Source organism: Dermacentor silvarum, chromosome 2 (genome assembly GCF_013339745.2).
Source record: "Dermacentor silvarum isolate Dsil-2018 chromosome 2, BIME_Dsil_1.4, whole genome shotgun sequence".
NCBI classification, from domain to species: domain Eukaryota; kingdom Metazoa; phylum Arthropoda; class Arachnida; order Ixodida; family Ixodidae; genus Dermacentor; species Dermacentor silvarum.
The window spans coordinates 211,821,571-211,941,988 of record NC_051155.1 but is presented as its reverse complement, the minus strand read 5'-3'; the positions used below and the strand labels follow the sequence as shown (position 1 = coordinate 211,941,988).

The window sequence follows — 120,418 nt, the reverse complement described above, 5'->3', positions numbered from 1 at the left end:
GGCGAAATACATACAGTATATATAGAACAAGTTATTGTTTACCGCATGATCGACACCGGCCATTTCTATAATTACGAGTAACCAATCTATAATGAAAAAAAGTCAGTAGAATCAACGAACGGATGAAAAAAAAAGAAAGAATCTAAAAACGCGCACTCTCGGCCAAAACAAAAATTTCTCACTGAAGATATGTTTCAGAAGTCAACAAGAAATTCTTAGTTACTATTATGTCAGACAGCTTATTCCACTCACCTAAAGTTCTAGAAAAATATAAGCGTATAAAAACAGTCAACACGAGCATCAAATTTATTTATAGTTAATCAGTGTCTACGTCTAGTAGCGCAGTCTGTTGAATAGGTTTATCGTTATTGTAGTGGCCGTTTATTGTATGATAAAATAATTTTAAACGACATATGCGGTTTCTCTTGCTTGCAGAAGGTAAGCCACGTTGAGAAATGAAGTTAGAGATAGATGTACGCCCATATATACTGTAAATAAACCTAACTGCTTTTTTTGTAGATGTTCTAGTTACCCGATATCGGTTTTAGATTAATGCGTCCCATAATTTAGAACATAGACAGCTTATTCCAAAACTAGGCGTATCAGTGTTTTATACGAGGATGATGTGCATCTACAAATGAGGTAGCATAATTGAGCCACAAGCACATGCAATGCATAAATGAAAAGTCCCAGAAAAGGTTGCCAACCTGAACCGAAAACCGTTATACTTTCCTTTCGGTCCCGCTCCAGTGCAAAAAAGAAAGAAAAAAAAAAAAAAAAAAACCCGTAAGGTTCCGCTACAGTTCCAGTTCGAGCAGCAATAATGGTCTTTTTTTTTTCGGGTTTTGGTTCAGTTCTGGTTGGATACCCTGAACGGCGCATCATTGCGCATGCGCAGCGAAGTATCTTTAGCAGTGTCGGCAACAGTAAGCGGGAAGACCAGCGCAACAAGCGCGTGCGAGCTAGGCGTGAGCCGCGCGAAAGGAAAGTCTAGTTGCCTGTGCGTATGAGCAGTTGTTTTTGAGTTCACCTTATTTCGAAGTTTATTGATTAAGTATCTATTCGTCGTGACAAGGCAGTTTACTTTTGGTGTTTGCGGTTGTTTAAGTACTTCTCCGGGAGCTCGCACAGAGGCGAGGACGCTACATCTGCATTACAGTAAGATAGTAAGCATTTGTTCAAGCATGACTCATTCACTTTGTGCCTCACTCCAGTTTAACTCTATGTATCATTAGCTTGCTTTCAGCACCGTATAACATATTCACCAAGATAATTTCCAATATAATAAGGGCAGCACTTGACTTCAATCATCCAAGAGAACAGGCTGGCTTCTTCTTTCTGGGGTTTTACGTGCCAAAACCAGTTCTGATTACGAGGCACGCCGTAGTGGAGGGCTCCGGATTAATTTCGACCACCTGGGGTTCTTTAACGTGCACTACAACGCAAGCACACGGGCGTTTTTGCATTTCGCCTCCATCGAAATGCGGCCGCCGCGGCCGGGATTCGATCCCGCGATCTCGTGCTCAGCAGCGCAACGCCTTAGCTGACTGAGCCACCCCGGCGGGTTAGGCTGGCTTCAGAAATGGATATTGTGCGATGGATCACGTCCACGTCATATGTAAGGTAATTGGGAAATCTTTGGAGTACAATCAACCTCTTCTAATGGCTTTCATAGATTAGGAAAAAACATTTGATTCAGTAGAGATACCAGCAGTCATGGAGGCATTCCGTATAGTGATGGGGCGCAGGAGGCATACGTGAATATCTTGGAAAAAGCATCTCCGCCGATTACGATACTCCATAATAGGAAATTTGAGCGCAGCTGCATGCGTGTTTTCATTTCGCGATATATTGAGACAAGGAATTTGAGACCGAAATCACCGCACTGAGTGGAAGTGGGCCAAGTGCCGTCCGCGCCTTCTCTGAGGGAGGGGCACTATGGGAACGCTATAGCATGATGAGCGGCATCGAAGCCAACTGTGGAAGAAGAAGACGACGAATGCGCGTGGAGTGGCATGAGCCCGTTCGCTCATGCCACTCAATATTAATTGAGCCTCAATATTAATTTGGAATAATCCACCCATTTCTTGGCCAATCCCCCTCCGTGGGTAGGAGCCACAGGCGTGATAGGCTACAACAACAACAACAGCAGCCCGTTCGCGCGGTTAGGGCGAGGGACGACATGTAACCGCGCCGATGAACGAGGTTACACCGGGGAACGGGCGTTGCGCTCTCATATCTACAAAGGTTCCACACCTTGGCTCTCCACAAGGAAAGTAGAAAACTATACCTATCAAGAAAGGGGTCAGGTAAGGAGACACGATCTCTCCAATGCTATTCACTGCATGCTTAGAAGAAGTATTCAAGCTCTTAGACTGGGAAGGCTTAGGAGTGAGGATCGACGGTGAATATCTCAGCAACCTTCGGTTTGCAAGTGACATTGTCTTGTTCAGCAACAATGGGGACGAATTACAACAAATGATTGAGGACCTTAACCGAGAAAGTGTGAGAGTGGGGCTGAATGTTATTATGCAGAAGACAAAGGTAATGTTCAATAGCCTGGCAAGGACACAAGAATTAATGATCGCCAGTCAGCCTCTAGAGTCTGTGAAGTACGTTTATCTAGGTCAATTACCATGAGAAAGAAATCTCCAAAAGAATAAAAATTGGCTGGAGTGCATACAGAAGGCATTACCCAATCCTGACTGGGAACTTGTCACTGTTGCATTCTATCGCATTCTAGCTTACCACATTGTATTAACCTCCAAGTTTCTGCATATGGGGCAGAAACTTGGAGAGAGAGAGCAAGCGAGAGAGGAAAGGCAGGGAGGTTAACCAGAAGTCAGTTTCCGGTTTGCTACCCTACACTAGGGTTGGAGATAAAGGGGTTGGAGAGAGTGCAAAGAGAGAGAGAGAGAGAGCAAAAAGAAAACAGAAAAAAAAAACACAGGCATTGGTAACAAAGGAGGCGTTCCAATCACAGATGTTCACACAGGCCAGTGGACTTCAGGAACCGCAGGAGCGCTTGCACGGCCTTCTGATGCGATGTTGAGTCGCGTCGATGTTGCAGAATTGTTTCTTCCGATAACGGCTGGTCATCCAACTGGTTCAGCACGACGGAGAGCGATTGTCTCTGCACACTGTATTGTGGGCACTGACAAAGAACATGACGAATCGTTTCCGCGTCTCCACAATGCTGAATGTTGAAGACAATGCAGAAGACAAAGGCAATGTTCAATAGCCAGAAACTTGGAGGTTAACAAAGAACCTAGAGCACAAATTAAGGACCGCGCAAAGAGCGATGAAACGAAAAATGGTAGGCGTAACGTTAAGAGAAGGGAAGAGAGCGGTGTGGATCAGAGAGAAAACGGAGACAACCGATATTCTAGTTGACATTAAGCGAAAAAAAAATTGAGCTGGGCAGACCGTGTAACGCGTAGGGTAGATAACCGGTGGACGATTAGAGTTATAGAATGGGTGCCAAGGTTAGACAGCGCTGTCGAGGACGGCAGAAAATTAAGTGGCGAGATTAAAAAAAAAAAAAAAAACTAAGTTATGGGGTTTTACGTTCCAAAACCACGATCTAATTATGAGACACGCCGTAGTAGGGGGGGGGGGGGAGTGGGGGGAGGGGGGGCTCCGGAATAATTTGGGCCACCTGGGGTTCGTTAACGTGCACCTAAATTTAAGTACACGGCCGTTTTCGCAATTCGCCCCCATCGAAGTGCGGCCGCCATGGCCGGGATTCGATCCCACGACCTCGTGCTTAGCAGCCCAACCCCATAGCCGCTAAAGCTATGGGGTTGAAAACAGTGGGGAGATGAAATTAGGAAATTTGCTGGAGCAAGTTGGAATCAGCTAGCGCTAGACTGGGGTAATTGGAGATCGCTGGGAGAGGCTTTCGTCCAGCAGTGGACATAAATATAGGCTGATTATTATTATTATTATTATTATTATTATTATTATTATTATTATTATTATTATTATATTATTATTATTATTATTATTATTATTATTATTATTATTATTATTATTAGCAGTAGTAGTAGCAGTAGTAGTAGCAGTAGTAGCAACTCTATGTATTATGCTAACCTGTGTATTAACTCCCCCTACTATTTTTTATACAATTGCTCCTGACAATATCACTCCTACCACCGAGTATAGCATGCTTGAGTGACCTAGTTCCGGCCACCCTCGTTCCAATTTTTCTGTACAATTCTCTTCCGCTTTTTTACTAACAAGCTTCGGTTTGATCTTTGTTTTCACGAATGCTGGCAATGTTTTCTTTATTTTCTTTCTTTTTCTTTTTTTCGTTTTCGAGAAAGCGCTGAATCACTATGTAATTCCTGTCATTTCAGTGAAATAGCGTGGGTAAATTTTTCGAACAAGACTGCAGCGTAATGAGGGTAAGGGCCACGACTTAGCAGCGTGTTTGCTCTAATAGAGTTATTTAAAAAGTCGAGAGTGTGTGTTGAACTTTGAAATTGTGCCGGTTGCGCGAGGTATCTGGGGACGTAATGAAGAATTCACAGAAAGCAACAATATTTCAAAGACAAAAGCAAAAATATTCGTTCAGAAATATTTACATAGTTTCTTTGGCCACTGATTTTTTTTTCAAAACCGTTGAATAAACACACCTTCCGCCTCAATTATCCACTGTGTTCAGCTTCTATAACGGCTGCATGCTCCGATCAAACAGAGCGTGTTGATGCTGGGCAGTGCTGGGCAGTGCTGCCGCAATAGTAGCCTTTAGCGGGTTGTGTGGCTGTTTTCGAGTCTGCCTCCCAGCGACACCCCCTATGCATAACAGCGTAGCAGGTTCGTATTGGGAAGTATGACGCCACAGTGAGGGTGACGTGGCCGCGGAAGTTCACAGCCAGTCACTCTTGGATCGCACCGGCCCTGTGGGAGCAAATGAATCAATTACTTAGGAGTGGCGCCCAATGATATCGCGCACACAAATCTTGTCGGTTGACTCTGCCACTTGAAGATGCTCCGCAATGGCCATAATTGCTTTTTTAGGCTTCTCACTCTTCGTGGCCTCCTCATGCCTAAGAAACTCAACCACCTGAACGGCGTATGAATGCTGGAAACAATTATTTCTCTTTGTCACACATGACAATTAGTTATAGGCTGTGTTTTCCCAAGAAAAGAATGGTTTTGCCGACACTGACGAAGGTAGCAGTGTCCAAGTCCCTGTGATCGGCGTGTAAGACGACTAGGAGAGCGCACGGCTTCGTCTCCTGTATCAGACTGGAAGCCAATACCTATGGAATAATTGTCTTAGCAGGTAACAGAGGGGTCGGTGATGAGGAAGTTCGGCATATAGACAGATACAACGAAAATGTTAATGTTTATGGAAATTCTAAGCCGCGTTCTCAAATACTTCGTGCACCAGATAGATTAGAAGTTTATAGCAGACACTAGAACAGTTCCAATTTTTTTAGGACTACGGAAACTCTCGGCGGAAATAGCTAAGCATGATCCCGAGAATTGGCATCATAAAATGCGTTTTCTTTTTTTTTATTTTGCATTTTACTTCGAACTACACATGTGCAGCTAATAGGGCACGTGTGCCAGTTTTTTCCGTTCTACCATTGACCTCACCTCAGTCGAAACCCGGGGCGATAAACATTTAGCAACATTGCACTTCAACTTCTCACATTCTTGTCTTTTTCTTTCTTTTTTTTTCCCCCGTTCTCTCATCGCTTGCGGCGCAGCCTGGCTGCATGATCGGGTGAGGTAAAGATCGCACAGCTACAGAGACAAATCGGTCAACAAACAGGCCTTAAATAAACGTGCCTACACCCGGACACAGAAATGACGAAGCGAATCGAAAGGGGTGCCGTCCGGTGCCATTATTGTCTAATTTCTTCTGTGCAACAAAGTCACGTCCTTTCTGTAAAGTTCAGTCAAAATGCGAAACTTCCTCCGTCCGAACGTTGACGAGGAAATCAGAAAAAAAAAAAACATAAGAAAAAGAAAATAGAAAGCGGGCGTACGAAGATTCTTTTTCCGGCGTCCCTAACCCTTTCCCCCATTTGAGCCTGGTGGGGTTACTGCACTCGCACACGCTTCCGGTGAGCGCAATCTCTCTTTAATCACGAGGAGCGCATCTCACCGAGCGACGTCAGAGGAAGGCTCGCGTCAAGGAGCGACCGCTGTCAGCAACAAGGCCTGCAATTCCGGGGAGATTCCTCAGTGTGACTCGGCTTCTGCAGTTCTTGTTTACTCGTTATATTTCTTTCTTCCCTTGTTTCTTTTCCTTTTCCTTTTTTCTTCTCTTTTTCTTTCTTTTTTTAATTTCTTATTTTTTTTGCTGGTTGTCCTTTTTTATGTATAAACATGTTCATTACTTACAAATTATTAACGCGTCCATTATCAAGCACTATCGTGTGGACCCGCCGTGATGGACCCGCCACCACGGCGGGTCCATCAGCCCGGATGTGGGACTGATGGATCCGCCGATGTACGCAAAACTACACAAAACGCTCCCAACATTTACGTCAAGAGCTAACAGCCGACCGCCTGTATTTCGCATGCCAAAGTAAAGGCTGAAATAATCACAGTTGTTATTGATCTCTCAGAAAAACAAGTAACATAATAGATAAAATGAGGCGTGAGATAACACTGCTTGGAATTGAAACAAAAAGTCTGTTGGCTTCTAATCCAACTGAGAACCAAAACTCACTCCCCCCCCCCCCCCCCCCCATCCCCTTTCGTGCTGAATAATTGCTTCAGTACTGGCCAGCTTCAATTAGGAAGTCGTGACCTGTGTCTTTAAGAGAACAATCAGCAACGGTATCAGTCAAACGCTGTTAATTAGCTAGTAGAGCACGGTTGTTTGTCGTGCGATATATATTGTCCGCTTCTCCAAGTAATACACCTGATCAGGCGGAATAGCACTATGTGCCACGTATAAAAAAAATCTGACTAGAACGTTAGGGTTGCTGTATATCACATCAAATGACGTGTTTAATAAGCTGATTTGAACGCATAAGGAGAGTGAAGACTTCAATGTGGACGAAAGTAGTAACCCACGTGCGAGTGAGTGATAAATGCCTTCATTTCTACGCGGGACATCATCATCATCATCATCATCATCATCATCATCATCATCATCATCATCATCATCATCATCCTATCATCATCAACGCTGGACACAAGGAGAGTAAATAATTAACGGTGGTCCCGATCGCAACTATTAATTAATTAACACGAAAGTGTGTCTTCGTACCGCTAATACCCCGTCGCCAGTGATGTTGCAGATCTTAGACTGTAAGTAAAAATCATGGCGGCATCGCGCGAAATCTTGATAGCGGTAACGAAATAACGCGTTCTAGTTAACCGTAATTCGCGTATGATTTCTACATGATGTTTACACATGAATACCGGTGAGAAGTCAAGCAACGTGCGACTCGGAACGGCCCCACCCAGAAAACTATGGCATGGGTCTCGTCGCTATTCATTAAAAGCAGGTGTGTCCGTTTTTGTTCAGAATGTTTTCGTTCGTTCCACATGTTTTGAGCTGAGGTATTGCCTGCGCGTCGCGGTGTTCTCGTCTGCGTGCGAGCCACAAATCAATAGATAAACAGATAGAAAAATGGATTAAAAGGTAATAAAGATGCGAATGCTTTCGCTTGACACCTAAGGTCAGTCAGGTGATCTTGCACTGTCTTGCCGCCTGTGTTGTTTTCTTTTTCTCTTTTTCTTTTTCCCCCCTTTTTTTGGGGTGGTGGGCTTGCGAATTATTATTATTACTGTCATTCGCTGTGGTTCTTTACCGTTTGTCTACAAGCGTTGACGGTTCTTAACTATAAACAAATCTAAACTTCCCCGTAATTAGTACCAACAAAACTTCGCATGCTTTTTGTTTGAAGCGAGCAACCGCTTATCCATCCTACATATATAGCGCTGAGAGACAAACACTGCTAGCTTAGTACTTTCCGCGCCGTAGGAGTGTCGCATGGCAATGTCTGTAATCCAACACGATTTTCCTGTTTATTTATTTATTTATTTATTTATTTATTTATTTATTTATTTATTTATTTATTTATTTATTTATTTATTTATTTGGAAGTTGGACGTCGGTTTGCTTAATTTGTTCTGTAAGCTTTCTTTGTTCTGTTTTGTGCTGTAAGCTTTTGTTCGGTAGGCTGTGTGTGTGTGTGTGTGTGTGTGTGTGTGTGTGTGTGTGTGTGTGTGTGTGTGCGTGTGCGTGTGCGTGTGTGTGTGTGTGTGTGTGTGTGTGTGTGTGTGTGTGTGTGCGTGTGTGTGTGTGTGTGCGTGTGTGTGTGTGTGTGTGTGTGTGTGTGTGTGTGTGTGTGACGGGGACTTTTCTTCACTGTGGTTGTTGTTTCCTGGTTCTTGAAATTTCTTGAATGGTGTCGCCAATCCTATAGCGCGAGAGCTACGCAAATTTACTAAGCTACATTATGTAGCTGCACGCTACATGAAGGTTTCTTCCGAGCCTGAAAGAAGTCCGCAAAAGCAGGCGCAAAGTGGCGAGCGGCACTATTTTGTGGTTTGCGGGTTTTCCTTAACGCTTGCAAAAAAATACTTCATGTAGCACGTATTGAGCAACAGAAAGATGGATCGGGAATTTTTCATGATGGCGTACAATTTCCTGTTTTACAATTTTGCTCTGATTATAATATTTGAGAAGTTAATTAATTATAAATAACTAATCGCATAATTTGACTAAATACTAAATATAGTCTGATACGCTCCAAACGACGGTAGACTTTTGTGTTTCAATGCATAAAGCGACGTTTTGTTAAGCAAGTAACTGGAACGCCAATGCATTTCTCCACAAAGTTCGGGAATTACTATCTCGAAACTGGTGTCATCCAGAGAATTCGTTCCAAGTGGATCCGACTTGCGACCTCCACGGCTACAATTTCTAAATTGCAATATGGGCCATCATGTAATTAGTTAACAACTTAATTAGTGATTTTTGTTAATTAGTCTATTATGCATTTTAATTTCTTGTGCAAGTAATGTCCGCCTCTGCGAGTAGACCAGCTCATGAACTAGAATTGTGCTTTCTGCCACAGGCAACCTTTAAGAATTTTTGAAAGTGTTCGCTGAAACACCCGGTATATAGATAGTGCTCATGTGAAGTCACGCAGCCATATCTCACCGTGCTGGTACCCAAAGATGGCGACTACGATGACGTCAGTGCAACGTATTATCACGCGCAAACTGTTCTGCTTTTTCACGGCGATTGTTTTTCACCAGTTTATCATTGTTATCGCTCTGACGTTCGACGCAAGACGCGCTTTTTGTTGCTGTCATGCTGTCATGTTCCTTGTTTACGCCGCTTCTCGACCTGCTGGTACCCAAAGATGGCGTCCGCGATGACGTCCGTGCAACCTATGTATTGAGACGCACGCATACTTGCGTATCTTTCACCGGTGACCGCTTTTCACCGGCTAACAAATGTTAACCGTCATCGCTAGGCACAGAACGCGCCTGCATGTATCGGAAGTTTCTCGAACGTTATCGATGCTTCTATCCGTTGTCTGTTGTCACCGACTCTCATGTAATCTGATTGTATGAGCGACGCAAATTGTCTAGAACTTTCTGGAAGACACGCGGGTACCAGGGATTAATCTGGAACCTTCGATGACTCATGTGTAAAAGTTGACGCGTTTCGCCGCTGATCAGATTTTCGACGATCGCCGACTGTGTTCGCCGCTATCATTTACCTTCGAGTGCAACTTGCTTTTGTGGGCACAGGTTCACCCAATAAAGTCAGTTACGTCATTCACAGTTTTGCAACTGTTTTCTTCGCCGTCACTACTACGTGACAGTATATATACACGATAGAGAGAGAGAGAGAGAGAATGCACTAGTGCAAACTATATTTACAGAGTGTCAATCTAAAGTCGTGGTTGTGGCGCGCGTTGCTTGTATTAGAGGCAACGAGGGCACTACTGTGGTACTTCACTTCGACATATTTCGGCGACCCTTTATAGACTTGCTGCGCCTTATCACGTGTGCGTGCCGCTAGTGCTCTCTCTCTCTCTCTCTCTCGCCTTCTCCCTCCCTCTTTTCGTCCCTATATCCCCTCTCCCCCACTGCAGGTTAGCAAATCGGACGTGTGCCTGGCTAACCTCCTTGATTTCTTCTCTTCTTTTGAGTCTTTGTGCAGTCCTGGGGCACAAACTCGACCAATTCTCTCGCTCCCTCTACCGCTCTCTTCCTCTTTTCAAGCGAAGCTTTATATGGCTAGGCGAAATCGCCTGTGTACAGAAAACGATCATCATCAGCATTGGCTCGATCGAGCGTCGTCGTCTTCTTCCGCAGTTGGCTCGTTGGCGCCCCTCGGGTTGCGCTCGTGCTCGGCACGCGCTCGTGCCACTGCTCCCGCGTTCGTCGTCATCGTCGTCCTCTTCCACAGCTGGCTGCGTTGCCGCTCATCATTCCAGCGTAGAATTTCCCCTCTGTTGTCGTAATGGGGAGGCCGCTTTTACGGGGGCATGAGCCATTGCTTAAGGAGGTATGAGCCATTCATTCTCTTACGTAACGGACAGATTTAATTTTGAAGCAACTTAATTTCGAAGAATCGCAAGCGGCAATGGCGTGCGAATGCTGCGAACCACTCCGCCGAGCAAACTCGCGACATCGAACGGAAGCGACAACGGCGGACTGCGGGACGTCGTTCTCTCTGTCGCCGCCGAACGTATGTGTAACCTCATAATTGAGAAATACTTTAATGGACCCTCGGCATAACCCAGTGATAAACACCGGGGCCGCACGTTTCAGCTTCGCTGGTTAACAATGTTCACGGAGGGGCAGGGCCGAAGAATTTTTTTTTATGCCCTTACTCCTTCCCCCCATGCTCGGTAGCCAACCGGATCTACCTCTCGTTAACCTCCTTGCCTTTCTTTGCATACTATATCTCTCTCTCACTCTCGCCCAACATAGGGTTGGCTTCTTTAGTTATTCTTTCTGGTGGTGTTCCTGATCCTTCACCATCGCTACGCCGTGAGATTATAAGGAGTGACTACAACACCGTTGGACTCGCATGCTGCCCAAACAAGAAAATGTTTATATAAACGCAGTTAACATAACGCTATGATGCTTTCTATACTTCTTTCTTAGGTGTTTTGTTTGTTCTGCTGGTTCAAGCTTTCCAACTCATATCTGTACAGTTTGCTGCAATTGTTTGTGAAGCCGAGATGTGTTATTTATATCGGGGGCGCTGTACTCAACACCGTCAAATTCCGCCATGTTGGCGTTTTGGGCCAATTAGAGATGCCGTATATAGCACCCCTGCGAGCTAATCAGGGCCGACAATATGGCGAAATCTGACAGTCAAGAATAGCGTCCCTCGTATACTTGTCTGTTCCCCAAGCAACGAAATGCCAGACCATGGGGCATGTTTAATCCTTATTTTATATCTGGCACTGTAGCTAGCATCAATCAATCAATCAATCCATCAATCAATCAGCCAATCAATCAATTTTGTATTATCAGAGAAACAGGGAAACTAAAGACCCTGAGCAAAACAAAGTGAAATAACAGTATACATAGGTCAGGCATTCTTACTCCAAAACAATTTTTAAGCGGCTAACAGTAACATATGCCATGTCCTCCACGTTCAATAAGTTAGCCACAGCTTGCTGCGCCGGAAATCTATAGTCGATGAACTCTATAAAACTCGACCTGTACCCTACCATTGCGTTTATTTGATCGTAAACTGAGGAAGTACAGGCACCGGGCCACGTTCCGTGTTCATGCAGCGAAATCGAGCATCGCTATTACACTCAAACTATTTCCGCTGCTATAGCAGCGGACATAGTTCAAAATAAGTTTATTGCTAGCTATGGAGGCGAGTTTCGTTTACAAGTGCAAGGAGTAAAACGTTTTCATAAAACGCTGCTGAGAAGGCATGGCTTAGGTACGAACTTCGTGCAGAAAGTCAACTACAACGATGGGTAGTTTCATAATTGTACGCATTGTATGAGTTTTCGAGGCTTGTAAGTTAGCCATGAATCCTTCAGGAACCCATACGATGCGGAGGCTTGCGTCCTCCGCTGTGTGTGAATAAACGAATAAGTGGACTTTTAACCCTTTTAACAGCGGAGCTGTTTAAGCCGGGCGTAATGTGTCTGCTGAATCCAAAAATGTGGGCCGATCCTGGCGGTAGTGCAGAAAGGGTCCAAGCGCAATGGCACATACCCCTGTTTACTAGCGAAGCTGAGCCTGGCTAAGTCCTAGCTAAGCATGGTTGGGACTACTTAAGATTAGTCAGTCATCGATAACCAATAAAAAGCCAATTAATAGCTAATCTGGAAAATGCCGGGGATAACTTGGTAGTGCTTAGCCTAGCCCAAATACGTGACCAATACCTTGTGATAGCCAATCGATAGCCAATCAATAGCTAATCGATAGTCGACAAATAATACATTCCAAGAAATGCTGGGTATGACTTCGTAGTGCTTAGCCTAGCCCAAATACACGGCCAATACCTTGCGATAGCCAATTGATAGCCAATCAATAGCTAATCGATAATCGTTCAATAATCAACAAATTCTGGGAAATGCTGGGGTTGACTTGGTAGTGCTTAGCCTAGCCCAAAAGCCAGGACTAGCAAGGTGCCCATCAGCTCCGCTGTCTCTTTAGCATTGCGTCTCCAGTGCAAGCTACGCTAATTTTTAAGCCCTTCTTTATGCCTTGAAGCGAATGTATTGTGGCCAAAGGGAACTGGTTACCTGTGACACAAGGATAAATATTCCGCCAGTAACTTCATGGCGTGCATCTCGGACATCTGCGATGGCAAACATTTCGATCGATGCAACACGCTTGCTGCATTTATTACAACAATCTTTCATATAAGAGAGTACCGCTTGGCTAATGCAAATATACAGCCGAAAGCTATGCCTATATAGCTCTGAGAAATACCGCAGTTAATCAAGGAGATGTGGGGGTCAGAGGAGTAGGGTAGAGTGAGTCCGCATAATATTTGACCATCCCACGTTCTTTGTAGTGTATTGCAATCTTAATATACGACTTGATCTGGCGTTTTAAGCTATCGAAATGCGGCAGCCATTGTCGTCAGTCGAAGCACGCTACCGGCTCAGCAGCAACGTATCGCCCCGGTCCCCAGAATTTTAGCCGAGTACAACGAATACTCGCATTCTCTCACTCACAAACCTGGCCTGCTGCGGCGGGACGCCGACTAGCTCTCCCATATATCCCGACAAGACTGGCAAGTTTGGTAGCTACGTCACTACTACGTCACTGAGAGCGTTGCCTGCGTGCTCTCTCTCGCGCTAAACGGCAACAAACTAAGCTGCAGCAATTTCTCCGAGCAACTTGCACATTGGCTCACCTGTGCTTGACCGAAGCCTCGCTGCTTGCGTATGTGTCCTCGCACTTCCTCCTGCAAATCAAACGTCACGTCACGCACGACCTTGTGACCTATCTCTCTCAACGCCTGCACCCCACTGTCATCCGTGAACTTCGTGATTGATTGGCCGTCCGGAAATAAACAATGCCGCGCGATTGACTGTAATAGAATCGCTTCTGGCAAGGCAATCACGAATTCCACCGATAAAAAAAACTAAATATCTACGAAGAGGGTTTGTTGCTGTGGCCCAGGCGACGCAGTGGCGGCGAAGCGCACGTCGTCCGTGGAGCGAGAGCTCATCGCAATTGTCCCTCGTTTTGGAGCAACGTTTCAATTTCATTCCAGATGGTGGGTGTCCTTGTGCCACTCAGTTATACTAAATCAGCGACGCTGACAAGCGGATTTGCCTTGAATACAGACAATAACGACCCGCCAGGGCGGCGGGCGCACAGAGAACAAACGTGAACATAACGGCATGCAAATGGAACTGAAGCTTCTTTTCGTTATGTCCAAAGACCAATTTCCGTAAGTTGTCGAAAAAAAAAGAAAACGATATAATTACGCGTGTAGAGTGAGGTGCATTTATTAGTAGTAGTAACATTACTTCTTTTTTCATGAAAAAGCATAAATACCACATGAAGCAGAAAAAGGAAGCAGGCTAGCGATCGTGTCCTAGAAGGGGCGCCACGTCCATCCGCTTGAAGAAAAGGAGAAAGCAAGAGAGAAAGGTAAGGCACGGTTGAACACGTAACATGACACACTGACAGAGAAGGATAATTATGTACGAATATCAAGTCTCAGAGTTTACAAAAGAAGTTCTAGTACTTACTGTATTGTGTTAGGCGTAACGTTCAGAGACGGAAAGACCGCAGTGTGAACTAGAGAGCGAATGGAAGTAGCCGATATTCTATATGTTGACATTAAAAAAAAAAAAAAAAATTAGCGTAGCTTGAACTGGAGGCATGCAATGCTAAAGAGACAGCGGAGCTGATGGGCACCTAGCCAGTCCTGGCTTTTGGGCTAGGTTAAGCACTACCAAGTCATCTCGGCATTTCCGGGAATTTATTGATTATTGATCAATTATCGATTAGCTATTGATTGGCTATCGCAAGGTATTGGCCACGTATTTGGTCTAGGCTAAGCACTACGAAGTGGTCCCCAACATTTCCCGGAATTTATTGATTATTTGTCAATTATCGCTTTGCTATTGGTTGACTATCGATTGGCTATCGCAAGGTATTGGTCATGTATTTGGGCTAGGCTAAGCACTACCAAGTCAACCCCAGCATTTTCCGGAATTGATTGATTATTTATTGATCATTGATTAGCTATTGATTGGCTATCAATTGACTATCGTTGACTGAATAAGCTTACGTACTCCCAACCATGCTTATCTAGACCTAGCAAGGCTCAGCTTCGCTAGTTCACAGGGGTCTGTGCCATTGGACCTTTTCTGCACTACCGCCAGGATCGGCCCACATTTTTTCCGACGCGCCACGTACTAACCGCTGGCTTAAACAGCTCCGCTGTTAAAAATTGGGCTGGACAGGCTATGTGCGGATAACCAGCGGTCTATAGAGTTTACAGATTGGGTGCCAAGAGAAAGGAAGTGCAGTCGAGGACGGCAGAGAATTAGGTGGAATGAGGAAATTGGGAACGTTGCGGGCAAACGATGGGATCAGCAGACGCAAGACAGAGGTATTTGGAGACCGCTGGGAGAGGCCTTTGCCCTACAGTAGACATAAATAGATGATGATGACGATACTGCGGGCCTGGTATTGACGTGAATGGACGTGAAGTTCGACGTTTTAGAAATACCAAGTCAGCGAGTGAAGTTTGTGAAAGCCTAAGCTTTTGAATCTTGCTCAACTAAAGCACGTTCTTAAATGTTCCGCTACAATATCCACAAAACTGCACGAAGGGCTTGTTCATCTGTCAGATGAAGGTGTATATAATTGTAAAAAAGAGAAGAAAAAAAAAGAAATCATCAATGCCCCCGAAAATAGCAATCGTGTTCCGGAGTTATGGCGCGTAAAATGTCAAGAGAAAGAAGGCAGATGAACGTGTGCTGCAGAGGACTTTTGATTGTGTAAACGCGTGCGTGCAGTGGAGACAGGCGTAAGTTATATATGCGTTTTTTTTTCTTTTAGAATTGTAAGAAACCCTGTTTTCAACCACTCCATTACATTTTTTTCTTGTAAGATTACCTATCACAAATTCCAGTGGCTTTCTTAACTAATTCCTCAGAAGAGTGCGTGTGCTTCCGGACTTGAGTGAGCAAGAGTGAACAATTTGGCTGTTGTGTGGTACCAAGAGAGCGCACACGCATCTCGCAGATTCTATTCTTCCTTGCCACCGTTTAGCAGCTTCCCCGTTTCACACTCTACTGCAGCAACCAGGCGCTATTAGGTTTAGCCTCCCTACATCCCATTTCTTTCCTTTCGTTATCTTCTTCTAGTATTCGAGAATACTATCAGGTGTAAATGTGCCCGACAGAAGTGGTAAAGAGACCCACAACTGTTTTCTCGCACTCTTAATGCCGAAAACGTTTCACCCATAGGTTCTCCCACGAATACTAATGTAATGTCACACCAACGAAATATTGTCGTTCAGTAGCTCAAAAAGTCACCTGGTAGCGATGTGTCCAAGTAGCGCTCTGTCCTCTCATTCTCATTCTTTCCCTCTCTTATTGCGCTACTTTCCATCATGGCCAACTAATAACTTCAATCACCAAGACTGCATAAGCTGCGACTCGAATTGCCCGGAGAGAAAGGGATGATGATGATTGTTGGAGTTTTTTGGCGCAAGGGCCAGATGTGGCCAAAGAGCGCCAAGGCGATGATAATGACTTGTCAGTGGTACATGAATGGTGAATTATAAGAGAGAGGGACAAAAGGAAAAGGAAAGGCAGGGTACTCAATACTCTCGATATTCGATAAGCAGTTCTCGCGTTGAAAGATGAGCCTCGCGATACTTCTGATACTCTACATAAAAAAAAAAAAAGACTCATCCCGAAAAAAAAAGAGAGACTCTTTTCTACACTTTCACTCGTTCACGGAAACTATGTATGTCGCTTAGTGTCCTTTGACTTTATTTTCTGTGGGTAGAACTTTGGAAATATTCATACTATTTGACTGTCGACAGTGCATGCATATCACTTTCTTGCGCTTTTGTTTTGCTTGCCTCGCGAAAAAGAGCCGTGCCGGCGCCAATAACGGTGCCAACCTCGCCTTTCATTTCATGATAATATATAAACAATGGCTTTTAACCTCAGACTTCGCGTATCCGTTAATTACACTGCAAATATATAACGCTGCAGAGGTAAAACAAGGTCACCGCCATTATGCGATAACACAAAAGCTGCGATTGAGTGCAGAGGAAACGACTGTTTTTTCCGGCAAGCATCTGCGTCATTAATCTTTCAGTTGGGTTTAGGAGGAACATTGCCCTAGGCACGTTAGCAATAACAAAAAATAAAATATGTGCAATAGAGACCATTCGATTGAAATTCCGTTTCCACCCCAACTATACAACTTCTTGGCGACTACGTTGACGACAACAGCAGCAACGACAGTATACACCGTGAGGTGGCGAACAAAACAACTACGTTTTGTTCGCCATCTCCCAGCGAAATAGGGAATATAGGATGCTACACTTCTGCACATGGTGAACAGACTTTATTAAAAGCTCCGAAGCCAAGCCTGGCTGAGCCTGTTATGCGGCAGTGTGTTGTCCGGGGACCTGTACACAACTTTTGTTTCTCTATAACCCAAAAGACCTGGTTATAAATCTTGACAAGAGTCCGTAGATCGAGTTTCTGCGTTAGTGCGTTTGCTTGTGTACTTGAATTTTTTACTTACGTATTATTTTTGTTTCTCTCAATTTCTCTTTTTAATCTAGCATCATAAACACCTGTAGCATGACAAGCCTGTAATCCGTGCTGACATTTTACAAGATAGTTTTCGTTTCTCTCTGCGGCTGGGGAATGCGTAAATAGTATTGTGTTTATGTTGTGGGGAGCACGCGATACGACATTTCGTGGAATGCGCATGTCGTGCCGTGCTCATATTGCCTGCCATGTGCATATTGCGCGCAATTCGTGTTAACTAGCTTCTGCACAGGAATATGTGTTCTTTTTTTTTATCACGCCTGTACTTCGTGTCTACGCTACCTCATCGCATATATATTTCCCAGCTATGTACTCTCTTCACTGCCTCAGTCTCTTCCGTCAGCTTTCTCCTACTTCATCTACCTCTTGCACCAAAGTTTAAAAAAAAATTTCAACTTGTGGCCTTTCGACGTCACTTTAAATTACGAACGAAGTTTCTTCAAACTTATAAATAGTTCTTCATTGTGGCCATCAGACATAACCAGAAAAAAAAAAAGAATGCTGTAGAGGTACAGCGCCCCTATCCGCACGTACATTTTGCACATGTATGTATTCCTGCAACCTACATTTGGGCATCAGAAACACTGTCGCAAGCAGATGCAAAAGGCAGGGCCAGAATAATATAGCGATTCTATTCCGATGTTATATTCTTTTTAGCGCCGGTGGTCCGCGCTGTGCTCCGCCCACAACCTCTTGCTTTTATCTTTGATGTTCATTTGCTGCTGCCAGATGGTTCGGCTCCTAAAGAGCACCGCAGCTATCGTAATATCAGAGCCAAATAATCAGAGCAATGAACAGGAAGAAAAGAATATTTCAAAGGAATGAAATGAACAAAGTGCTTCACACTGCCTAAAGAGAGAGAGAGGAGAGGAAATGCAGGGTAGTAAGCCAGATGCACGCCCGATTTACTACCCTACACAGAGAGAAGAGGTTAAAGGAACGAAAAGATAAAGAATGTGAGAAAAAGAGTAGCGTACACACGTGAAGATGCGCAAGGTCGAAGAGACCTATCGACGTGAGGTACTCCAGCAAAGCTTTGGGCCAGTATTCACAATTGACCTCTTGCGCTAGAACAGTTGGCGAGAGAAAGTTTTAGCCAATACTGATTCTGGAGACATTATCAGCGAAGTCACGGCAGGCTAATGGCAAGAAACACTATCGAACAGCTGTGGTAATTTGGCCTCAGAGACGGCATTTATGTAGTGTTCCATTTCATTTTTGATTCTTTTCTTATCTCGCGGTGCGTGGTGCGCGTGTCCTATCCCAGCGATAACGGTGGCGCAGCGGCGTGTGGGTCATATGTATGAGACGATGAAAGAAGGGCGAAAAGAATAGAAAATTAAAGGTAACCTTAAACGATACCCCCCTTGCTTTTACGCGCCCGATGAGGCGCGTAACATGTAGTGCCTTAAGTGAAGCGCAATGACTATCTGCCGTGGTGCCTCGTGACTATGACATTTTGCTGCTGATCGTGAGGTCGCGGATTCGATCCCCGGCTGCAACATTTTCATCACGTTTTGATCAAGACGGAAACGCTTGCGTCTTTAGATTTTGCTGCGCGTTGAAGCGGTTGCCAAAATCTGGGCGTATGTCATAGCTCCAGTGCTGTTTTGAGGTGTTAAACTCGTCAAATAATACATCAACAAACAAAGGAAACAAGAACAAAAACCAAGACGTTAACAAACACAACACGCGCGCACAAACGACGTCGGATCTGTTAAAGTTTATAGGCTAGATCTGGTGTAGCCACACCGAACATGGGCCATCTTACGCCCTAAATTCAAGCATGCCGCGCGACTATAATTTATATGTACTTGTGTTTGTTTTGCCTTTATAATGAAGTATTATAACTTCTAACATCATACAAATGCGGTAACTATAAATAAACGAAAGCGTACTCTCACGCTTACTTCCTCCAGTTCGCGATTTTGCTTACAACGACAGTCTACTTAATAGAGTGATGAAGCGGTCCGTACGTTTCTGACTTCCTCATTGTAACTTAGCTTCAGCGTGCCTTACTACGTTTTCCATCCTCCGTTTCTGAACGAAGAAACGAAAGAAAGAAAAAGAAAAGGATCAAAGCACGACTTTCGTTTCCACGAGAATTTTTTTTTTTCCCCGTTTCTCCACTCGTGTTTGGCAGACGATCGCCCACAAACTACCTCAATTTCCCTGTCACTTGGAGAGCAGCACAAGAGCCCTAAACGCGAAAAAAATTTCCGGCTCTTTATGAGCCGGAAATTTTGCCGTAATTACAGCGCAGCTTGACACACCCATATAGAAAGAAAAGGTAACCGACGTCTAGTGACCGTCTATAGCGTTTCCTCGACAACAAATGTCGAGAAGCACGCCCACGAAGAAAAACGGGAGAAACACGCACACCCCGAACGTAGGACGCACGCGATAGCCGCATAAGAGAGAAGACGCGTTTCCTCCTCTGTTCGCGAAACGTGGGGCTTTTTTTGTTTTGTACACCGAACAGGACGGACACGCTGCCTTCCCGTGTAACATTCCCGTGCATATAAATAATTCGGATCTGCGTTAACGGGTAAGCCAGATAGAGGAACAGCTGTACCACATTTATCGAGCCGTGAATACGACGCCGAACATTATGCAAGCGCATACGGCATACACGTGCGCGTCCAGTAACATAGTGATATACGTATAAAGTACACTGTATACGTTAACTTGACCGCGCAAGTGCGGTTAAGTTAACCGTGCTTGCGAGTTTCCTGCGTCGTTTGTATGCTGTCGTTCGGAGCTTATATCTGTGCGGGGGGGAAAAAAAGAAAAAAAAAGACGTCTCTCTATAGGCCCTCTCCGGAGACGTTATGAGACAACCAAAATGAAATATGCAGTTATTCACAGAAAATACTTCACGTAGACGAGCCGTATTGTGTTGAGCCCAGAGCACGTGCCATGCGCTGATGTTTTTGTGGTTTCTTGGACAGAACACGCTCGTCTTCTTTATTATAAACTGGAAGCGGCACAATTTACGAGTTTATAGCTACCGTCCTAATTGAAACTTAGGTTCTAGAAGTGAAAAAAAAAATCAGAGAGAGGTGGGCCGAAACCACTGCAGCCCAGACTGAAAACTGCGGAGGTGGCAACATGAATCTGATGGCGATCGACATTAAGGAAGTCATCATAGGTACTCCTGTTCTCAGTGAGACACGGTTTGCAGTGCCTGATAATGCGTAGTATACCTTATTTCCCCGTACCACGTTCAACGCGGAATCTAACACCACAAGGCAATTCATATACGCAACATTACCCGCCGTGGTAGCTTAGCGGCTATGGTGTTGAGCTGGTAAGCACGAGGTCGCGGGACCAAATCCTGGCCGCGGCGGCCGCATTTCGACGGGGGCGAAATGCAGAAACGCCCGTGCGTTGGGGCACATTAAGGAATCCCAGGTGGCCAACAGTTTCGGTCGGACTGTTGGGTAAATAATAAACCTAAGATAACCGCGAAGTTGTGCTTCTGATTTTCCTATATATATATATATATATATATATATATATATATATATATATATATATATATATATCTGTTGCAACGGCTAATCAATATAAGTATCTAGGAGTGATATTCACATCGAATCTCTCTTGGTCAGAACACATCACGTTCATTTCAGCTAACGCCTCCCGATCGTTGGGATACCTGCGACGCAACTTAAGAAATGTCGCTTCCAATGTTCGCAAGCTAGCTTATGTAACTCTCGTTCGGTCTCAGCTGGAGTACGCGTCTCCCCTTTGGTCCCCTCACCAAAAATACTTAATTGAACTGCTAGGACGGATTCAAAATAGGGCAAGGCGTTTCATCTTAAACGATTACAGCTACCAGTCCAGTGTAACTTAAATAAAACTTAAACTTTCATTAAAATCCCTGAACACTCGCCGAGACATTGCCCTGTTAATACTGTTTCACAAATTCATTCATTCCACGCGAGCACCGGCATGCTTGAAACGACCCTACTCCACGTCACACAGGCTTCATAATCATTTCAGCTATGCCCGCATTCACGGTACTACTCAGGCATTCCAATACTCTGCCCTTCCTCGTGCCGTCAGGTTTTGGAATTCTCTCCCGGATACAATCGCATGCCTGTCCAACCATGATTCATTCCGTGACGCCTTGATAGACTATATGTCTAATAAAATGTGAAATTTTATGATTGTCGCACCACGCATTCTTGTATTTACACTACGTTCTTGCACCTTATTGTAGCCATGGTACAATTATGTCGCCGTGTTTACTGCTATATCACTATGTCGCGTTAGTACTCCGGTTGAGGATCCAGTTGTGTTGTGTCAATTGCTTCTGTTTTATGTATGTCAAATATTCTATGTATTTTCTGTGTGCTTTCTATGTACTGCCCCCCTTACTCAATGCCTCAATTGAGGCCTGTAAGGTATTTTTAAATAAAATATATATATATATATATATATATATATATATATATATATATATATATATATATGGCCTATGAGATGCACTTTTATCAATTATGCCATTTGTGCATTTGGATCTGTGGTAACGGTTAAGCGAGATAGAGGAACAGCTGTACCACGCTTGTCGAGTCCTCTCTCTATAGATATATGTATGCACAAAACGTTCAGACATATATATGCAGCTTGTATGTATAACTACGCAAGAAAATTATGTCCCTGACATCACTATGGTTTGCTTATTTTGAAAGTTCGTTCCTCGACATATTTACGCGCGTTAACGTTCCAGGGCAATACATTCAAATTTCGGCCACCGTGGAAATTTAGGGGTAGCGAAATAAGAGGCGTGAGCCTAATACCGAGATCGACGAGCAAGATAATCAGAGTGTGACCTGGTTGCCTACTTATGTGAATGTGTTTTTTTTAAGTGGAAATAACCGTGCGTTGCCTATTTCAGCGTACGTAAAACGTAACAAGGTCTTTAGGCAAATAAAATGGGGTTGGCTGGCGGAGGTGATGGGAACAACATCTGAGCTGGTTTGTTATATTTAACTATAGCTACGGCGTCCTAAAAACGCATGCGGACAATTTCTCGGCAGCGGGAATGCAATTTTACGCTTGTGAACGCCAGCAGCGCATTAGAGTTTTGTTCTTTTTTTTTTTTTTCAGCGCGTTATCAAGGAATAAAGGAAGGTGATTAAACGTGCTCCTAAGATTTCGTGGTTTTTTAATACATATCAATAAATAAGGAGATTTTGGCAACGAAATATGGTGCCGGCTACCCCTTTTCACATGGTGACACGTATCGCATATTATCACATAATGTCCCACATATAAAAGAGTGTTACAGATCATAAAAGTATAAAACTGACACGCTATGAACTGAATCATGTTAAATGTGAGAAACATCCCAGATACAGTATAAATACACAAATGGCATAAGAGATAGAAGTGCATCTCATAGGCCATTACTGGTCTTCGTTTAATTGCGCATTTACTTTGCTAAGTTGTGATACCAAGACTTTCCACAGGTTTTCGCACCAACAGCTGTTAGAGATTTTACTATATTTCACATTCAGCTATAGGCATACATGCCAGCAAATTTGTTTGAACCTTCCATTCGGGTTAGTAAATGGATAACTCCTTCACGGAAGGTGACTGCCAAGTGTACAGTCAACTACAAAAGATTACGGACCAGAAAGTTTACAGGATCTCAGAAAACGGTCAATTCTCGAGCAGCCTGTAGCAGTAGCCAGTAAAACTGTATACGACAATGCTATTAGCATATTCTAGTCGACGCCCGAAACGCAAATACCAAGCTGCATTGTGAGGCTCTGGAGATACTCAGCTTTTTCGCAGATTTCATGGTCAACAATATTTTGTGCTTCACTGTACATTTCGCATTAATGCGGCGCCGTGGCTAGCAATTAGATGCTGACTAAGTTAACGCTTCGTCGCGGTAGCCTTGCCTTCAGTGCCGTTACCTTTGTCATCACTTTTATATTTTTCAGCAACTCACGCTTGCGTTCTCTCGACCCTAAATTGCGACTTCGCCTGCCACCTGGACTCCCCCGTAGCGAAGCAACTTTACTGTGCCGCGTGTGGTTGGGCGTCGCATCTACAAATTCCTATTCATTCCTAATAGGAATGGCTAACAGTGCGGCATGCAATTCGTGCGGTTGCGATGAGATGCTAGAGCACCTTCTGTGTCATTGCCCAGCTTTTGACGCTCAGCGACGGATTCTGCAAGCTCAACTCAGCATGTTAGATAGCAGAGTAGTCTCAGAGGAAAAGATTCTGGGACCATGGCCTACGCATTCTTGCATGCGAAAGGCCACAAAAGCTCTTCTTCAGTTCTTGAAGGAGACTAGACTATATGAACGCTTGTGACAGTGGACCTTCCTCTGCGACTGACTGTGTGAATGACTGACTCCTTACTATTTTTTCTATTCTCGCTCCTTATCTATTCTTCCCTCTCCCCAAGCGTAGGGTAGCCAACCGGGCACGTCCTTGGTTAACCTCCCTACCTTTCCCTTCTCGTTTCTCTCTCTCTCTCTCTCACTTTATATTTTTCAATATTTATTCATTTCATTTGTTTAACTGCTTACTTCTGACGCAAAACAGAGACGGAAAGTATCGGAAGGTATTTCCCACATGCAGTGCCCCGCAGCATCCCATTATAACAGCACAGAACGTTGTACACATATGTTCTCAGATGAAACTGATCGAATCAACACCTTCCGCGAGGGCCGGCATCATGTGCGACGAGTAGCGTATCGTAAACCCGCGATGCGGCGTAGTAACTACGAAAGCATCCATCCCGACGAAATGACGAAATGAAGTCACCCGACTTCGTCAATCACGACGCACGGATCGCTATAGCTACACACTCGTGATTCACGCCGTCCCTTTCGGAAAGCTTGTCGCCACACCGTCTCGGCGAATAACCGCGATATCGGTCGGACGTCTCTCATTGACGTCTCGCATAAGCCGCTTATAGTTCTTTATTCCGTCCATTACGGGTCTTCAATCTTGATGAGGGGGGCGTACGCACGCTACACAAGCGGCCGCGTACAATCCTCCCGAGCGCAGCGCGCGCGCCCACGATGCCCCACGTCAGCTGACGACATCCAACCGGCGGATCTCGGTTAATAATTCCCCGGTTTTTATTGTTTCCTCTCCCTCGACAAACAAGGCGGACCGTGCTCGGCTGCACAGTGCCGCCCGCGCCTCATCGTCGCAGCTGATGCCGTCGCGCGGTCCCGGTGTGTGACATTTGCACTCCTCCCCGGTGAGCGTTCGGGCCTTCTCCCGCATCCTTCTCTCCATCGCCCAACACGCCCGTCACTTTCACCCTTCTCTCTCTTCTCCTCGCGGGCTGGTTGACTGTAGCAGCAGCGGGCGGTCGCGTACAGCGCGCAGCGAAAAAAAAGAAAGAAACACCTTTTTTTTTTTCTGTTTTCGTTTCCCTTCGACGTTCAGTGAGCGCTATCTGCGGCCAGCCGCGCCAGTGGCCAACGCGCACGCACGCACACACCTTCCTCCCTCGCCCTCGGTGCGCCACAAGGGCCCGTTCTTTATCACGGCGCGAAATCCAACACCGGCTTGATTCAGGTCCGGCCAGCGCCGAAGCAGTCTCGGTGCGCTGCGCAGCCGTACACAGCAGAAGTAGCCCTCACTGGGGGACCCGGGGGTCTCTTCGTCGTCGAAGCAAGAGTAACCGCGTCTGCGGCCGATCGGGGCCCCGACCCAACCGTGCAACGGAAGCGTGAGACAAAAACAAATAACCATGAGCATCCACGGCGCCCAGGACCAGCAGCGGCAGGAGGGCGCCGAGCCCTCGGTGCACGACAACCACGACCACCATCGGTACCACGTGTCGTCGATGGCCCAGTACCAGCGCATGTACCGCGAGTCGGTCGAGGACCCGGCGGCGTTCTGGGGCAAGCTGGCGCAGAGGCTGGACTGGAAAGTGCCGCCCAGCGCCGACCGCTTCCTGGCGTACAACTTCGACCCCCGCGCTGGACCCGTGCGCCTGATGTGGATGCAGGGCGCCGTCATCAACGCCTGCTACAACGCGCTCGACCGTCACGTGCTGTCAGGACGTGGGGACAAGGTGGCCTACTACTGGTGAGCGAGCCGAGACAACCCCGGCTTCTTTCTTAGTCACCAGCCTCGACCTCCGGTCTTCGACGAAAATTGGTATAATCGAGAAGTTCACAGTAACCGAAAGGCTGAAATCGCAGTTGCTCACCATGTACCTCAGAAAGGAGATCGCGCTTCGCAGTTCAGGCAGGTTTCGTCATTGCTTGTTTTCAAACGCCACAAAGCTGCCGCTGAGTTATGACGAGTGCTGTGTATATAGTGGAGGAATTCGGTTTAGACCGTGGGTAGGATGATTCAAACCCGGAACGTGGGCGCACAGGCATATGTGCGATTCCGCCTGACAAGAATACGGCCGTCTCGGATGGGTTTTCGAACCTACGAACTTGCGCTAGTGGTACGGGCTTGCTCGCACGAGGCAGACAACAGCCTGTCGTCAAATATGCAAGAAGCAATTACGCAATGTCTGCTTATAGGTAGATGACACGTTATATTTGATACAAGTTAATGGTATACCGCGGCTCAGCGGAGCTTCGATTCCCTACGGCGTTTCCCGTTGGCCCTCTTGCGCCGCACAGCCGCAACTGCCGCCAGGGGTGTCCTCTCTTGTCAACAAACGAAGCGCACACTGCCGACTCAGAGACACCGCAGATACCTTTTAGTCGCATCAGTTGGCATCAAAATGCAACTATGCTGCATGACGTAGTTCTTGGCGGGGCACTCGCAGACGTATGTGTTCCGTTCGACCTCTCCCGAACGAGGAAACATTTGTAAAGCAAACGCCCAAACTTGCTCGCGCCTGCAAGGGTATTCCCGACAAGGCATTTAAGTGTCAAATTTTTATACCAGCAATCACGGAAGATCTCGAAGAATTGATCAAACAATTGTAAAAGGTATGCGTGACCATTAAGTTTGGTTGTTTATTTATTTTCCTCTAAGAACCAGGTGGTTTTATCGAGAGGAGTGAGTCAACATTATGACGAATGATACAATAAGTGAAAATAACAACCAAATTAAATTCTGGGGTTTTACGTGCCAGAACCAAGATATGATTATGAGGCACGCCGTATATAGTGGGGGACTCGCGAATAATCTTGACCACATGGGTTCTTTAACGTGCACCCAATGCAAGGAACACGGGCCTTCTTGTATTTGTCCCCCATCGATGTGCGGCCGGCGCGGCCGGTATTCGATCCTGCGACCTCGGGTTTTGCAGTCCAACACCAAATCCACTATGCCACTACGGCGAGTAAGTGAAAATAAGAAAGCTCGGTAACAGGAAATATTATAAACACCATCACCAATACGCACACTGTATCTAATGAAAACAGTCTTTGCGGGAAAGTCGTCCCACTCGTGTGTGAAAGTGCGGGAGTACGAGAAGACCTGTTTCGGTGTTGCTTGAAAGCAGCCGCACTTTTCTAAGACGGTCGACCCTTTCAGACACCCATAAAGTGTCGCAGATGGATAAAGGTGTCAGGTAATGGTGGGGTGGCATGGGACTGAAGTCCTTGACAAGGAACATGCTGTAATTTGAGTTCAAGGTTAATGAAGAACACCATTCTCACGGACAGCGTCGACCGAGCAACAACAACAACAGAAAAAAAAGAACACGACGAAACTGGAATGATTCGTTATAAAGTTTTTACCAACTGACGAGAAACCGAATCCTCCCACACGCATAGCGCACGTGATAGACAGATGTCGAAAACAAAGCTAATTAAGCCACGGAATGCGGACGCAGAATGCGTCAGTCAATCAGTCAGTCAATCAATCAATCAATCAATCAATCAATCAATCAATCAATCAATCAATCAATCAAAGAAGAATGTTTAGCAACTATGACCTCGAAGCATTTCGACATTAGTGAACGCATAGAATGAAGGACAAACTAATAGTCCATATTTGAATGACGAAATTAGGTGAAAAAAAAAAGCTAAACAAATGAATCAGCAAACCAGTGGCATTCCTTTATACTTACATATTTCGAGCACGATGAATGTGACGAGCATATTCATGCGGACAACTTAGAAAACACGCTGTAACTGAACGGGAAACTTATATAAATTATTTATATTCTAAGGTATACTTTTTGCCTGCCAAAACCATGATCAGATTGCCAAGTGCACTCTTAAAAAGTCGTAGTAGTTATTACCTAGTGTCACACCATTTGCTACCTTAGTATAGCTGCAGTTGGTAACGATAGAGTTAGTATTATAACTGACTAAACAAGGTAGTCACTGGTGCTAATGGGTCTTAGCTATACCTATTGAGAACGCAGATAGCACCAGCAGATTCAAAGTTTCTATTCTGTGACACATATTGTCGGAGTGGAATACGCTACATGTGGTCCGACATATGCAGCAGAGGTGATAATCTTTGCATCAGGTGGTGCCAACTGCGTTTGGAATTGGTAGCTGAGACCCATTAGTAACAGTGACTACCTTGTTTAGTCAGTTACCTTACTAACTGTATCTTTACCAACTGCCGTTATATACTAAGGTAGCAAATGGTGTGACACAAGGCAGCCACCACTATGACCTTTTGTTTATATATATTTTTTCTTTTTAAGGGTGTACGCCGTAGTGGGAGACTTGGGATTAATTTTGACCACCAATGGTTCTGAAACGTGCACCCAAATGCCCGGTGCACGAGCATTCGTACATTCACCCCCATCTGAATGCAGCCACCGCGGCCGGGATCAAAGACACGATGAAATGTATAAATTCATTGCGAAAAACACGTTAGTATTGCCTTTTTTATTTTTTCAGCATCATGTGCTGCCGATTGGTTGATCATTTGCACATCCCTCGGTGTCCTGAGGAGCCAACTGTTGACTACGCGCCAGCGCATGCATTTTTCTGCATGCTATATCTCGTGATAGAGAGTTCAGGCGTGCCTTGCAGGGCCTGGAAGTGACACATTTCAACAGATGCCTGTGTAGTGGGGCTAAATAATCATCAGTTTTGCTAGCCTCTCCCAACAAAAAAGAAAATCGAATTTATTAAACCCGACGTTGTCGGAGCCAACTCGCCTCCTTCCCCAGGTGTTAAACGGCGGATGGCTGCGGACATGCAGTTTTATACATAAAATATCTCATATAACACCTTGAATATCTTACACTGTTATCAATGTGTTCTATAGAATATTGTGCAAAATATAGATAATGTAGGAAGTTATTCCAGTTATCTTATAGGACATTTTATAAAGCAGCACTGCGCCGCCACCCAATCGTGTCACTTCCAGGCCCTGCAAGGCACGCCTTAGCACTCTATCACGAGATATGACATCTGGCGAAGGAGCCGAGTTGGCCCCTAGACGCCAGATTTAATTAATTTCACGTTCTTGTTCGAGACGCTATCAACTCTGTAAGATATCGGGCCATATAGAAAAAGGCGACAAATCATGGTGCGAGCGCTTACGACGTGTTCACTTCGCACTCTAGTGTTCGTCTATTTTCTTTTCTGCATTCGTTTCTAAAGTGCATACAGACGCACTTTCTGTAATTCAGACTCTCGGTCAATCCCCTTGAGAGGTGAATGTGTCACTCCTAGCGAGAACGATAACATAAAATGAAAAAAAAAAAAAAAACAGCGCGTCGCTACACGGTCTTCCTGCATGGTGTCTTCTAACAAGACCGAGATATCGTGAGGCGCGGTACAGCACTTTCTCGCCAGATACACTCCTATTGCGGAATACAGTGCGGTCGCAAGCGCAAATTCTCCGGGCACGCTCATTACCGCTACTTTCGCCTTAGAAACGCGTGCTTTCGTCTGTAGTCTTTGCCTTGCATGTTTCTCTTCGATCACACTTGTAGAGCAGCGATCACTGATGACTTAACTGTTCGCGGGTGAAGCTCTATAGAAGGAAAGAAATCATGCTGCTAGAATCTCGCCGTGGAGGCATCGCAGAATTTTATTTCGATCTCGTTTCTGACAAGACCTGCAGATTAGTTCATCAAGCCTCTATCGCTTTTACGCTTCAGAAGTCACTATTCAAGTTAGTGAGTGCCAGCCGATTTATTCATACTTCAACATGAAATACCATCAGAACTCAAGGAAAAACGGCAATAGCATCCGCAGCACTCGCAAAATTACGAACAGTCGACGACGCTTGTTAAAAAGTCATATTATAAACAGGCAAGTTTACGAATATGGGCAAATTGTTGGTCTGTTCTTGGAGTAGGCGAGAAGGGTGCAAGTATATAGTGTGCTTTTTGCGCGCAGCCATGAAGACTATTAATGTCTGCTGTAGAGGTTCAGATGCAGCGAATTGTTTAGTTTTGTCATTTGCCCGCAGAACTGGATTATGATTATCCTTTTAGAGCATGATGGAAATATATTAATGAAGCAGCGTATGTGATGAAGAACACCGATAGCCATCGTCGCAGTCATCATTCTTGAACAGGACGCGAAATACGCGCAGAAGCAAGAGCTATATAGCAAAAAACGTCGCCAAATAAAACGCGCACTTGAGAAAGCATACTTCCAAGCTCAAGGTAAAAATATTGTGGAATAAATACTTTTAAGTGTTGCAAAGGTACTTTTATGAGGTGATATAGGGCAAGAAATAGTGCTAAATTTAGTAGAAAAAATTAATGTAAAAACATCATGCAGCGCATGCTTTTTGCTTGTAGCGATTCGTCTGGCCAGGTATAACGATATTAGCAGTTATAAGTCTTGTTACAAAGCATCAATATTTATGGTCAGTGACAAGTTATATGATTGCTATAATACGCTTTTGCATCGAACTTTCTGGCCACAAGCCCAATAATTTCGCTTCCACCCCCCCCCCCCCTCCCTCATATTTACACCATCAGGTCACTTAGTGCGCAATCTCACCTTTTCTTTACATGATCTACCCCTGACACTGACGAACACAATATGCGGCTGTGTTTCACGCTTCGTACGGGAAAGAGAGATTGAAAAGGAAGAAATGAAAGGGTCGAAAGAGTAACAAGACACACTTACATTCTGCTACGAGAAAGAAAGAAAGAAAGAAAAAAAGAAAGAAAGAAAGAAAGACAGACAGACAGAAAGAAAGAAAGAAAGAAAGAAAGAAAGAAAGAAAGAAAGAAAGGAAGAAAGAAAGAAAGAAAGAAAGAAAGAAAGAAAGAAAGAAAGAAAGAAAGACCACTGACCGTTCGTCCATCCGAATGTGTGCAGAGAGACTAGAGGTGGTCACTGAAGTCTGTCGACCTCGGCAACTGCAGGAATGCACGCGTCGCTTTCTGTGTATACGACGCATGTGGCCGGGGTCCCAGGACCTTTATCACCGAGAGTAATAATGAGTCCAAGTGATATAAAGTGGCAAGGAGATGCAGGCGCTTGTCGTCGGGGCGGGGCCAAACGCAGTTGAGATGTTCTCTATTCTCCTCACATCTGCAACTGTCGCACGGAAGTGCCCCAGGCATCCTACTGAGGAATATATAGGCCTTTATGAATGCTACTTTAAAGTGGATGTCAATTGTCCTTTTCATGAAACTACCTCCACGTTGAAGGTATCCACTGAATTCATTAATTTATCAAGTTTATATACGGTCGAAGATACCTGTACTTGACGAACTAAAGCGATGCTCGATTCGTTTTTTGTGCCAACGACACATGTGGCTGTGGTTCAAAGAAATTTGCCTCTTAAAGTGGTCTTGAGTCGAGGCGGTTTAATGATGTCCGAGGACTCGCTTACGTCGATACAATAAGTCGATTTTCACTCATGCTCACTCACCGATACTAAAGCGAACCATTCTTCGCCTAATCTCCCGGGTTTGTCGTGGCTACTGGTTGCTCTCTGCTGCTGGGTCGGTCCGCGTCTCGGTAGATATATCTGTAGTACATGTCTTGCACAATTGTCCGGTTTCGGGCATAGTGCAAAATGGCACCGGATATAGTGCGAATCGAGGCGGCTCGGGGCGACATCTGATGTGTACGTAAGCGCGGACGCGAGCTCCAACACAGACACGCCGTGGTCGTCATGTCACCATCGCCATTTCATCACCTTCACCTTTTTTTTGTGTGTGTGATAATTCCTTTGTTATTATATTGTCGTCACTGCGTTCTCATTTCATCGCTACCAGGCCGCGGCGTCACGCCATCATCATCATTCTGTCGTCATCATTACATCTTCATTACGCTACCATAATCCTGCTGACGTCATTCCATTGTGATCACGTTCTTCGCAAACGAAGCTTTCATTGGTGTTTGCGGGCGACATCTGCAAAATGTTTCCCTTGCTTGGAGCGGCTGTAAACCCACTCACACTCTCGTCTACCCACACTCATCGGCACTCGCTCACGCTCCTTCTCTCGCCAGCACTCACTCGCGTCCATACTCGCTTTCATTCACAGTTACCAGCACCCATTAATGCTTATACTCGCGTCCGCTCACACTCGCCGACACTCACGAGCTTATATACAACGCACTGTCACTGACTCTCGTTGATACTCACATTACCCCCATGCACTCATTCTCCCAGTCAGTTCTCCGACACGGATGTCGTGACAGCTGACATATGAAACCGTGATACTTCACCATCACGTCAAAAAAAAAAAAAAATAGCCACGAGGTTGTCTTTCAATGGGTACCTGGTCATTGTGGAATCCGTGGCAATGCTTCCGCAGATAACGCTGCTCGCGCATCACACCAAGAAGAGCACAGCGTTCCAATTCCGCTTTCGAGGACAGACGCCGCAAGGCAGCTTCGACGCCTGGCACGCAGTCTCTCACTGACCGAGTGGAACTCGCCAAACTTAAGACTTACACGAGTGCATCGATTCGACCCCTCACTGCAACTCCGACCTCCATTCGGACTTCCTCGACGTGAAGCTTCGCTTCTCTGTCGCCTTTGGTTAGGAGTTGCCTTCACAAAGGCATACTCTACATTAATTGGAGCGACCGACAGTGCAGCATGCGAGGTCTGCGGCACCGACGAAACTATCGACCACCTGCTGTGCCACTGTCCACGATATGCCCACGAAAGACAAGAGCTTGCTAACGCGCTAAAAAAACTGGACACTCGGACGCTTTCCGTGCAGGTGCTGCTGGAACACCGCCCTCATCGCTCGTCGGCCCATAAAGCGGTGAAGGCACTTTTGTGCTTCTTGAGGACGACGGGCTTGTGTCAACGTCTGTGACTATTAGTGCACTAACACACGCGTCAGCGAACTCACTGCTAATTTCCCTTCTTTCCTTCCCTCCTCTTTCTCCCTGTCATCTTTGTGCTTCCCTTTCCCATTCCCCCGGTGTAGGGTAGCCAACCGGACGTTATTCTGGTTAACCTCTCTGCCTTCTGCCTTTTTCTTTCCTCCCTCACTATTCTTCAGACGCCCACGCAAACTCACCGGCACTCATTTCCACTACTACCTACGTCCATGCACAACTTTCGTCACTCTCTCACACTCCGCCCCACGCCTGTGAAGTAAGTGTGGAGAGAATGTGAGTGAGTGAGTGAGTGAGTGAGTGAGTGAGTGAGTGAGTGAGTGAGTGAGTGAGTGAGTGAGTGAGTGAGTGAGTGAGTGAGTGAGTGAGTGAGTGAGTGAGTGAGTGAGTGAGTGAGTGAGTGAGTGAGGCCGACCTCTACCGAAGGGTAACAGGAGCTCTCATAGCCAGCCTGCCACTATGGTAATAGCTGATGAGCAACACGAGAACAAGGTGAGAGCAGGAGCCATGTTGCTCATCGGGAGCCATGTTGCTTGTGTTGCTCATCATCTTGAATTTCCATCTCCCGCATTCCCCGTGTTATCGTAATAGCTGTGACTCACGCCTCCCCAAGATGCAGCTTCGTGCTACTGTTGATCAAAGCGCCCTTGACTGTAACTGTACCAGCGTACTGATTCCCACGTTCTCTGCAAGCCGTAAAACAACAATATAACTGTCAAAATGCAGATAGTACAGGGAAGTGTGAAACTACCACCACGCGCCTATCTTCATCTGTAGGCGCGGAGTGAAAGTGTCCGTGAATTATGCTGTTGTTCTTCTTCTTTCTGGGGTTTTACGTGCCAAAACAAGCTCTGATTATGAGGCACGCCGTAGTGGAGGGCTCCGGATTAATTTTGACCACCTGGAGTTCTTTAACGTGCACTACAACGCAAGCACACGGGCGTTTTTGCATTTCGCCTCCATCGAAATGCGGCCACCGCGGCCGGGATTCGATCCCGCTACCTCGTGCTCAGCAGCGCAACGCCTAGCTAACTGAGCCACCGCGGCGGGTAATTAACTTGTTGTGCTCTGACCGGTTTAGGGCCATTAGATGCCTTCCTGGAAGAAGGCGACTCCGGTAGGGAGTCACCTGTTTGTCCCTGCGTACACTTTGATCATCGGCTCGCAATACTTTGGATGAACACTTTAAAAAAGAGCCACTAAATCGCAGCGCCGACACACGATAGTTTCCTTTAAAGTCACGTATACAGGGATTCTCCGAAGTGAGAAAGTCTTAATTTGTTGCCCAAACTCGTCTCCCTCGTGCCTGCCCGTCGGCTTTCAGTAAATAAACGAGGGAGTTGATAAAACTTGCCCGATATAAAACTTTCTTTATCACTGCACCGTAAGCAAGTCGAATTTGATACCTCTTTTGGCGTCTCATGCGCTTTGATGCTGTCGTACATTGCAGGGCTGATTAATGATTGCGGTTTTAGCTCCAAGAGATACACGAAATCTGTGATTATGCGGTCGTACTTTAACTGTGGCACCGACACTTACTTCGACAGCCTGGGTTTCTTTAGTGCGCACCAAAATGCCCCAACGCCGAAATTAAGATATACGCGACCTTCTTGGGAACGCGGCCACCACTGCAGTTAACCGAACCTTCTGCATCATGCCCCGCAGTCAGAGCAGAGCTAGAGATGGCAGTTAAAAGCATCGTGCCTTATTCGTTGTCGACGTTATTGTATGTCAAAGTTGCCTCCATCGAAAGAAAGGGGATGTAAGCCCTGCATGAGTCGCATAAATTGCAGAAATATTTAGCGTAACCTAAGTGTACCCTTGTCGCACACAGAGATATGTGCTGAAGAAACACTAGCAGCATCAAGGAAGGCTTTCTTCGCCACATTGTTATACGAAACCAGCAGCGGCCTGCTTCACAAACGGTTTTGTTCATATGTGCTCTTCGCCACCGGCCGACTGCTCTCGCTAATATGGTCATTATCGCAATTCTCTGTCAGCTTTCTTACGATTATTTCGACAGTAAGAACATTTTTGTGAAAATATACGCCCAGATGATCGTTACGGCCTAGCTTAGATGCACAGTGGCGTGAAAAGGAATGAAAAGCCGGTTCGCTATGGTAAAGGTACATGCATTATAGCGGTGCCGTTTAGTGACACATGTTCGGCGCTGTGCGTTTTCAGAAAAACGTAAGTGAAACCTGCACAATGCGACAGGCGCCCTCCCAGGGTTACTGCTGTCCTTTTTTTTTCTTTTTTTTTTCTTCTTCAGCTGTCACAGAACGTTGGCACTGCGGTGAGCAGCAAGCGCTTCGTGCTGCTGCAGCGCACTCGCGGGCGCACTGACCCAGATAAGGCCCATCCGGACTCGCTTCTAAATCGGAACTCCAAATGTCACACGCCGTGACGCATGTTTTGATAGAATCGGATCTCGTTCTTCGGCGCTCAACGTAAAAGGACGAAAGGCATGAAACGCAAGGCACGAAACGAAGCTTGCACTTCTTGTCTGAGTGCAAGTGAGTTTCCTCAGCGAACGCAAAAAGCGTGCGTGCCTCATAAAATACCAGACGTAAAGCAGAAAGTAGAGGTAGTTCACAAATGTACGGGAAGTTCTGAACGTGAACACTACAGATTTCATGGCGGACGCGAGCCTGGAAGAGCCATGCGCGAGAATAGATCGATCGATCAATCAATCAGTCAATCAATCAATCTGTATGCGCTATCCTCAACAAGTTTAATACCTAGTAAAACGTACTGGAACATGGTCCAGTATAGTTCAATGTCTTACATGCATTTTCTGTAACAGCTCTACGGAATTGATATCAATGCCGTATACACGCCATACCGTTTCCATAAAATATCATGCGAAACACATAGTATTACTAGACGGCATTTTGAACCCTTCGGGAGGGATAGGCGAAGTGCTTTTGGCAACGTGGAACACGGGCGGTAAATGATGCACCATAATATAAAGCTAGGCGTTTAAGCTTTTTTATATTTTTTTACAGTTGTTTTACTTTGTGTCGCTCCGCACTGGATGTGACGCATCCTGCACAGTGTTATCGGCGTGCACAAACCTGCGCGAGCTTTTTAACGGAAAGAGATTACTATGACTCTCGCAGATCAGCGAATCGCGCAGCTAAGGACGTTTCAACACAAGATCATCAAAAATGCAGGATGTATCGCTCACGCCACAAAAACAGGAAGTGTCCTGAAAAGCGAAAATGACAGGAAACGTCGCAGGCAAAAAAAAAAAAAGTAGAAGATCGAAAAAGAAGAAAAAGTTCTAAAAAGTACGAAAAAGAACTTGTCTGAATAAATGTAATAGCACGTATATTTCATTCGCGTACGTGACTTCAGCGGGGCCAGTCTTAGCGGCATACGCGAATTCCATCTTCACTACATGTGTACTATAGCGCTGAAAATGAGTTGCAACGCGGCAGTTCATTACTGAACGGGCTCCGAGAGTATTTGACAGTGCCGACACACGAAACATTGGTGAACTAAACGCCGTTCCAATTACTGGTAGCACCCCGTTTACAAGAAAAAATTCGTCGGTCCTTCCGCTCCGTGAAGATGGTTAGCCAGCGAAGCTGAAACGTGCGGCTCCGGTGTTTATCACTAGGTTAATCCCGAGACTTAATTAAAGTATTTCTCAATTATGAGCTTACACACACGTTCGGCTGCGACGGAGAGAACGACGTCCGCCGTTGTCGCTTGCGTTCGATGTCTCGAGTTTGCTCGGCGGCGTGGTTAGCAGCATGCGCCCGCCCATTGCCACTTGTGATTCTTAGAAATTAAATTGCTTCAAATATAAATCTTCCTTCTTTGTGGCGTTTTACGTGCCAAAACCAGTTCTGATTATGAGACGCGCCGTAGTGGAGGGCTCCGGATTAATTTTGACCACCAGGGGTTCTTTAACGTGCACTATAACGCAACCACACGGGCGTATTTGCATTCCGCCTCCATCGAAATGCGGCCGCCGCGGCCGGGATTCGATCTCGCAATCTCGAGCTCAGCTGTCCGTTACGTAAGACAATGAATGGTTCATACCCCCTTAAGCAATCGCTCATACCCCCGTGAACGCGGCCTCCCCATTACGACAACAGAAGAGAAGTGAAATTCTACGCTGGAATGATTAGCGGCAACGCAACCAGCTGTGGAAGCAGGCGACGACGACGAACGCGGGAGCAGTGGCACGAGCGCATGCCGAGCACGAGCACGAGCACGAGCGCAACTCGAAGTCAACGAGCCAGCTGCGAAAGAAGACGACGACGCTTGAGCCAATGCTGATAATAGTTTTTTGTACACAGCCGATTTCGCCTAGCCATATATGATTTCGCCTGGACATATAAAGGTTCGCTTTAAAATAGCACCTGCCATTTTTCTTTGCGGTAGTAAATGTGGTGGGTCTGTACCATGTTGCTACTCATATTGAGTGTGATAGTCTATATCACTACCGTTACCTTAGGCGTCGTCTATGTCAATGTAGCAGAGAAATTTACTGACTGATGAGCTTCCTTATATGTGGTGGTACTGATCGTATACGATACCCGCATACGAATAAATCAGGGTGTTATTTTAATGGAACGAATTCTCATAAGTGACCTACTTCCAGTATTTTGAACGAATTATTGTGTCTCACAAAAAGAGAGGAAATAGAAAATTAATCCGACACCCCTACACAGCGTATCTGTATAGTCGCCGATGTGTGAGTTCGCTACAAATAGTCATCAGTAGGCCAACAGAATTTCTGCGAGAAGCGCAGTCTTTGAGCTTACTGTTCAGTGAATGTAGGAACGAATGGAAAATGGCAAAATCGTCTCTTTGCGCGCAAACAATCTGCGCAAGGCGTAATGATTTACCCTGTGAAGGTTGCAGCTGGAAGTTGTAGCTGGTACAAAATACAGCGTTATCGAACATGAAAGCGATCCCATTCCGAGAAAGACGGACGCTAAAGGCAGTGCGCTAAGACTTGTGCAAGTCTTGTTGGGCAATGCCGCTACTATATCCGGCGTTGGACAGAACCGAGAATCCCGTGCGCGCGCTACATTACAAGTGAAGCTGAAGAGAGAGCAGGCGGACACGCGTAAGGCCAGCGAAGCAGATATAAGTATCTTACGCTCACAGATAGAGGAGCCACGACAGACGTCTGTTTAACTCTTTCTGGTAAAAAAAAATGCTTAGAACAGACGACATCGTCAAATAAACAACAAGGCACAGATATACTAAGAGAGCACAAAACGAGCAAAAGCACGGAGGGATTATCTAAGTAGAGGATAAACATTCTCTTGTGCTTATACTTCGCTCAGCGCGTCGTGCGACGGAGTTTGAATCAAGAGGCGTTGACCGGTCCGGCTTATCTCGGCAGGGCGCGCTGGAGATCTTCACGGGGGAAGACTCTTTTGACCGTCAAGTCGACCGTTGACACTCGATGCTGCCGGGTTCCGCGAGCAAGCACTTGCTTCGCCAAACGAATGCCACGCCGTCACAACAAAAGGGTCTCCTCCGCAGCGCGCTCAACGACGACGTGAGACCACGCCGCACGTGCTTATCTCGGTGGCAACCTGTCTCGGCGGCAGTTCTTACTAAACGCTTGTTTGAGTTTGATGCCGGTGCTCCACGAGTTCCGGATGTGTGCTTCTTTTCTTTTCTTCTTCATCGTGATCACAACTCGGGTATCACGAGTTGGGGCAGTGTTACGTACCCAACTCGGCGGCCGGTCCCCGGCACCCTATAGTATTTTTCCGGCAAGACTGCTGATCAGAGGTCTGTTGGATATTCTCCGCCACTCAGCGAAGTGGTTCGCACCAAATCAGTGCATGTTCCGCGTTTGTGCAGGACGCGAAAACTACGATGCCCCGGACACGGAGCCGACACAACCTGTCCCCAAGTGCATGCAATCAATGATGTGCACACTTTGTACTCGAATCCTGCACCTTGTGACGCACCGGGTGATGTCAACATATACTGCTGTTGCGAAACGAATAGAGAAATGTGGTACATTATCACCTAGTTTAGGAAGTGCACGCGAATCGAATGGGTTTCAAGAGCTTAGCTACTTTTCTGTCGCAAAACAGCCTACACTAAAGTTGGTTAACGTTAGCCGAAGCAGTAACCAGAATATGGCGCGCTTACTTGAGGCGGCACCTTTACGTAGAACGTAGCATCCCCTCTAACAGTGGTGGAGACAAAAAGAGAAGCTCTACCAGCAACACGTCCTCAAGAAGCAGACACATTTACGGAAAATGTTTCAAGCGTATCGAAAGCCTGACGACACACTCAGGATGCTACCATTTATAGATGACGTTGCTCTGTTAACTTACACTGGAAATAATTCACAGAAAATGATTAGATGACTGAAACAGGGCTACCAACAGGTCGGTGTTGGAAACTGCCGCTAAGGAACTGAAGTTATGTTTAATCGTTTGACGAGGCCCACCTGCTGTGGACTTGCCAAGGCACAAGATGACATCCGGGAGCCTTTGCTCAGGGAAACTGGGCTCCGCAGTGAATGGACTGATGTGGCACCTCAGCAAGTGAGCTCGAGAAAACTCGAAGAGCCTTACTGAAGTTGCTGCAAGACGCACAATCACATTCTTTCTAATTAAATTCTGAGTTTGTATGTGCCAAAACCACGATATGACTATGAGGCAAGCCGCATTTAGGGAGGCAGTTTTAAGTTTGACCCCCTGGAGTTCTTTAACGTGCACACAATGCACGGTATACACTGCACAATGCACGGTGCACTTTGCCCCACCCCCCTGAAATGCGGCCGCCGCGACCTGATGACAATCTTTCTCAAATATAGAAGGCTTATGCCTATAGGCCATGCAGTCAGGTATGATGTTGTCGATAAGTCGGCCGACAAATAAGAATGAGTTTCGGTATATTCGGCACGCACTTTTACAGCATCATTGCAAAACAAAGCACGTAATCAATGTATTCTGTCGTCGTTTGCCTTTGGTTGCTATGCTTAAAGGCACAAAAGAAAAAGAAAGCAAAAAAATGTTAAGGTGCTCTACTATCTGAGCTAACCGGCAGCTAGACCAACAGTTTCACTATGAAATTGTCTGCCACTTCTATGTATGAGTGAAATACAAAATTTCAAATAAGTGTCTTCATTCTAGTTCGCGCTCTCAAAATGTTTAAACCGTGATGAACTAATAAATGAATATACGCAGAATCAATAATTCAACCGTTGTAACATAGGTTTTGTATAGCGAAAGCAACGACCCCAGCCGCGTCTTTCTGCATTGCATCACAGACCACTGGAAATGTGGGGACAAGAACAACCGGATCAGTGAGCCGTGCAAAATCGAAAAAAAAAGAAAAAAAAAGCAATATAGAGTCGCATCCCAGACGGCGAGGGCATTCAGCTTGAAATTAAGATGTGAAGTTGCGCTGGAGCGCGCGGCCTTGACGATAGATTAAGCTCTCACTGTGAGCCTGAGATGAGGTACTCTTTTTTTTTTTTCGATGCTTCCGTAGTCCGACTGCTTTTGTCCCCCCGAGTAGTTCGCCTATTTGTTTGTGTGTTTTCTAGTATGTGTAGTGCAATTCCGGCCGCAGCTTCAGAGACCTTGAAATTATGGGGCTGACACAAACAGTGCATCGCCCACATGCATGCAGTTGGCATCGATCTGTGAGAAAGTCTTATCCCATACTTCACCGCACCCCACCCTCCCACCTTGTTTCTTCCCCTATCTTATAACGCAAGAAAGAAGAAGAAAAAAAAACTTTTCCACAACTTAAAGCTCGCAAGCAGTCCCAACTAAAACACTGAGCGTCTGGTACTGACCACACGACGAGGATGTCTTGGTATCTTTGTCACGATCTGCGAGCACTCGCAACACGAATCTTGACGTCACCGCTTCGCGCGACGCTGTGCAAAGGCTTAAATAAGGTGTTTTTAACCAGATGAAAGTGGCTCACGCAATGCCAAGGACGTCCTTCGTTCTTAATACCAGAAGGCATCGAATTGCCATCTCCCACGTACTGCTCTGGCGCCTATTATCTGCTATGGATATTCTTTCCACTGTGTGTCGAGTTCACTTGGATACATGTTATTTAGACATTCACTGCAAAACCGATTCCAAATGACATATGAAGATTATTTGCTGCTGAATCTAGTCACTGTAATCAAAGAGGCTTACGTTGCATTATGGTTCATCATATACTAATAGAAAAGGTGTTTGGTTGTCTGTCGACGCGGCTACAAATATTCAATTCTTTTTTTAGGGAAGGCAACAACCCTATGGAAAAGAAGACCATAACTTACGGGCAACTGCTGGATGACGTCTGCAGATTCGCCAATGTCCTCAAGGCAAAAGGTGCGAAGCGAACGTTGCTCTTCATGTACGTACACTTGTGCGACTGGGGTTGCCTACATTAGCTGGAGAGCGCCGCGTATTTTCTATCAGGGCGGAGCTCTGTGCTATAAATAACACTACAGGTAAAAATTCAGGTCGTTACTTCAGTTCTAATCAAAGACAGATGTCGTCAGTAGTGCTTTTGATCACTGCGTTGTGCAAGCCTGTATACGGAGCAGGCTATAATAAAAAATATTAATAAATACCGCATACATTTGTGGAACCGCATTATAGCAACCATTTCGCTTTAAAGATTTCTCGTGAGAAAATGCTGACCAAGAAATAAACAGGAACTAAAAAAAGTCGCAGTTTCGCCCGAAAGGCGAAGCAACGATTGCGATAGCAAATTAGTATGAAGCTATACGAAGCAAGGATACTAGTTTAATGGGCCGTATAAAGTTGTAAACATTCGCTTACTAACTAAATATACAAGCACGGTGTCACGCGCGCACAGGTAAACATTTACACATCTCGCTTGATGACCAAGCAAACTCGCGGTGAAAACGACGAAGTGAGAAAGCTCGCCAGCAGCAGCGGACAAATTGACCTTCGCGCTGTCTCTCGTCTTGCTTAAACGCGAACTAAACGTCGAAAGCACAGCGCATATGAAGCTACCGGCACTCGGCGCATGCACTTTGTCCCCATCGCAGATCGCTTTAGAGATGAGGCCCACGCGAGCGCGCACTTCGCCCACATCGAAGATCGCTTTCAAGCTACGGCGCCCGCACGGCCGCGCTGTGAGCAGCAGAGGACGGAGGAAAACGCAAGCCCCCCCCCCCCCCCCGCCCCCTTCTCTCCATCTCCGTCGCCTCGCCCCCGTTCTCGCGCGCGAAAAAGACCGCTCGTTGCCGCTCTGCGTTCCTCCCTCGCGTGCGCTACATTGATCCGCGATTACCGGCTCACCCTCGTACGCGTTCACTCACACACACAGCGTACGGCGCGCAGCGAGGATTTTATCGCCGTTGGACTTTATACGGAACCTCACGGCGACGGCGATGGCGATGGCGACGCCAACGGCAGAAATTACGCTTGGAGTGTCAATATAATTGCTATCTAATAAAATTATTCACAGTGACAAAAGGACTTAATCCGTGGCCCCATTCGTCGCAAGCCAAAAAAGTGATACGTGCATTACTGCAGTTACTGAAGTCGAGAGACCTCAATGATCGACTGGGGTTTCATGTGCACCTCCGAACGAAGCAACAACCTCAGTGCTTTTCTTTACATCCATTAACCCCTTTCCCTACGCGCAGGGTAGCAAAGTGGACGTGCGCCCAGTTGACTTTCCTGCTGTTTATTTCCTTTTATTGCGATAGCAATTATATGGACACTTCAAGCGGATTTCTGCCGTCGCCGTCGCCGTGAGTCCAAGGGCGATAAAGTCCAAGGGCGATAAAATCGTCACCGCGCGCCGTATGTGCGAGTGAAAGCGCGCGGGGGATGCGCGCTATCACGGAGAGCGAACGCACGCCGGAGAGCAAACGCGACTTCCGTCGCGCGAAAGGCCGAGGGGGTATGGGAGGGAGGGAGGTGGGGCGACGTTGTGCTGCGGCACCAAATGCGTATCTTGCAACCGGGCGCAATGGGAACTGGCCACTGAATCTCCCACGCGAGAGGAGGAAAGCGGGAAGGCAACGCGTGGAGGGAGGGGGTGGGGCAGCTTCTACTCTGCCAACAACTGTGCTTGTACTTTGCGCCGGTGCGGGATGTCGCGCGCACCGTATCTTGAAAGCGATCCCCACACGGCTCTGGCCTTTGTATGCGCTGTGCATTCGTCGCTCAGTTTCCGTTGAAGTGATAGACATGAACCTTCGCTCGCTGCGGCGGATGCGCTTGCTGCCAGCGTTTTGACAGTGGTTGTCTGTGGTCATTGAGTCTGATGTATTCATGTTTGCTTGTCCGCGCTGACACCACGCTTGTTAATTCAGTTAGTAAGCGAATGTGTCCAAGTTTATGCAGCCGATAAAACTACTACCCTTCGGGGCGAAATGCAAAAACACCCGTGTACGTTAAACACCCGTGCACGTTAAAGAACCCCAGGAGGTCCAAATTTCCGGAGTCCCCCACTACGGCGTGCCTCATAATCAGATCGTGGTTTTGGCACGTAAAACCCCATAATTTATTTTCTTTTTTAAAACTACTATCCCTACTCCGAATAGCTCTCTACTAATTTGCTATCGCAATTGATGCTTCGCCTTTCGGGCGAAACTGCGACATTTTTTTTCTCACTCGCTCTCTCTGCCATAGTTACTAGGTGTGCCGCCTGGCAAACTCTCCCCAGTATTTGTTTAATAGCCTCTCCCTCCCATACGGAGCATGCGTCACTTCTAGAGAAAAACCAAATCAATACGAATCAAATTAGCGCGCCTTCGATCAATGCACAGCGCGAGGTTGTGCAGGGCCATGAGCTGTGGGCGGTGACGAGAAAACACCAAGAAAAAACAGTCGGCGTTTGTCAACGCACAAGGCGAGTATTATCTATTTGCATGCGCAAAAAGGTCGTGGCGTATAGTAGTAAGAATACTCGTCTTGTAAGCGTTGTTGTTGTCGTCGTGGTGAATGCGACATTCTTGCTACAAGCTCAGATCGGACATATTCTTTTACTCAAGTTGTTCCACGCGGGAAACGAAGTTTGACGAGCAATAATAATCAGCCTATTTACTGTCGATCATAACTGGTGTTCATAGTAAAAAAATGTCGCAGTTTGGCCCGAAAGGCTGAAGCATCAATTGCGATAGCAAATAGTAGAGAGTTATTCGGGGTATAGGGATAGTAGTTTTATAGGCTGCATAAACTTGGACACATTCGCTTACTAACTGAATTAACAAGCGTGGTGTCAGCGCGCACAAGCAAACATGAATTGCTCACACTCAATGACTGCAGACAACCACTGTCAAAACGCTGGCAGCGAGCGCAGCCGTCGCAGTGAGCGAAGGCTCGTGCGGTCTATCGCTTCAACGGAAACTGAGCAGGCGAATGCACAGCGCATACAAAGGTCAGAGCAGTGTGGAGATCGCTTTCAAGATACGGTGCGCGTGACAGCCCGCACCGGCGCAAAGTACAATGGCAGTTGTTGGCAGAGTAGAAGCTGCCCCCCCCCTCCCTCCCACGCTGCCTTCCCGCTTTCCTCCTTTGAAGTGGGAGATTGAGTGGCCAGTTCCCCTTGCGCCCGGTTGCAAGATACGCATTTGGTGCCGCAGCACAGCGTCTGCCCCCCCCCTCCCTCCCTTCCATACCCCCACGGCCTTTCGCGCGACGGAAGTCACGTCCACCGTGCGTTCGCTCTCCGTGATGGCGCGCGTCCCCCGCGCGCTTTCATTCGCACATACGGTGCGCGGCGACGATATTATCGCCCTTGGACTTTATACGGAACCTCACGGCTACGGCGACGGCAGAAATCCGCTTGAAGTGTCCATATAATTGCTATCGCAATAAAATATTTGCCACCGTATTCAAGCTGTCGCCCCTGCAATCGCGGGAAAAGTATCTGCATGCGGCTGCTATTTAAAAGTCTCACGTTTTCATGAACACCAAGCAACGGTAAATTCCTTCTTCTGGAGTTCCAGCGTGTCCGAGCAGGAAAACATTAAAGGGTATCGCTTAGGAGTATGCTTTCGAATGGCTCTACTACATTTTGTGTAGTTTAAACGTACTCCACATGTCCTCGTTTTTCTGTGCAGCTTGTGGGAAGCCAACCAAGGGGAGGGGGGGGGGTATTCTTAAGTGTCTACCTAGTGGGCCTGTCCATTTCGTCAGCTGCTGAAGCGCTGATTGGCTGGGGGCGCCTGTCTCCTTCCGATGCCTACCCCAGCCCAGCCAATGAGAACTTCAGCAGCATACGAAATGGACATGTCCACTAGGTGGACACTTACAGAACACGCCCCCCCCCCCCCCCCGCCCCCGTGTTCTTGACGACTAAATAGCCGCCATGACGTGCACATTTACATCATTCCGATATGCATCACGGGTCAAAGGCGCGTTTATTAAGTACATTTCTTGCCACGCATTCTTCATGTAAAATCTCTCCCTCTCGGTTGATGTCTCTAAGGCAATGAACTGAACTGATATGATGTGCTGCGCAGCCACATGATTTTAACGCGTTCTCATGCCTGCAATCGTGAGTCAATGTACGAGAGGGAGGGCCAGTTATTTGAACAAACTTGCACTACAATTGAATGGAATACGGGGTTACGCATACTTCAGCGGGCGCGACCGCAACGTGGTGTTGAAGATGCATTGCAGGCTGTGTGACATTCTTTCCGTGCATGCAGGCGTATGCGAGGGCCACCTGGTCACCATCTACCTCCCCATGGTGCCCGAACTGGTGGTCGCTATGTTGGCATGCGCCAGGCTCGGAGCCGTGCACACTGTGGTGGTGAGTGACCGTATATCGTGGTAGAATTGGGGATTGTTTGCGATAGGAGTATAGATAGAGGAGGCGCGACGCCGGCAACTGGCAGCCATGACGCGATGGCAGAGGACGCTTTTGAAACGAAACGCCGGAAGCTGAAGACAATAATGAGACAGAAGAACGTATTCGAATATGCACTTCGTGTATCTGCCACGGCAGTCTTCCATCATGCGTTTTGTTGTATGCACTTTTTCACTGTACAGAAAGAAATGGGAGCAAACTCGCTAGCCTATTGTCTCGGTTCCTTCCTTAAAAAAAAAAGGAACTGTCAGCCCTTCTACTGGGGTGGAGATGAAGACCGGCGAAGCTGTACTATGGTGGGAATTATGTATTTATAATTATGACTATTAAGATGTGATGATGTAATTGGTTATTTGAACTATTAAAGAATGAGAAATATATACGATCCGGTGGTTTTCATTTATTTAGTGACCACAGGGATCATGGTCTTATGGTCGCTACGTTACACCGCCATAGGGTGTACAGCAAAGGTTGGCACGTTCTTCATAAACACGTCACCAGCGCCGCGCGCGTTCGGTGCGAACGCGGGCAAAACGCCGCCACCGTCGACAACAGTTCTGCGCGTTGTTTGTGAGACCGCACACAACCGCTGTCAAAACGCTGGCGTGAGCAAGCGCGCCAGCAGCAGCGAGTGAAGGTTCATGCGGTCTATCGCTTCAACGGAAACTGAGCGGCGAAAGCACAGCGTATACAAAGGTAGGAGCCGTGTTGCAGATAGCTTTCAAGATACGGTGCGCGCGACCTCCCGGCGCCGCGCAAAGTACAAGTTGCTCGCAGAGCAGAAGCCGCAACCCCTCCCTCCCGCGCTGCCTTCCCGCTGTCCTCCTTTCGTGTGGGAGATTGAGTCACCAGTTCTCCTTGCGCCCGGTCGCAAGATACGCATTTGGTGCCGCCAGCTAAACGTCGCCTCTCCTCCCTCCCTCCCGTCACCCCACGGCCTTTCGCGCGATGGAAGAAGTGGCGTTTGCTCTCCGACGTGCTTTCACTCGCACATGCAGCATACGGCCAATGAGAGTTTCTTTGTACATCCGGACGCGACCATCAACAACTGAGCCCTTAACAGCTTCGATGTAAAAAAAGAACAAAAAAGAAATATTTTCTCTTAACTTCACTGCAGTTCGCCGTGCCACATCTCACGTCAGCGTGGTAAGGTGATTTTAAGCGATTTGTTGAACGTGTCCTTATTCTTAACATACGCTGGACGTTGTCACGAGTGCCAAATGTCAATGTACGCCTTACCTGTAGCTCAAAGCACGGGCCGACAAATCATCCAGAAACCGTTTTTAAAAAGTATCTCTTTACGAGCTCATCTTAGCAACGTGTCACTTAAGGCTTGCTTTTACACAACGAGCATTCTTTTTTGCTTTTCCCCATTCTTTACCGATAATGGGATAGTTCGTTAGGCTGCGTGCTGATATGCATTGCATTCAGGTTAAGTTGCTTGAATGGAAACGTAAACGCGCTTACTTCAAAGCGCTAAACCAAAGGGAGGGTTAACACACAGGCGTAACGGAATCAGCACCACGATTCATCACCTTTAGCGCAGGGATTAATTCAGACCTCCTGGTGTTCTTCAATGCGCACCCAATGCACGGTACACGGAAGTTTCCGCAAATGCGACCGCCGTGGCTGGGATTCGATCCCGCGACCTCGTGCTTAGCAGCGCAACGCCGTAGCCACTAAGCAACCCCGGCGGGTACGGATAATGTAAAAGAAGTAAACAAACTTGTGCGCAATGTTGGGCACATGTTTGTACGTTCCGGTTACGTCGTCCTTGGTGGGAAAACCACAACGCAGGAAACGGAACGATGTCATACCTACCAGCTACAGTTTAAGCCTAATTGAAAACGAGTTACGTAGTACGTAGAATGCTGAAAAGAACTGAGTAAGATGTTTTAGTACGTAACAACGACTTTCGCATAAGAATGTCGTGCCCTGAATTCAAAATAAATATATATATATATATATATATATATATATATATATATATATATATATTCCTTGCAGAGGACTACTCAGGACTAACTTCTGCTGCGAAGTTTTCGTTCCGTAATGCGCCGGCATCGCCTTTTCGGCGCTGTTATGGTTGCTCTGCTTACTCTGCTTTCTGTCTCTCGCTCTCAGTTTGCAGGCTACTCGGCCGAGTCTCTTGCGCAGAGGATATACGACACTCAGTCGAGAATACTAGTCACCGCCGGTGAGTGCTGTTTGCTTATCCCTCTGGTCGATAAAAGCGTCATCTGTCTTCACTCGTGTTTCTTGCTTATAATTCGCATGTCGTTATTGATCGGAATCATCTTCCGCGAAGGTAATCGCGCTCGTCGTTGTAGATAAATGGTGCAACGGACAGACAACGCAAGGCGTTCCCATATCAAAAATGTTAAGGCAAGCTCTTCAAAATTGGCTCACCGGAGGTAACAAAGTGAAACGAAGAAAAGCCAGCGCATTACATGTACCTTCTTTCAGTGACAGCTGTGTCTAAATGTGTAAATATTGGATGAACCCTGCAGGGTCCTGCAGTTGATCCATTTATTATTATTATTACTTTTTTGATCCGCAGTATTTCCATCTGCTAATCTGCATCCCAACTTATGCAATTTCATGACAGCTGGCGTGCCACACGGGTTTACAGTCAAACGTACGCAAAATACTTGATCACTCAATAAAAAAAAATGCGTAACTATCAAGTGCGTGCACTGAGAGTTTTCTATACATCCGCTGTTGATACCTCGCTCTCCAACGCATTTGGACCGGCCGCTCTAGACTAAGAAAGCCAAATTCAGACTAATCCGGGGCTCCGCTCCTAGATTTCCATTTGATGCTAATATTCGCTTTCGGTCTTTTAATCTTAGGTTAACGGCTTTGACAACTCGCTGACGTCGAAATAGATCCTTGATTCTCGAAAGGTATTCAAGTAGCTCAAGCAGAAACACTGACGCAGCAAGGCACCAATACACGCCAACGCTACTATTGCCTCTTCTTACGTCCGTGTTCTTACTTGCACGACTATAGAATACCTTACGCATAGAGTTTCTCACGAACTCCATGACCTTACGATGTCATATCGACAAGCCCACATTGCAACTGTTGATTCTGAACACCTGAGATTGACTGACGCGGCACCTGTTGTCACGAAAATGCAGGCGCAACGTGTCCTCGGAAATCTTAACTTGATATCTGTTTTGATTGCACTATGTGTTTTGAGCTACAGATGGCACTGCAAGCGGTTTTCGTTCAGGGCAGTCTGCGTTAGCGTACCGTAATCGTTAATGGGTTGCGCTCCCAGAGACGGACACAACGTTGAACGCAGTGCTAATACCGCCATCTTTACGCTGTTATAAAGCTACACGAAGCCGACAGACAGTGAAACTTCATATGGCTCACCAGTATTAAATCACGACTCTCGGTTCAACTGATTCATCTCACTCTCTACTAAGGTGTCTGCCGATGCATAGCGATGCTATGCGTCTCCAAACAGCTTAATAGAAAGCCGCTAAGCTCCCACTTTCCGTCGAGCCATACGTGAGCATTCTTCTGCGCTTCCTTTCCGCAATGTATCATCGAATGCGGGAGGCATATATTAGAGGGCGACAGGTAGTGGACGTCTCGGGATACGTCTATTTTCTTCTCTCCTTGCGTTCGGTCGCTGTCATTACGGTACAGAGTTTAGCAGCAGTCAGCTACTTCCTTCGAGTGCGTATAGCTACCGAGATGCTTCTAGTAAACAAGGAAAACAATTAATAAAACGCCGACAGGCCGTCATCAAAAAATATGGAAACGAACGCCACGTGCCCCAACGATTGCTGAATGAGTGGCGACTACAGATAATCATTCCTTTTTTTTCTACTCTTTTTTTCTTTTTGGGAACTCTCCTAACGAGCTTCCTGCTTCTATTTGTTTTTATTATTATTTCCTCGGTCTACGTTACATAGTTTTTGCTGTGGATCTAACGCGAAGTAAACACAGCCGGCAAAGGAAAGCAGCGTAGCTTCAGCATTCCACTGATCCGTTCCTTGTTTCCTTGTCCTTTTCTCTTCTTCTTTCTTTCTTACAGATGGAAGCTGGAGAGGCAAGAAGCTCATTCTACTCAAGCCGATCGCCGACGAAGCGATTGAACTGTGCCGACAGAAGTACGACGTAACAGTTAACGTTTTATTTTTTATTTTTTATTTTTTGCCACGTAGTGAAATAGCCACGAATCACTGACGACGTCGAAGAAAAAGGCGTGAGGACGTCGCCCTCAAAATCCAGCGTTCTGCATTCGGAATTTGAAGGGGTAGAAAAAAACATAGTAGAGTTACTGGGTGGGCGTGGGCCGCAGAAAAAACGAGAGATACGGAAAGAGAGAGATAAACTTTGCTTACAAACAGCTCTTTGTCCGAGTAATTAAGGTACGAACTAGAGGTCGGCGAATATCAACTTCTTCGGATACAAGTAGTAAGAATCGATTATCGAAACGAATGTCGGATAATCAAACGCAAACGCATATATATATATATATATATATATATATATATATATATATATATACAGCAGGACTAATTTATTTTGGAATAATTGGGTACCACGCCTTTACTGCCAAATGCAAAATTGACAGCTAGCCATCAGATAGGAAGGATCAGTTTTAAACACAATATCACTAATTGTCCTTTAAAAAAATTGCTCAAACAGTTTTCAACATATTTAGAGCATTTCGCAGACGAAGCAGGAGGAGAGGTGTTGCTTGCTGCAGGCCGACCTAGCCTCGCGAAAGTTGCCGGCAATAAACTTTCCAAGAATGAATAGCTGCTGTAATACTAGCTTTCCAAAACACTTTATAAATGGTTGCCGAAAGCCAGAAGTTGTGGGAGAAAGAAAAAAAAAAGTTGCTGAGGACTTGTGTGCCGTAAAGCACGCGTAAATGTGCCCTTTACAAGGACAACATCACAAGTTGTAGCCTAACAGAGAAAACTGTTGCATAACTAGACTGCCAAAAACACTAAATGTCAGGCTACAAGCAATACTCACAGGTTGTCATGTAGGCTGAAAGCAAAGCTCGCATTATCCATTTTGTTCCTGCATTGCTTCAAATTTTTGTCGTTGACTCGCATCCGATCATTCGCGGTACTTCGAAATATGCGATTTGCGATTCGATCGGACGGAGAACAGTGACAAGATTTTAGCAGTCGGCTGTTGCGAAAGTTTGGTTAGTTTTTTTTATTATTCGAAAATAATGAATAGGTTCGTTTCGAATACGAATTGTGTGTAGTATTTGATTCGTATTCGAAACTTGGGATATTCGCCCACATCTAGTACAAACAGATCGCAATATGCGCCCACTTCGTAGAGAAGACAGTTGCTTTTTTAACGACTATAGTATATACGTACTCACGTTTGCGTCAACATGAATACTTTTCGTGCGATTATAGAACGTTAACGTTCGCCTTACAGGTGACGGCCAATTAAAGCTACTTCCAGCTTAACTAAGCAGTTTTGCACACCGAGTCACTCGCGCGTCCGGGCTCATCATCTCTTGGTTTTCCACACGTGCCTCTCTGAGTGTACTGGCTCAAAGACTGGCTGATTGGCCCACTGATTTCTCCCACGGAGACGTCATGGCGTGTGCTATTCCCGAAGCAATAAATGGAAATGAAGCGCGTTGTCATTGTAGCTCAGGATAAATTTCTTCCACAAAACGCAGAATAGACGCTAATGTCAATGTATCAGAAGCTTCATTTTACTTTTTGTTTCGACGTGAGGCTGCTTCGACTATAATGCGGCGTTTAGGGTGTGGTTAAAACCTAAAAATTGTGCTGTAAAGAGAGCCAATGAGCTGTCTCGTATTTTATTTAAAACTTAGATCAACAAAAGGCTGCTTAACTGAGCTAGTTGGTTCATTTTTCGAGGATTGTAGCAGCAGAAGATTGTGGAACACAGACACGGAAAGAAACGAGCAGACGTGGACGTGGCTGCACTGTCAACTGATTTCTTTATTGAAATTTCCGCGCTTTTTATTCCGTCGCGAAACAGACCATGCATTCTTTTCAAAAAGCCCCAGGAAGATAAAAAGGGCGAGATTTGGCGACGAAATAAAAAGCGCGCCAATTTCAATAAAGAAATCAGTTTACAGTGCAGCTACGTCCACGTATGTTTGTTCCTGTCTCTGTGTTCTACAGTCTTCTGCTGCCACAATTGTCGAAAAAGTTAGATCAACAGTGACGTGAGTCTAGAACACGGGCGCTCGTTTACAACATTAGATGACGATTTCCGAGGAACCAAGTATAGAGTGGATTTTTTTTAATGCCTTATCCTTGTACAGTTCCTGTTCATGTTGTGAAATTTACTCTCGCGTCTGTCGGCACTGGTGCGCGCAGGAACCACGCCGTTGATTCGTGCATCGTCCTCCGCCACCTTTTGTCAAGCGACCTTCGTTCGGGAGGCAACCTGCTCAATGGCTATTCGAAAGAATCTCTCGAAATTGTGAGTGTACAAATACCGTTTATCCTCCCCACCTACCTCCTTCCCACAATGACAGTATCCAAAGTGAGAAATAAGCACGTTAAGCACTTCGTTCTGGCGGTGGATTCTGTCGGTTAGAATGTAGCATGTGGAGTGTTTATTTCGGCAAATACACAGAATAAACAGTGATAATAGTCCAGTGCGCTTAAGCTATTGGTTTGAGTGCGTGGCTGGGCAGCATCGGTTTAGGTGAGCATGACCATGCGTCAGCGTATATCATGGAGGAAATAAAAAAAAAATATGAAAGAAAGCAAAAACAAACAATGCGCTCGAACAACAACAACAAAAAAAAAAAATCTTAACATCACCTGTATAAGAATGATGAACTGGGACCGAAATGGAAGATTTGAAGCCTGTCATCCGGGGAGTTCATATGCCCATTCCCTGACATATGGAAAAAGTTGACGTTTCTATTTTCTACAGCGTAATGAATAGCGGCCAATTTCAACCAGAAAACGGAAACTGAGCTGCCGGAGAGTTTAGCAGATGCAGAACGCAGAACGCAAAACGCCCTCATCAGATGTCCGTGGGTGATGTGACCGATTACGCCGTGCAGTCGGGGAAACATGAAGCGAGCAAGACCACTGCTTGATAAGGATTCTAGCTTTATCCGCGCCCGATGGTGAACGGTAGATGCTCGCGTTTACGGTGATGAACATAAACGTTGCGTGAGATTACACGTTGCGCAGAATGAAAATGAACACAGTTGTAAGCATCGCGTTTAGTTGTATGGCACTGAATTGGCACTGAAGCTTTAGCTCGGGCCCAACTCCGACGCGGCCTATTAAAATACATGAAAAACGCAGAAACGCTTTTGTGAGATAACACCTCGACCGATTTTAATGAAACTTGTCGTATTTGAGAGAGCGAGAGAGAGAGAGAGAGAAATTCTGGGGACTATTGGAAACGGTAATTTGATTTAGGGCCCGAAATTATTTAAAGGAATTTTTAAAATTCATAAGTTTAAAAAAAAGTAGAAGCCCGAAGTTTACAAATTCGTAGCTCTGCACCAAGAATAGACATCGTAGTTCTGTAAACAGCATCCATTAGATCATTCAAAGCATTCAACGCGAACAAATTAGATATGTCAATTTATATCTTACGTGAATTTGTTGTATTGTTTCCATGGGCCGGTCTTGCAAAAGCTATACTCACAGATTACTCGTTTTATTGAGAGCCATCTGTAACACATCAGTTTTGTCCGCTTTAGATGTACTATTAGGTGCTCAGTACAGAACTGTGATATCGCCGACTATTGCTGAGTTACAGAGTAGTAAACATGGTAGTTTCGTTTTCTGAGAATTTGCAATTCTTAACAATTGTTTTTTTTTCATATTGACGACATAAATCAAAAATTCTCTACCAACAGTCACTAGAGTTCAACTTTTTCTTCTAAATACAACAAACCTCATCAAATTTGGAGCAGATGGTTGCCGAGAAAAACGATTTCTCCTTTCCCATGTGCTTAGATAGGAGCCCCCCAACTAAAGCTTCCTCATTTCACGTTGACACCATATGCTTTGGATCTACATTATTATTATTATTATTATTATTATTATTATTATTATTATTATTATTATTATTATTATTATTATTATTATTATTATTATTATTATTTCGAGTGACTGCCGTCGTGTGTTTTATTTAACGCCACAATAGCTGCAAGGATTCACTTCACATCATCCTTTGAACAATTTAACGTTGCGGAGAAGCCCGCGACACATTTGACCATGACAGCAACGCCCGGCAAAACGAAGACACAGCAACAGAAAAAATATTGTTTCTGTGTCTTCTTTTTGCTGCGCGCTGCTATCATGCATAACTTCCAACAGGCCCGATTCACCAATCCTTGTGCAGATGTATTTGTTTCTAACATTTCCAATTACGTAATAAATTAATCAAACCGAGGTGACCGGCGGGTACAGGGTGGACCTGATTAAGTGCATGAATCCTTCCTGAACTTCGTACTGTCCATTTCATAACAGCTGGTCGTGTTGCTCTTTCTTGGTAACGTTAGTGACACGTGACACAAACTCACGCTATCCGACATTGTGGCACGTTTAGCCACGCACATGTTTAAACAAAACGATCGGGTCGGAGATGTCATGCGTCTGTGAGGTTAGATCCGCCCGTAAACAACAACACCAACTGCAACAACAAGAAAAACCGCAACCTCTTCATCATCATTTTCTTGTTCCCCCCACCCTTATTCCACCTCCTGCTCCTTCTACGTTTTATTCGCATTGACCTTGTTTTCGAGAGTTACCTTCATTTGACTGATTTTCTTTACAACTCAAGCACATGCTACATACTTCGGGCAGAGCGTGGTTACTTGGTAGGGCCACGTTACTTTCCTGTTTCCTTCTATAGGCGCATTATGGCGGTCGGAAGGCGTTTACCATGAACGTTTCCAAAAGGTCGACCATATACAAAAGAAAGATAAGCCTATAAAAGCACAGACCCATTAGGCCCGCCTATATCCCTTTTGTAGACGCGCTGCCGGGAGCACAGCAATCAAATTATCCCTCATAATAGGCTGCACATCGTATGGTGCTTGGGCCCTGGGGAGAGACGTTAAGAAAAGTTTCACACTAATATCTCTCTTTTTTTTGTCTTCTTAAAATTTTGACTTTTTTGACAGAGCTGGAACAAACAATTATCTTAATTTCCAACCCCAAGGACGTCTATATCACTCGGATTTGAGACATTTGCTGTAAAATACTGTTAGGGGCACATTACGCGTTGACCAAATTAAGGCGAACAAAGTGTTACGCACCAGTACTGCTGAAATAAATGCAGGCTGTCCCCGACTTCCACTTAGCCGAATGTCCTGAATATTTTTTTTTCGGGCAAAACAGGTACAAGGTTTGCCCGCGAGGTAAGGCAAAAGGAGGGCCTAAACCTCCTGACTAGTCCTTACCTCGCTGTTGTTTAACGTTCCTCTATATACTTAACGTAGCCGTCGAACTTCCTGGAATGAGGCATAGAGTCGTATATCTCGACTTAGGTTTTTCAACTGCGATTCAGCAACTGCCTTTAGCGATTCTCGAGGCCAAAGTGCTCGTTTTCGGGTGCTTTCAATAGCGGGGCGTTTCCCAAGAAACTTATCCCTGCGAACACCCAGGGGATCTCGGCCGTCTGATAGGCGGACGGAGGCTGCGTCCGCCCTCGTGAATTGCTGGCACCATTAAAGTTGAATCTCTCTCTCTCTCTCTCTCTCTGCGAGAACCACCCGAGAGCTGTTTTGAAGCGCAGTGACGAGTTCAGCCGTGCAGTGACGCTGTCATTGCTTCCCTGAAGTCAGAGCCGAGCGCCAAATAAGGATCGTGTCAGTCCATTATCGGCGCTCACTGTCCAGCAACTCGTTTTCACTAAATTTATTCGGGCAACGTTTCCGCGTGTTCCCACGTGTCACTCAATGTGCTCAACAGAGTTCAAAACACTTTTGTTGCCTTAAAAGGCTATCTTTACTTTCACTTACTGGCGCCATCTCGGTGAGGACGAGGTTTTATTGTGTCGTTGACACCGGATATATCGTAAACAAGGCCTTTTTTTATTCGCAGAAAAAAAAGAAAAAAAAAGAACACTTCTGCTGCACGACAGCTACGTTAGTTCAAGAGTCAGATATTGAGTGACGGTCCCTAAATTCGTGCAAAAGAGTGAGTTACGTCACTCGCACTTACTGCGGGGCGACGGAAATTGTCGCTAGATGCTACGAGACATTTTGGCAGCGTCGTTATTTTTGGCAGCACCAATATGACGGCATTCAGCATCCTCAGAAGCGACCGAGATTACGGTGCATTAATCTGGCGGGGAAACTATTGCTGGTGTCTATGCTTTACATGTACAGCAGAAGAAAAAAAAGAAGAATAGGAAGAACGAACAAAAAAAAAAAAGAACCAGCGGAATAATAAAAAAAATAAGGGGGGGGGGGGGGGGTCTCTCTGCGACATTCGTTACGAGACGCACGGGTAGGTTGTTGAACTCTGTTTCCCGTTAATCGTTTCGTAATTCTCTGTCTGTGTAGTCGACACGGCGGATATGGTGAATGGGCTTCACTGTCCTGCAGCAGGAGCAGATCGTTACACCCTAACAGTATGTCGTGTTTCGCAAGCGGTGCACCAAAATCCGAATTCAAATCCTAATAACGCTCAGTATATGAATGGGACACTTCATCGCGCATTTACTTATTAGTGGTGGGCGTTGGTAATATGCTAGATCTCGTGTCTATTTTTTTTTCACTACTGCAGATTAACGATAGACGAATTAAAAAAAACTTCCTGCTGCAAGATGTCGATAACAAGCGCTGCCGATGTCCCCAGTCAATCAGTGAATTTTCTATCGCATTATTTGAACAATCCATCGATGGACCCTCCCTCGCGTGCTCGAATAATTCATAATTGGTTGATTAATCAGCACAAACACGCATTTTCGACTCAGTAACACTACACGTTCTGTTTTCTGAGCCCGAGGCCCCCTCCCCCCGACACGTTCTGTTTCGTGCAAAAGCCACCTTTTGTTCTGTGACAGCTCGGCTCCTTTGGTGCGACGACCATAGCTATGTCCAATGATTACCCCTGAGGCCACTCGATCGTTCGATAAGCGCCCGCATTCAGGATCTGAAAGTGCCGCGCAAACTTTTCCATCATGCAGCTGCAGAATGAAACACAGCTCGGTCGGCTCGGTGTCGATGCTTCCTCGTGCGAAAAAAAAAAAAAGAAAACATGCCTGGCAGCTTTGACGCGGTGGTAAATTAAAGTGCATAAATACCTCCTGTCAAAGCACTGTACAAAAGGACAAGTGACATGACCGCAGTGCAATCAGGATCAAAAGGCATTCGCGGCTCACGTGCACATGCAGCATTCCATTTGCCGCTGGAATCGGTTCACGCCGAGCTCCAGCAGCTGCGGTTGCCTGGAACCTTCGTTCGTGGCAGCCTACGTCACAAAGGCTGGCGCGGCAGAGCGCTGCAAGCTTCGGTGTATAGTGTTGCACATCTCACTTGGTTCCGAAAAAAAAAAAGGAATCACGGCGTTTTAAACTTCGAAAAATAAAATAAAAAAACATAAATAAAGACAAGTCATAGTTGTACGATAAAATTAAGAACTAACAATTCATGTTCGTCAGGAGGAGAAGAAAATTTGTAACGCAGCTACGTTTACCGAGAAGAATCGCGAGAAACCAGATGCTCGATGTTTGACTCTGTTAAAGCATGTAGGCATACGCCTGCATGCTTTAACAGCGCAGTGCGGCTTGCCAGCGAAGTGTGGTGAAATGAAACAGGCAAAGCGTGCTTCCTGATGAAGCCTACACCGAGGGTTTATAGACGTGAGGCTGTCGTGGGTCGGCAAAACTAAACAGAACACTTCAAGTAATTAAAATATACAGTCGTGCTTATAAATGCATGAAAACCATTACGATAAGCGTTGCACAAAGGGTGGCCATAGAGTTACGCCAAGAGAGATAGAGGGGGGCAAAGGAAAGACAGGGAGGTTAACCAGAGATTATCTCTGGCTGGCTACCCTGTACCGAGGAGGGGCTAAAGGGATGCGATAGGTGAGAGAGACGAAAATAATAAGAGAACCCCCCCCCCCCCCACACACACACACACGCACACAAAATAGAACTGTTTCTGTGGGCACTGTCACGCAGTCTGCGAAGGCGTTCTTAGTGTTACACCGTGTCAACGTCCCATCCTACGTCACACAGTGTACAGTCACAATTTGTCACAAAGTCCGGTGTCTTTTAAATAACGTAGCAGTGACTTCATAGCGGCTCGCGCTGATGTTCGTGTAGGCCAGTTTCCAAGGATGTTGTTTTCCGTTATTGGGCGCTTGACCAGTCGGTCAAAGTACACGACAAACACGGCAGGAAAGAAAAACAACTTGTTTAGTAATAACCACATGTAGCCAAGAGACAACTAAACCAAGGAATGCATGGGAGAAATCAACTTTTTCTTTGTTGAAATGCAGAATTAACGAGGACAATCAAAATTAAAGCGGTACAAAGGGCACCTTGCCGCTGGTGGGAGCCGAACCACGGACCTTCGCACAACTTTCTCTTTTTCTCTTTTTGTTTCTTTTTTTTAATCTACCTGATCTCTTTCCACCTCGCTTTCTCCTCCCCAACGTAAGGTAGAAAACTGGAAGTTATTCTGTTTACTACCCCTGCCATGCTTCATGGTCTTCTTTTCTCTTCAAGACCCGTAATTTTTGCCCCTCCTACTCTTTCCGTCGGTACGCAGCAAGAAGGAACCGAGGATGTCTACTCCTGGTGGCACGATGAAGTGAGTCGCCAGAGCACAGATTGCGACGTCGTCTGGGTCGAGGCCGAACACCCGCTGTTTCTTCTCTACACGAGGTTGGTGCTTCTCATTGTGAGCGACCGTCATCACCGCTCGCATATCTCACGCAGTAACCACACACGTCGTCTCGTTGCCCCACCGTTGTTCTACCCCAGTGTGCACAGCGAACTAGTCCAATCGTACATCCTACTGAAGGGTTTAGCTTCGAAGCGTACAAGGCATTACTTTTTCTGGTATGCACTCTTATGTGCAGACTAATCAATAGTCTGATTCGGTAAGGTAATGCACTCATTCGTACACTCAGAGCTGAGAACCATTTAACGACCTCGGAAAAGTATGAACCGGCTGATTTCACTAGTTCAGTAGGTTGTAACCGTAAACAGGAACCACTTTGCAGCCACAGTGTCGCTGCGGCTGCACCGCCTAATATTCGGTTTTGATTTTCGTTCAACGCCCAAAAGTGTGCCATGTTTCTGTCGCCGTTCTTTGACAGAGGCTTCTGTTATGCAGTGGAATTAATGACCATGACGATGCAGAGTGCACGGCATCGTCATTATTTCTGCTTCGGTCAGCGCAGAGGTAACATATTTGGCTCGACTCGTTCTCGACACTATATACCCCACAAAACTGCCCAATTTCTTCTGCTGCTGTCATTTTTCTTCATCTTTCATAAGCATCCAATTGTCTGATCTAAAGTAGGTGGCAGGAGTAGCAGTGCTTGATCAGCCTTTTCTACGACGACTCGAAGTAGTTAAAGTGTGCGAATTTTGAGCTGTCCGTCCAACATGAGAGCTCAAATGTGTGCAAGTGGCGACGTCAGCTTTGCACGGAGGTACGACGGATTGCTGGCTATGAACGGTACCACAAATAAATAAATAATAAATAAATAAATAAATAAATAAATAAATAAATAAATAATAAATAAATAAATAAATAAATAAATAAATAAGGAAGGAAAGAAAGAAAGAAAGAAGAAGAAAGAAAGAAAGAAAGAAAGAAAGAAAGAAAGAAAGAAAGAAAGAAAGAAAGAAAGAACGATTAGTCGCACTGTACTGCCTCTTAAACTGTTCGCCTTTAAAGTTGGCTTTCTTACAGGTCAAGCATGCACACGGTGAGAGACAGAGAGACAGCTTTACGGGAGGAGGGGGGGGGGGGGGGGGGGGGGGGTTGAAGATGCGAGTATGTGCTGTGGAGGGTTTTGCGCTCCCGAAGAACCGAACATAGAAGTACGATGCCCTACAATGGCAAGAAATTTTCTTTAACAGAACAATTTCTTTTTCTGAGCGCCGAACCTTGCATCTCAGCAACGCAGCAGGAAGGTCAACGTTGCTGAATAGCCGTAGCATGTACATATATTGGTGAAGCGTGTGCCGAGGAACGGGGATTCGCGGAAATGGAAGCCCATGCAAATTTAACTGTCTTGAATGTACAGGAAGCTTACCGGTCCGGTCTACGGGCTGGTGGCGAAGCCAGAGAGTAGTGCCTTGGCGTAAGGAATATAATCAGACCCTGTGATAAACACGGGAAAGAGGTTACCCCGTGAATAAGGCTGGAAACATCCCAAAAAATTCGGTCCCGGCTGTGCTGCTATCCAAAGCACTCGCACTGATACATTTGTTACACTGGCTATCAAGTGATAGGCGAGGAGTGTGATAATAGAAAGGTACGGGGGGCTAACCAGATCTGAGTGCGGTTGAATACAGTTGTAGGTTAAGGCAAGAAATTGATTCAGAGGAGAGGATAGGACAGAGATTTGGGAAATCTGAAGATGTAGACGAACTGACTTGTCTTCGATGCCCTGTAGAAATGATGGAACCCAGCATTTAAGACGCAAACACCAGGAGAGAAGTAGACGGACGTAAACGGAGAAGTTGCTGGGACTAGCAACAAGTTAATGAAAACAACCAGACAGAAGTTCGCAGGGAAGCCAGAGCGCGCATGCGTCGTACTTACTACGTGACTATAAAAAAAATTACGCCTAGTAACCACATTTTTCTAAATAAGGTATCTCTTTCTTTGGCAGCGATAACGAGGGTACACTAACACATTGATTGTGACCATGTTTTCAGATATGGTACACTTCAGTCAGTTCTCGTTCGTATCGTGTGGTTCTCCGTCCAATTTTGTTGCTAGTCCCAACGTGTGTCCGTCTACTTCTCTCCTGGTGCTTGCGTCTTAAAGGCTGGGTTCCATCGTTTCTACAAGTATGTACCAACAGGCCCAGCAACAGACTCTTCTTCGATGCCCCACAGACGCTCTCACACTCCTTACTTCACAAATCGCAGCAAAATTTCTAAGGCAAAAGTTGTAAGCGCATCACCAAGTATAAACAATTGCAACGTGCTTGTCGTGCGCCAACATTCCAGATGTAGAAGCAGCGTGCTCCAAGTACTGTCATGCAACCGTGAATGCCTCCGATTTCGCAGCGGATCCACGGGTCGTCCCAAGGGCGTGATCCACACGACGGGCGGCTACCTGCTGTACGCGCTGTCCACCATCTACTACACGTTCGACTACCGGCCCGAGGACGTCTTCTTCTGCTCGGCTGACGTCGGCTGGGTCACGGGTCATACGCACGTCGTCTACGGAGTGCTCGCCAACGGTGCCACCAGCGTGCTCGTGAGTGCACTCTGAATGAGTAGGATTGTTTAGCATCGTACTTTGTAGTGACGATTTCGCCTTACTAAAGCAGTCGAGAGATAACAGAAGTTTCTGCACGAAGAAGCATGATGCACGTACACTGGACAGGACAATTTTAGCCCTCTCTATGGAAAGGGAATGGGAGGGGGGGGAGGCAGGCTTTTGTCCCTTTGCGCTGTTACTAGAGGCGCAAAATTTAGCCCGACATAACCTTCTGATCAGCCTAAAAATGTTCGGGGTGCCGTAATATGTGTGTATCGATCTTTTAATGTACGAATATTACAACGGCCAACAATGCGTAACAAGGTCATTCTTGAGCTCACAATAGGCCTGAGGATCCTGCTTTGACAGTAAATAATTTTACCTTACCAAAATCAGCGAGGTATTATTGAGTTCTTTGGCATTCGCTTAACTTATATTTCTTTATCAATATATATATATATATATATATATATATATATATATATATATATATATATATTGCAGTGGTGCATTTCCTGCTGGTCACCTTCTTTCCAAAATGGCGTGCCCTCATTGTCCTCGCCTTTTCTTTGACTCCTTCAAGCTTCTGAAACGTCACAGTAACCGTCAGTAATGTTGAAAACTGCATGTAGTAATACTCAATTTGACTGTACTTTTGTACGAAATATTGTTACGCAATTACACACAATGCTGTAACAAAATGAGCCCCCCTCCTAAGGTTACTCTCACAATACCTCCATCATTGCTGTATTTGTTTAGCGTGGTATTTGTGTATTATTCTCATGTATACAACAACCATAAGCAGGGAATTTGGTAAAGTGTATCCTATGCAAGGATACATTAATCATTATGTGTACTGCACTTCAATTCAAACGCTTTCTACTCTACAGTTAGTTTGTCATGTGTTCCAACACCATAAACGAACTACCTGTTTGACCGTGCACGATGAACTGGGAGAAATGCAGCACTTCTGCTCCTTCAGTATCTGGACCACTGCTAATTATTCTGCCGCACCCCTACGTGCTGAAGTTGCACTGTTTCTTTCTACTATGGCTTGTCAAAGGGTTATCAGAATACTTCAACTACGACGTAAACCCTGCGCAGTTCGAAGGGGTGCCCTTCTATCCTGACCCCGGACGTTTCTGGGAAATCATCGACCTCTACCAGGTGACCAAGTTCTACACGGCGCCCACGGCTATTCGCGCCCTCATGAAGTACGGTGACTCGTTCGTCAAGAAGTGAGTGGCCTGAACAGTTCTTTGATGCTCAGTTATATATTATCACCTGCTTCAAGGTCCTTAAATATCAGCGCTTATATTTATGCTGTAGACTGATCAATTCAATTTCCCATCATTTTGTCCTCTGAGTTATATGTATTATAAAACATATATTTTTTTTAAAGACTGACGCGGCGATGTAGTCAGTATAGGCTTACACAATGAGTAGTCGAGTGTACGAAGGAAAGAAACTGCGGCTTTTCGAGAATGGTGGTACGTGGGTTACTATGAGCCATCTTGAATTTATCATGCAGACACGCAAACATGCATAAAGCCTAAAACGACGTTGAGGAACATACTGTTTCCATAGACGTAAATTTGCTAAAAGCAAGGAATAGTCCGAGTAAATAGACACAAAAACGCACGCGTGCTCACGTACCCACCTACATACACACGCCCCCACACTCACCGACAGACAAGCACGCCCCTCCTCCCCACCACACACACGCACGCCCGCGCGCGCGCTTACAGCAATTAGTGCAGATCAAAAAATAGACGCTGCGGTGAAGCGTTTCAGGTGATGTTTTGCCATTCAACATTGTCAACCATAAATGCGTCATGCGCTGAAATTCTGCGGACTGTGCATGCGTGTTGGCGCGCAGACAGTGACGTCAAAGCCTCCATTAACGACTTCATAACTCTGCCTTTCTGCGAGTAGCAGGAAGTCAACGGTCACGAGTGACGTAATCAGGGCCTTCGAAAAAAGCGTTCCATGTCAGTTACATAAATAACGAAATTTCTGCACGGCTTTCCTGTGGTACAGGTAGGAAAACTATATAAAGTGAGATTAGTCTACGTTGGAAAAGGGTAGACCTATGAAACAAGCATGCTGCTTTATCGTAACGATAACTATTTATGCGACTAAGGAAATGTCTCGGATAGCATGGTGGCCAACAATTGCGCTACGGGTGTTATAGCGGGACAAGGTCTCAACAATGCTCTTAATCTGTCTCTATAGTTCGGACTTAGATGACATTGTGTGTGTGCGTATGTTTGTGAGTGTGCATAAATGGGGTGAAAGTTTTATTTATTTATTTATTTATTTATTTATTTATTTATTTATTTATTTATTTATTTATTTATTTATTTATTTATTTATTTATTTATTTATTTATCATGAAATGCTTTTGCTCCTGTTGTCGGTGACGAAGCGACCTTGAGCCAAAAGCCAGAGCCGTTATCCGGGCCCTCAAACGAGGTGATCCGGTCAACGAGTTTTAGAAAATGCGGTCTTTGGCCCCCAACCCTTTGTACAGGACTGCATTACATACGCTAGTTACTTCCCGAACAAGTTACAAAAAGTATTGCTTCCGAGTTCTTCCTAATCTTTGTTCACAATACCAGTGAAGCTTTAACTTCTAGTACCCTGAAGTTTTATTTGTCATTTCCAATAGCGACATTCAAAAGGCAGATGCAGGGGACTTAAGGCCGCACATTTTCAGCCGGCTACTTCAACGTGACAAGAAGAAAAAGTAGCGACAGACGCTGAGCGCGGTGCACCGAAGAAAAGCGGTTGAAGGCGGCGGCACTACAAGCAGCAAAAGACGCCATTTGGTAGCCATTTCATGCTTACATCTACTCTCGATTACGGGAGAGCCAGAAATTTTTACAGCGAAGCTGATCCGGCGGAAATAAACCTATCAAAAACCTATCGAAAACTCGCGTCTCGTTCACTTGGTATATACCAAAATTGGCAGGGAAGGGTACGAATGCATGACTAACATGACTAACAGGGGAGTAACACGAGAACAAGGTGAGAGCAGGAGCCAACGTTTCGACAAGTTGACTTGTCTTCTTCAAGGCGGCATATTGATGTCATGACTAAATAGGTCGTGACATCAATAAACTCAAATGCTCGTCAGTTACGTCACGATTGATGATAATAAAATCACGTGTGGCGCATACCCTCATTGGTTATGCGGGTATGAGCCAGGGACAAGAAAGAAAGAAAGAAAGAAAGAAAGAAAGAAAGAAAGAAAGAAAGAAAGAAAGAAAGAAAGAAAGAAAGAAAGAAAGAAAGAAAGAAAGAAAGAAAGAAAGAAAGAAAGAAAGAAAGAAAACAGAAAGAAATCACGTGTGGCTCCCACCGGGGCCGCACATTTCATCTGTGCTGGTTTACCATCTGTACGGGGTGCATGGAGGGTGAACTTATTTATTTATTTATTTTGCATCCTTCATCATGAATATAAAGTAGGATGACAAGCCTGTACTCTCTCTGGCTACGCTAACATTTCGTTAAACATGGTCTCCCTATCTCTATCTCGTCAGTTCAGGCGTCATATGTAAGACAAAGCGTTCACCTCATCGCCAGTATCATTGCTCCGCAGACACAGCCGAAAGTCACTGAAGCTGCTGGGGATCGCGGGTGAACCCATCGGTCCAGACGCCTGGTTCTGGTACCACCACGTGGTCGGCGAGTGCCGCTGCATCGTTCTGGACACGTACTGGCAAACGGAAACGGTGAGCAGGCATAGCCTTGGAAACTCCGATTACGTCACAGCTTACGGTGACCGTTATCTGCCTATAGCAGCTCGCTTACTTCTCTACTGGACTGAGATTAGCCTAAAATGGTACGTCAGGTGAAGAGCAAGCTCGGTACGGGATCTGGAAACAGAAACAGAAAGATACAAAATAAAAGAAAGGCATGGAGGTCAACCAGACGCCATCCTGGTTTGCTATGCTACTCTACATAGAGGGAATGGGGTTAAGGCAAAGAAAAAAAGAAGAAAGAAAGAACTGCGCCAATTCGCACGCCGCTTTATGAGCTCGAACGCTACCAGAGACTCCAGGCGTATAAAGGTTCTGTAAACGTAATTGAAAAACGGTTGAGATCGTTGCTCTCGCATGACAGCTGTGTTGGCCCCGTTCACCTTGCTTGTTTCTTTGTTTCGCGAAGATTCATTACTGCTTTTTACAGCGAAGCCGTTAAGCGCTAGGTTCCAGAAGGTCGCGTCCATAGACCAACAATTTCGGCTACATGTGCGTGGCGGTTTCCCGCAAGTTGTGCCTTAGCACAGGCACGGCCGCTGGATAAAGAAAAGGCACCTTTTTTTTTATCCAGCGGCCGTGGCACAGCTGTCAAAACGGATGACTAACATGACTGATAGGTCATGACACCAGTAACATTGATGCGGGTATGAGCCAGGGATATGCGGGTATGAGCCAGTGACAAGAAAGGAAGGAAGGTAGGAAGGATGGAAATAAAGAAAGAAAGAAAGAAAGAAAGAAGGTAAGTAAAAATCGTGTGTGGCTCATACCCGCGTTGGATATGTGGGTATGAGCCGCCGAGAGCAAGAGCAGGAGAGATCTCACAGGATCTTGACGCTGCCGCGCAGTGTGCCGCAGCTATGAACGCTGTGGCTCATATACGCTAGTCTATGACGATGGGGCGGAATAGGCGCAGCAAACGCACTACTTGGCCATCGAGCCGGGCGAACACAAGACGCCGGTGTCCTTGCTCTTTGACGAACATGCCGAAGACGCTCAATATAATCAATAATGATAATATATAAATTCACTATAGCAATATTCACTACAGCAGACCCACCCTATAGTCACAGCTTCGCTGACTTCCATCTTCACAGTAGTGGAAGGGCTCTGAATTTTTAATTTGTGGTTCGTATCAAGAAACTATCATCATCAGCAATAAAGAAAGAAATGAAAGAAAGTAAACTTTCTTGCCGAGGCGGCATTCGAACCAGCGCACCCAAGGCGAGCGTCGTAACCACTAGGCTATATACAGCCACGCTTGCAGAACATGTATTTATGCGAACCATATGATTGCGTTCGAGCGTCGTCGTCTTCGTCCACAGCTGGCGCGTTCGCACGCGCTCGTGTCAATGCTCTGCGAGGTGAAGAAGAGGTTTTGCGCACTATGCTCGGGAGAGAGATAAAGAAAATGAGAGCGAGAGAGAAGAAGTGGTTTTGCGCACTACGCTTGGGAGAGAGATAAAGAAAATGAGAGCGAGAGAGAGAGACGCATTCACGGAGCGGGTCTGCTGGAACGCGTTGTGGGCATTGCAACGCAGTGTCGGTGTTGCAAGCTGCGCTATGCAACGCGCAGTGACGGCCGTAAGTCCAAGACGCGGGAAAAGAAATTATCATCATCATGAGTAATAAAATGAAAAGTTCGCGCGCACTTCCGGAAAATGCTGGGCTACGATCGCCCAGCTTTGCTGTTTCAAGCGTTGCGCTACCGAGTGCAAGGTTAAGCGTTTTTTTTTTTTTTAGCTGCTCGTTTTCAAGCGCTTTGGGATGCTCTGAAATGCGGCTCCTCGTTCTCCTAGCACGAGCGGAGCACTCCAAACACTTTCGGCTGGTTCCGTCGACGCGATCTGTTGCGATATGTTCAATTTCTTTGTTGGAGGGCGTGGAGAAAAAAAAATTCCTTTCTTTAGAGTCACAAAAGGAAGCAAAGCCACATGTCCGTTTAAGAAGCTATAACACACTAAAAAACCTGACAAGCATTCGGTTGGGGCACTCCACCGGCAGCGTCAACCGAGAACGACTCTGTATTTGGCTGTCTTATATCTGGTAGAAGATTTGGAGGGCTACCTTAAGGACATCGTTGGTAATCGGCTAGAGGTTAAGCGAGAAGCCGACAGGGAACGGTGAGAAGCGAAAGATAAAGTAATCAATTGCAAGAAGAAAGCGAGTAAATAACGCTAGATCAAAGCTGAACTACCCAAGGAGCGTAACGATTGCGGCGGATATCATCGGAAAAACTACCACTTCTCGTAGAAGTTCACGGATGGCGCGAACATATTGTGCTTTGCGTGTAGATTGTGTGAATGACTATATAGTTCCCTTAAAATGAGCGACTGATGGGTAGCATGATTAGCTGATACAATTGCTCGCTTGCACTTTAAAATAGTTATCGCATTCTCTCTTGTGAGAGCACAACCTCTGCCGTCATGCATAAGGTCCTGGGGTCGACTTAGCGGAGTATCAAGCTCGTAAGCGTTGTTTGCATTAGACCGACAACCTTAGCTACTGACATGTCCAAAGGCACGATTGGCTAGCATCTGCTCGTACGAAAAGATATAGCGTAAGGACTTTTTTTGAGCGAAAGGCGTAAACTTTGTCGCTGTTTGCGTCCAAGTCCCCGCACAGGCAGGGGACGCTCGATCCCCACACTGATGAAATGTTTGACGCTTTTGCCCTAGTTATTAATTTATATTATCCGCTTGATCGAGTCACGGCGAGTACATTTCTGTACGTATGCGACCTATTTTGGCCGCTTCTCTGCAGTGGTGAAATAGAACACTGCAGGGAATAGAACACGGATATTAGCCATAGGATAAATTTAACATTCTGCCTACCTAATTAAAGCACGTCCCTATTACCTCCGAGTAAAATATATCGTTACTGACGACCGCTTTGGTGATCAAAGCACTACCGTGTTTGAAGGTAGTGCTTTTTGAGTTGACGTGGGACGCTTCGGTAGCAATTTAGAAATATTTTTTTTTCTAGTAATGGGGGCTTGCAGACAATAGTTATCTTGTGCATGTGATCCGAGCGGGTGACTCAATTCTTTTTATGAAGGAACGTAGCATGACTGACTGTACAATAAATAGATATTTAATTAGTTTGTAATTATGACCACTCATTATAAAATGTACATAGTCACTCTACCACCTTGACGTGCCTTCAATGATGTCTCCAGCGCCTTGACATAAAATTATATAAATTTCACACAATTATTGACAGTCGATCATAATTCGTGACATAATAAGGGATTAATATTTTTTTGGCACCACGGTTTCGAAGAACTAGCGCGAGCTATTTTTCTGACGCTGCCCGTGAGCTTAAGCATGTAGCCTCAAACAGAATTGCAATGCGCCGAATTTGACGAGTGATGTATCTCTAAGCTCGCAAGTTGATCGAGGAAAATGGCGCGCTGCTGATGTGGTGTCAGTGCCTTCGAAGGGTCGATTCGTCGAGGTTCCGCTTATATTGGTAGACCTTCTTTTCAGTTTATAGGCCAGCTCCGGAGGAATGCTAAGCAAAATTGTGGCTAAGCTACAGTGAGTCGCCTTTGCGCGCTTGCTGATTATTTACTGTAAATAGAGTTTGAAGAAAAAAGAAAGAGAAGTGGTGCTATCGAATGACGGAAAGAAAAGACAGAGAACAGGCAGAAAGGAGAACTCATTCTGGTGGAGAGCTCGCAAGGACAGAAGGCAAGAAGAAAAAAATACAGAATAAGCATAAACGCGAACGCAGCGTGCTCACAACCTCGCTCGAAGTTTTTTTCTTCATTTACTGTTGCACCAACGCGCACGCCGCTATATAAATGACACCGACAGAGCTTTCCAGGTTAGTTGCGGTAGTCACCCATAGATGGCGTCCCTGTCGTTTGAAGCTCCGAGGAACATTGCGCCAGCTTTCATTTCCCCCCCAAAAAAAATAAGCAACACATGCGATTTACCACGTATTTAAAGCTAATTAATTGCTTTGCTGTTGTTTTCACTCGGCTTCCAATGTTGCCACAATCGCTCTTAAACAAAGCCCCGCGGGAACCACTCGCGCTTCAACCTCGCGTCTCCCTGTGAACGCAGCTTCAGGATTGCGCTTAAGGCGGTGCTCCTACTTACGGAAGTAGCCGTGCTGCAATGGACCTGAATGACTTGCTGGATAAGTCAGAGCTGGTACTAGAGTCTAATTTTCAACCGAACAGGCCAGTTTTATGCAGAGCTGCTTTCCTTGAGAAGGTTGATGTCACAGAGTAATATCACAAGTCCCCCCTCCCGTCCTTCTATATTTAAATCGTGATGATAACGTTCATAGAATCAAAATAGGCAAGCATAAAAAAATGCAGTGCCTCGTGTAATTGCATCTAATTTAATAAATCCAGCAGTGGTCACATTTCTGTTTTGACACTCAGGTTCTCAGGCAATCCATGTGGAAGTGCTCTTAAGAATGTACAGGAATGTGCGGCCAGAACGGTCCTGTGCGCATTAGGAGTGATATTCTTGTTTCCTACGCATTTGATTGTGTTTTGTGCTTTGAAACCAACAATTTTTCACTGTTTCTGGAAGTAAAGGAATAGGAATAAGAACAAAGGGAATGGCGTACAATCGTAGCATTTTTGATAAAAAAAAAAAAAGGGAGCACGCCAGCCCTGGGCATTGCGACCACTCGATCGATGATAGTGAATCATTGCTCATGCCGATTCGTTGAAGAAACGTACGCTATACTTAGTAAATGTGCCTGGATACATACCATTGATTAAAGATTACATATTTCCTCACGTCACTTAAAAATATTGCCTCCCAGTATAAGGATTCAAACGCTTTATTCGGTCAACATGTCAAGGCCCTCATTCGCCAGGGATGAACCGAGTTTGACAATTACCAAAATCAGTCGAGGCAACTAAGTGTTTAACTTGTCGATATGATGGCCTGTTCTACATCATTATTTTTTTGTCACGCAATAACAGGGTGGACAAATGATCACGCCTCTGCCGGGCTGCACGCCCCTGAAGCCGGGAGCAGCGGTGAGTGGGGATTACACCTTTCGAATCCTCCTTTATACTTCTATAAGCCTTCTTCAAACGCAGTTTCAGTTAACTACAAAAACAAACGGCGTTTCTGAAAAAGTTACGAGTGTGATATGTCGCTTTCATTTTGTTTTAGTTATCGCAAGGACGTGTTATTATCAGACACTGACACTGACGTTCACTCTTCTTACCACGATTGCCTAACAAATACGAGGTAGAAAAGTTGTTTCGGAAAAACGTTAATACTCTGTAGGCATGTCATGCACGCTGATTATAGCTGCTTGCGTAAAATAATCCCTCTTAACAGGGACTGCCTACCGCGGAGTTTCGACATTATGGGTCGTATTTTGTAACGGTTTCTTTCATTTACCATACTTTCTTGTGCATCGTCACTGTCCCCCACTACCGCCGCGATTGACAATTCGGCTGTACAAATGATTTTAAAAAATGAGTATAATTCGAGGAAAAGAATGTACACAAAATACGGTCGTCTATAGTGTACGCCGTGTTGGTAGGTTGGTTTTAATTCAGAGACGTGACTTGCCAAACATACCACTACTTGCGCAGACACTCCCATTCTTCGGCGTGGCGCCAGCCATACTCGACCCGGACGGCAAAGAGATCAAAGGCCCAGGAGAAGGCTACTTGGTGCGTATCAATGAATTTCGTTGCTACTCTTATTTTATCGACACCGTGGCGTCGGTGTTAGAAGGTCTACGTGCTATGTGTTTCGTCATAACCTTAGAACTAACACAGATAAAAATATTATTAGGGGAGTGTGAATGCTAGTTTTGGAGACCCAATTTAATTGTTCCAGAAGTGAATCAAATCGAATGTCTAATATACAAGTATTTCAGTATTTCAAACGGTTTGCAAATAATGTACGGCCTTCTCACTATTAATCTAAAGAAGTATCGCATTCTGTAACTAACAACAATAGAAAGTTTGTCATTACACTGCACACTATAAAGCATGCTCTTTTAGGGGCACAAAGGCACCGTTTTTAGAAACATCTAAGCAGTTTGTTCGCCAATTCGGGGTTCTTGGGAGAATGCGGGGTCGAGCATCATCCTATAAAGTTTAAAAATGCATACTTATGGACAAACTAACCTGTTTGTATACTTTCGTGAAGAAACCAGAAACGCGTGTCGTCTGCGGCAGTGTCACAGCGAAAACAAGCCATTTTTTTGCTAGGTGGAATGGTCGCGGCAAATGGTTCCACTGTAGTATCGAGTACCTTGAAATTAAGCGTATTAAGATTTAATCCGATTAGAGGACACAGGCGCTGCATCTATAAATTGTAGCAAACAGTATGCACCTCAGAATGACATGTCTAAATAAAAGTTTATTGCCATTTATTGTAGTCTAACCGGAAAATGCTGGCACCATTAGCAGCGCAGCGAGCTATCTATAGTATCGTTATGACCACTGTGGGTGGGATGAAAGTTATCGCATCTTTGTTCCAATTTCATGCTTTACCGCGGACAGTCGACGACGTGACATCTTCGAAAGATATTCCGATTTTCTAACTCTGACTATTCATTTCGAGGACCGAATCAATTAGGACAATATTCGATTTGTTATTTGAGAGATTCGAATTCGCGGAACCCCGATAAGTATACCTCAATGACAGGACTCCTTGAGGTACTGAATCTATGCATAAATTCGTGTGGTTTTACTCATGCTCAGTAGATTCCCTCGAAATTCCATTGTAGATTCGCGCATGCTGATGTTCTTCGCGTGTATGCTTTGTTTACCGATAGTATACATTTTCTACATTTTGCAACGAGCGTGTAATGAAATAATGTCCACTACGCCAGACTTCGGTACAGCGGTGGGAAGCAGCTTCCTCTGCCAAACAGCCATGATGTTTGCCTCGTTACCGTCGTTCTGGCACCACTGTAAATAGGTGTCAAAATTTAGTCAGTAGCATCCAACGTTTACATCGCACTCACTGACATCGCGATGTGTCCGTAAACGGAACTCTGGTTTATATCACAAACTGCAAACAAAATTACAGTTCGAATCTATCCGACGCATGCTTGAATGTCCGGCCGTAATTCGTCCGACGAGTGCACGTTTGTTACACGTGCACTACACACCGCTATACACGAAGGCGTCGGACATTAAAAATTAGTCGAATACGTCTGCGTTCGTCTCATGCGACCAACTGCCCTTCTGTGTAATGGGCTTGTGCCTGCCCATATCACGCACGCGTACCTAACGTTAATATTTTGCGTGTTATATATATGTAGAACGCATAACTCACTCGGTGTATTATAATTGCTTTGTCATCACAGATGCTCGCCCCCTTTTCCTCTCTATAATATATCTCTTATCGCACTGTGGTGTAGCAGGTCGGAGAATCCATTTTGTGGTATATCTCTCTACCGCCTAAGGCATCATCTTTCATTATGCTTCGAAAAAAAAAGACGCCGTGTTTCCCTTTTTTTTCTTTCTTTTTACTTCCACAGTTCTCAGGAAACTTTGAGTCACTTGGAACAGTCTAGAGCGCAATTTGATGTATTTCCTTCGTTCGTGGGGCAATTTCAGGTTATTAAGAAACCGTGGCCCGGTATGATGCGCACCTTGTACAAAGATCACGACCGCTTCCAGAAGAGCTACTTCACGAAGTTTCCCGGATACTACTTCACTGGCGACGGTAAGTGCGCTACAACTCGTGCACGTTTCAAAGCGACTGGAATAGTTCCTTAGAATTATTTATTTTATGTGTAGCGTAGTGGCGTCGATGATCATTGTTCCAAGAAAGCTACTTGCGTAATAAAATTTGGAGGGTTGCACCACGTAGTCTGATTATTTAATTCTTTTTTTTATTTTTTGAAAGTGATGTGGTTAGGCGGCACATCTCGTAAACAGGCACCATGTTTATAAACAGTGGTCATAATTACAACACAATTATTGAAAAACCAATGTGACTTCTTGTCCCACGTGAACTTAAACAGATGCCTGCGCCATTCCGCAGTGGTTCTAATTAATTCCCAAGTAAGAAACTGCGGTGCACCATGCTGCAGGCTACAGAAATTCGAACAATAACGTGCGAAATTCGAAACTATAGGTTACATAGCCTGTCAAGCAAAAAAAAAAAGAAAAGCATAGGTTAATAATGATGCGTTCCAAATGTAACGTTTTAACGAAGAGAACGAGAGAAGCGTGCTTCTCCTCACAACATATCTTATTGTAGAGAAGCCAACCTTAACAAATTCATTTGCGTTTTTAGTGGCTTACACCGCACTATAGCGGTGTACTGCGGTGAGGCATAAAAATGTATGGCGGTGAAGGGAAGTGAAAATTTGCGGAAGCACTAAATGTAAATAGTGTGTCGTTGCTCTGGCTCCTCCAGGACACCAAAGGGTCAACAGGGCACCAAATCTGCACGTATGCGTACACATGCACGTCGCAATTATCGGACGCTGGTCACCGCTTTTAATCCTGCTGAAGAAGTCCATCATTCGTGCACGCGCACGATTTTTCTGTGTTCTCGTGATACCGGTTTCTTTACTGTCAGGCTGTCGGTTGGTCCTGATGAACCCAGCAGCGTTTGACAAGCTGCACATTAAGCTTTAAAAACTTGCCTTTTCTAATTAAGTAAATAAAAAAATTAGCAAAGCATGGCTTGCCAGAAAAAATTATATTGACGTAATAAATTGGGACAAGAATACGATCAGTTTTGGTCTAAGCAAGTGTAAGATTGCAAAAAAATAATAATAAGCGCTGCTGGTCATATTCGTCTGGTGTAACAAAGGGATTGAAGAGCTCTTTTTGAAACCTTTATGCATGATGGTTGCAGTGTATCGAACTTGTGAATGAGATATAATTCTCTCCAGTTGCTGTCTCTGCGTGAACGAAAGGTGTGCCTGTAGGATATGAAGTTTAAATTGTCGAAATTGTGACCTGGCTGCATTATAAAGTTTTGTAGCCGCGTCCGTACGATGTCCGTTTAATCTAACGTTCATTGGGTGTCATGTTTCGCCAATGTATTGTTCGTGCATTCTGATATATTATGTACAAACCCGCCTGTTTACTTCCTCTTTTTAATGCATCGCTTTTAAACAATGATCTATAGGCCCACCTTCGCTAAGGTATCTAAATGACGCTGGCAAAACCGGTAAGACGAAGATTGTTGCTTCGGCGTGGTCCTGCTCCGCAGGTGCCCGCCGGGACGAGGACGGCTACTACTGGATCACGGGTCGCGTGGACGACATGCTGAACGTGTCGGGCCACCTCATCTCGACGGCGCAGGTCGAGGCGGCGCTGCTCGCCGTGCACGACCTCGCCGAGGCGGCGGCGGTGCCCCGGCAGCACAAGGTCAAGGGGCAGTGCCTCTACTGCTACGTCGTTCCTAAAGAACGTCAGTACACATTTATTTATTTTATTTTGATTTCGAGAAGGTCTCACCTTAAGGCGTAGTAGAAAATAACGTTGCCTAAATGGATGCAACAGACCTGCATAAAGCTCGAGCTTCCGTGAATATTTGTAGATAAAAATCCGCGTGTACCTACTCGAGGAATCCGAGCAGGCCGGTCATTGTTGGGGCCTGTTCCTCTGAGAAAGGGTTCCCGGAGGTGTCTCACGCATGCGTATACATGCTGGTCCCGGTTCGAATCTTTCCTGCCAACATCTTACTTTTCGCTACTTTATCATGAGCATGAATACAGGTATGCGGTTGGAGAGCAAATAACAGACGCTCTCAAGTCATGACCGACAGCCTACAGATATTCTTGAAAGAAAGAAATGAAAAGGGAAATTCAGGCAGGTATACCCTTCAAAAGTATGAGATGAGCGCATTCTACAGGTACTAACTTGTAGGGTTGTAACTTGGAGGTTAATTAACAAAGAATCTTGCGATGAAGCTAAGGACGGCAACACGGATTAGTGAGCAAACAGCTACAGCTGATCTTCTAGAGGAGACCAAGAGGAAGAAATGAATTCAGGCAGGACACCGACTGCGTAATTAAAACAAATAAACGTTGGTCTGTTAGAGAAGGCTCCAAAAATGGGTAAAAAGAACGGGTGCCAAGGAAAGCTAGAGCGCAGTAGATGTTGGCAGAAAATTAGCCGATGTGGTGAGGCTAGGAAATCTGCAACTACAAGATCGAGTCAGCTGACGCAACTTTTGGGATTCCGCTGGAAAGTCTCTGGGGGCACCGCCACGCGTCGTTTAGCGTGTCATGAATTAAAACACGTTACGTCTGTGCTACGCCTGAAATCGGACAGATATACCTGTTATTTTGTGCGTGTATGTGACGCTGCGTCTATAGGTATACTGGCGGGAAGTCCGTACGGCGCTGCGCTATGCGGCGAAAGCTGCCGCTTAATTTTCGCGTTCACTGTCGAGAGTTATTCCTCCGATGACTCGCTTTCATTCATTCTTTTTTTTTTTCTTCTACAGGGCAAACATTTCTCCGAGGATCTCAAGACCCGGCTCAAGCAAAGTGGTAAGTCACCTCACGTCAAATCAAACTGCCAGAACTCGGATTGTCCGCGCAGTCATGGCTTCACCTTAAAGATACCAGAAACACTTTCGCCAATGCTTAACATTATTGGGCAAGGTGATCGTGATATATAATTCAGAACTCAAGCTCTTCTAGCTGCCAACTTTAATACGGCCAGCAACGCAACAGGTAGCTCTCAGCTTGTCAAGGGGCGACGCAGCGCCAGCATCCAATATGTACACGGCCTTCCCGTCCATCCTCCTCAGCGAAAGTCAGATTTAGTGCGTTAACATTACACAGATCGAAACTGGCCGTCGGTTCTTTTATCCGAGTTTGCATCTCGGGTCGACTTCGAAGGCTGTGTAAAAAAAAAAAAACGATTGTGGGCTAATTTTGATAACAGTACATGTACGAGATGTATCCCCTGAAAGAGCTTTAATGAGACAGAATTACACAGATCAAAACCTGACCTTTGGCGAAATGGAGAAATATATCCTCGGCGAAGCAACTGGCGGGGTAAGAGCGATGGAGGGAGAAAGGGTGAACAGCGGAGTGGTGTGACGTAGAGAGGCACGTGAGACGTGAGTGAAGGCGGCATATGCGCGTGAGTTGCTGGCGCACTAGATTGAAAAATGCACCCCGTTAAACACTACTCGGTGTGCAGGATGCTTGTGATAAGACGTTTGCTGTCGTTTGCATACATGTATGCATGTGTGCGTGGATATGTAGCGATAGGTAGGTCAGCGTGTAGCGAGTTCAATAGTGAAAGATCTGTGGTATGTCGTATGTAATGTTCAAAAGCAACCGACAAAAAGTCTGCGATTACGCTGTTGTATTTCGGTGGACGTTGGACCATATGAGACGTTGTACACTCGTAGACAGCATCGCTAGAAAATAGCAGGGAGACAACTGTAGTAGATCGCAACGACCTAGTAACACGTAAGTGATCACGTCACCAATGTCATGTGGATGTCGATGGATAGTCATAGGATTGAAGTATTTCATATGTCTATCGCATTAGAGTCAGTGTCAGTTCTTTTTGTTCAGAATTCATTAGCGCCGTCGTGCTATAAGTGCGAGCAGTACGTGGATGATTTCAAACCATGCCCGAAGAGGGGAAAGAAACAAAAGCTGTTGACAAATCTCGAGCGGTTATATTTCGTTAAAGTTGTCTATTTTTATGCCTCTAATGCGACAGAAACGAAGTTCTTTCTTTCTTTTTTTTATGGTTCAGGAAGACAGATGAAGAAAGGAAACACAGGGGAGTGGGAAGTTGTGAGGTTGGGCTTTCTATATTGGAGTAGTTCAGTAAAGCTAATGGATATTTAGAGCCCAACGTTTTGTGTTAAGATTTGCTTTCTGTTTCTTCTTCTCTTTCTTCCTTCTTCCTTCTTTTCTTTCTTTTTTTTTTTCTCGTTGACAACACAGTTTGCGGCCGTAACGGAAGGCCCGCTTGATTTAGTGCTCGGAAGGGCACTGCTGGAGTTCCAACCAACTTTTATGGCGCAATCTATTTCTGCCACATTCGCGTGCTTTTCTTTTCTTCTTTTTTTTCCCCTCTGGAACGTCTTCATTTCCTAACGTCGTCCATTTGAACCTACGACAATCTGTTGCTGCTAAAGGGGAAGGAAATAATAAAAAAAGAATAATTGGGAAATAAACGAGCAAATAAATTCCAGGCTAGCTCTCATTCTCGTGAAGCTGTCATTTACACATTTGTAGAGCTCCGATTTCAAAAGACAAAAAAACTTAAGGACGGCTTTAACTCCACGCGTTGTTTGATAGAGCTGTCGTCAGTGCTCGCAAGCTCGGTCGCCTGCCGTGCTAATCCCACGCACTGTCGAGAGTTGGCAAGAACGCTGGTACAGAGACTGACGCAAGCGTCATTCTTTTTTTTTCTTGCTTCTCCTCTCGTTTCGTAACTCTATCGCGGCAAAATGCAGCCGTGGGAGGAATTCAACCCACTTTTGCGCCCTAATTCTAACCAGGTTAGTGTTTCCGGCTGTACTATTAACTCGACTTTGATGAGAAATCAGTGTGTAGTAGTTATAAAAGAAAAAAGAATGGGGGGGAGGCTGCGGAAAATTCCGTAATATAACACTTCGGCAACTCCGCTCTTATACTAACATGCCGAGCCATCGAATCTGTCATTTTAAGCCGTGGAATCAATACTAACAATTCGGAAAACAATCGCCCCTGCGAAGGACACTGCTTAATTGCCTCTCGAGCTGCGTACTGCACCAGCCATGGTAATTGCGAAACGTTGAAACAGCAGATTAGGATAACTATTACAATGTCCGTGTGATAAAAGAGCCTGGATTTTCTTGTTTGTTTGTTATTATTATTAGAGTGCTCCACTTGAAAGACCGACGGAACATGTGGCATTTAAAAAGTACATTCTCGCGTATTGGCGAATACTGAAAGACAAAAAAAATAAAAAATAAAAAAAAATCAGCTGCGCCTCTTCTGTCGAGGAAATTGGGGTGAGCAAAGCTTGTCGTGTCTTTCTTCGGTGTTCCTCCGAATGAATTGCACTGACGAGTACCACGTTTGCTCGAACCACAACCGGTCATACGCACTGCAGCTGGCTCCGAAGTTCCGGTTGAGAAACTTGCGTTGAAAACTGGCCGTCGCACCGGGGATGTTGACGCTAGCGTTGTCGAGGCGTGCACCATCGTTGTCGGGTTCCTGAAGGGTAAGACGACACTGACGCTTGGCCTCAACATCGCGCTCCCGCATCTCGGGGTAGGCGGCTCTTCGCTGACGTTTGGCCTCAACACCGCGCTCCTTCAACTCGGGGTCCGCGGCTCTTCGCCGAAGTTTCGCCTGGGCTTCGGAAGCCCTCACGCCAGAATCGGCACCTCGACGACGAGCCTTTCCCGAGCGCGTTCATTCTGGATGGATTTCCATGAAATTGCTTCAAAATTAAATCTGTCCGTTACGTAAGACAACGAATATTTTGGCTCTTATCCTCTTACGAACAAGTCCCTGAAATGGTTCCCCGCGCACGTCGGGGAGCTTGGTACTAAAGAAGACAACAGCCGCAACAACAACAATACTAACGGCCGAAAACACACCGGCATCCAGCCCAACCACAACGAGCGTGCCCATCGCGTCGCGAGGCAACTTACCCGCCGCGACGCGATCACCCAGAGGGCAGCCGCCGTTGTTGTGCGGGACCCCAGCGGAGGAATTACCAACAGAACCCAAATCGCGGCGGACGGAGCTGGGGGCCACGGAGACGCGGACCGCGATACATAGGAGTTTCCGGCCTCGTACCGAGAGGTTCTTGTACACTACAGGAAAGAACGTATGACATATCCACAACCCCACGGGCGGCTGGACAAGTCCCAGGCAGTCGACCTGAGGCGGTTGCAGACGGGCACTTTCACCAACCCCTACCGTGCACCTGCACCGCCTGTGGCCCGCGCTGCACCCGTCGCCCGGCTGCCCGTAGTGCGAGCACGAACGGGCTGATATGGCCCATATATATACTTTGGCAATGCCAACGCGCTGAAGAAGAAGGACCAAGAGGAAGGGGGAAGATAACAGCAGGACCCTCTGAAGCGGGGCACCTCGCTGAGAGATGGCAAGCCGTCCTCCTCAGCGAGGCACCTGAGGACCAGGAGTGGGCCGTCCAGCGGGTCAGGGCCATTGCCGAGGATCTCGAAAGATTTTCTCCGGCGATGGACCCCTGGTAGCCTAGCCCCGGGCACCAACAGCCATAACCGCTGGACAAATAAAGTTTATTCCTATCCTATCCTACCCTCTTAAGCAGTGGCTACTACCCCCGTAAAAGCGGCCTCCCCATTACGACGACAGAAGAGAAGTGAAATTGTACGCTGGAATGATTAGCGGCAACGCAGCCAGCTGTGGAAGCAGACGACGACGACGAACGCGGGAGCAGTGGCACGAGCGCGTGCCGAGCACGAACGCAAACCGAGGGGCGCCAACGAGCCAGCTGCGGAAGACGACGACGAGCCAATGCTGATCGATGAAGATAATTTTGTGCGTGCATAGACACCACCGAAATCTGTGAGTTATAAAAAGCGTCGCTTGAAAAGGAGGCAGAACGCGTCGATAAAATATCAAACGGAAAGCCGCGTAAGAGAAAGTCATATCATCAGCTTTGCAATATGAAGGAATAACCGCTCGTGGAGAAATCAACGAAATTAAAAGACAGCGTATGTGTTTGCTCTTTCTTCTCAGTTCCGTCATGTCACGCTGTAATTCTCTTCTGAAATGTTAAACCACCTTTCGCAGTTCGCAGTAAATATACATCGCACCGACAGCTGGATCTATTGGTTTCGCATAACGAATATTGCACTACAGAAGACGGGTAAACACGGAATCAGAACAGTAAAAGGCGCTGTCTTGATTTGTTCACAAATTGTCGTAGAAGTATATTTCACGTTGGCAAAGTTGGTGAAACTTTCTAAGTGCAATCTAACTTGCAATCTGTCCTTATTCCTATATGTGCGCCTTCTCGTGCCTGTCCCATATTGACCCATGCACGATCGCTTTAGTTCTTCTTTCTGTACCGCATACTTGTGTACTGCATAGGCCTACTTCGAATTAAACACTCATATAAAGCCAACGGCTTACGGAGTGATTCAGATGTACGTTCTTATCGCGCTTCGCTTCGACAGAATTGACCCGAATGTCGCTTTCGAGAGTAACGCTGCGACTTTGGTATCCACAGTCGCTTGACGTTGGCAGCAATCTCCGTTGTATACGCAATACTTCAGTGTACAAATCCTTCTGTGAATTTGGTGCGTCTTGTGGCTTTGACATGCTTCGAGGTCGTAATAGGCAATAACAAGCGTATTGTTATTACATCACACTCAACGTGGCCTGTGACACGACCTATACTCTACCAATGCACACTGCATCATCAGCGATTCCAAAACGGCCATTCGCAACTACACAAAAGGTACTGATAGCACCCCACGCACAGAAGATACTGTCCGGCACTCAAGTCAACGTCGCGTTCAGATCACCTGGGCCCCTGGTAACTCAGGTCTGGCTGGAAAGGAAGCCGCCCACGATGCCGCCCGAGCTCTCACACACCGGGTGCATCATCCTCCTTCTCCTGCGTCTTCCGATCCTGACGAGCCCTCTGTTCACGTTCAGAGAAATCCTCCTCCACTACTGCAGGGAGTGGTCACGCTACCCCCCAGCACACAAAATGTGAATCCACCACTTGGCGACTACTTCAGACGCGAACTTTGCCAAACCCCGTGCTATACCACCGAATTTACCCCGATGCATACTCCCCACTCTGCAAAGCGTGCGAGGCCGGCGCTGACCTCGATGACATTATTTGGGCATGCCCCAAAGCTTTACCCACCAACACCCACCGGACTAACACTACACTCATCATAACTACGGCCGAGCAGTGGGAGACATTTCTGCTCAGCTTGGACCCAGAAGAGCCACTCTGGGCCGTCCGGATGGCCGAAGACACCGCCAGAAAGAAAGAAGTGGCCGCCGTCTGATGAAGGGTGGGACTGGCGGTTTGTCTCCCGACCCCTGCCACCTCCGGACCTCATCATGGACACAATAAAGTTTTATCTTTCTCTCTCTACGAGCGAAATTCGGTGGCCAGACTCGCCAATGCGCTTCGTGTTTAATGTTATCGAGGACTTATAACACTACGATCTGCGTGACTGCTGCGGTTGCTTGTCAGAGAGACAATTTCTGAAAGTGCGCACTACACTTACAGCACGACTAGAGCTTAAGGCTACGGGACATGCTCGGTCCGCGGGAAAGCACGACCCGCGAGTTGCGAGCTAGGAAAGTGCTGCTGGTGTTTCAAAGGTCTACGGGCCTCATCGAAATTTTGTGAATAGCCTTATTGTGTGTGTTCGTGTCAGTGGGGGAAATTGTCGACTGCGTGTATATGTTACCTCTGTGTATAAATACCATAATTATGACCCAGCACATGAAATAGCTTGCCAGACGATCTGGATAGCAAGTCTAATGTACCTATATATCTGCAGCACCGAAATAAAATGCCAGGCGAATTGATTTACGTTCACTGTATGGTGACAGCGCTACTGGTACGAGGACTGATGAAGGTACGAACAGTGCATGCCAAGTTTCGTCAGCATTCAGTGCGTGTCTAGTTCATACCTTCTTCATTCTTTGTACTAGTAGCGCTGTCGCCATAGAATTATCTCCAGAGAGAAATGAGATGGGAAGCCAGGTTAAGCAGAAGAGAGGCTTCTGGTTTGCTACCCTACACTGGGGGAAGGCGGAAAGAAAGGCAGAAAGAATAGTGGAAAGAAAAAGCAAGCAGGCGAAAAAAAAAAAACACGAAAGGAGGAAGCGGGGAACAGCCGAGAGCACCAAAGTATCTTTCATAAGCTACTCAAACGTGAAAAGTTTGATGGCACTATCTACATCTCCCGCTTTTCATTAAAGTCTATACATTTCTGTTTCTCCCGTGTTTTGCAGTGCGCTCGAAGATCGGAGCTTTTGCGGACCCGGAGTACATCCACTGCGTCGAGCGGCTACCCAAGACCCGGTCGGGCAAGGTGATGCGCCGGATACTGCGCAAGATCGCCTGCAACGAGCTCGAGTTTGGCGACGTGAGCGCACTCAGCGAGCAGGACGTCATCTCCGAGCTTCTCCAGTCCAAGTGCTTCATCCAGAACGGACACTGAAGCCGCGCGATCGCGACCTGCGGTCATCACACTCGGCCTCCGGTTGCGTGGATTGCTACACCGCAAGCCTGTCTTCAGCACTAGCGGCAGGGCTGTTCACCTATTTTCCTAAACAGACACCGTGGCTCGTCGGTTATTCGGTGCACGACGATGTGCAGAAAACGCAGTAGCGAGTAGCGTAGCCCCGCATCCTTAAAGGGGCCCTGTGACACCCGTCTCTTCGCACTTTCCCGAGTTTCAGAAAATCGTAAGCTTTCAAAAGTGAATTCGCTCCAGAATACACGCGACTGCGCCGTGTGGAGATGGAGGCTGTCCTTGGAAAATTATTGAGCTTAAAAAGCGTAGCAACGTCTAAGAATCATAGGCAAAATAAAAGAAGATAAGAGGTTGTGACTTTTGGCGCGAGTTCGTAACTTTTCGTGGCAAGTGCGAAGACGTAATTTGTCGATATATAGCAGCTGCATAGGTTGTGGTTTCACCTGTGGCCTCCTTTCGCTTCAATTCCTATGTGGCTGTTTTCTTCTCACAACTCTCTTTTCTTCATGCTGTCTCTCTTTTACTTTCTCTCTCTCTCTCTCTCTCTCTCTTTTAGCATTGATTACGTCACTCGAACGCTTTTCCGCTCCGGTCGCCGCTCCCTCTTTCAAGGTCATGAACCTCGTGTCCCTTTGCTATTTGTAGAACAAGCGCTTCTGTGCACAGCAAGTTTTCTTCGCAACCGTGCCGTCCTTTCTTCTCGCTTCCTCACGCCTCATTTCCGGCCTCATGTTGGGTCTTGGGCGAAGCTAACATCTCTTCTTCCTGCTCTTAAGATTCGTTTGCTTTGTGTACGCGTTATACGCCACCCGCCACGCAACAACGCGTTCAGGCTGCGAGCGTGGCTCTAATCAACTCTGACCAAGTCTAACCAGACCAACGATATTTCAACTCGTCCAGCCCTCTATCATCTTCTAGCTGCCTATCGCCGATAAGGAGCAGCCGCAGAATTTCGCACAGGGACTGGCCGAGTAGCGCCCCGACTGACGTGCTTGCAACGATGACAGCGTAGGCAAAGTACAACTTCGTGACGATGTCGCAGGGCCCCTTTGGGAGCTTGCCGGCTCTTCGCTTTCGCGCTATTATTTTATGCACGTACTTACTGCACGTACATTAAGAAATGCACCGAATTGCTGGGCTAGCCCATTCTGTATTCACTGAGCGGTGATAATATATTCCAGTTTTTTTTTTTTTTCAAGCACGCACCTTATGAAAAAAGCATGAGAGGGAGAACAAAAAAATTTCGATTAATATGTAAGCAATGTACAGTACTAGCCGTTTATAACAAGCAGCAGGATGCGCCATATTTGTGTATCCAGTGCAGCTCGACGTGATTAAACCTGTGTAACAAAGTTTTTCGTAGTTGTTCGATGCACTAAGGGGGGAGGCTCCTATTGAAAGTAAAAGATGAAAAAAGAAACAACCTACCAAGTTTTCGATGTCTGCTAAAGATTTAAAGTAATCGTTGAATGTGAGCGCTCGCAGGTTTCAGAGCGCACCTCCTTTGGGTTGAAGTGATATGGCCTACGGTCACGCTTCGGCTTAAATGCCGCCATCTTCTTGTGACCGGTTGAAAAATGGACGATGCCGAGATCGTTGTTAGTCAGGATCAAGTAAAGGCTTCTACCTGATTCTTTCAAGCATTCGCCGACGCTGTCAACACTTGTTCATCTCACTAAGTGTGAACTGCGAAAAAGCTGGACGCCCAAAAGAAAACAGGTGGCGTCCAAATCCACGTCCCAGCGACAGATCTCGAAGGCTATACTCTTGCTGACTGAATCCGCCGGAAGCGATTGCTGGAGCCGGAAACACGTCATGGTGGCCATGTTTTAGACACTTCCTTTCCAACTTGCGAAATTGACTTTAAAATACCCAACGTTCAGTTACATAAAAACGAGATCCTTCGCAGTGATCAATGACCGACTGTGTTTCACTCATTTTCCGGCGTAAACGTGCTGGCAGTGACATAACCATCAGGAACTAATTTTTGTTTCTATCATTTTTCCATGAGGAGAGAGAGAGGAAGCAAAAATAGGAAATGCAGGGTCGTCGACCAGACGGGCGTGCGGTCTGCTACCCTACACTGTGGTTTAACGAAAATGGGGAATATAAAAACGAAAAGATGGAGAGAGCAAGCTCTGTTCACACGCAGGAGGGTGCACAGGAGGACTACAAACGGCCGATGCACGTCAAAGACTACACTAGTGCCATCGGTCATACCATACCGAGTACACCTGTTCTCGGCTGATCACAAAATTGCGCTGGTGCGCAAATAGCCTTTTGCGTCAGCGACTGATTTTAGAAGTACTGACAAGTATTTTAAACCCCAAGAATGATCCGCAGTCCAGCTCGCATAATGTTTTCTCGAAGGAGAGGAGCTGGACTTCGTACCGAGGGCACGTACACAACAGGTGCTCGATGGTTACTTCGCATCTACAGGTGTCGCACGTAAGACTGTCGGTCAATCAAGTACGGTAAGAAGAAACGTACGCAGACGCCTATTCCCAGCCCCAAACGGTACTGCAATGTTGCTTAGGCAGCTAAACGGACAGCGGCCATCTTAAGTCTCGTTCCAATTCTGACAAAGCCGGCCAACGACACAGCTTCGGAAAGACAGCATCGCAAAAAAAAGAAAAAAAAAAAAAGACGACGCAGGCTATATTGCCGTACAAACAAGACGGCGGCGCGTACAAATTGCTGGTAAACTCGACGGGAAGGTCGCCTGTGTAAGCTACCATGTGATTTTCATACGTTCACAAAAGAAGTAAAGTGGTAAAATACAGTGATAATATCCGATTTCTTTAGCTTTTTCTTCTCTGCGTGTGCAGAGACGTCACAGAGGCGTATCCTCTAGCTACTCGTCTTTTTATCCCGTTACTTGAGCTCCAAGCAGTCTCTTTAGCACTCGAAGTAGACTGTCTTCAATGCTGGGCAGAATTGGAACACACCCATAGTTAACACTTGCAGCCGTAGCTAAGGGCCCAGGTTTCGTAGCCAGGAAATGGAGAGGAGAGTCGTGCAATAATACAAGGCCATCTTCAAGAATTACTGTTGATCACAGCGTACCGAGATGCCGCCACGAGAGCTAACGTTCCCCCGATACAGCTTCGTGTGTACTGTGGAATATGTCTAGCTTATGTGCTCAGGCGATGCCCTACACCTGCACATAGGTCTAAAACTTGCGGCTACAAGCATGCATAGGCCTAACTTTGCGACTGCACAAGCTGTGTTTCTGCAGAGTAAATCGAGCACAAAATCTTGTTGACTCTACTCATTCAAGGTAAAGTACAATTGCTGTCTCTTTTACTGAGGTACAATGGCTTTCTCTAGTACGTACACGCGCCACTCTTTCCTTCTTCCGACTGTCATACACGTCGAGCGGTAGCAGTGGCGCGGCGAGAACTCGGCACCTCTTCACATGCGCACGTGGAAAACGCCCCGACGATCGCACTTACGGGACTGGTGGCAGAGTCAACGCCACCCACCCATAATCCCCCTCGTAGTGCGACTGTGCGACCTCGTGCAAGCCGATCGTGACCGCCATGCCGACGCGTTGCCGACGACCGAAACTCGCGCTGCACAAGCTACTGCTGCTTCTCTGCATACATCTATACCCTCACTGGCAGCCGCTTACAACAGCGTTGTCCTCTATATAAGGAAGGATGTCCGATGCATTACAGCTCTCCCTCCTGGACTGTACTAATTCCTGCTGCCAGACCGGGAAATTGAGCTTCAGATGTGGGCACGGGCACGAGGGCATGAATAAAAAAAAAGAAGAAGAAAGAATGAGAGAATGAGTAAAAAGATGAGAAGGAAAAGAAGAGGGTGGTGCTCGATCTTGTTTAAGCCCAACGAAGGGCGTGTCGCGGCCGTCCGTTAATTGGTGTTGCTACACGTAGCGCATCCTTCCTTCTGCGTGTATTGCGAGGGGAAAACACCGATGAGCAATGAAGTGTGCGTCGCGCAATCATTTAGGATATACGGCCTCGCGCGTCGCCATGACGGCGCCATTGTCGCATGAGCATCACAAAAAGCCGCGAGCTACGCGGTTAACAAGATAAGCGAAACGACGAGAGTTCCGAGCAAAAGATATCGTATATCTAAGTGACGATTCACAAACCCTTTCTTCCTCTTTGCGAGGTCGTGGCTAATTCTGAAGACAGCAAAACAGTTTGCCCTGTTCGGAAACCTCCTTTTCTTATCCGTATAGTTGCATTATAGCTGTCTGTTCCTGACTCCATCGCTTTCACGGTAGCCTAGGTTTAGTGTTGATTAGTCAGCGAAACGATCGTGCAGACACGTTTTGTGTCGCACGAATGCGGCGTTAAATCGGTGCCAACGCGCTTGTGAGTGATAAATCGTTCGCATTAAATGGATGAGAGCATAACAGTCAGAGGAGGTAAAGGGGCATCGATTGTGTGCTACAATGAAGAAATTTCCGGCTAATGGGTGGTTTCGATTAACGCCTGCGACAGGGAAGCTTAGCTGTCTTTACCGGAGCTTGCTACGTTTATGATGATGACAATTATCGTGATAATAATTGACAATCATGACAATCAATTATCCTTATAATCATTATTAGACAAAAAAAAAACGCTGTTTTCAAGGTGGCAGACCTCAGCGACGAATGTTCTTGCTTCGTTCGATGGAAACTTCTCCTTCAGAAACTATGAGGCGTTAATTACAATCTCTCACTAGCTTAGAGGAATGCCACAGAAACTTATTTCCCATCCGACTACATTATCGAATCCTTAGGTGATGCTTAGGCCTTCATTCCGGCTTCCGCGACGCGGGGCAGCTCTCCTTTGTAGGCCATCACCTTCATGTCATTCACGGGAGCTCATGGCATCCTCATTGAAATGACTGTTGACGCGGAATGACGCGGATATATCACTTACAATCTATTGTGCCACTGTATCAGTTGTATGCACGTAGGCGATCACCAGAACGATGTGACAACCTTCCAACCAAGTACACAGTGCTTGAACAAAAATCCAGCAATAGTATGTATACTACTACTATGTATACGTGACTTCTGCAGTCCACTGGCCCATGCTACTGCGTGCTTGTGACTGCGCGACGTTCTGTGCATCGCATGCTTAAAGTGCAGCCTAAAGGTGGTCACAGCCTCTCCGCTGACTGTATAAATGGGGCCCATCTATCTTGAAGCGTTGGGGAAAAAACGTTAGGGGGTTTTACGTGCCAAAACCACGATCTGATTATGAGGCACGCCGTAGTGGGAGACTCCCAAATAATATGGACCACCTGGGGTTCCTTAACGTTCACCTAAATCTAAGAACACGGGTGTTTTCGCATTTCGCACCCATCTAAATGCGGCCGCCGTGGCCGGCCAACCTCCCGCGCCCGCCTCGGCTGCGGGAGGTTGTGGGTTCGATTTCTACCGCTGCCGGGCACCCACTGGTTCAAATGGGCACAAGCGCACCCCGGCCTAGCGCTTGTGCAAGCGTATCCCCTCTACGGGGATACGCTTGGGAAAGGAGCCTTCGCCCGGAATTCCCGTTGAAACCCTCGTGAGCGCAACAAACGAAGCGATGTTTGGGCCGCTCCCATGGCGACCATTTCCCATGTGGTGCCCCAAGCACCTATTCAGGTGGGGACGCCTTTGGGTTAAGGACAAACACCCCTTTCCGAGCGTTGGGGTCCCATAATGGCCGAGCACCAGGCCGGGAGCGCGCTTGTACTTATTTTACCGGTAGGTACCCGGCGGCAGCACTTGCCTCCCACAGCCACGGCGGATGCTCGTCAACAAGGCCGTGTGTCTGTGGTTGGGCAAGAGGCGCCTAAAGACAACTCCTGAAATCTCTATTGGGCCCTCTTTCGAGATCTGAACCCCCACGACAGCCGAGCAACAGGACAGGGGACATCTCTACACATTAGAAAAACCGGTGGGTTCCCGGCGGCACCGAGATTTGAACTCAGTATACCTCCCGCATACGAGGCGGATGCTCTACCGCTAAGCCACCGTTGTTTTTCGCATATGCGGCCGCCGGCCATTAGCGAAAACCAAAATACGCGCCGGGGCAAAAGTAAGTGAGCATAGCTGGCAACGTTTACAGCGAAATTTTTACAAGCAGTTTCATTAACTTCATCAAGCAGTCCTGTAGCTGGGTAAGGGTTCTCGGAAGGGCGGAAAGATTACTGATAAAGGTAAATTTACCTCGGGCGGGTTGACAATTCATGGCAAAACGAGCAGAGCGTGGAAGACAGGAACATAGAAATAGATACACACGGCGCTGACTTCCAACTATGTTTATCGGGTATGCAGAGATCACATAAGGTGTCCCAGCTGACGTTAGCCAATTAAGCTGTTCAGCAAAAAATATTAAAAATACACGGTGCAAGATACGCCTTAAGATCTACGGTGTTCCGACGACAGAGGTCTGGCGAACGAACACCGTAGATCTTCAAGGCGTACCTTTCACCGTGTGTTTTTAATATTTATTTTTTGAAATGCTTGGCTAACGTTATCTGGGGCATGCGGCATGAAGGCGTGCGCAGGGGAGAGGCGTTTCGCCTTGTAGTAGAAAGCTGGGCTAGTTGGATATTTGGTAACTGATTCTTTCCCAGCGCTTTGGATGAAACAGAAAAAAATTCTGAGAATAAAAGAGAACAGGAGGGAGGAATTCCTGATGTTTCTTAAGGACATCGATCTATTGATGGGAATGGTGGCGTTTAGCAAGTAGCGCTGAACGTCACCGATCGTTTCGTGGAGCAGATATTCTCATTGGGTACGGGTTAAAGTGGTAACAACCTACCCCTGCTCCTCTATCGCTTTATTTGTCTTTATTTGACTTCGATGGCCACGTGTGCACGATCAATTCGCAAGGCGCAACATCAGAACTTATTCAGGTACGTAAGGTAGCAGAGCAGAAGATTCATACACTCACAAACATATATAGTTGGACCGTCTATATAAAAAAATATGGATGTCTTATAATAAAATCTATGATTTGAAGGTGAGATTCTGTGGACTTGTGACCTTACAGTTATCGTCGAGCATTTTCTATCGCAGTCGACTCCCTCTAATTCGGCCCTTGCGGGACTGCGAGATTTCGTCGAACTGTTCGCACGATCCAATTAACTGATGTCAGCAAAATTAACGCATTCAAACATTTATTTTAATGCTCGAGAGAGTCACCAATGTCTCTCTGCTTAGTGCTATTGAAGCTCAACTCAACCGGCACGCGGCCACAAGTGCCGAAGTGTTTATGCGCAGCCTCAGCGTCGAACTTAAAAACGAAGTAGAGTTCTGAAAGGTCTGAAAATAAAAGTAAAGAAAAAGTGCCGTTTTCTCGTTTTTGAAGCATTAGTACGCACTGCATGCATGAGTGGATGCCGGCGGGGGTCGAAATAACCGAAGCAGCATATTCTTGTACTTGAACTAAACGAGTTTTTCTTCCATTGTATAACGTATATGGTTTACGCCGGGACTTTCTAATGAGATTGAATTAAGTGAGAAGTCGAATTAACCGAGGTCGAATTACAAGAATTGGCTATATAGACTTTCAGAAGATATCCCGTTTGGAGGTCTATTATTACCCACAAAAAAGTGAAGCTATATAAGACTCTCTTATGTTACTGATTATACCGGAAACGCGAGCCACTACAAAGAATCAATGAGTTGACGCCTCTGTTCCTCCCAGATGGAGTTAAGAAAGCTTCCTGGCGCTAGACGGCAGAAATATATGCGTCTACCGGGAGCAATAAGCGCGCATAGAAATTAAACGCCGTTGAATGCTATCGAGCTGATTTATAAATATAAGCCAATTCAGGCGCCACCCAATCTATAGAATAGGCTCAGTATAGCGCCTTATTCTTGCCCGTTCATCTTCCAAAACTCGCGACGCGCAAGGGCAGTGAAAGCAGTATATTCATGGACAAGATGAAAACGCCTACTGCCACACAAATCACGAGGACTCAGAAACGAACCACTTTCCCTATCCGTACTTTGAGTTAAACCAACGTCGAGCGCTTCAGGCGTCCTGCGATTCTTAGCGGCGCGGAAAAAATTCCGCTGTACTGGACTTACACAGGTATGTAGAAGGTCGGCTTTACAGGAAGTAAAGTAAAACCCGCTGCCGGATCAGCGCGACCGATCCCGCCGCCTTTATGAAAGCGACAAATCCGTAGCTCGAAAGCCTATCGCGAAATTCTCCGTTCTCGTTAACCTCCTTTCCTTTCTCTCTGCCTTTTTCTCTCTCTCTCTCTCTCTCTATCTCATTCTCTTCTCGTCGCCGCTACAACACTCCTTGTTCCGCGGCAGTCAGCAGCTATCGAGCTTGATGCGCTACCACGGGACACAGACACACACACAAAAGAAAAGAACAAGAAAAGCATTCGGTGCCACGCTATTTGCACCAAATCGATCCCAACAAGAGAAACGCGCAGTACTTGATCTCGGCCTAAGTGTTCGAGGGAGGCTCGGAACACGTGGAAACACTCCGGAAAGCTTCCTCTCACAAGGTGCGCACCGCGGAAGCGTAGGAGAGAGAGAGCTCTGCTGAAAATTGAACGCGAAAAGGAAGGAAGAGCTGAGCGCCCGCCCCGTCTGCGTCTACCGAAGTGGTGTGTGGAGGATCAAGGCTTCCATTAGGCGAGCGCTCGACGCGCGCGTCGCTACCGTGCGACCGCGCTGCGCGGTGGCGATCCAAGGTCACGCCGCCGCCGGCAGTCGACGTCAGCGCGCGTTGCCCCGGCGCCCGCGCTGACGTGAGTCCTCGCGCGCTTTCGTTTCGTTCCTCGCGTCGCAACGCTAGCTTCCATCCAGCCTTGGTCGCAGCCCTCCGGCTCCGAGCAACACGAAAGCCGACACTCGGAATGGCTGCCCGGCTGTACGACTGTACTGCTCGAACCGCAGTTAAAGCCCCGGAAGATTAACAAACAGGTGATAGGCTGTCGCTTAGTTTTTATTAATCGCTCGCTCAGCGGTACTGTACCCGTTTGCTCGTTGAGCCTCTAAAGGCTGACATCGAAACGAGCTCTTTCAGCGTGTCGTTGTGTATAGCGGTGCAAGAAACGAAACAGCCTCGAGCTGAAGGAAGGAAGATGCGCACTGTTGCTGGCCACCGAGTCGGCGAAAACAAGTATTAATTCCGGCAATCATAGCGCAGTTGTAACAGCAAAATGTCTGCTCTCTGAGCCGATGGTGCGCGAGTTGATGCCGCACTCGTTTCTATGTCCTCTTCGCTCTCTCTCTCTCTCTCTCTCTCTCCATTTTTCCATCGGCCCGTCTCATAAATGAATGCGATCGAGTGAGTTTTCAACATTTTTATAGAGCTGTCAGCATCTTTTTTTAATACTGAGAAAGAGCGGGGGGAGGGGGAGGGGGGGAGAGACGGCCGGGTGAATTTAATATTGAGAGATCGGCCGTCGTTCCATAGTTCGTCATGTGACCGCTTTCGGGACAACGGCACTGACACCAAGCTCTTTCAATCTGAAACTCAAGCACTAGGTGAACTAGCCACACTTTATCGAAAATAAATTATCCATCCTCACTGCGTATACATGGGTGTTGCGCCAACATCAAGCTTATGATGACATCGATTCTTATTACACGACGGACACAGTGCCTAACATGAGGACATCGAGGCACATCTGTTCGAGCCGGTATCCGCGGTGCAACCACGTTGCGAAAGGCACGGCCCACAGCATGCTCTGCGACATACCCTAAACGAACGAAAAATCCCTCTTCGCCGAAAAGGAAACAAGTCGCGGCTCATATAAACACACACACACACACACACACACACACACACACACACACACACACACACACACACACACACACACACACACATGCACGCCCGCACACAAGGACAAAAATGATGTATGCTGCGCTGACCGGCGGTGGGAATGGGTAGGGTTTCTGAAAGTGATATCCAATTTGAAGTTACAAAACAAACGAAGTTTGCTGAGCGTTCTCACTTGAAGAGACGCCATGTCTGCCCAGTAAGGCAAATAAAATTTATCACCCCCAGGACACTGATGCCTTTCTGGAATTCTTGGGCAAATACAGCAGTTGAATCGGGGCTCTGCGACGACGTGTTTACTCACGTCGCGCTCTCGTGAAAGGAGCCGCTCGAAACCCGACGGTAGACCAACAGCAGACGACTCGAGTGAAGTGGCGCCATCTTTGAGAGTCGAAGGCAGACATACCACTGCCGGCTGCCGGCACTGCCCTTGTCAACATTGCGTTGAGGTATATTTAGAGGGTTTATGGGGGGCCTCGTCGAAGAGGGGACCCGGCAGGAACCTTCAGTGCACCTTCGATCTTCCCTTTCCCCACACCAATCAGTTCGCACGATGCCCACGCCTTTTGTTTGTTTCTGTTTTCCTTTCTTTTTTTTCTTTTTTTTTTTGCGAGGCTACGGTGTGCCTCATGTTTCGTCGTCGTCGTCGCTGCCGTCTTGCGTGCGGCCTGCGGTGCCGAAAATAGTTCGCCGCCTCCCAACGTGACGCGGCGCGAGCATCCTCCTACCGAAGGAGCACCGCGGCATTTCCCTCACACTCGCGTGCTCGGCAGGTAAGCAGGCACGCGCGCGAGCGCGCGGTCGGCGCCTGAAAACGTGCACAACGCCGCCGACTCATCACTCGATCGCTGGCATGCGACCGCGCTTGGCAAGGTCGCCTGCATTGTGATGCCAAATTAACGCGTCCGCTGGTATCACGATGCAAGCGATTTTGCAGCAAGCTTACAACAACGATGGTGCGAGAAATATATCCTCGTGTAGGGGTGACATGTCACGATTTTTGCAAAGTTATGCAGTGTCAGTTAAAAAGCTTCGAATCCGACGCACGCGCGAGCGGTCCCGATGCGCAGTTCCAGCAAAGCTTTTCCTGGGTTGCTATTTGTGGACGTTGTCAAATTCCGCCGTATTGTCGATTTCGGCGTCCTGTTAGCTGCGATTGGCTAAGAGGGCTGCTAAGGCGTTTTTGATTGGCTCGAAACGCTGTCACTTCAGAATTTGACAATATGGCGGAATTTGACTGTATCCAGAATGGGACCTCCGCTCTGAATCACCAGAAATTGAGAAGAGCTGCGCTGCTTACTCGTCAGAGCTTTGGAATGGCAGGGTATGCTGCAACAGTACTGCTACAAGAGAGAGAGAGAGCAAAGAGAGGAAAGGCAGGGAGGTCAACCAGACGAACCTCCGGTTTGCTACCCTACACTGGAGGAAAAGAGGGCCGACAACAAATCTTGGCCCGTATTCACAAAGATGTTCTTACGCAACAACTGCTCGCAAGAGCAGGCCCAAATTCTGACGAAAGGCATATTATTAGCAAAGGTGACCAGCCAATGGCAAAGAGCACTACCGAACAAAAAGCATTGTGGACTCGCTGACAAGTCATACATTCGCTACAGCCACAAGCCCCAGTCATTCGCGAAGCGACTAACAAATAAAATAAGCAACAAGAACTATGTGCCAACCGATGACGCAAGCTTACGGACCACAAGTAGTACTAACAATTCTTTTTTTTTTCTTTTTTTTTTCATCGTAATAGTGGCTCAGTAACATGCTAGAGTTTTTCGGCATTGACATCGTCATCCTACGCCTAAGGTTCATTTGAATGCACTTAACCGAAAAGCAGAGATCTTAGACTGAGGAAGTTACTTCAACTTTCTTCATAATACGTAACCATATCTATTGAGTTAGTAGATAGCAAATCGGCAACTCTTCGCCACGGGATAGCGTTATCTTAAGTTATGGCGATATTCCAAGTCCGTGCAATGGTGGAGAAAGCATTTAGGCTCAGTCACGGCGTGGATAGAGTCCCGTTCAGAAGAAGCCCGAACGCCATTTGCCGTCACACACTCGGCGACCGTAGGATCTTGCAGAGGAGATAACAGATCTCAAATAAGACGGAAAGGTTGACCGGAACTTGCGGGCCGGTTCTTCCTTCGAACCTGAAGGCCGGTACGCTCGGAAATATTGTATCAGAGTCATTAAAATACTTTGGCGTAGCGTTACCATTGTATCGCGCATTTGTAGGTGGCCCAAGCTGCAAAGTGCATGAATTGTGACTTGTTTTGCGTAACGGGATGAGAACCCATGGTTAAGATAATCGAACTCCCCGCATACACAGGCATTGGTGACAGCGCCAATGGCAATTCTGACTATCATTTTATTCAAAATAATGTCACGTTCGAGAAGAGGCTACGTGGCCTGCTTTGGAGTTCGAAACTGCCAGAAATCGAACAGACCGTGACAAGTTCATTCGCACAATAGCAACGCTTTTGACCGGCTGACGACAGCTTTAAGCTTCTCTCAAGTGTCACAATATCTTAAAACAAAGAAATGGAACGATCGATCAGCGAACGTCGCTCCGACAAAAGACGACAAAGAAAGAAGTGCTTTTTTTTTTCTCAGTTATAGGAGGAGATTTTGAAACCTCATCCAAAGGGATTAGCGACGATGAGGTGGTGTAGGCGCATCTTTAAATAATTGTCAGCTATAGGCGAATAGGTGGCTCGGTTTGACTTCACAAGTGAGAATGCGAGTGAGACGGAAGCCATCTCACCGCATCGTACTTGCGCGAGGTATAGGGCTCGCACTTCAGCGCAGAGGTACAAGAGAAAAACAGTCGCGTTGCCGTTACTCATATACCGGTGTTGCCGAAGAGTGGAATGCTCTAAATGATGGACAGAAGTATACATAGAATGGCTAACATGTTAGCAGAGATGCAGAAAGTTCTCACAAGGGCAGATATGCTTCAGAAGGGAGGCGCCTAGGCTCCTAAAGTTTCCGAGTGACGCTGAGCTTCCGACTGAATGGGGATGCTTATTACCGGTGTTATTTTGAGCGTGGGGACTGACGGCGGACTCGTGGGCCGGTGGGCACGGGGTGGACTCGTCGATGTGCGGGCTTTCATATTGTCTTTCTTTGCGTCTGTTTTGCGCGAAGCCGTTATAGGTATGTATACATCCGAAAAGAGGCGTTGGCGCAGAGCACTTGTATTCATTGTAGTGCTGCATCCACCGCCAGACAACAAGCTTACCCTCGTGCCAAAAACAAGGCACGAGCGCTAGTAGACGTCGATCTCTGTTAGTTTTTTTCTTAATATTCTTCTTTTTCATCTCTTCGGCTTCATCTTCATTCCTCTTTTTTATTTTATTTTTTATTTTATTTTATTATAATTTATAAGATAATGCGGACAACAAATCTGTCCTTGCAGTCCTTGCGATTCATCTCTTTTTTTTTTTTTTTTCCTGCGTGGCTTTTTGCGTTTTCAAACCATGTCATATAGCCGTATTAAAGGTGTTCAAATAGGAAAATTCCCGAATCAAATACGAATATTCACTAGAAACGGCGTCCGAATATCGAATCGAATATCGAATACTTTCGCTTCTGAACAAAGTGGAACATAAAGGTTGCGTAGAGCCCGTTTGGTAATAAGAAAGAGAGGCTTATTTACATTATATATATACATGACCATTCAGAACTGTCCGGTTAACTGAGGTGCTCGTAAATAAGAAACAACTATTTTGATTCCTCTGATGTACCGCGATAATGACAGCAACGAAAAACCAAAACAGTACGTCACCACATGCAGATACAGTTTCGTGTTCGTTGAAGGAGACGATTACGATATTAACGCGCCACACATTGTATTACATGGATACAAACCTGCGAAATTGGCCGGATAATAAATTGTTATCCCTGAATTGACAGGGATGACAAATAACGGCAGGGATGAAAGCGAGACATTCTCATTTAATGAACGCAGATAAATGATTAGCAGTTACCAGCCCCGTGCGTTCGTTCCAGAACTAGTGCTTCAATTAACGCAACATCTGCGGCTCTCCTACAACAAAATCATGTGGTACAATCCTCACTTGCACCGTTTTTCTTCATTGAGTCTACAAGGAGTGTTGTTATCGCTTATATTCGAACAGAAAAGAATCATTCGACAATTTCGAAAAGTGAAGTTTCTTGAATCGAATGCAAATCGAAAAGCACGCACTATTCAATTTCTTTTCGAAAATTTTAATATTCGCACGCCCTCGAACCGCGCATGAAAACACTTGAGCGTACGGTACGTCTTTTTGTCCGGCAAAAACAGAGCAGGTGCGAGGCAGGAGTGCCATAGACGACTGATACCGAAAATTGGTCACGGCTAAAACAAAACTCCTCACTTAAGGCATCTTTATTGTGATTAAAAGATAGTAGCAAACTGCAAGAAAACAAGTTTAGGTGCGTTCGAAATTGGTATGATATACAGTGCGCTGGATATCAATGTCTTGAACTGTGCAGTCTAAAGAGTGCACGACGATCGACAGCACTCAATAGACGTATCGGAAGACTTCATCGGCAAGCCCGTTTCCTAAGATGTCGCTGTGCACACATGCTACCGCGTCACGTTTACCCGCTATGTCGGGGAAGGTCCTGTAATTTTCATGCCAATAAAGGAAACAAAAGTAAAAAGAGAGATAACGAAGGCTTTGCAGTCGATGGGTCACAGAGGTTGCCGAGTAATCGATACTTTATAAATATAAAATAAAACTCCTAAAAAAAGCTTCATGTGCTAAAGCGTCTTATTTCGCTTACGTTGCGGCTACGAACTGCATTTGGCTAAATAATGAAGGCAAGAACTCTTACATGCTTCCATAATGGCTTCACCGCAGTACAATTGCGCAATGCGGTGAAGTATACAGAATGTATTGCTTTGAGGGGAAGTGAGAATTCGCGCAATTGCTATGTGCAAATAATGTGTCATTGTTAAGTATACTTTAGCGGACAACCGATGTTGGGTTGTCCCCCACAACAACAGGCTCCGGCCTCTGCGGCCCAAATCCGCTGAATGCCCTGATTTCAGTCAGCATAGCTCCTCCCGCTGTCCCTTGGGTGTCCTGAATCCTGTGCCACCCGTTTGTTTGCAATCTCAGGTGCTTCACTGAGGCCTTCGTTTGTCGGTATTGTTAAGCATGAAATGCTTTTAGCTCCTGTTGTCGGCGACCTTCTAGTCACCTTGAGCCAAAAGCCAGAGCCGTTATCCGGGCACTCAAACGAGAACATCCGCGCATCGTTGCGAGAAAACGAGATCATCCGGGCAACCAGTCAAAAGATAAGAAAATGTGGTCTCTGAGCCCCAACCCTTTATACAGGACCGCATTACATAGGCTATACTTCCCTAAACGAGTTACAAAATTATTGCTTCCGATTTCTTCCTAATGTTTGTCTACAATATGACTCAAACTGTAACTTCTAGTACTCTGATTTTTTATTTGTCACTTCCAATAGCGACGTTCAAAAGGCAAATAGAGTGGCTGCCTGTGCTCTTTTTAACGCTAGCGGTCGGTGAGTCGTGAGCGGCCCAAGACAAGAAAAAAAAAAAAAGTAGCGACAGACGCTGAGCGCGCTGCACTGTTGGAAGGAGAAAAGCGGTCGAAGGCGGCGGCACCACAGGCAGCAAAAAACGCCATATGGTGGTCATTTCATGCTTACGTCTACGCTAGATTATACGGGAGAGCCAGCATTTTTTTTTTTATTGCGCGCTAAATTATCAAATCGCAATAATGTCTTACTAAAGCACATCCGCCATTATGGAACGCATATAATACCCCTGACACACGGGCGCTCTAAAGTCCTTTAGGTAAGGGGACATCTACCAGAAAGGCGTTCAAGCGCAGTGACCCACGACAAAGGAGTATCTCCTTCCCGGCAAAGTTCCTTTGCGGGAAAGAAGATCGGGCATCTACTTTTCGAGCGGAAAGGTGTACTCTCGCATACAGCGTGCACAACCCATAAAGAGACGAATACGTGTTACATAACTACGGTGCTCCGCAAGTTTTTTTTTTACCTTGGAAAATGTATTAATATTTAGCGGTAATGCCATTTGTTAAACAGTAAAGATTTACTCTAGCTATACTCTCAAACCATCCCACCACGTCGCTAGCGCCGCCATGTTGAAATCCGAATATGCGCATTATAAGCCATCAAAAATGGGGAAAAACGTTTTGAGGTTCTACAATCACTAAATGTAATCTACGTGCGCAGCTTTTTGTAAATGTTTTATCTCTTGCTGCTTTAATAAGCAACACTTTTTCTTTTTCCGCGTTCATCTGAGGAACCACCTAAAGAAGTTAGTACGATGCCGTGTGTCATCGGCGCAAAACTCCTTTCTGCAAAGGGTCCTTCGGAGCAACAAAAGGGATTTTCTGCAAAGGACTTTACTTTTGCCCGTGTGTCAGGGGTATAAGACCCTTGCCAAGAGCGGCGGCGCCTCACAATACAGAGTCTCGAGCCATTCCGAGAATAGTAGTTTACAAACACCAGAAATTAAGCGGCCTCATACGGAATTACAAAAACTATGTCGATCTAAAGCACAGATTGGAATACATGTAAAGCGACGCTTCAATCAATCGGTGTGCGTTAAATCGTATACAAATAACGGCGACGCGTATGGTTGTACTTATTTTCATCCTATGCAGTATGCAACCTAATATACTGTTTTTGTTTATCCGCCACAAAGGCCACAATTTTAATAGCAGGCAATGTTATGCTTATTCACCACACCGACAAGCTATGCCAAATGAAAACTACACGTCATTCGGATGCACTGTGTAAGCCGTCTGCGCGGCAATGGCGCGATGCACGAAGGCGTATGACGCTTGTTCAGGGAAGAATGGTGATGGCAAGTGTATGAACAAAATGAATACGACACAAGTTTAGCTACATTTACGGATTATGTACGCCTTGTACCACAGCGGTACACACATTCTGGGGCTGAACGGCACATGCTTACCGAATGGTCAAATCAAAGGAAATAAAGGAAATACGTAAAGAAAAATCCGCTGAACATAATGCGCTAATTAATTAGGAGGTTGGTGTGCTTTAGACATCTATGAGTCGACATTATATGTCCATGTTCTATGAAGAAATGTTTGCTTTATTACGCCGAACATAGGTGCCCGTACTCGGACTGTCCTATCCTCAAATATATCCGCCGTGATACCGACCGACCCAGCAGCAGATAACAGCAGCCACGCCAAACGCGGGAAGCAGCCAAATAAAGGTTTACTTAATTAATAACCGCCGGAGTTGTAAAAGTAGCTTAAACCGGCGCAGTAGGAGAGAGATATAGGAGTGGAAAGGTACGGAGCTTGACCTTACACTAAGGGCCGTCATACCGAATGACCCAGCAGCAGATAACAGCAGCCACGCCAAACGCGGGAGACATCCAAATAAAGGTTTGCTTTAATAACCGCCGGAGTTGTGAAACAGCTTAAACCGGCGCAATAGTAGAGATACGCGTATATAGGAGAGCGAAGGTAAGGAGCTTAACCTTACACTAAGGGAATCGGGGGTAGAGAGAGAGATAGCGCTAGTTGCACGTACACGTGATGATGCGCAGCAAGTCTATAGATGGTCGCTGATATCAATCAACTTGTGATCACCTTCATTGTGGTTCTTCAGTGTCTAGACGCCAATATCACCGCCCTTATCATCATCGTCACAAAACTAGTCTGGCAACACTCCACGCGAGCAGCGCCACCACACGCGAATGCCACCCGACAGTCTTCAAACCACACTTACTTTCTAGAGCATTTCCTATCACATTCCAATAAATGGAACGAGTTACTATTAAATTCGCAATGGCTCGGCCACGAGATATAGGATGGGATTAAATTTTTTTTCATAATCACAAGATGAGGGTAAACTTTAGTGGCGAATTTATATTTATTTAAAAGTAGCTGCGATCTTATACAAGATCTTAGCAGCGTGGTGCACATGTAACTACACAGAAAAGGAACCAAAACGGGGGAAGTACACGCAATATAGAACATGTTTATGAAAGACACGACAGGCCCCGCATTTCCCTTAACCCCAAGTACAAGCAATGCCTGCGAAAAAATAAGAAGAAAGCTGTGAAAGTAGATCAAAGAACAGATAAAAAAGAAAGAAAAACATCGAAAAACACAATCGAGGCCACAGCAACATTTTTTTTTTTTGCTCCTCCTTTTGCACTAAAGATGGGTTTCGAAAGTCAGCCACGAATCCTGGCTTACTATTATGCCAATCAGCTTGTTCCACTCAACCACAGTTCAGGGAAAACATGGCATACTTAGAACAGTCGACACGCGTATCAAATCGAGTTATATCCAATGAGTGTCTATGTCTGGTCGCATAGCCTGTCGAATAGGTGAGAAGTCAAGACGTATCGATATTGTAGTGGCCGTTTGTTAGTTGATAAAATAAATTTAAACGACATATACGGTTTGTATTAGTTACAGAAGGTAACCACCCTGATAAATGAGGTTAGTGATAGAGGTACGCCTTATCACTAACCTCTGAATGAGGCTTAAGCTTTCATTTTTATTTCACTATGTAGTGAACATTGCCGTTCTTCTTGAAGCATGAGGCACGTTAGCTGGAGCCGCCGTCGTCTTCATGGGAGATCTGGTACAACTAATGTTAACAAAAAAAAAAAAAACAGCCTCAAAAATTGCATTACTGGGTTCAACGGGTACTGTCAATTCTAGTGGCCTAAACATGCCGAATTCTCACTGTAAATCGGCGTGATCTACTTGAAACCATGCCGCCTTTTAACGCAGCGTTTCTAATACAAAGAACCTTAAGTTATACCTCTAGTACTGCTCCATTGAGGCCACATAATTCAAAAGCATGGTAGTACTGAGTCTTTCTAAGTTGCAGTATCACTCTTTTTTTAGAATGTGAAGACATACTCACCCCATTTTTTCCCACGTGGACAGTTTAACAGCAAATGCAGATACACAATTAACTAACGAATATGTTGGCATAATAGAGAACGTAAGTTACACCTCTATGATAATTATTTCGCGCCTCGGCCTGCGTACAGCTGGCATTACCTCCCCGTTTCTATTGCCAGCAATCCGGCCCCATCATCGCTAAAAGCCACTATCTCTATATGCAGCTATCGACATCTTCTACTCTCTGACATTAAGAGCACTGAAAAATGTTATGCAGATCCAGCGCACACGAATTGAAACTTATGTGAAGCGAATATTTAATCAAGCGGCGTGTGTTAAATACAATACAACCAACAGCGATGCGCAGAATTTTGTTCACTTTGAACCCATACAGCGTGCGACCTCATACAATGTTTATGTTTATTCACGTGCACAAAGGTAACAATGTTAATCTCATGCAGTTTTCATCTTTACGCTTTACACCGCTCTCAATGTTCTGCCGAAATGCAAACGCTATATCAGAAAATAAACAAGTACAACTTCTAAATATGTTTTCAAATATATCAGCCACCTCTCGCGAGATGTTTCCTCAAATAGGAGTTACAGCAGCAAAAAGGGCAACATCAGCCGTACGGGAAGGGTAAAAATAGAGGAGACGCACGCTTATAAGCACCTCCGCAGTAGCGCATGATGACTAGTCATCACGTACGCGCGCACCTTGACCTGCATCATTTTGCTGCTGCCTGGTAGCTTGGCTAACAGACCGACACTTCGGCCTGCAACCATTAAATGATCTCACTCTTGCAATCCCGGCGCCATTAGCAGGATCCGGTGGTGTGCTCGCTATAGGTTATCACCGGTGCTCACATTATATATATATATATATATATATATATATATATATATATATATATATATATATATATATATATATATATATCGCCAAAAGGAGAAGATGCTTTGCGAGAGAGCCACAAGTGCGCTGGTTGCGCGCAGCTCCGGTTCACTCGCGTTCTTCTGAGTCACTCCAGTCGGGACAAGGGCAGCAGGTCGAGCACGACGAGAAGTCGCTCGCTGCGAATGCAGGCGCGCTGACGCGGTTACGTGTAGACGCGCGCTTCCGTGTGCGTGGGACGGTGCGCGCTGGTTGTTATTCCAATGCGCATGTCCTTGTCGGCAAGAAGCAATCTCGCGCCGAACATCGATAATCATAGGCTTCGAGTGTCCTGCACATTCTCCGGAAGATGACGCCCGATTTGTTTTGCGTGTGGCTGAGCGAGAGAGCGAGGGAGCGAGGGAGCGAGTGAGTGTGTGTGTGCGCGCGTGCGTACTCGTGCATATTAACAACGTATTCAAAACATGGTGCACGCTGCCGGTTGTTTCCCGCTGTATGTCAGAGCAAATGCTCTTGGCTTCTGCGTATACCATCCTCCAAGTACGAAGATGATGCGGGCATGCAAATATCGGCAACAACACTCGAGATCGCGATTCGCGTATCGTTAGTAGCATGCAGGCAGCAAACGTTGGCAATTGGAGAACCGAAGGTCGCGCGGATAAACCCAGTAGTTATCAGTGGTTGTCACGTGAAGGCCATTTACGTCTTCGAGTGTTGGTATACAAACAGCTGTGCAGTGTACATGATTCTAGCGCGGCTATCCACGAAGAGAGGCCATCACTTATATACCGACACAAGTGGCATATCACACAGGTGTCTTCTTGCTGGCGTGGTCAAGGGCAAGGCGTGGATATAGTCCACCGTAACGGTGGCGCCCTCCACGCGCGGCGCTGTTACGATACGCTGGCTCAGAGCTGCCGTCTGCCGTCACCGCGCAGACAGCATGACTCCACGGCATTCGATGCGCTTTGCTGCGGCAACGCGGGAATAGAATATGTCCTATCTCGCGCAAGAACTGCTAGACCAGAGGGCATCGCGCGCCAGCTTGACTGGCCGGCCTATACTTCGAATGCAAATGAAGGGGTTGCGCTGAGTTCACGCCTTTGCCTAAAAGAAACACTCGCTCCCTGCGCCCTTGTGCGCATGCGCTGCGGCAACAGCTCACCTCCGCGATGCTGCGGACCAGGTTCAACGCGCTATACAGGGGCCCAATTTTCTGCGATCCTTGTGTCGCCGGCGTGACGCGCCCGACTTCGCCGGCCGCTGCCTGGCACGCTGGAAACGCCGGCCTATTGGCGCTGTACAGTCCAGCGTCCGGCGCAGTCAGCGTGACCGGCGAGCGCTTTCGCGCAGCTGGCTTGGGAACAGAACATGCCCTATCTTACGCCAGAGCCGCTAGATCAAAGTGCATCGCGCGCTAGCTTGGCTAGCCGGCAGCATGCTGGTAGCGCTAGCAGCGCTAGCCTATATACACTTCGGTTTCACAGAAGTGAGCGTCATCGACCTTCATCCGCAGAGAAAGCCATCGTAGCAGTGCTGCGCGACCGCCTTTATTTGCACTGTGAACGCTGTTGCATGTGCGGGCGCATCACTTCTAATACCTCTCCTTTCTCTGATTCTGCCCGCTTCCCCCTTCCCCAAAGTATGGTAGCAAACCAGATGCAACCTGCCCAATCTCCTTACTTTCCCCTTCCTCTTTATCAGCAACGAGGACTTCCCTTTATTTACGTACGTATTACGAGGGTCCTTCAATACTTTCTTCTGGTCATGAAACTCCCGCCGAAGTTTCATATATAGGGACAAAAGCTGCCACCAGAGGCGCCGCCGTGAGTAGAAGGGCACCGATCTGAAAAGTATTCAAAAGTATTGAAGGACCCTGGTATTACAAACAGGAATAGCCACAAAATGCTGCTGCGTTGGAATGACTACTGTTGGTGGCACATACCATAGGCAAAAGTGCTACTTCTCTTTCATAGATGGCTACAGAAATTGTCGGCAAACAGGTGAATGAAAAAGTTTATTTTCTCGTATGCCGGAAGCAAAATCTGCTACTTGCAAGCGTAATGTTACAGTCGCTAACGTGATTGCAATGCGCGTCTCTCACAACCGGCTTCTTCCTTGGACAGCGTATAAAGAGTGGATTTTTTCGGGAGGTTCACACGTGCGAACGTTTTCCGGTGATTAGCCATTCGGTGATGCGTTCGCAGTTCCTCCGTTCGCATGTTTTTTTTTTTTTCTTTCTTTTTTGTACTTTAACTTAATAAGTACACCAATTTATAGACAGTGCGTGAACGCTCGTGTCCAGGTCTTGTTAAAGCGATGCTTTCCTTGCCCATTGTCCCCGGAGTTCGTCGCTTTCTTGCCAAACTTACTTGTCGATTTATATAAGAAGGTTATATGTGCTTCGAATGCGTGTATCAGCAAATGGGCTTATATAAACCCTGTATGCTGGCCGCCAAAGTAGAGCGAGTAAACGCACCTCTATTCTGTATACGAAAAAAAAAAGTAATAATAATTCGTAGGTAAACCCTGACCACATAATGTCGGTTCATAGATACTTATAAAGCACAGCGACCTCTTACTGGTATTGCGCATTATATTCAGCGGCCTTTTTGATTTAGCTATTCGGAATGTGCCACTGCGCATGCGCGCATTCCTGGTTAATTTTGCTGAATGGGCTTGCGCTACTCTGACAAGAGCTATAGAATCCTTGAATTGCATTGAATTCTGGGATTTTACGCGACAAAAACACGATTTGATTATGAGGCACGCTGTAGTGGGGGACTCCGGATTAATTTAGACAACCTGGGGGCCTTTAACGTGCACCCCAGTGCACGGGACACGGGCGTTTTTGCATTTCGCCACCATCGAAATGCGGCCGCCGCGACCGGGATTTGATCCCGCGACCTCGTGCGTAGCACCGCAACACCACAGCCGCTAAACCATCGCGGCGGGTGCGTAGAAGCCTTACATGTATTTACATGTATCTTCCGATGTGACACAAGAGACATAGAAATTGTGACATGTGTCGGTACATAATCATTTCGCATGCGATCACGCTCTGCGTATAGGATGAAAGTATACACAACTGTACGCATCGCCATTAGTTGTATAGCATTTATTCAGCTGTTTGACTGAAGATTCGCTTCACATAGACTACAAGCGATCTGCAGATTTTTTTATTTGTTTTGTTTGTTTTTTTCCACCACGAATAAACTTTTGCGTACTTCTTGTGCTCGGTAGTAGTGTGGGGCAGTTAGTATTAAGTATTCTTGGAACTCGGCCGTATACATGTGCTCTGTCCTATGCCGTTCTATATCACTTGGTCTTCTCGCCCGTTTCCAAAGCGGCTTTTATAACGTTTTCGTGCGAACTAAGGTTGGTGAGGACGTCGGAAACTGTATCAGTGACAGAGCTATTTTACTCTTTCCATTTGCTCGAAGTCTCTCTCTCTCTCTCTCTCTATAGCGGGACAGATAATCACATACTCGATAAACATACGTATTTCTTTTCCTTTCGTTGTTGATTACTGCCGTTTTTTTTTTTTTACCTTCATCGTACGACAGCGACGACATTTCTATCTCTCCAAGCGCACCAGTGTCCATCAAGTTTCTAATTTATCAGAAACGAGCGACTCCTCGTTTAATTTCAGTTCCATCTACCCCTTAATGAACCCCGCTGGCGCCCATGCTTGGAATGGTGTTCTTTCTGTCTCACTTTCCTCTCGTTCTTTTTCCTCTCCATCTCCTTCCACTCCTCATCAGATTGTCTCAGCTTGCTGCAGATTTCAAAGGGACGCGGTGCTTTTCCTGGTAAACGCTCGTAACCTAATGATGGTGGTCGGCGGTTTAGGCATTTTGTTGTTTTATACTTCACGACAGGGAGTTCAAGCAATCTGATGGGTTTTCCTGAAAATCGTCTGCAAACTCAATTGCAGCGGTGCGGTTCGGAATGAAGTGCGACGGTCATGTAAGCGAGTTATGAGCTTAACTCCCTTCTTTTTCCTTGCGTGGGTGCTTGGTGTCTGTCTCTATCACGAGTCGAATCATCACTCGTACTCGGATGCCGTTGATGAGGAGGAACGTGGAACCCCGTGGGATGCCATTACTTCCTGTTCCGGTCGTCTGATCCGGTGGTTCCTCTGTGGCGCACAAATTCGAGCGTTTACAGTCGGCAATGAATGAACTCTTAATTTGAAAATGTACCAGTTAGTTATTTCCTTTCCTGTTAAATTATTCCTTCCTGCATTCTTGCCACCTAATTCTTGGTCGATACCCCAGACTTCTCACTATTATCGTCATGATCATCTAAATTCAGTATTTTCGTAAACGACTGTGATGATTATGACCTCAGCATAAGGAAAACGATTGAGCAGAAATAGTGATCAGGTAGGAAAATGAGGCGCGAAAGACCCATTCGGGCTTCGTGCGGTTCCCTAATTTTATACATTCTTTTAAATTTATTTGGCGATGCTCAACTTGATAACTAATAACATTATTTTCGGATTAATGCGCCGATATTCGCTCAGTCTACCATTGCGCGTGTGTGCTGCAATTTATCGCGACAACGAGACAACAACGCTGCGCCACTTGCTCCCACAAAGCAGAGCAACCTCTTTCGCGTATCGACCTCATAATCTCGTTGTTCTTGATATTTGATCTCTTGGTGCGAGTACCCAGGATGATGGCTGAAAGGAAGCCTGTCAGTTTGTCCATGACTGCATCGTTGCTACTACAGAAAGGCTGAAATGTTAAAATCCCCTTTTTCCACAGTTGAAACGCACGTTTTCTTTTGCGTTTTTTTTTTCACGCTATTCCATCAAAAATTGGTCTGTTCAACTTTCAATTATTTAAGTTACGTGCTTTTAAATAGTGCTAATACTTAACAATAAGCTAGCGAGAAGAAACTCATCGCATATTGTTTCCACTGCCAATCTAGGCCAATCTCCGTCGTGAGTACATGCCATATTTAAGAGGCGACAACAAGAAAAACAGCTGTGCCTCCGACGGTCAACACTACTTGATACCCTAAAAGTGTTCTCGCTGCATCTTCTTCCAAACCGTGTAATGCTTCCTGAATGTCTCAAAGTGACCACAAGTGGAACCTTGGTCCTGCTGCTTGATATCCACTGAGGCAACGCTTAGATGGACACTTCGTGAAGCCCTCTATTATAGGCTGCAGGCGAGGCTCAAGCGAAACAACTGTCAGCCCAGCTTGCAAGGCTAAGGGAACCAGCGCTTGCCGGGAGGCGCTACGGCAGTATGAGTGTCCAACTAAAATATTATGCCGTCGTTCGATGGGGGCGCAACGAAAATGGCCCGATACCTTGAACGATGACAGACGCATGCCCGTTTCAACACTTGATAACACGCTGCGCGTCCAGCCAAGGTCTGTCCGTAGCAATAAGCATTCCGAGGAGCGCAAGCGTTCAATACGGTTTAGCACGTCGGTATATCCAGTCAGGTCACACAGTGGACACATGCACCTCAAGATGACCGTTGAATTTGCTGGCGCGAAGTCGAAGCATTCCTGCTAAAGACTTTTTTCTCCACCCGCTAGGCCGTGTGCTACGGGGCTGTTGTTGGCAGGCGAAGTTTCAAGGCTGGTTGCTCACCACGACCACGCAAGCGTCTCCGGTATGACGACGCAGAATTGTAATGATATGCAACGAGCAAAAATTTCGTGCTCACATCTATACACTTCCCCCTACGTAGAAAAGCCGTCATTTTTCAAGCGAAGATTGTGTTGCCTTACAAGTGTCGATCACTGCCGTTGTAGGTGTGACCCATAAAAAACTCTCACTCATGTCGGCCAAGCCGCGCGAAAAATAAAAACTGCTCGTCGGGCTTCGGATTCGAACCACCGACCTTCGGGTTGCGAGACCACCCCGCTAACCGTTTAAGCCACTGCCTTCTCCCCCCCCCCCCCCCCTTTTTTTTTTTCTGGTGCCGACTTTGACATTATACACCAACAAAAACACAACGCACCAACAAATCACAAAAGATAAAACGTGTCAGCCACTGTCCGTTCATCATATGCTCCCTTAAAAGCGGGGTTTTATATGCACAGGTGGTCGGCACGCGCTCCTGCATGCCACTTCTCTCGCGTTAGTCGTCGTCGTCTGCTTCCTCAGCTGGCTGCGTTGCCGCTAATCATTTCAGCGTAGAATTTCACTTCTCCTTCTGTCGTCGCAATGAATAGGTCGCGTTTACGAGGGTATGAACCATTGCTTAATGGGGTATGAGCCATTCATTGTCTTACGTAACGGACAGATTTAATTTTGAAGAAATTTTATGGAAATCCATCCAGAATGAACGCGCTCGGGAAAGGCTTCGTCGTCGACGTGCCGATTCTAACGTGAGGACTTCTGAAGCTCGGGCAAAACGTCATCGAAGAGCCGCCGACTCCGAGTTGCGGGAACGCGGTGTTGTTGAGGCCACATGTCAGCGTCGTCTAGCCCTCGAGGAACCCGACAACGGTGGTGCACGGCTCGGCAACGCTAGCGCCAACTTTCCCGGTGCGACGGCCAGGCTTCAACGCGAGTTTCTCAACCGGAACTTCGGAGCCAGCTGCAGTGCGTTGATGTGTGGTGTTTTATGGCGCAAGGGCCAGTTATGGCCAAAGAGCGCCATGCCAGTGTTTGTGAGTGTGCAGTGGAGCGATGAATTCTGAGAAATAGATGAAGTGTGGCTGTAAAGGGGCCTAAAAATAATCGCTGTAAAATGCGTAAAATATACATGCACTAAAATCATGGCAATGACTAATGAGGTGTACTATGAAATGAAGAATGCACTGAGAAAGAATGACACGATGTTTAAAATATTTAAGATGTAGTTGGAAAGAAGCACTACTGCCTAAACAGAGCCCTTGAACCACAAGGGCCTGGAGGCATGTGCTTATGCAAAACTACCATCACAGCGGCATCCTCTGGAGAGAGGATGCGCTATGAATTTATTGGGCTTATAACATGCAGTACCAGGTCATTTAAGAAAGCGAGGACTGCTTTAGTGCTAAACAGCGGTTCCTCACCAAGAAACATACTGGGATGCAGAGGGACATGATAGCGGTAAGCTAAAGGGAAATGTTTTTTTCTATCTGCTTCGGCATCCCGACACTCCAGGAGAACGTGGAGGACGGTTAGCCTCTCACCACATCTACCACATGTTGGTGGTTCATCCCCGGTCAACAAAAAACTATGGGTGCCAAATGTATGACCTATTCTGAGACGACAGAACAGGACATCAGTTCGCCGTGTTCTCGTTGCGGAGGGCCAGAAACCTAACTGTGGCTTAATCAAGTGAAGCTTATTATTTGTTTGTGCATCCCACAGACGTTGCCAATGGCTTCGCAATTTCTTACGGAAGAAATGTTTCAAATCTGTTGCAGAAACAGCAGCTGTAGGATTAGTAGCGTGCGATGTTATTGACGTAGCCATTCGGTCAGCTAGCACATTACCCTCAATGCTTCTATGGCCAGGCACCCAGCATATAATGATATGCTGATTAGATACATACGCTCTACACAGTACGGAATAGAGCTCAATGAGTGTAGGATTTTTCTGTTTACAGGGTGACTTTAAAGCGTTTACGACACTTAGAGAGTCTGTAAATATGATTGATTTTTGAAGTTTAGATTTCCTTATATGCCTCACAGCTGACAATAGTGCATAGGCCTCAGCCGTAAAGATACTTGCTTCCGGGTGGAGTACACCGGATTCCGAGAAGGATGGGCCGACGGCTGCATACGACACCCCGTCACGTGACTTTGAAGCGTCTGTATAAAACTCTGTGCATGTGTACTTGGACTGGAGTTCAAGGAAATGCATTTTGATATGTGCCTCTGGTGCGTGCTTAGTGACCTCCACGAATGATGTGTCACACTCTATGAGCTGCCACTGCCACGGCGGTAACAGTTTCGCTGGAGCCATAAGACAGTGTTCAAGCAACGGAACACCCATTTCCTCACTAAGATTCCGCACACGCAAAGAGAACGGTTTTCTCGATGCCGGTCGATTTTGGAAGAGTGTGGCAGTGGTCATGTCGTTTATGGTTGAATAAGAGGGATGTTCAATGTTCGCGTGTACTCTAAGAAAATATGTAAAACTATTATATGAACGCTGCAGATGAAGTGACCACTGATTCGACTCTACGTAGAGGCTATGGATCGGACTTGTTCGAAAAGCACCGGTCGCGAGGCGGATGCCTGGATGATGAACGGGGTCTAGAATTTTTAATGCACTTGGCGTTGCGGAATTATAAATTATAGCTCCGTAATCAAGGCGTGAGCGGACAAGACTGTTGTACAAGTTCAGTAGGCATTTTCGGTCACTACCCCATGATGCGCGCGACAAAATTTTTAAAAGGTTCATCGTCTTCAGACACCTTGCCTTCAAATATTTAAGATGGGGGATAAAGGTAAGCTTTGAGTCTAGAATTATTCCCAGGAATTTATGTTCACTGCTCACGGATAGTTCCTCTTGATTAATCGTGAGATTTGGCACTGGTGTCATGCCTCTTTAGTTTGAGAAAAGTATGCACATACTTTTCTTTGCATTTATTTTAAATCCATTTACATCAGCCCATTTAGACAGTTTGTTTAATCCAAGCTGTACCTGTCGTTCGCAGATAGCAATGTTGCATGATTTGAAACCTATCTGTACATCATCGACATACACAGAATAAAAGATGCTGCGTGGAATAACTGTATACAGGGAGTTCATTTTTACAATAAAGAGCGTGCCACTAAGCACACCCCCTTGTGGCACGCCAGCCTCCTGGGTAAATGTTCTAGATAAAACATTGCCCACTCTTACGCGAAACGTCCGGTTAGACAAGTAGCTTTCGACTGTGTTTAACATATTTCCACGGACCCCCATCGCGGAAAGATCTCGCAGAATCCCGAAGCGCCATGTCGTGTCGTACGCTTTCTCTAGATCTAGAAAGACCGAAAGTAAAAACTGTTTATGTATAAACGCATCTCTGATGTTTGCCTCGATGCGAACAAGGTGGTCTATTGTTGACCTACCTTCTCGGAAGCCACACTGGAAGGGGTCTAGTATTTTGTCATTTTCTAGGAAACAGATTAGGCGCCGGTTTATCATTTCTTCATACAACTTGCACAGGCAGCTTGTTAGCGCTATTGGCCTGTAGCTGCTAGCTAAAGACGGGTCCTTGCCTTGTTTAAGAATCGGGATGACTATGGCTTCTTTCCACAAGGAAGGAATATATCCAGCCGCCCACATGGCATTAAAGAGAGAGAGGAGTGTTGTCAGTGTTTCGGGGTGTAAGTACCTAATCATTTCGTAGATGATACGGTCGCCACCTGGCGCTGAGTTGTTGCAACAAGCGAGAGATGCTTTAAGTTCGGCTAAGCTGAATGGTCGGTTGTAAGCCTCATTTGATGAACCTTTGCGATTAAGGGGCTGCCGCTCTTCGCGTTCTTTGAACTTCAGGAAAGATTGTGTATAGTGCGATTCACTCGATACATATTCGAAGTGTTTGCCTAGACTATCCGCCTGGTCTTCCAGGCTATCACCTTGGCTATTTACTAAGGGTAGGGGATGTGACTCCCGACCTATTAATTTATTTACCCTATTCCAGACTTTCGTTTCATCTGTATACGAGTTTATGCTGGAGATGTACTTTTCCCAGCTCTCTCTTTTAGCACGTCTGCGCGTTCTCCTGCCCTGCGATTTTGCTTGTTTAAAATTAATCAAGTTTTCGGCTGTTGGGGAGTTGCGAAACAATCCCCAGGCCTTGTTTTGCTTTTTACGTGCTTTTTGGCATTCCTCGTTCCACCAAGGCAGGCGACGCTTATTAGCTAGTCCATTAGTTTGTTGTATGCACCTTTCTGCAGCGTCAGTGATAAAACGTGTTATATACGCCACAGCATCGTCTATGTTAAGAGAGACAATGTCATCCCGGCCTAAATATGTTATTTCTTTAAAAAGTTGCCAGTTACCAGAGTTAACCTTCCATCGGGGAACATGTGGCGAGCAACCATCTTGTTTTGTTAAGCTTAGTATAATTGGAAAGTGGTCGCTCCCAAAGGGGCTCTTCAGAACGGACCACTGCAGGTACGGAATTAGTGTACTCGACACGATACTCAAATCTATGGAGGAGTATGAATTATGCGCCACGCTGTAGTACGTTGGCTCTTTCTTATTAAGTAAACATGCTCCCGAGGAAAAAAGGAAGTTTTCAATTAGGCGACCTCTTCCATCACAACGCGAGTCTACCCACAAGGTGTTATGTGCATTGAAATCTCCGAGAACTATGTATGGCTCCGGAAGTTCATTTATGTAGTTTTGAAATTCAGTTTTATGTAGTTGATAATTGGGAGGGATGTATATAGAGCTGATAGTGATCAGCTTGTCAAACAACACCCCTCGGACAGCAACTGCCTCTAGGGGCGTACGAAGTTTTAATTCCCGGCAGGCAATACCTCTATCGACTACAATAGCCACACCACCGGAAGACACGACTGTGTCATCGCGGTCTTTACGAAAAATGGCGTATTGCCGGAGAAAGTTTGATTGTGTAGATTTAAGGTGTGTCTCTTGAACACACAGCACCTTAGGATTAAACCTGTGTAGGATTTCTTTGACGTCATCGAGGTTGTGTAGGAGTCCTCTGACGTTCCATTGTATTATTTGTGTATTCATGTTGGAAGTGTTTTTGGTGCTGTGTGTTTAAAAGAGACTAATTTAACTTACAGAGCCCTTGTCGGGCCCTGTGAAGCGGGCTTTTTCTTTTTTGGAGCGATCGCGAGATTCTCGCGGCTCCTTTGGCGCTTGCGGCGCTGTCTGGCAGGTTGTTGTGTCCATCGCCTCTTGCGAGGCGCTGGACACGCGCTCTTGCGAGCGGTTGGTTTGACGGGAAGGCCTCGTTTCGAGGGACGAGGCCCTTGAGGCCACCAGCCCGGAGGTAGATGGCCCCTTCTGCTGGGGTGGCAGAGCAGCGCTAGCTGCAGCCGCCGGGGGGGGGGGGGGGGGGGGGCGGATGGCGTCACTGCCGGCTCACTGTGTGTGGGCCGGACAGCCGCCGGAAGCCGTTGCAACGCTGCCCCCTGACGCGCCACTTCGGCAAAGGTTTTCTTTGGCAGGTGGGATACCCGCCTGCGTGCCTCCTTGAACGTTAGATTTTCCTTTACTTTAATTGTTACAATTTCTTTTTCTTTTTTCCAGGATGGGCACGACCGCGAGTATGCGGCGTGCTCCCCATCACAGTTCACACAGTGGAGAGAGTTTTCGCATGATTCAGAGAGATGCTCAGTTGCACTGCATTTCGCACAAGTCTGACGGCCTCGGCAGTTCTGCGAACTGTGGCCGAATCTTTGGCATTTGAAGCATCGAAGAGGGTTTGGCACGTATGGCCTGACACGTAATTTTATGTATCCGGCTTCAATGGTCTCGGGTAGAACACTAGAACCAAAAGTAAGAATTATATGTTTTGTCTTTAGCTCCTTACCATCGCGCCTCATCTTGATTCGTTTTACAGTCAAAACATTTTGTTCTTTGAATCCTTCCAAAAGTTCATCTTCGGTGAGCTCCAACAGGTCGTCATCAGAAATAACACCGCGTGTGGTGTTCATGGTGCGGTGCGGGGTCACAGTTACAGGAAAGTCTCCAAACGACACTAGATTCTGTAGTTTATCATGCTGTTTCTTATCACGGAGTTCCAGGAGGAGGTCACCACTGGCCATCCTCGTCGCCTTGTAACCTGGTCCTATAGTCTCTGTCAGAGTCTTTGCAACGATAAAAGGTGAGATCACTCTCACGGTCTTTTCAGTTTTCTCACTGTGTACCACGTGGTAGCGTGGAAAGTTCTCAACTTGTCGGCCAAAAAATTTAAAAACTTCTTCGGTGCGCCCCCTCTTTTGGGGGCGATCAGAAAGCGCGGGAAAAGAACTAGCCATGCAAATATTGATGTTTCGGCAGAAACGCCAGCCACCCACCATGGAGTCCTACTAGCGGACGCTCCAGTGCCTGTAAACATAGGCCCTGCAGACGCCAGCTGTACGTCACCACTATAACCGAATATGAAATAACCTAGGCAGGCTACTCACACAGGGTTAACCCTCGCTGCCAAGAAGATCGGAAGGAATATAGAAGAGAGGAGAAGACAGGAAAGATTGAAAGTGAGAGGGAAAGACGAAGATTGGAGAGGGAGACAGGAAAAGGCAACTACCGATTTCCCCCGGGTGGGTCAGCTGCAGTGCGTGTGACAAGGTTGTGGTTCGAGCACAACGTGGTACTCGTCAGTGCAATTCGTTCGGAGGAACACCGAAGAAACACACGAGAAGCTTCGCTTACTCCCCTTTCCTCCACAGGGGAAGGGGCGAATAATTTTTAACGCGATAGCGTTAAGGGCCCCGTGTCGCAGAAAATCCGGCGTCGGCAACCGGCGTGCGATGTCGGCGGGTGGCGGAGAAAATCATCCCCAACCATGCAGGCCCTCCGAATATGTTTAGGTATATTAGAGTGTATTAGAATGGGGGAGTGGGTCCAGCGCACGCCTTAGCAAGTTCCGGGGGTGAAGCAAAAAACACGGAAAATGTGGCGTCACTGCCGTCGCCTTATTCTGAATCTCCGGCCAATAGACGTTGGCTCCGGCTGTTTCGGCAGCGCTCATTGGCTGAGGCGAGCTCGCGGGCTGATTAGCTGTCGTCTGCTCGACGCACCATCGTTGTTTCGTCATTTGCGTTCTTTCCGCCGCTCTTTTTTTCATTTAATTTACAATAGATCGGTGGGGAATAATCTCAGTGTTACCACCACCGAGTATCCGCCTGTCAAAGCTCCATGCAGCTGCGGTAGGGTCTCCGACTCAACAAGCGTCCGGCCGGTGAGCGGAGCCGCTCATTCGGAAGAAAGTGACGGTGGCGCCACCTGGATTTTCAATAAAAAATGCCTCAGCGCGGAGCCCTCGTTGGACCCAGTCCCCCAATCTAGTACACTCTAGGTATATGCATATGCCACGCCTTCATATATGACGTGCGGTATATGTGCGGGCTATATTGCCGCACCATTCTATCACTTGTCTCACATTCTTGACTGGTGTTGGGCTGCTGAGCACGAGGTCGCGGGATCGAATCCCGGCCACGGCGGCCACCTTTCGATGGGGGCGAAATGCGAAAACACCCGTGTACTTAGATTTAGGTGCACGTTAAAGAACCCCAGGTGGTCCAAATTTCTGGAGTCCCCCACTACGGCGTGCCTCATAATCAGATCGTGGTTTTGGCACGTACAATTCAATAATATACACATTCTTGACAAAGCTATTCCTCGGAATTTTGAGAATGACAATCCACAAACAAACGTCATGAAACAAAAAACCCACAGCGCATGCCTTTTGTGGTAAATCGTCTCAGACTGAAATATTTAAAGTGCGAAACAAACACGGGAAGCTGAAGAAATTATGTTATTTCTTTGGCGCGGTTGAGCACTATCTCTGGGATCGGCCCACGCAAGAGGCTGCGTTTTTACCAGAAAGCTCGCCTATGGGCATAGTGTTCGCCGCCAGTGTTTGCCAGTAACCATTATGGTTGCATAAGCTGCAGTCGTCGGGAACCGTGAGAAGCAGTGAGAGATCTTTGAATTTTATCGCGTTCCACTCTTAAAAGCGAAGCTTAAGCGCCCTCCAATTAAAAAAAAAATATTTCTCCACTTATTCATCACAACGCACAGACCCAGTGCTTGATAGTTCGTTGCAATTTCAAATCGCGTTTTGCGCGCCTTTCGAAGAAATTGCGTTATCGACCGTATCAAGCAGTGCATACACCGCTATACAGTGTGTGTATCACACGATAGAAACACGATGACGACACAAACATTTCCATGTTTGGAAATGTTTGTGCTTGGACAAACTGTCCAAGCACGAGTTCTAGTCTAACGTGCCGTTCTTCTGTTTATAGCTTTCCCGGCACGTGAATCTTGATCGTGACGCCTTGCCGAGTTTGATGCGAACGTGGAAACAGCAGCAGCTCTATAAATGCTAACTAGCTGTTATGTGTCCTATTGGGCCACACGGTTGCACTGGACGTGCCGCACAAGAAGTGAATAATGTCATGCCACGTCACCCCAGCTTTTACCTATAATATTTTTTTTTTTCGAATGTCTAATTCTTTAAGCCTACTTTTCTTTGTGCCTCTGCGAATGTGAATCATAACCTGCGACCCTCCACTCATCCTATACCCTTATGATGTCTATGACATCATAGACATCTGTCGTACCAGATGTCTATGGGGAACGACCGCTTTACAGAGGCCTCGTCGCGCTCCGAACCGGAATGCGTTTCCTGCTGCAGCATATATATGTGACGATAAGGGCAATAAATCTGACGCTACTTGTGCGTCCATTTCCGCTGACTTTGTCATTGCAAGCGTAGTTTGAAGGTGCGTGACCGGCGCCAGTATTATGTTTTGCACTTAGCTATTTTCGGGTTTGTTGATGCACGTTTTCATATATGAGTGTAGTAAGCGACCATGTGGTCAACACAACGAAGAACTTGACGGTTCATGACAGTTCATTTTCCGAGACAGTTTCGAGTGAAAATAAAAGATAAATAGAGATAACAAAATGCGAATACTCGCACGTGCCGAATGCCCGCGGCGTTTTGAGAACAACACCTCGGCACGCAATTGTATCGCCGTGTCCAGAGCATTAACCACTAGAAAAATGCGCGACTCCTCTGACGACGCTTTAGCGGCCTCATGTATATATATATATATATATATATAGTAATGAAAAAGACGACGACGAAGCAATCAGCAAGCAAGCCACAGTGTTGGTGGTAACCACGCGCCCCGAGCTTGCGCTTGCCTGGATTTTGGCTGCTGGTCGCCCCGCCGCTTCTTGACGTTCGCCTGCCGATTTTCGCCGTTCCTTGACGTTCACACGTCAATAAATCACGTGGCAATATATATATATATATATATATATATATATAGAGAGAGAGAGAGAGAGAGAGAGAGACATAAATAAATAGAAGAGAGGAAATGCAGGGAGGTTAACCATACGCACGTCCGGTTTGCTACCCTGCACTGGGGGAAGGGACACAGTAATTGAAAGATAGAGCGAGGAGATAGAGCACAGTTTCGCGCACATTTGAAAATTTGCACCCAGTCTACACACGGTCGCCAAGACCGGTCGACTTGAGGTACTGCAACAATTCTTTTGTGGCTTTTTGTCCCATCGACGCGTATACGGCCATGGTCCAAGGATCTTCATTTCCGAAAATGGTCTAGAATCCAGCCGGTTTAATGCTGTCCGGAGAGCTTCACGCTCGACGTCGTAGTGGGGACAGAGGCATAGGACGTGTTCTATCGTTTCTCTGGTTTCACAAGAGTCGCACATGGGCGTATCCTCCATTTCAATGCGGAACGAGTAGGCCTTTGTAAATGCGACCCCGAGCCAGAGGCGGCTCAGTACTGTCGCCTCAGAGCAGGAAACTTTTGATGGCACTTCTAGCTCTAAGGATGGGTCAAGTCTGTGAAGATGACACTTCGGGAGATTGGGAGAAGACCAATATAGGGGAGCCACAGACAATGGGCACAAAAAAAAAAAAAAAAAACATCTTGTGCAGTACTGGTGGCGTCCCCTAGCCGGCAACCAACCACGATGGCTGAGTGTGTATGGCCTTCTGAGCACTCATAAGCGTGGTGCGAGAAAGATAGTAATAGCAGTAACAGCGGCTGCCTGGCCGATAGCATCAGCAGTGATACCGACAGAGCGCTTACCAGTCCCTGTATATTGTTATGGAGTAACGTATAGCGCCGCTCTTCAATAATCACAAGGAGATGGGTTCGATTCCTAATGGCAGCCGAATTCCGATGGGGGCCCAATGCGAATGCGCTGCTTTTGGTGAGCGTTACAGGAAGAGCAGGTTGCCAGTATGATTCCGCAACAATGTCTGTCACAGGCCGCACGTTTCTTTGTTGTACTTTAGAACGACAAAACCCAAGGGCACAGTTTGGTCTTGCCCAATGACCACAATTGAATAGAGTTATGGCTTTATATTGGCACAATTTATTTCCCGCCTGTGCCACGTACTGCAGCGCTTCATGAGATACGCCCTAAAAGAAAGTACCGAGCACTCTCTGGTGTCTTGCATGCGACAGGCGCACCTAGCGCGAAGCGCGTTTAGAGTTCAGTCAAACATGTTGGCCATTCTACATGCATCCATGGCATATTTTCACACATCGCTTGCTTTAAACTGCAAAACAACAATGATTTTCAAACGCGCATGATTTATTTCGTTAAAAACGCTTTCTGGTTACAATCACTTTATGCCGACATCTGACACACACACACACACACACACACACACACACACACACACACACACACACACACACACACACACACACACACACACACACACACACACACACACACACACACACACACACACACACACACACACACCATAGCACACACGTACACGAAGTAACGTCACCGCAGGCATGATTTCCTGGCGTGCTGGTTGAAGCAATGGTTTGTGGCCTATCTATCCGGTCAGACCAGGACAATCATCGCCCAGCTAGCAGCTCAGCGGTCGGCGGACCTATTTTATGTAGATCGCGGCCTGCGCACGCTGCTGCGCTACTGAGTTTCCTCGCAGCGTCAACTGTAGCATGCCGACTTTGACTTGACCATTTCAGTTCAACTTTGCGGCGCGGACCTTATAACGAGTCCAATGCTCGTAATTCAAGGCTGCGTCTATTTGCTCTTTTCATGTGCCCTATGAAAGTGCTGCATGTGAAAGTGTATAGTCAACGTATGCTACGCGCACATGTGCTCTAAATAGAGTTCTTTAGTTGCTGAAACACCGTCAAGCCGCGTACCAGCGTTCAAATCAGACTCGAAAGAGACCACCGCCAAGAATTCCATACCAAGTGTTTAAGGTAACCGCAGCTGTGCACTCAACGCAATTCAGCCTAGTCTTGCATTTCAACTCCCCTTAAAGCCCGCCTCAAATACCCTCCTCCCGGCAAGTCTCACAACAAGAATCAATCGACTACGTGGCCCCGCGGCTCCTACAGACGTGCATCTTTCCTACGCAGTCCCTTTACCATCACATCTATGCCGTTGCCTTCACACCGCACTGCGAAACATGCCACGCACCACGCGCAGATCTCGACCACATTATCTGGGCATGCCCCGCAGCACCTCACACCATCAAACAAAGCACCAGGATCATCACACCCGAGCTGTGGGAGGTCATGGTGCTCAGCGAATGCCCGGAGGACCAACTCTGGGTAGCCCGGATGGGCGATGATGATGCCAAGACTCAAGGTCTGGCCGCCGCCTTAGGAACGGGGGCTCCGGTCAATAAACTTTCAATAAAGTTTTGTCTCTCTCTCTCTCTCTCTCTCTCCCTGGAAGGCTTCCTGGCTCCTCACACATACTTGCAGAATGTGAAAAGCGAGCTTCAGGCTCTTGCTCAGCGTGTTCGTTACCTGCATGCTATGCGAGACCTGGAACGTATACACAAAAAAGAAAAAAAAAACTTTTTTCACTCTAAAACTGTTCTGTAGCACAAATGCAAGATAATCTGGATGTTGGACATTTTAGCCTAGGCGGCCAACCAATTGAGCAGACAGTGCTTACTAAGAAACAGAAAAGAAAAAAAAGACGAAATAATTTGCGAAAGCCGCGCCCCTGAACCAAAAGCTGCGGACTAGGTGCGCAATTAAAATAAAATGTATTTCTTTGACTCGTTCTCTCTCTCTGTTTTCCATGTACCCTTTGGGGGTATAGATCCACTCGTTCCTCTGCTCTCCAGTGCCCGCGCCGCTGATTAAAGCAGGTGAGCAGCATTACGCGTGGTCGTTTCTCAGTTCCGTCCTCGGCAAGCACGCGTACGTCTCACGTTCATTACGATGTTATCCGCAAATTACCGCACCGACTCGGTAATGCAATTACAATTCCCTCGTGCGTAAGGGCGCCGGCCTTCTCGACTGGGGACCGGCGCGCCCACGCCGTTCCAGCGGCTTGCCGAGCCCAAGCCGAGTGAGCATGGCGGCACCTGTGCTAGAACCACTTTTTTTTTTATTGCGATAAAGACTTGCCGTTAAGGCATAACCACTTGCACACACTGCGTATACGCCAAGGTGATTCGTAGCACCGAATTCGAATTTGCTATAGGGCGGTCTTTCGGCCTCCTCCTCCGCCAGCACCCTTCCCTCAAGCTTCGTACTCCATGCTTGGCTTGACTTCCACTGTGGCGAATCTCATCTCGACGGGAGCGTGACGTGGGCTGGTGGGTTGCAGAAACTTGCTCTCGGGAGCGCTGTTTCAGTTGTTTGTGGAAACGTAAATTTAACACGAGCAAGAATTCGTTCTTCATTTTCATTTAGGCAAATAAAGTATAGCAGCTAGGTTACAAAAGTATTAGACTGTATAGACGTAATAAGCGAAGAAGCCGAAAATGTGGATTCATGGCAAATTGTGAAAGAAAAAGGAGAACAGTTATTATGTCGTCGTTTTTCGTCGGTTTTTATTCTCTCTCTCTCTTTTTTTTTTTAACGACAGAGTGAAGCTCAGCCTTTTGAGTTTCTGCAACAGCGGACGAGTAGTGTATAACGCATTACAAGATGACATTTATGGAGACAAGAAGGATAACGCAGATGAGTTGTACGAACTTCATTCTTTTTTTTTAATTACCAAAAGCAAAACGTAAAATGTTGAATGAACATTACCGAAAACTACCACCGTTGCGGAAACAACGCCTGCCTACTCGTCAGAAAGGAGAACTTAAAAAGAGGTGGGAAGAGAAGATAATTAAAATATGGCACTGCGTCACTCTCTAAAGGATCGCTCTGTCTACCAAACACTCTCTAAGTACGGCTAAGAATGCCATAGGAACACAGTAATAGAAACAGAATAAGAAATCGCCGAGCGTCAAATTAAACGAAAGACGAATGCTCAATGTAGTCGCTTGAATGCATGGGATTTCAGTGTTCGGGTACCTTTCAAATGCAAATACCGCATGGCATAGAATATATATGAGACGACACGAGACAGCTGTACGGCTTTGATTTATGACGGGGACTGATAGTGCGAACTGCATGCATTCAGCTAGAATTTTATCACAAATGGAATAGCGTTTAGACTGAAAATTTTGCAAGTCTATACATATGTGCCGAAATTAAACTGCTTTTGAATGTTGCAAAATATGACGCCCGTACAGGTGGGTCCGACAAAGCGTCCGAAGTGAC

At 46.3% G+C, this 120,418-nt stretch overlaps 1 protein-coding gene across 1 annotated transcript; it reads left to right on the top strand.

Annotated features, from left to right (window-relative positions):
* Positions 1–24,664: 24,664 nt before the first annotated feature.
* LOC119442561 (acetyl-coenzyme A synthetase-like) lies at positions 24,665–82,966 on the top strand. Its single transcript, XM_049662236.1, has 17 exons — positions 24,665–25,328; positions 40,696–40,787; positions 45,098–45,201; positions 47,383–47,455; positions 49,313–49,388; positions 51,612–51,717; positions 58,001–58,116; positions 60,487–60,679; positions 61,787–61,920; positions 64,287–64,419; positions 69,398–69,454; positions 70,025–70,105; positions 72,011–72,119; positions 73,626–73,810; positions 74,232–74,246; positions 74,868–74,913; positions 81,370–82,966. Exons 1-17 carry the CDS (start codon positions 24,988–24,990, stop codon positions 81,576–81,578), a joined length of 2,070 nt encoding a protein of 689 aa, XP_049518193.1. The 5' UTR covers positions 24,665–24,987; the 3' UTR covers positions 81,579–82,966.
* The last annotated feature ends 37,452 nt before the right edge of the window (positions 82,967–120,418 follow it).

What these genes read in the sequence shown, in the direction of transcription:
- LOC119442561 (XM_049662236.1), top strand. Translation starts at nt 24,988, where the DNA reads ATGAGCATCCACGGCGCCCAGGACCAGCAGCGGCAGGAGGGCGCCGAG. An exon ending in CGAAAGAATCTCTCGAAATT is followed by an intron (nt 51,718 to 58,000) that starts GTGAGTGTACAA and finishes GTCGGTACGCAG; the next exon opens with CAAGAAGGAACCGAGGATGT. An exon ending in GCCCAGGAGAAGGCTACTTG is followed by an intron (nt 70,106 to 72,010) that starts GTGCGTATCAAT and finishes GGGCAATTTCAG; the next exon opens with GTTATTAAGAAACCGTGGCC.